The 135,008-nt window shown below is 53.7% G+C and overlaps 11 protein-coding genes across 32 annotated transcripts in view; 3 read left to right on the top strand and 8 right to left on the bottom strand.

Annotated features, from left to right (window-relative positions):
• Positions 1 to 35,187, bottom strand: part of GNG7 (G protein subunit gamma 7) — a 65,315-nt gene extending 30,128 nt beyond the window's left edge. The window contains exons 1-3 of one of the 3 annotated variants that reach the window (XM_057432805.1): positions 35,110 to 35,187; positions 20,329 to 20,392; positions 13,119 to 13,197 (exon numbers count right to left, since the gene is read on the bottom strand). The gene's annotated coding sequence lies outside the window, so the exon portion shown is untranslated. Of the gene's footprint in view, positions 1 to 13,118; positions 13,198 to 20,328; positions 20,393 to 33,566; positions 33,689 to 35,109 lie in introns of those variants that run through there. The other 2 variants (XM_057432797.1, XM_057432831.1) reach the window with 2 other exon arrangements.
• Positions 35,188 to 39,564: 4,377 nt separating this feature from the next.
• LOC130611709 (GTP-binding protein Di-Ras1) lies at positions 39,565 to 49,959 on the bottom strand. 6 transcript variants are annotated; one of them, XM_057432748.1, is made up of 3 exons: positions 49,657 to 49,914; positions 47,758 to 48,107; positions 39,565 to 40,231 (listed from the first exon to the last, which is right to left on the bottom strand). In XM_057432748.1, exons 2-3 carry the CDS (start codon positions 47,962 to 47,964, stop codon positions 39,605 to 39,607), a joined length of 834 nt encoding a protein of 277 aa, XP_057288731.1. In that variant the 5' UTR covers positions 47,965 to 48,107; positions 49,657 to 49,914; the 3' UTR covers positions 39,565 to 39,604. The 6 variants fall into 6 exon arrangements, with proteins under 6 accessions (XP_057288731.1, XP_057288748.1, XP_057288738.1 ...); XM_057432739.1 differs by lacking the exon at positions 39,565 to 40,231 and adding an exon at positions 45,697 to 47,265 and having other exon boundaries at positions 49,657 to 49,959; XM_057432765.1 differs by lacking the exons at positions 47,758 to 48,107; positions 49,657 to 49,914 and adding an exon at positions 42,231 to 42,356 and having other exon boundaries at positions 39,565 to 40,234.
• A 583-nt stretch (positions 49,960 to 50,542) lies between these two features.
• On the bottom strand, positions 50,543 to 60,122 carry SGTA (small glutamine rich tetratricopeptide repeat co-chaperone alpha). 4 transcript variants are annotated; one of them, XM_057432708.1, is made up of 12 exons: positions 60,068 to 60,119; positions 58,767 to 58,894; positions 57,552 to 57,655; positions 57,257 to 57,341; positions 56,595 to 56,694; positions 55,464 to 55,568; positions 55,139 to 55,277; positions 54,353 to 54,415; positions 53,912 to 53,949; positions 53,019 to 53,108; positions 52,274 to 52,397; positions 50,543 to 52,153 (listed from the first exon to the last, which is right to left on the bottom strand). In XM_057432708.1, the coding sequence occupies exons 2-11, from the start codon at positions 58,864 to 58,866 to the stop codon at positions 52,283 to 52,285; spliced, it is 939 nt and encodes a 312-aa protein (XP_057288691.1). In that variant the 5' UTR covers positions 58,867 to 58,894; positions 60,068 to 60,119; the 3' UTR covers positions 50,543 to 52,153; positions 52,274 to 52,282. The 4 variants fall into 4 exon arrangements, with proteins under 4 accessions (XP_057288691.1, XP_057288700.1, XP_057288680.1 ...); XM_057432717.1 differs by having other exon boundaries at positions 50,543 to 51,788; XM_057432697.1 differs by having other exon boundaries at positions 50,543 to 51,952; positions 60,068 to 60,118.
• Positions 60,123 to 60,458: 336 nt separating this feature from the next.
• THOP1 (thimet oligopeptidase 1) lies at positions 60,459 to 68,262 on the top strand. The gene is given in 14 exon segments (XM_057432685.1): positions 60,459 to 60,481; positions 60,483 to 60,541; positions 61,021 to 61,224; positions 62,385 to 62,533; positions 62,989 to 63,096; positions 63,778 to 63,880; positions 64,035 to 64,195; positions 64,317 to 64,452; positions 64,554 to 64,920; positions 65,162 to 65,363; positions 65,471 to 65,657; positions 65,984 to 66,112; positions 66,409 to 66,545; positions 66,643 to 68,262. Coding segments are annotated over 14 exon segments (2,124 nt in total). The 3' UTR covers positions 66,802 to 68,262.
• A 732-nt stretch (positions 68,263 to 68,994) lies between these two features.
• LOC130611603 (inactive serine/threonine-protein kinase PLK5-like) lies at positions 68,995 to 70,253 on the bottom strand. Its single transcript, XM_057432481.1, has 6 exons — positions 70,123 to 70,253; positions 69,907 to 70,036; positions 69,745 to 69,832; positions 69,571 to 69,666; positions 69,301 to 69,499; positions 68,995 to 69,231 (listed from the first exon to the last, which is right to left on the bottom strand). Exons 1-6 carry the CDS (start codon positions 70,243 to 70,245, stop codon positions 68,995 to 68,997), a joined length of 873 nt encoding a protein of 290 aa, XP_057288464.1. The 5' UTR covers positions 70,246 to 70,253.
• A 1,199-nt stretch (positions 70,254 to 71,452) lies between these two features.
• Positions 71,453 to 76,016, top strand: ADAMTSL5 (ADAMTS like 5). The gene is made up of 12 exons (XM_057432539.1): positions 71,453 to 71,588; positions 72,264 to 72,315; positions 72,395 to 72,555; positions 72,931 to 72,991; positions 73,072 to 73,180; positions 73,277 to 73,404; positions 73,484 to 73,607; positions 74,237 to 74,320; positions 74,815 to 74,978; positions 75,062 to 75,293; positions 75,528 to 75,599; positions 75,697 to 76,016. The coding sequence occupies exons 1-12, from the start codon at positions 71,473 to 71,475 to the stop codon at positions 76,008 to 76,010; spliced, it is 1,617 nt and encodes a 538-aa protein (XP_057288522.1). The 5' UTR covers positions 71,453 to 71,472; the 3' UTR covers positions 76,011 to 76,016.
• Positions 76,017 to 77,687: 1,671 nt separating this feature from the next.
• PCSK4 (proprotein convertase subtilisin/kexin type 4) lies at positions 77,688 to 83,699 on the bottom strand. Of its 3 annotated transcripts, XM_057432509.1 has the most exons (15): positions 83,535 to 83,699; positions 83,007 to 83,111; positions 82,827 to 82,922; positions 82,546 to 82,674; positions 81,896 to 81,972; positions 81,693 to 81,781; positions 80,758 to 80,930; positions 80,467 to 80,679; positions 80,152 to 80,252; positions 79,684 to 79,787; positions 79,391 to 79,508; positions 78,998 to 79,174; positions 78,587 to 78,711; positions 78,153 to 78,272; positions 77,688 to 78,089 (listed from the first exon to the last, which is right to left on the bottom strand). In XM_057432509.1, the coding sequence occupies exons 1-15, from the start codon at positions 83,697 to 83,699 to the stop codon at positions 77,713 to 77,715; spliced, it is 2,169 nt and encodes a 722-aa protein (XP_057288492.1). In that variant the 3' UTR covers positions 77,688 to 77,712. The 3 variants fall into 3 exon arrangements, with proteins under 3 accessions (XP_057288492.1, XP_057288501.1, XP_057288508.1); XM_057432525.1 differs by lacking the exons at positions 77,688 to 78,089; positions 78,153 to 78,272 and adding an exon at positions 78,329 to 78,449 and having other exon boundaries at positions 83,535 to 83,662; XM_057432518.1 differs by lacking the exons at positions 82,546 to 82,674; positions 82,827 to 82,922 and having other exon boundaries at positions 83,535 to 83,662.
• Positions 83,700 to 83,812: 113 nt separating this feature from the next.
• On the top strand, positions 83,813 to 88,610 carry REEP6 (receptor accessory protein 6). 3 transcript variants are annotated; one of them, XM_057432652.1, is made up of 6 exons: positions 83,813 to 83,943; positions 85,950 to 86,043; positions 86,290 to 86,428; positions 86,745 to 86,913; positions 87,143 to 87,210; positions 87,378 to 87,401. In XM_057432652.1, the coding sequence occupies exons 1-6, from the start codon at positions 83,829 to 83,831 to the stop codon at positions 87,384 to 87,386; spliced, it is 594 nt and encodes a 197-aa protein (XP_057288635.1). In that variant the 5' UTR covers positions 83,813 to 83,828; the 3' UTR covers positions 87,387 to 87,401. The 3 variants fall into 3 exon arrangements, with proteins under 3 accessions (XP_057288635.1, XP_057288655.1, XP_057288646.1); XM_057432672.1 differs by lacking the exons at positions 87,143 to 87,210; positions 87,378 to 87,401 and adding an exon at positions 88,448 to 88,610; XM_057432663.1 differs by lacking the exons at positions 87,143 to 87,210; positions 87,378 to 87,401 and adding an exon at positions 87,607 to 87,698.
• A 2,626-nt stretch (positions 88,611 to 91,236) lies between these two features.
• On the bottom strand, positions 91,237 to 105,587 carry APC2 (APC regulator of WNT signaling pathway 2). 2 transcript variants are annotated; one of them, XM_057432637.1, is made up of 15 exons: positions 105,537 to 105,587; positions 102,449 to 102,607; positions 102,242 to 102,332; positions 102,000 to 102,168; positions 101,808 to 101,916; positions 101,608 to 101,721; positions 101,231 to 101,308; positions 99,406 to 99,486; positions 98,935 to 99,319; positions 98,700 to 98,795; positions 98,463 to 98,602; positions 98,302 to 98,379; positions 97,468 to 97,584; positions 97,174 to 97,388; positions 91,237 to 97,095 (listed from the first exon to the last, which is right to left on the bottom strand). In XM_057432637.1, the coding sequence occupies exons 2-15, from the start codon at positions 102,587 to 102,589 to the stop codon at positions 91,653 to 91,655; spliced, it is 7,257 nt and encodes a 2,418-aa protein (XP_057288620.1). In that variant the 5' UTR covers positions 102,590 to 102,607; positions 105,537 to 105,587; the 3' UTR covers positions 91,237 to 91,652. The 2 variants fall into 2 exon arrangements, with proteins under 2 accessions (XP_057288620.1, XP_057288624.1); XM_057432641.1 differs by lacking the exon at positions 99,406 to 99,486.
• Positions 105,588 to 107,965: 2,378 nt separating this feature from the next.
• RPS15 (ribosomal protein S15) lies at positions 107,966 to 109,333 on the bottom strand. Its single transcript, XM_057432496.1, has 4 exons — positions 109,288 to 109,333; positions 108,959 to 109,044; positions 108,613 to 108,847; positions 107,966 to 108,127 (listed from the first exon to the last, which is right to left on the bottom strand). Exons 1-4 carry the CDS (start codon positions 109,288 to 109,290, stop codon positions 108,014 to 108,016), a joined length of 438 nt encoding a protein of 145 aa, XP_057288479.1. The 5' UTR covers positions 109,291 to 109,333; the 3' UTR covers positions 107,966 to 108,013.
• A 1,238-nt stretch (positions 109,334 to 110,571) lies between these two features.
• Positions 110,572 to 130,880, bottom strand: DAZAP1 (DAZ associated protein 1). Of its 7 annotated transcripts, XM_057432587.1 has the most exons (12): positions 130,728 to 130,880; positions 130,129 to 130,295; positions 129,767 to 129,832; positions 129,032 to 129,142; positions 127,126 to 127,174; positions 122,494 to 122,576; positions 118,984 to 119,137; positions 117,459 to 117,488; positions 116,892 to 117,032; positions 115,856 to 116,038; positions 113,843 to 113,931; positions 111,488 to 111,624 (listed from the first exon to the last, which is right to left on the bottom strand). In XM_057432587.1, exons 1-11 carry the CDS (start codon positions 130,804 to 130,806, stop codon positions 113,852 to 113,854), a joined length of 1,143 nt encoding a protein of 380 aa, XP_057288570.1. In that variant the 5' UTR covers positions 130,807 to 130,880; the 3' UTR covers positions 111,488 to 111,624; positions 113,843 to 113,851. The 7 variants fall into 7 exon arrangements, with proteins under 7 accessions (XP_057288551.1, XP_057288561.1, XP_057288581.1 ...); XM_057432568.1 differs by lacking the exon at positions 113,843 to 113,931 and having other exon boundaries at positions 110,572 to 111,624; positions 130,728 to 130,879; XM_057432578.1 differs by lacking the exon at positions 113,843 to 113,931 and having other exon boundaries at positions 110,572 to 111,624; positions 129,032 to 129,139; positions 130,728 to 130,879.
• Positions 130,881 to 135,008: the final 4,128 nt, after the last annotated feature.

The following is a 135,008-nucleotide window of genomic DNA, read 5'->3' as shown; positions in this document are numbered from 1 at the left end:
GGAGAGGGGCTTGGGACAAGGGATGTAGGGCCAGGCCAAGGGGAATGGCTTGAACCTGCCAGAGGGGAGACCGAGATGAGCTTTGGCTCATTGTATTGCCAAGAGAAGCGTGGCTTGCTGTTTCCCCTGCGCACAGCCTGACTGAACAGCTCCTGCGTGACAAATGACCCTGTGGTCACCCAGACAAACAACAGAAGCTCCTGTGGCCGTCAGCGTGACTGCTGTCGCTGTCAGAGCACCGGGCTAGGGTTCTGTGGCTTTTATCTGGGGAAAAACAGGGCTATCTGGGAATGGGCATCAGATTCACAAGCAGCAGGCACAGCAAATAACATGTTACTCAAAACAAAGGTTAATGCATTGCAGGTCTGCACCCAGAGCTTGTTTGTCACCTCTCTAGGTCTATTACCGGCCTCCTAAGGTGAGATAAGCTAAGCAGGTCCATCAGCTTGAGCAGAATAAACTCATCATCAGCACAGCCATGTGGTTAGTCTTCACTGTACTGTAACTTTGTCTCGTAGGGACAAAATACAATCTGCTGGACTTGCCTTGTGCATGAAGGATAGCTTCTATCTACCCTCCAGCTATTTTCACCCCTTGATGAATGCAAACCACTTAATTAAAAGCACTGGAGTTAACTCTTCACATTTTAAAGAAAACAAAAGCAGGAATGTAGCCCGCTTGAGTCACACAGCAGGCTGTACAGCATCGCTCCATCAAACGTAACCCCACAGTTCTCCTCATTTTCCTTTCCACATAATATTGATCATAAATGAATCAGCTGCTTTTGGTTTGTTTGGCAGCTGAACACTTGGTTAGAGATTAGGTCACAGAATCACAGAATGGTTGGGTTGGAAAGGACCTTAAGATCATCCAGTTCCAACCATCCTGCCATGGGCAGGGATGCCTCACACTAGACCATGCCCCCACAAGGCTCTGTCCAACCTGGCCTTGAACACTGCTGGGGATGGAGCATTCACAACTTCTCTGGGCACCCTGTGCCAGCGCCTCAGCACTCTCAGAGTAAAGAACTTCTTCCTTATCTCCAACCTGAGCGCAGGATAAAACACGTGGAAGCCTTTCAGTTACCCTCCTCCACTTCAAGCTCGGTGGTACTTCTGTGTGTGGTTGTATCAGACACCTTTTCTTGCACAACAGCCTCAGGTCTGGAGGCTTGCCAACAGATCCCACCCCCCCGTTGTCACCTCTTTCAGAACCTTCAAGCAAGTTAAAGAAGTCTTCAAATCAGCCACTTGGGAAAGCATGCTAAGAGCTAAGAGCCTACAAACATGTTAGAGGCAGGCTCTTAATGGCAAACTAATTATGAACTTATCTCAATAGCACATTAAACCAAACCACCTCTTTTGCAAAGATGAAGGGCCCCACGCCTGCTGCCCTTACACAAATACTTCGGTATATTCTGGCAACAAAATAAGCCTCTTTAAAATATCAGATACTTCTGGACAACAGAGCTCCCCATCTAATTTATGGCCTTGCTACCAACGTGGGAAACTCATGATGAGAAACAAGTGAGGTGCTGCTTGCCACCTCCTCCCTATCCCAACAAACCCTCTTAAGCTACTTCCCAACTGCTTCCCTCCTGGTTCCCACAGTGTCACACTGTGTCTCGTGTCAGCCAACCATAAAGCGTGAACAGGACAGAGGGCAAAGCCTGCAAACCCAAAATGTAAGTTGCAGATGGAGCAGCTTGTAGACCAAACAGCACAGAGCTGTTTGCAAGGGCTCTTTAAATCATTATATCCCTGTTTCTTGTGAAATGACCTGCAGACACTGTGACAATTTGAAGAGCACATAAGCTGAACCATACGGTTTCTGCCAAGCTGCTCTGAATTCTTCATACACCGGGACGTATTTATCAGCTCCAGAAGAGGAGAAGGCTGCCTGAAATGCAACCAACTCACAAGCTTTCCACCTGAAATTATCCACGTAAACAGCCCGAATATGAAACCCATGGAAGGCAAAACACAAGTATGAATCTGCCGAATGAAGCTGCTCACTCACATTCCCCTTCAGAGAGCATGAGCAGGATTTGAGCACTCAGCCTGTGCTGCATGCCTTTTCAGACCCAAGACCCAGATACCACGAGCTTAGGGCTCCACGTCAGGGCAGCAAGAGCAATACACAACCACAGTAAAAAAGGTATTTCTCAGGCCCTTCCTGGAACTCCCTCAAACTGAACTGCCTGTTGATTTAGGCAGGCACCAATCCAGGCAGTGCTGGCGCTGAACCAAGCTTCAGCAGCAGTTGCAGTTCTGAATACTGTTTTTCCTCTCTCTCTCTGCTTGGAACCACGTAAATAGCATTTCTGTTTGCCATTAATCTGTCCACGCTTGCAATTCCCAGAGTTACCACTGCTGGGAACAGACTTGGGTGTCTTCAGATGCCCAGGGCTTCCCTGCCACATGGACCCGCAAACAGCCCTCCAGTGCAGAGAACAGCAGTGGTGGGACTGGCAGGACAACCAGCAAGGCAGAGGCATGGTGGTTATGGTTATACATGCCGCTATGGTGGGGAACACAGAGGAAGCTGCAAGAGAAATCAGGAGCAAGATGCCACTGGCTGGATGTGGATAAACCTTCCACAAACCCAACTCTGTGACACAGGTTTGTAAGCTAATGACTGTGAAGAAACTCCACAGGCTTTTCTGGGAAGCCTCTGCAAACCAGAGATGCTTAGTGATAGGAACTTCACATGGGATTTCAGCCAGAGCACCAAAGGAATCTATTTACCGCTCATATTCTGTAGTGGGTACAGAAGTCACTGAAAGCATTAAGAAATATTGTTCTAACTCACACTTATGCTTTACTGACCACTTTCATTGCCAGGTGAAGTATTAAGGCGAAGCACACTCAGAACAATGGCATCTATACCTCTATTAATTTCAGTGTAATATTAAGAAGGAGCAATGGTATGAAGGAGCCAAATTACTGTTCTCTGAACATCTGAGACTGGAGAAAGCCCTGACAGCAACAGAAAAGAAAGGGGTGAGGGCTGATGGAAACCATTAGCTGCACATCACCTACAACCCACATTGATCCTGCTGTTTGTTCGAGGGAGGGAAAAATAAAGCAGTTGGATATTACAGGAGAGAAATCAAAGTGCAGAAATGCAGCTGTTGAAGTGCAAGTTTCAAACCTATGAAAAGGATGCGGGAACAGCCTCCAGGCAAAAGCTGTTGAAAGAAACAGGGTGTTTAGACTAAGGTGCAGGGCCACTGTGTACCGGGAAGGAAACCCACGACTACCACCAGGCTCCATCACAACCAAGCAGGTTAAATTCAGCTTCGATTAAGCAAAACTGACAGCCGAGGAACTGCATTCTGGGACAGTTTCATACAGACTGTTACAGCATATTCCCAGGCATCCTAAAGACAAGCAGGATTTGGCCTTTGAAGCAGAGGCTCCAGAGGTGGGATGGTTGCCACCACGGACCAGCCAGGCACTGCCCACAAGCAGGTTTCTGGGTGCTCCGGCCACACGGGCTAGTGACACATGAGAAGCATTAGTAAGACAACTGAGTACTGCTTGAGTCACCCAAGCACAGGAAACTCACCGGAGATCACATCTTCTCCCCCACCCATCGTGGGAAGGGAAAGGGAGATGTCAAAGAGGGCCAAGGCAGACAGACGACCTCCCAGGCTGGGTAACTGTGCAAGATGATTCACACAGCCCCAGCCGTGTGAACGGCCTGGGAGCACATCACTGCTCTTCCCCATCCTATAGTAAATACTGGCCCAAAGCCATCTTATTTCTCTCAGGGAGACTCCCAGCGTTGTTTTGGCACAAAGACAACAGAGCAGCAGTTCCCATTCTCCAACCCGACTCGAGCTCTGAGCTCACCTCCCCTCCTGATGCCTTGCAGGGTCCTTAAGGGACCACGACTCCCCTTTTTGCCCAAGCTTTCCAAAACCAACTGCACTTAAACTGAACTTGTTGGGCCTGTGAACCCTATTTCCAGCCATTCTTTCCCAGTAATGCATTTCCCAGGTGTGCTGCTCAAATGGCAACCAGCAAGAAACATGCTCTTGCTGTGAAATCCAGCACATGACTGTGGGAAAGGAGAGGTTATTTCCCCAAAGCTACTGAAAACAAGAGGCGTTAACTCATTTGAAGGACATCCGTACCAAGACAGACAGACCAAAGGAAGCATCAGATCTAAGAGCAATGGGAAGGCAAGAGATACCACCAGCAAAAATAAATACACTTTGTGTATCCCCACGTGATGCATGCAGCTACTCCTCCACTACCTCAAGTATTTCACATCCCTTCAAGCTATAATGCAGATTTTGGGTGTTAACTGCACTCTCACACCCTTATGCTTATTCAAGCTAACCGTGGGAGATGAGGCTAAATAGCCCTTATTGTTGTCTTGGACATACCTCTGAACCTGAACCCCTGCCTAAGTTCTCCCTTCTCCTTTTCCACTATTCAGCAGCTTTTCTCAAAGCTGGGAAAAGCGGGTGCAATTAACAGCAGTAATGGACTGGGTGCTCCCAGGGTGCACCCTCTTCATCCTTCTGGCCTCCCACAGGTCTGGGACCATCCCCATTGAAAGGCCGTAAACATCACTTCAGGGTAGCCAAAAACTCATGGCCCTTTACAAAGGCCCCCACCTCCCAAGGCATGAACTACCTGTGTAAGTGAGGGACTACAGCACATCAAGGTGAGCCTGAGCAGCAAAGCAGACAGGTACACAAACAGGCTGCTCTCAGTGAAGCCATGCAGCGTGACATGGCTGGAGGGCAGCCAGGAGCAGAGAAGCCAGGAATGTATTTGGAGACCTACACTGCTGATAAGTTTGCTGCAAAGAATGTTTTAGGGGCAAGTCGTGATTGTGACAGAGATACCAAAGGGCTCTTTGGTACTGGTCTATAAAGCAAATCTGTTCTGCTGAACCTAGGCATCTAGATAAGCTCTGAGTTTTTGAGGCAAAGATGTTTCATGTGAAGTCTCTTCTAGTCCCTCCTCTGTATAGAGAGTTCATGGAAAGCTGACAAAGGATGCGCTCAGATTGCCAGATTTTAGCATGATACAAATTTAACACCGAAGGCGTTGAGAGGTACAAGGAAAGGGAAAAAACCTGATGAAAAACACTAAACCAGGTTACAAACAATCCCACAACATCTCAACACCAATCACAACATCTTTAGTCTCTTAGGAAACCTGAACAAGAGAGAGAACCCCAACATTGCTCAGATCTTTTTCTGACATATTAAACTGGGATTATTTTGGTGATACTAAAATATATTTTATGTTCTAATACAAATATTATATTGCCGCAATCTCAAATTCTCCCTTGCCCATCTGCACACTGCTGATTGTGTCCAATTAAACCCACAGGGGAGTTCTGCACATGCTGCAGAAGTCCTAAGTCCTATCCTGTTTCAAATGCAATTTGACTTTGAGCAGTTGCTGTTGCATTTAAAGTGTTTCCTTAACACATGAGCACTAGAGAAGGAGTACAGATTCCCTTGTCAGCTTGACTCGTGACAGCAGCAACCCCAAGAAGGAAGCAGAGCAGACTGGGTTTGTCCAGCTGCCCTCCAAGATTCCAGAGTTCCCAGCACACTTGCTGAGCACAGGGTGCCCCGGGGAACAGTCACATCTAGCTCTGCAGCAGCACATGCTATGGTTAGGAAGGGGGTCCTCTAAGCCACTCTCACCCTCTGTTTCAGAGCTACACGGTGTGCAGCGAGAGCCTTGAAACCAAACCAGTCCTGCAGACTAGCCCAGGTTCCTACATCAGCTCTGCCACAGCCTGGCCTTGGGAAAACAACTGATCTGTTCCCTGCAAGGCCACCGTAAATCTTCACAGAGCCCTTAAGACAGACAGAAAACAGCATTTGTCACACAGGAGATGCTGGTAAAGGTGTGAATGTGCTTGCACAACAACCAGCAGCTAACCAAAAGAAACCCTTTGCACAATGCAGAAGTTAACTATTAGTCCTCTATGGATCACCTGGTGCAAAAAGTACTGAGATCATTTCAAACCATTAAAACCCCCACCAAATATTCTGTAAGATGCATCTATTGGTAGTAGGGAGCTAACAAAAACCCTGAAGGTTTGAATTATAGCTTATCTCCAAAGTTCACAACAAAGTGTTTGTGGACTGAGAAACCCTTTTTTGCTGAACACAAGGGTTTACTACAAAAGATGAACAGCTTGCACCCTACTCTGACATGCAGCCATGCTATAGAAGCCCCAGGTCCAGCATCAGAGTCCTCTCCCCCTCCAAACAAGAATAGGGGCAGCTCCTTCAGCTGCAGACAAATCAAACCCTGGAAGCTCCAAAGCCAAAGTTCTGCCTTCTGAGCTAATCTGCTCTGCTTTCAAAAGGAATCAGGCCTCTTAGGGACAGCCCCAAAATACTTCCTATTATTCCTTGTGTCAAAGCATGACAAGTTTTGGTGATCCCTTATAGAACGGAGCTTCCCACAGCATGCGTCACCAAAGCTAACCCTACCATCATCAAGAGTAGGTCAGGATGAAGGTGCTCATCCTAGCAAATATTTTGTGCCAGTTAGCCCACTGAAATCAATGACAAGTGGCACCAAGTGCTGTTCAACACACTAAGGAATCACTTCCTTTGCTTCAGGAGCTGGCTGCACGAAGATTAAAATTAGCAGGAAGTGCCTTTCCCAACTGTTCTGCAGAGCTACCCCTCTCCTCATCTCCGGTTCCAAAGTCAGGCACAAGAATCCATCTATTGTGGATCTTCAGCCACCTCCATGCTCTGCATCGATCACAGTGCACTGGGTGTGACTCTGGCAGAAGCAGAGTCTTCACTGCAACAAGGAAAGGAAAAGGAGAGAAATGGACCACTCCTGTTGGCAGAGCTTTGCAGCTGTAGCAATACTTTATAAGGAAATCTCTTGGACAAAACTGCCTGTCCTCATGGTACCGAGGCTTTCTTGTGTTCTCTTGCAGATGCTTTACAAGTCCTTCATAGCAGGTATCTTGTAGAGAACCAAAACTGTCCCCAAACTGGGGACTATCCATAGAAACACCAAAACAGATTTGAGATCTGCTGTGGAAATAAAGCATCCCTTTGGTTTAGAGCTACTAAAGCCCAGACCAAAAGATGCAAAGATGAGTCCCAGGAGATTCAGGCTTAAGAAGCTTGGAGTACAGATGATATAATACAGTTTAATCAGCCTTTGTCCAGCCTTTGGCTACGAACAGTCAGAGACCTGCTAGTTGGCTTCCAAATGCTGAGAATCAATTACATATAATCAGACTATGGCAATATTCAAATGGGAGGCTTCCGAGGAAAGTTGTTCTTCATTTGTTTGTACTGTTTCTTCCAGAGCAATGATTTACTGTAACTGTTGCTGGCACAGTGGCCTTGTCCTCATGGTTACACAGAAAGTCTATTACTTAGGTCTAGACTTCAAAAAGATGAAGAATTCCAACACCACTGTCTTAGCTCAACTCCAGCTCAGGCTAGAGGCACTGAGGTCAGAATTACATCAAAGCCATGGAGGCATAGGATGCATTGTGTATGTTTTGGGGCTGGTTTGGATTTTTTCTCCCCAGACAAAGATACAGCTGCCAGCAACAAATCAAGCTGAGGAAAGCAATAGGTAAGAAGCAGCGATGCTGTTCGGAACCTGAAGCATAGCACCCAAACTAATTGTTGACTCATTTGGCTCTTCCTAGACACTTTTGCACACACATTTTCCCCTGTGGCACTGGACGGTGGGGAGCAAATGACAATAAAACTGAGTCACCCTAGGCTGAGTTCTAAGGAAGGAACAGCTCATGCATGAGCTCCTATGTACACAGAGCAGAGGAGAAACCCAAAGCAGAGATTTCTCCAGTCCAAGCTGCCACCAAAACTTAAACACCAAAAAGGCAGCTTTCCTCTCAGATTTTTAACTGAAATAGCTCAGTGTCTATTAAGCAAACTGCAACTGCCTTTAACAAATGGCATTTGGGGATTCCAGATTAATTCCAGTGAACGACAGCAACAAGCGACTGAAATTTGCCAAATACCCATTTTATTTTAGTAAGTATGAACAAGATATTAAAATGCCAGAGGGTGGGGGCTGTATGCACAGCTATTAAAGGTGTCTGGCAGCTTAAGTGATCTGGAGACAGTTCTAGGAGTCAAAACTGAAACAAGCACTAAGCAAATGAGCTGGTGCAGAGGAGCAGAGGAATGCTGGCCTCAGGGCTGAGGAATGCAAGCCTGTCCAGACAGCGAGAGCAGCTGTACGTGCACCCTGCACTAGGATGGGAAACTGGCTGGAAGGAGGTAAAAAGTTAGTGCTGTTTAGTCACTTTTATATAAGTCTATACTTAGAAAAACCAGCTAAACACGTAACCTGTTTAATGACAATATACCTGTGCAGCTCTGTTCTGCAATCGGAAGGCATAAATTCAATGAGATTCACAGAATAGGTTAAGGGCTTTCACACTAGAAAGTCAGAAATCAATTCTAGAAACAACTGGCAGTTGGATTATTCACTTAAATACCCTGCACCTTCTCAGCCTAATTTCCCAGTCGGGCAGATCCTTTCCCCATGTTGACAGAGGAGGACCTGTGCTTCCAGTTAAGCCCACAACCAGAGCTTCCCATCTCACCAGGAAAGGTTTCGTTTAAAACCCACAGCAAGCATCATTGCACACCAACAGAAAAGTGCTTAGGCAGCTCTAACCTTCAAAAGGATCACAAGCCAGACAAACCCTGCTGACCTGCACCATACCATCTCCTTTAACAGTGATGGGTAATGCCTTGCACGTCTGTCAGCATCTCACACACCAAAACAAGAGTCAGGTTTGCTCGGTCCTTTGTGACTAACTCTGTCAGCTCCCCGGCCAGCAGACAACAGCATCAAGCACCTCTAGGTTGTACACAACACTGTCAAACAATGAAACCTCAGCTCTGCAGCTGGAAGCAACATAGAATGGTTGGGGTTGGAAAGAACCTTAAGATCACCCAGTTCCAAACCCCTGCCATGAGCAGGGACACCTTCCACTGGAGCAGCTTGCTCCAAGCCCCTGTGTCCAACCTGGCCTTGAACACTGCCAGGGATGGAGCATTCACCACTTCTCTGGGCACCCTGTGCCAGCACCTCAGCCCCCTCACAGTAAAGAACTAACTGTATCTAACCTGAACTTCCCCTGTTTCAGTTTACACCCATCACCCCTTGTCCTATCACTACAGTCCCAGATGAAGAGTCCCTCTCCAGCATCCTCGTAGGCCCCCTTCATATACTGGAAGGCTGCTATGAGGTCACCACACAGCCAACTTCTCCAAGCTGACCCCTAAGAATACATGCCCCTTTACTTCGAGTTTCAGTGTTTCAAAGGCTGATTTTGTTATCCTGGCTGTTTGCCCTGGCAAAGGCAGGACAGAGCAGCGGCTTGCCCGAACTTCAGGGCAAGCTTCCTCCCCAGATCTCCAATGCTCCTCAGCCAGGGCTCTTCCAAAAAGCCTCGACTGCTATCTCAGGCCAAGGAACAGGGGAATAGGAAACCAGGCTCTGCTTACTGCTACGTGTTGTGAGGAAAGCCCATGGGGGCTGTCGCTGCTGAAGGTTAACTCCATGCCCAGGTGGAGCATGTGGGAGGGCAGGAAGGACAAAAAGCAGAGCCAGTAAGAACTGACTCAGCAATGCTCACCCCCTCTCATTATCTCACAGCTTAAAGCAGAAATGTTAAAACACACTTTCAAAATGAGATGGTTTATATAATGCTGCTGGAAGCAGACAGACATTTTAACTCATGCAAGTAACCAAGAGCACAGATGCACTGGGAAGCTGCAGATGATCGGATCATGAGTCAGTAATTGCAGGCTGCAATTACTTAACATGCAGGGCACATTTCAGGGCTTAATGCAGGAGGAGGCTGAAGGACAGCCAGCCTTTCCATGCAGGAAGGGATGGGATTACAGCCCACACGAGAGGAAGAGAGAGTCCCACCCAGCACTGCAAAGGGCAAAGTCTTACTCCTGGCTGTCAACATGAGCCCGAGCATCCAAACACCACTGTTTTGCAGACACCACAGGGCAGAGTGTGTTATTTCCCCTGAAAATAGCTAAAAAAATAAACCCTCTAACCCTTCTATTCCCAGGGATGCACACTTACAGCACTCAGACACCAAAAAATGCCTGTTGAAGCTACGTTTTATGTAGTAACACCCATGGAGATGCTTGTATGAATAGTGCTGCAGTGACAGGAGCAAGCCACTGGCCGTTGAGTTTTTCCTGTGAAAAACATTAGTTCTTTATGCAGCCTGCCTCCTGCCACGGTTCCACATCTGGACAGAGGGCAAAAAAACACTCAGTGTGCACCCATTAGCCATCTCCAGGGGAAAAATGCATCACGCAGAGAGGGCTGAAAGCTGCCCAAAAGCCTGGCCACAAGTTTTTGTATGAAACAGCACCTTATTTAGACAATTTGAAGTATGTTACAGAGGGACACTATGGCTGGGAATTTGCATAATGGGCGTCTACATCTTGCTTACCTAACAGGAGAAGAATCCTGTCTGTCAGTAAGTCTAGACTGTGGTGGTGAATCCAGGGGACCAAGGAATCTCCAGGCCAGAAATAACACCCAGTACAGGGCAAGGTGCTGCCATCTGCCGACACCCCGGGCATTCTGTAGGCACCTCCGGGTTGGGACTGCCCTGCAGTGCTCAGAGCAGCAGGAAAAATCATCTTCCTCCTTGCAAAGGCTAAGCTGCCTCTTGCAAGCGCTCCAGTGCCTCGCTCCACTGTGCTGGCTGGACTGCACTGTTAGCTGGAGCTGCGATTAAAGCGATGGTTGCATGACAGTCTCCTTTATTCAAATGTACAGACGTTATTTAATATTAAAGGCCACAGCATAACAAAGAGAGTTTTCCAGTTTAAAATACTCCACCGGCTTAAGCGGCTTAAGAGAGACCTCTGCAGTTCAGAGCAGCTCAATGCAGGCAGTTAATCCAGGTAAGGTTTTCCCCACTCAAAGGAACTGTGGTTTAGACGATTTCATACCCAAAAGGCATATTTAGCCACCAAAAGCCTCCCTGTGACACACAGAACCCACTGGCTTTGGACTCACACAGATCTTAACTCTCTGGAGTTGCTGCAGCAACTTCTGCTGCAGAACAGCAACCGTTTGTCTTCCTGCCCCAAAGCAGCATCAGCCTGACCCAGATCAGATCTTCCCTTCAGATGCCCAGTGTGGATATCAAACACTTCCTGAAAATGGGGAGGACTGAAACATGCACTCAGCCTCCTGCCCCATCAGTTCCAATGGGTACACTAATAGAAGCAAGCAACACTGCTTCTCCTCTTTGAAATACAGCACCCTTGATCTAAAGATAATCCATCCCTAGGACGACAGAACTACAGGAGCAAGTTACTCTATTCTCAGCTATGGGCTTGTCATAAGTTCCTTTACCTTGCTGGTGTTTCACACATGGGACAGGAAATACAGGATTTCACAAAAGGACTACTGCTGCACAAAGGCACTTCTGAAGCTCCATGGAAAGCACTCATGGCAAGTATTACACTATGAAGATGGAGGCAACCAGAGGAAGGGGACACCAGTATTCACATACCACAGTCCATCTTTTACTGCGAAATCCTCAGCTATTGATTGTTCCAAGCAGCAACAATTCCTTTAAGGACTACTAAAACAACTTCTGAGTATTTTATAGAAGCAGCTGCACTTAAAAAGCCAGCATCTGGTGACCAGCAGGACAATGATGGACAAATGGGATGTGGTTAGACCCAACCGCATCGCATCACGTGTGGTGCCACAGAACACCATCTGCATGGCAACATGAGATTCAAGCCCCCTGAAGGAAAACCATATGTGAAGACAAGGTTGGGAGTAAAACTGCAAAGTTTGGAAAAGGGAGCAGTGGAAACATGCTGGTGAAATGGTGAAAGGGAAGGAACATGGTGCAGATCAAATGCCACGCTTAACCTCACTGTCATTTCCCTTCAAGAACACCAAAGCCTACCCATTCCCTGTGGCCCATCTCCTTACACAGTGAGGTCAATGAAGCTTACTAGGAGGTGAACTCCACCTCCAGCCATCATTGCAGTTTAAATCAAACTGCAATATTGTGTTTGGGGGCACGCAGGGAAAATATCAACAAAATGGAAAAAATAAGTTTAAAACTTTCAGAAAGGTGCTACTGATTTTGCCTGCACTCAGAGATCATACAAAGCTCATGGACAATTTAAACCAGCACAACTAATGCTTAACTTATTTCTTCTATAGAAAAGTCATGAGGCTTTAATCACCACGCTGCTTCATTAACTGGAGATTACTAATGACAGGCTTTGTTAGTCAGCACTACCAGACAATGCTTTAGTGTTGATTGTTTGTATGGGGAACATTGGAACAAATCATTTCATTTTCATGGAATACAAGGTTATTTGCAAGAGCTGTCCTCAGCAGAATGGACAAAAATCATTATGGGTGTTCAGAAAAGCAACAGCTTCAGTGGGATGTATGTGAAGGCAAAGACAAGAGGTCACAAAGCACAGGACAAGTGAGGCACACACCTTGAATCATGTGTTGCATCTCTTGCCTCTACCCTTGACCATTGTGCTTAGAGGGCAGGGAGAAGACAAGTCATTTGGAGCAGTTAATATTCCAGCACAGAGCAAAACCACTGCTATATGGAATGAAGAAGCCATCATTTGTAGCATCTTCTGTTCGTGTGCTACAGGTAAGTGCTTACCAGCAAAGGCTAGGTGAAAAAGGAACCCGAACTTCATCATCCAGCTACAGCAGTTGAAGCCCACAGCTTCCCTTGTCTCCCAGCAAGAACAAAGGCTCCCACGAACACCTCATGCCTTCTGACTCAGAGGGACATGTAGTCTTTGGAATCTATACATCTTCTTCCCTAATTAACGAGGTGGATTACTGTTACATGACGCTGCTCCATATGGGTAGTGAGGAATCACCACCCTTTGTCTCAGACCAGCAGGAGCATGAAGAGTCAAATCAGAAGAGCACCTCCAAATCACAACCACCACAGTGGTACCATTTGCTGTACCATCTTCCACTGTAGCAGGTAAAACTTCATCATCAGAGGAAGGCAAATGAATAATGAAATGATACCACAGGTTGCAAAAGGTTAATGCTCTTGCTCACCTCCTTACTGCAGTGAAGCAGTTCCAGCTACTGCCTCGCAGGGCGTGCTTGCTGCTGGGGATCCCAGTTATAATTCCTCCTGGCAAGAAAAAAGAGAATTCAGGAGATCCACCACTGATACACCAAACAGACAGTTCATTATTAATGAAGTTATAATTTGGAATAACATCTCTCAGCCTGTCCCCAGAGCAGAGCTGCTCCAGCCCTCAGAGCATCTTTGTGGCCTCTTCTGGATCCACTCCAACAGGTCCACATCCTTCTTATGTGTGGGACCCGAGATGTTGAGCTTCAGTCCCCCATGGGTGAGAGGGGGAGTTGTTTGCACATTTTGGGGCAGGGGAATGCTGTAGAGCAGTGGTTTAGCAAAGAAAGAAGTAGCGTCCTCTGGCTAAACACAAACCAGCAAGTTTTGGCTTTGAGAAACACCACAAGATACACGAGTAAGCTGGCCTTAGGAAAGCATTAAAAACAGCCTGAGAGAAACCAGCTCGTGTTGGCTTTCCCCCATGTCGAGATGCTGCTCTGCTACACCACGTTACCCAGCTCCGTGGGACATCCTCCTTCCTGCTTACCAGTAAGCCGTTGCTCAACCCTCCTCTGGTCAGCCCAATTTACCACACTGAAGTCAAAGCTGTTGTAAGCAAGTGCTAGGGTTTAATTCCAAGAATCCATGTGAGCTGAAATCTAAGCCTGCTTGTGTTCTGCCCTCACTGCCTGGACACAAACAATCTGGTTGGGTTTTTTTTTCCAAGGAGCAAAACCCACGTCATTTACTCTCCACTGGGGTTGAGGCCGTGGCTGCCCCTGCCCCTTTCACCTCCATCCCCTGCAGATTTCAGTAAATCAAAGGGTGAGGAACAGCCAAAACCAAGAATTTGAAAATATTCCTTTTTCTTTTTTTTAAATATCAATTCCCACAAACACAACATTCCAAACGAGAGTGTCAAATGCCGGCTATCCGCATAAACATGAAGGCCAGAGCAAGAGAATCACAGAAAGGACCTTAAGATCATTTAGTTCCAACAACTTTAAGGATGAACACAATCCCATCTTTGGCTTTCAGCAGAAACAAGCCTTTTGTTTATAGGCTTGCAGAATCTGACCCCAGGGGCTGGTCTGTTCTTGCTCAAAGAGGGAAAACAAGCTTGACCTCAGCGTGCTGGAATAAACTCTGCCCCCTCTTTCCTTCTACGTTTCTCCCAGCACAAAGGTAAAGAACATGATATTCAGCAGTGTGACCGAGCAGAGCGTGACTGCACAGCCTCCAGTTTACTGACATCAAAACCAAGCCCGTTAGAGCCAAGGAGGTAACCTGACTGGACACACTCCTGCTGCCATTCATCAGGCACTTCCCAGCTGGCAAAAGGTCCTCAGTAAGTCAACTTGCTCCCCTGTATGGTAGAATCATAGAATAGTTAGGGTAGGAAAGGACCTTAAGATCATCCAGTTCCAACCCCCTGCCATGGGCAGGGACACCTCACACTAAGCCAGGGCACCCAAGGCTCTGTCCAACCTGGCCTTGAACACTGCCAGGGATGGAGCATTCACAACCTCCCTGGGCAACCCATTCCAGTGCCTCACCACCCTGACAGCGAAGAACTTCCTCCTCATATCCAATCTAAACTTCCCCTGTTTAAGTTTGAACCTATCACCCCTTGTCCTATCACTACAGTCCCTAATGAAGGGTCCCTCCTCAGCATCCCTACAGCCCCCCTTCAGATACTGGAAGGCTGCTATGAGGTCTATAAGGTCTATGTTAAGTACAGCATTCACTTACCTAGCACAAACCTCTCCCTGCATGGACAGCCATGCTCACAGCAGACACCCCCCTATCTCCCATTTGAACCATTTCCTACACAGTTGAGAAGCAGGCTGCAGTTCCTCCAGGAGGATACTGCACACCAGCACTTGCTGGCAACAGAGAACCTGAGTCATCATTCAAGACGTGGCTTGAATGGAGTGGCATGAATGGAGTGGCTCTACCATTCTCATTAGAAACACGGAAATAGTCATGGAAATCTGTCACAACAACAGGTTTTGGGGGAAAAAGCAACCCAACTTCATCACAGTTGGACATGCATGACCTGTGCCCTACTGACAGTGTGGGCCAGAACCCCCTTCTCAAGCCTGCTCTGCCAACATGCAGGCGGCTGGCAACGCAAGTACCAGCATTTTAAGAGATACCTTGAAGAGGGAGTGGGCAGCGAGGGGAATTCCTTTCCAAACTAACTGGAAGCAGCAACAGTTGGTTATGCAAAGCATCTCCCAGGGCCGGAGCCTGCAGCTGCCAACATTCCCTCAAAGTCAGGGCAAGGCTCGAAGGAAACCAGATCACCCATTCCAGCCCACCAGAAAAACTGCAGTGCCAGGAACAGTATGGGAAGCAGTGTCTATGGAATTCTTTCCAGCAGGATCTTCCAGCTCACCAGCAGGAAAAACTTGCTATACTTCCCTTGGACAGTCCAAGATCTGGCAGATCATGGAGCAGGCAGCAACCAGCGCTATCAACTATTCCAACTGTGATTAATGAAAAGGTTAGAGAGAGCTTAGAAAGACAAGATTCAACGACTCATCCTCCTGCAGCGAATGACGGATGATCCCTAGCAGTGTTGAAGCTAGGCTGGACAGGGCTTGGAGCAAGCTGCTCTAGTGGAAGGTGTCCCTGCCCATGGCAGGGGGTTGGATCTGGATGAGCTTTAAGGTCCCTTCCAACCCAAACCATTGTATGATCCTATTGTGCTACTAGTCTTTATGATTTTTAATGAATGCTTCAATATGTGAAAAAGTGTGAAAGTCAGAGGTGCTGCATTCATACAGTGAACAAGCCACCGACCCTACTACCTTTGCAAAGGAAGGCTGACACGCAATGCTCCTGACAAACTCACTTGGGGTTTCAAAAACACAGCCTGTCAGCATGCTATTTGTGCAGAAGAGCCTCGAGATTCCCATTCCAGATGAGAGTTCTGCTCTGCTAAGAGCCTGCTGCAGGAAACTCAGCAGTGGGGCTGATACAGAACTCTAGCCACTCTAACCCAGGGGATGCTGTGAACTCATTCAGCACCATTAGGGAATGCAGAACAGCTCATGGAAACAATCTGTAAGCCAGCAAAAGACTCCTTTTAAGATGCCTAATGGACCCCTAATCTGTTCCATGTCGTACCACAGGCCTGAATGAAAGCATTACTGCCTGACAGATAACAAACTACCACTGAGATGCATCAGCACGAGACTGTGATTCAGAGCAGTGCTGCAATGCTGAGATAATGACCTGCTGGACAGCATGGCACATCTCACTGCAGGCAAGTAGGTGCAGGTCCGCACCAGGAGTTCAGGTTCCCCAGTGCTGTCATGTAGTGAAGTTAAAGGGAGAGAAAGGCATTACTAAAGGTGAAGTTGCTCAGATCTTACTCAGAATGAAGTTACCTTAATGGGATAACCAACTCCACTGCTTATTTTAACTCTGCTGCTTAGTACTCCAGTAATAGGCAAAAGATCTTGGCCCAGAAGTAGACTTTGTCATGTCTCTAAAAATACGTACCTATAAATAGTAAATCAATGTCAAACAATTGTATCTGGACAACCAATGCAAAATATTCCTGGTAAAGGGAGAGCTTGTGAAGTTTAACTTTCTGTCATTATTCCCTCCAAGGGATGAGCAGGTTCTTCTTTCCTTGCCCACAGAGCTCCTGCTGTTTTCCAGCACACAGCTCAGAGAGTTTTTGCTAAGGAACAGCTACCACAGCCAGCGCACATTTGCTTTTAGAGGCAAATCACTAGTTGTGAAGTTGCTAGGAAGTTCTGGCACCTTGCTCTGGAATACTTTTTAAGTCCTAAAAAGGGAAGAGTTGGAGGAGAGGCAAGCAGGAACAGCCTTCCCCACGTCCTGCAGTGCTTCACACCTCAAGGGATCTCTGCTTCAAGCTCAAAAGCCGCAGAAGCGATTTGACAGGACCCATGAGACTACACTTGTCACTTTAAAGTCCCTCCAAAGGCAAAGCCTGACCAGCAGCTGCTCCTGTGAAGCTCAGCTCCTTTGGGGTCTCAGAGCAGAGCAATGGGAAGCATTGCTAGGATGCCTGCAAGCATCCCAAGCAGCTCAGCACCCCACACAGCTTCATGCACAGGCATCTGTGCACGAGTGGGCTCCCACGTGGGAAGGTGCAACTCAAGACCACACAGCCCCGTACAAACAAGTAATTCATAACTGAAATGACTCTGAAAATGCCTTAAATGCTCACTGATCTAAGGAAAAGGAGCACAGAGCAGCTCAGCGTGGTGCTCGAGCACCGGATTTACCTACCCTGCCACTCTGCAGCGAGATGGGGTATTGAGAAGGGCAGTTACTACAGTCTTGCATTCCTACTCAGGCTTTGGTTTTCCCCTGAGGAAACAGTTGAAAATAAACCTTGCAGACAGGAGCATTCCATTTGCAAGAGTTCATTCTTTAAAGAACCAGGACAAACTCAATTCCTCAGTAAATAGCTGGGGTTATGACTCTGCTTTGCACTATATCGCTAAACACTTCCAAGGTTTCAGAGCAATATACTCAGGACAGCAGTCCATGGAAATAACTGACTTATTTCAGCAGTAACTGGGCTATATTTAAAAACTTTACTTATGGGATGCCAGTTTCCTGAAGCTGTTTGGAAAATTCAATTTTCAAATGTACAAACAGTAATGGAACAAGAATGTGCTGTAGCAACAGCCTTCTTTTGCTAGGACATCCATTAGATAGGTTTCTGGACTTTGCAACTTGGTTTCATCCCCAAAAGATCACCTTTTCCTCCTTTTAGAGGACAGTTTAAGAATAGTAACAAAAAAATTCTGCATGTCTGCAGAAAAAAAAAAAACACATGTTTATAGGGAAAGTTTCTTTCTGTAAAAAAAGAAATCTTCCAGTTTTAGCAAATGCCTCCAGCTCTTCTAACCAGATCAAATCAGTGACAATACACCTCTTTCCTCTAGGGATGCTTAGATTTACCATGAGTAGATTAGCTCAATGCCTCTGCCAGGCAAAAAAAGCAGTAAGAGTTCTTTTCTGTCACTGACAACCTCCTAAAAATTGGAGGCATTTTAAAATGTACACCAACTGAACAACTGCTTGAAACAGGAAGAGGAGGTGAAAGCGTATCCAGCTGAAGCAGCAAGGGAGAATTCATTACCCTGTAAATACCAAAGCGAAACACAGATGGGATGCTGTGGGTTATCATTCTTCGAGTGCCATTATAAAAGTGCACAGGCATTTGCTTTTAAATATTGTGACAAGCAGCCGAATGGCACAAACTATAGCTGTGTTCATTGACAATTCAGGAACTGTGCCAGTAAAACAAATACTAAACATCTACAGGCTGCTAACTTCAAATCCAGGCTAGCAATACAGCACCCCCCCAGAGAGGGAATCCTACCCCTTTCCTACCAGATGGGCAAATTTCACCTCATTCTGCCATTACAGAAAGTGAGAAGAAGAAAAAACTGTGTCAAGGAAGGATTTAGAAGCAAGGTTAATAATTTTCCATGTGGTTGCTCCTCCTGGGATACCTTTTTCTCTCAAAGCAACTTTTGAGGTTATTTCAATGTGCTTTCCTGTTATACAAAGCACCCTGTCTTCCAAGGACTATCAAGCAACTTTGTACTGTCAATTAGTCAGAAAAATGAACTCCTTAATAAACTCTGGGAAATGGGATGTTCTTGATGTGTCACTGATTACTAGGCCAGGGCAGCATCGTTTCTGCAAGATATAAGTCAGCAATAAAGGTGCCTTCCCCTAACTTTGTGAACTGGGCAACAATTGCCAGCATTAAAAACCGCTTCCTAACTAAGAGATAGGTGCTGTGAGAGTCCTGACCAGCAGCAGAGAACTGAGTTATTCACCACGCAGAGCTGAATGAAATGAAAGGGTTCACCAATGGGTCCTGAAAACAGAAGGCAAACAGCAGTGACAACTCATTCACAGGCCCTGCTGCAGGAACAGCTTAGACAGGAAAAAGAACCCACTGGGCTGGGGAGAGATGCATGCTTCCATACTTCAATAAATATCTGCCTCTTTAGTGAGCAAAGATTTGCTTTGGAGATGGAGACTGGCATAAGCATTTCCTGTTTGATGCCCTGAGGCAAAATCTTAGCATGTAACAACCTCTGTTGGTTTTCCTTTTGTTGCTGGTTTTTTTCTCCCCTATTCCTTATGTTTTAAATTATGCCTTCAGTTGACTGTGACTCACAGCAAAGCTCTGCGCTGATCCCACGAACATCCTTCCCCCTCTTGGAGGAGACACCAAGTGCAAAAAGTAGAGCAGAATGACGCAACTGGGACAGACAGGGGACACTTCTGTTCAGAAAGTGAGGCAAGAGGAAGCACTGCCGTATCCCTGCCACAGCTCTAGGGAAAGGGCCAACAGTCACATGATGATGTACAGCCCCTAATGCATTTGCTGACAAGTCTGCCAGTCAATTACTCATTTCATACGGTTTTAAGGACTTGTGTTCTCTCAGCATTCTTGAGACTCAGGCTGTTGCTCAGATGACAGCGGAAGCAGCACATGCCTGGCAGCTGATGCTGTGGGGTCCAGCTCCAAGGACACACTGCCCCCTCTTGGCGACGCCAAAGCCAACCCCATAGAAGGGCACTGAAGATCAACATGCTCCTGGCATCTCTAAAACACCTTTCTGCCCAAGAGGCAAGTCAGACGCAACAAGCAACTCTGGTAACGCTCCCCTGCCTGATACAGCGCTTTGAGGAAGGACGTGTAAATGCCTTTTGGAAGAGCTGCTCTTAAGGTAGGTCAGTTTTGACTAATAACCTTGTAGGTACCTTTATATCATCCTATCAAAACTTTAGTCTTTTCACCTGGAACTGTATAGCAGATAATGCATGGCACAACTGTGTGTAGCCTGGAGACTACTGTAACATCTGAAGAGCAGTAAAAATGTGATATGGTAACACAACATAATTCAGGAAAACCATTTCAGCTCGTAGGCAACAGCTACACGTTAGCTTTCTGTGTGACCCTGGGGCAATTTTAGACATTTTACACCCTATCTTGGTCAAACTGTCTCTAAGTGGACTCTGAGCATGCTGCTACCACATCCACACGGCTCACCTCATAAGATATCCCTGGTTTGGGAAGTCAAGGATACAATGATAGGGACAATTAACTGTGAGAGAGGAGCAATGATTTGGATGCCTTTATGGAGTACTGCTGCATAAACATACCTGGTCAGAGAGTGTTCACACCACCTTCTTCAGCACAAAGGCAGATGAAAAGAGGACAGCTCTCCTAAAAAAGGAAATGGAGAGTTTTCAGCAATTAAAACATTCCTGCAGGGAATGCCCACTACTCTGAACTTCACACCTTTTAGGGTTTATGAAGGCAGACACCATAGCCATATGGCTACAGAGACCCTTTTTACCCTGACAGACACTGGTGTTATTTTTGCCCTGATGAAACCAGGCTGGATTTGGCTGTTACAGAACTATTTCAAGTCACCAAGTACGAGGGACATGTCCCATGGATTCAGTGATCAGCAGCTGATGGCTGGCCAAGCTTTAAGGCTGACTCTGGCCACAGAGGCAGAGCACCTATGTGCACTCTGTGCAATTTCAGATCCGAGTCTGAAGATGGCTCCATCAGCACAAGAGATGCCATCCACTTATGCCTCCCTATAACCAGAGAAAAGTATCATTAGGCACACAAAGAATGAAGAAATAATCAGAATGCTTAGTCAGCCATCAATCACATGGTATTTGTCATAGGCTGACAACAATGCTGCTGAGAAGGCATGGAAGCAGTCACATATGTGCATTATATATTTCTAAAGATGTAAGACTGCGATATAGAACCTACAACAAAAGAAACCAGAGAAAAATAGCCTGAGCAACTCATGGGAGTCAAAGAGAAAAAGAATGACAAAGATTTAACTAAAGCAAGGGAAGAGGAAGGCAGATCTGCAGCATTTCATTTTTTTGTTCCTCCTCACAATGATCAAATTAAAAAGCCCACACACCTGAAGTAAGGAAAGTTACAGGGGAGATAGAAATACAGTCATTCAGAACCACTGTTTAGCTTCAGAAAACTGCTGCATTATCTTCCTTTGTCAAGCGACAGATAATGAAATCAGCAAAAGAAAATGAAGACTTCGGACCCATCATGCAAAAACCAGAAGGAAACCAAGGATTTCTTAGGTATGGCTTTACCAATCTGGACCTAAGGAGCTCTGGCCCTGCAAATACCACCCAGCAAGGCATAAGTGATGATGAAAGGACACACAAGTGACTGTGCCAAGATCCCAGTGCTTTCTCCCATGTCCTCATTGCAGCTACAGCCATAATGCTACCCTCACACACTCAGCCCAACAAGTATAAGACATCAACATAAGACAACATAAAAACCAGAACTTGGCATAGGCATGTGCCCAGCACCCAGTTACAGAGCTGTGATTTACTAATAAACCTTTCTTCAGGAACCTTCCTCATGTTTCATTTATACCTCTGAAAACACCTCAGATAAAACCCTGGCTCCACCAACACCAGGCAAGATTTGTCATTGACTTAAGGATAAATATCCCAGTTGCATTTCTGTTTCCACTGCATGATGTCTGAAGCTCCAAACATGACTTTAGCATTTAATTCATGGTGACAGGCAGTCAACCTCAGCATTGCCAACACCCAGCCAACAGAGAGCTACAGAAATCCCTCTAAGACTCGACCCTCTCTAGCTATTAGAAGAGAAACACCCATTAAATGCGCTGGTGTGAATTAGAAGAAAGCACACAGGGAGTAGAGAATATGGACATTATTATTTTAGGTAAAGCTTGGGTTTCCTTAAAGTTATGATAAAAACAATCAGGTAACTACAGCTGGTGCTGCGAGGGCCACAGGGCAGTAAAAGGGCTGCTGCTGGTGCCCAGCCTGTTTTCATAGCAACAGCACCAAAACAGATGCTGCGAGCTCTGCGAGGACAAGTAGCTGCATAGTTTGTTCCTAGAGGGAACTGTTTAATGTCTAATCATTAACAGTAAAAACCACCCTAGATAAAAGTCAGCTAGCGACAGACTAACGCAATGATGCATTTCATGTCAGCAGAGTCATTACAGTCACCAGGAAGCACAGGATGTCTGCTTGTTCCTGTTATGGCTCTACTGCGTTTCCCTGCAGAAGGGACAGCTTTGCAGGAAACAACAGAAATTAGAATTAGAAGTAATAATCTATTTGTTCTTTAAACCTCTCTCAGCCAAACAGCGAGAGCATCTGCTGCAGTGTGCTGAAGGCAGATCAGACATGCTCGTATGCATCAGGGCACTTTGAGCTGCTGCTGCCATTAAAGATGAGAAGCAGCAGCAGCAGTGCTGGGAGGTTGCTTGCCAGAAATACTGCAGAGTTACGTGGTCTGAAAAGTGCAAACCTCAAATGTGTCAAGCCCATTACTTGCCTGGTAAGGCTGTGAGGGCAAACCAAGCCCAACTTGCACCTGTAGGACCCTATTCTATGATAAAGCAGCAGGTGTGGGAGTCCTCTAAGAGCCTGAGCTGGAAACAGAGGTGCATTAACCATCAACTGCCTGTGCAGCACATTGACCCCATGGAAGAGAAGCTACATGTCCCATGTTACACACCAGGATGGGAATGGGCAGGCACTAAGCACAGTGACAGCAAGTGCAGCAGCACCTATCTCCTACCTGCAGCCTGAGAGCATCGTCAGCTGTGATAGCTCTGACGTGGGTGTCACACAAACACCGGCACTGCTATCAGGTTGGATGTAAGGGAGAGGTTCTTTACTGTGAGGGTGCTGAGGCAATGGCACAGGGTGCCCAGGGAAGTTGTGAATGCTCCATCCCTGGCAGTGTTCAAGGCCAGGCTGGACAGAGCCTTGGGAGACATGGTTTAATGTGAGGTGTCCCTGCCCATGGCAGGGGGTTGGAACTGGATGATCTTCAGGTCCTTTCCAACCCAAACCATTCTGTGATTTTATCAGACAGCACGGACAACATCAAGTCCTGTCACCCTTCCATGAAATTTGCTGGATCAAGACACCTGCTCAGACTCACTCCAGCCCAGCCCATGAGGCATCAGTACCTACCACATAGAGGAACCCAGAGGCATTTATTCTCTTCTGAATCAACCCCATTCCCTTGACTAAATCCCAGAGATGACTGCTGAGAGCAAAACCCCTCAGGGGCCCTCCCTCCACACACCTCTGCCCAGGAGGGATGTCCACCTAAGCCCCATCCCCACAAAACCTCCGAAGCTGTGGCTGCAAGCAAGCACAGGGGAAGTTGCTGCAGCTGGAGCCTGGTAACAGCACAAGGGAAAGAGAACTAAGCCAGACCCTTTGAAGTCGATATAAATTGTTTTTTCTTCACTACCAGAGGTATGTAAGACTCCATGGATGAGCACGGAGAAAGCCTGCATCAGAAGTGCTATCTGCAGCATCCTCACTAAACCCTTCCTATTGAGTACCTTTATCACTCAAAAGAACACTGAACCCAAAACCTGTTCAAATAGGGCTGATGTTCAAAGATGGGTTCTAAACAAGTGTAAAAAAAGAGCCCAAAACGCTATGAAAAAGGCAGCAGCACATCAGCAAATCTGTCTTCACTTCCCGAAGACAAAACCTTGCTCTGCCCATCCCACAATAACCCCAGGCCCTGGGGTGCTCTGTGCCAGAAGATGCCTCCAGCAGGAACATCCTCCATCTCCTGCTGGCCACGCAGGGCTCGCTGTCGTTCCATGAACACAAGGACAAAGCCCACGTGGCACAGCACAGCACAACCCCTGCCCAGCTGAGCGAAGCAGAGAACAACAAACCCCAACGCTTTCAACATGCAGCTGCACACTCTGAAGTACTGAATTACTTAGGGTTACCAGACAGCAGCACCAACCCAAATGTACATTCACTGGGTTCTAACAGAGCCTGTCACCGTTTGTTCTTCATCACTGACCCCTGTATTTATGTATAAACTATTCACATAACATAAGGCAGAGCTGTGCTTGAAAGCATCACAGAAATAGGCCTTTTTTCAAACAATGTATTTAAATAGGGGTACCCAAATCACATTTCTTCAGTATCTTTTATCAAAAGCTCTCAAAAGCTTCTTAAGCAACTACAGTTTGCTTCCCTGCTAATGTGGTGTTGAAAAGAAAAAGCTCAACTGCTTCATTATAATCATGTTGATGGTCCTATAAATCTGCAATCAGAGACCTGGGAAGCTCTCAAAGCCTGTTGTCCCCGAGACAGAGCATCACTACTGCTCTTCCTCTGCACCCACGAGGAACATCACCCCCTTCACCAACAGTCACAATGCAAAGCCAAAACCATACAGATCTATAGCGTCCCTATGAGCCTGCTGAGTGTGTCACAAAGCAAATGGTTGCCCAGCCACTGGGATAAATGAAAATCATCTGATGAACCTGCATCCCCCACAATGGACCAAAACTGAAGCTCCTTCCACCGCCAAAACATCGAGTGTGGCTCATGTCATACTGAAGATGACAGCAGGAATCCACAGCATCCCAAGAGCCAGGCTGACTTGGGGCAACGCCATTTCGACCCTCCTCTTAGCATCGATGTGAAGTAGCACAGTTGTCCTCACTCAGACCAGCTAATGAAGTCTGAACTGCATGAACAAATAGTTCATGCATGAATAGGAAGGTCCTTTCCAACCCTAACTATTCTATGATTCTATGAACAAACCTCATAAGGTCTGAACAGCAACCACAACTGGGAGAAAACTGAGGCAGCCTTCAAATGCTGGAGAAAGCCCACCCCAATGAGATCTGGTTCAGTGTCACATCAGCCAGGAAAGCAAACTAATAATATTTATAGAAATGGAGTTAAATCTTATAGAAATGTGGTCATGCAAGCAAATTCACGGAGAGGCACCTGCCAGCTCTGGGTGCAAGGGTGGAAGAGGTCACAGATTGATGAGCTCTCACTTACAAATCTGTCCTTTTCCAGCACATTTATACAGCTTGCAAAACCTTGTAAAGAGCACTTGGCAACAAGCCTGCCAGCAAACTCTGTTAGACTGTAGGAAATGAGCAGGAACGCATGCAGGCATGAGGGACAAGTATTAGATCATGCAATAGGCTCACCCGCTCCTTAACCTTCTACTCCAACAACTACTTCCACAACAACCTTTTAAATTGGAATTAATGACAACATTCTCCTGGAAGGAAGGTACAAGAAGCAAGAGCACTGTCAACTTGCACCATCTTTTAGTTTTCTTAGACAAAATTAAACACTGATAGTGAAAATGGCCTTTTACTTCAATAATTTCACTCAAATTTCATCTAAAGGCCCCAAGATAAAGCGTTTACTGTGTGAAATTAAAGAGTTTTCAGAATTCTACAATTTATTAATGCCCAGTGCTTCCAGCACCTGCAAGAGGAGCTACTCCAGGTCAGCTGCAGCCTGCTAGCAAGCTGAAGAACATTAAGCAAAGAAATACAGAAGCTGTGGACAAAAGCCTCTCAAATACTCTTACAAGATTAAGTGAAAAGAGTCCAAGACCGCTCCTCTTCCCACTCAGCCATTACATTTCATTTTTAATCAGCATAAAAGCTACAGGTTAAGCCAGCAGGTCCCTCATTGAGATTGAAGGAATGGGAATTTACAAGCCAACAAGAGAAAGGTGGAGAGAAACCCAGAGCCAACATAGAGCCCCTTTTGCAGTAATTAAAAAATCCTGCATTTGATTAAGTTTTACCTTGTATGCATGAAAAATTCAAACAGCATTTGGACAACTGCTTAAAAGAAGCCAGCCACGTAACTCTTGACGGTCCAAACCCGATCCAGAGGCACTAGCACTTGGGTTAGCTGGATACAATCAGTCCCTGCAGGAATTTGAACCTGTAATTACAGCATAGCACAGCAGTGTGCACGTGGGGATATAAAGGAGAAAGGCTTTATTTATGCAAGGGACAAGAGTTTCAGGGATTACATGATTAAATCAAGGAGCAATGGTTCAATGCAGAAAGCCAGCAGATTCAGGAAGCTCTTAAAACAGCTGCAGCAGAGACTCCGGCTTCTCAAACTACAGGAAAAATGAGGGAGCAGCACACTTTTTAAGCAGGGTGGTTTGCCTGCAGACAGATTGTATTTCCCTTACAACATACCAGCGTGCACAGTTACTAGCCAAACAACCTCTCCCAGCTGTTATTTACTGAAGAGAGTAGGAAGTGGTTACTCTCTCGAGCTACAGCTAAACCACAGCAACTCTTTAATTCTCCTCGTCTTCATGCAGTACAAAGGGAGCGCAGTAACAGTGCACCAAAGAGATGCACACAATACATCTCCTCTGGTAGTTGACAACCCTCTTCTATTTTGGGGATGCTCATCTGCAGGTGGAATGGGATTTATGTTCCCACGACTGACAACACAACTCACTCGACTCCGCTCCATCCTGGCTTATGGCAGCTGCTGCTATTTTGAGCACTATGCCTCTCCAGTGCTGCTGAACAAGATTATTCCAAAGGTGAGAACTATTTCCAGATAACACAAGAACAGTATTTTCCACACTTTAAAAGTATTAAAATAAAATAATCATGGCTGTTTAAGAAGCTTTGCAAGAGATTGAAGAACCTTCTCCAGTAAAGACAGGGTCTACCTGCATTAATAGGCTTTCTTATACATAACCTATGCAGCTGCTGAGACTATTAAAGTCACTGCCCTGCTGGACTGGGTAAAATAAGTCTTACCTGGGCTATCACAAAGATATTATTCACTAGCAAGTAGGAAAGCATCTGTTCCCTCTACCCTGACAAGACCCTTGCCTTCTGACAAACAGATTGACAATACAGTCCTCCAGAAGTCACAGCTACAGGCACTCTGTGCTGGAATTGCCCCTAGAAATACCCATAAACCAAAAGAAACAGGAAAATGAGATGCAACATTGAGTCAATATCATACGTACTCCTAACAGAAATGTTAGATCTAGAGCATATAGATTTGGTTTTCACACACACGCACCACAAACACTTTTCACGAGCACACACCAAAAGAGCAGGCTCTTCTTAAAGTACTTCAGGAATTTAAGAGTTAACTGCACTCTAGAAACTGTCAGCCTAAATCCCCGGAAAGAAGAGCTGAGGGTGGGATAATAAGGCAAAGAATGTTACCCATCTAATTAGCAATCAGAGGAGACGAATTCTGTGATCAGTCAGAAGCACTGACTTCTTTAAGCTTAATATTGACCCACGAGAGCACTGCAGTTCAGCTAGAGAGGTTTGTGGTCGCTCACCCCAAGGTCCCTGACACAGAGAGCCTCTAATTGCTACAAGAGCTCTGCAAGATGAAGGGCTAAGCTGGACAGTCTACCAGAAGGCCTGAAATGAGAGCAGCTCAGCTTCTTCCCTGCCCAAGTTGAAAGGCTGCCCACTGCAGCTCTGGTGATCCAGCTTCCACTGCAATTAGCCACAAAAGATGGATCAGTCCAGCAATTGTTTCAGCCTTCAGAAGCTTGTGTCTTCCACGATGCCTGTAATGAACAATGCCTGGACAAATTAAATTCCAGTCAAGTCGTCACCAGCTGCTGTTCATACGCACACAGTTTTTTAAGTAACATCCTGGAGCAAGCCCTTCCTTGTCCTCCATAAGCTCAATTGCTTGTGCCCCACAGGGCTGCTGGAAAATAATTACTCCTCTCTAAACCCACAGGCTACTCTTCCAAAGTAGGTGTGCCCCATGACTAATACCTGGCAAGGAACCAGTTCCATCTGCATTGGTATGCTGGGAGCACAGAGCTACTGCTGTCACTTGCAACAGCTCCTCTTATATCTATACTAACAAAAGTGAAGCCCTTTCTTTCACCCCAGTGCTAAAAAGGCTGCATATATTTCTGATGGTATCTTTACCAAGTGTATCTGCTGCGTCTCACAGGCACTAATATATCAGCCTTTAAAACAATTGCTCTAAACTTGATGGTTTTCTACCAGGGACCATAGTGCCATATACTTGAGCAACTGACAAACGAATTTGGCATTGCACCTCTGCAGTGGAAGTCAGCAGAAAACATGGGATTTTTGTTACCTTTCCCAGGGAGATATTTACTGCAAGCCCCTTCAGAGCACAAAGTGGGATTTATGCTTTGTCTAGTCTGCGGACTCACCGAAGTGGAATTGAGAGGAACACACCCGTTGTTCTCACATCTCTTCCTGGGGATACACTTTCTATAGCCTGGTTCCCAACACAACCAGCACCACAGCACCAGGAAACAAGAATTCATTCAAATGAGCAGGAAACCTACAGCACAGCCTGAAGCAGCTCTTTCAGAGGGATGCTGGAGTGCTAGGAGCCAAACTCAACTCAGTAAGGCTGCAAGGAGAAACCTGAGAAAGAGAGAGCCATGTGTATTCACACTGCTGACTGACTGGGCTTGCTGCACAGTCCCACCTCAAATAAAACAAACCTGACCCAAACTGACAGCACTTACAGGTCCCATGCTCTGGAAACCACCTGTAGGCAAAGCAGCACGGGGTCTTCCATTGAAAGACATGATGAGAGGTTAGTTTTGCATTCCTCTTTGAGAGCTTTTCTTACACATTCACCTGAAAACAATCTCCAGGTCCTGTTTGTGAGGGGGGAAAAAAAGCAAACCACAAACCAACCAACCACAATACTAAATCACTGTACTAACCAGCATCTAATCCCATCGTACCTGCAGTTGTCTTCACCTGACTGAAGCACAAGGTGAATGGTCCTCATCCTTTATAGACTTCCTGTGAGCCTTCTTTACCAGCAAATACTCAAGAAACCAACAAGCCAAACCAAAGAAATCAAACTTAGTGATTCCCTGACCATGTGAAAGAAAATACAGTTTGAAGATCATCAACACCTGAATTTCTATTCTTGCAGACTTTTGTCTCCGAACTTCATTTCATTCCATGTCTTACAGGACACCAACCCATTCGCAACTGCTAGATAATATTTCTTATTTTAGTACATTCATCTCAACCTTCCCTGCTTTTCAAAGCTGATACCTTCAAAAACCTCACAGAAAGCATATGATTTATGAGTATTTATTTCCCCTTCTCAAAGTGACAGTGCCAGTACTTAAGCAGAAAACATGCTGGTACCAGGAGGCATGTTCCACTTGCTAACTTTAACACATTCTTTGCAAAAAACTCACTTTATATCCTTCCAGATGATCAGCACCACTTTTGCTTCAAGCTTTACCAGGAAGGATCTTACAAGGATGGAAGCCAATGGGTCAAGATCAACAGCATAACTCCATATGCAGCTCACAGTATGAGTGACAGCAACACTTAATGGGGATTAGCTGCAACGAAACCTGCCTGACAGGAGCCTAACACAAGCTTTCCATCGGATGCTACTGCAGGCGCTAGCTCTACTTGTGGTTTCCCAGCACTCTGCCCAAGACACAACGTGTAATGCTCACCAGATCCTTTGGGTCATTGGAAACGCATTAACTGGAGCCATCCACTCGGATTCTCAGCACCTCTACATGCACAGGCTTCATTCCCACAGTGGCCAGAAGCGCATCCACATCTAAGCTTATGCTTATGGACACCATTCCAAAGTTACAAGCAGAAAGGTCATATTTTTTGACCTTAACTAAAGATCTTTCTTTTAAGAAGTTAAAGAGCATCTCAGGCCTTTTTATTACCCCCAATAGAAAAGTTGCACAGTAACATTACGTTCACATTTGTGTTAGGGAATCACACCATAATCCCTAGCAAGGAACTGGAAAGGGCAGGCATGATAAATCATGATTTATTGAGCATAAACACAGATTCTTTACCAGAAAGAAAGAAGTTACCCTTCGATTGGAAGACTACAGCAGGAATCCCTCCTTAAAGCAGTTTCTGCAGTAAGCCTACAGAGAAATGCTTCTATAGTTTCAGAACTGAAGCAGAAAAATCAGAGGACAAGCTGCAAAGGTTTAAAACACACGAGAAACATTCAGACCTTGTGCATTTTTCTAACAACAGATGAGGCAGAAATGGACAAAAAGCCTTCAGGGCTCAAAAAAGCCCCAAACTATAGAATTAAAAATAGGTTTGTTTTTCTCTGAAAGCGATAAGTTGATAAAATAAAAAAATAAAGCTTTTGGAGAGCATTAGAGACTCTTACGCAGTTCATTTTGCAGCCTTTTCCCTTCCCTCTTTCTGTAGACTTAAGATAAATCAAAGCAGAAGTTACTGGAGTTTCTCAGCTTTGACAGTTTCTTAAAAGTCCATTAAATAAATATATATAGCTTTAACTGTACATTTGGAAGCATTTTCAGTTGTAAGAACCAACATAGGCTTTTTCTTGTCTGTTAGAAGGGGGAAAACCACACAAATTATGGAAAAGCGTAATCCTTAACTAAATTTCCTGTTTTCTGTCGCAGCATTAACAGTGTGCCTGAATTTCCTCCCTTTTATTTTTCCCCTCCCTCTTTTTAACATCACAGTCAATTCCTCCCCACCCATTGAACACAACCCAAAGGCTATGGGAAGTTTCAAGCATGTTCAAGTTTGAAACATCAGCTGAATTCGCAATTCACTCTCAAGGAAAAAAATCCATCTCCTAAAACAAAGATTAAGCCTACTTAAGCTGAAGAACTGCTCCTCTCACACACCAGCTAAACACCACCAGCATTAAGAATTAACTGTGCATCGCTCTACTCAGCCTTTACAAACAGCTTTGTTATCTCAACCACTTTCAGTTGGGGGTTTTTTAAGTTAGTTTGTGGCTTTTCAGGTATTTTGGAGGAGCAGAAGGAAGGACGAAAGCAGTAAAACTGTGCAATACAAGGAACATTTTTATCCAATTGATGGGTTCGCTGGAGAGAAAATTTACATCCAAGAAACTCGCGACTGTTGGGAGCAACTTTCAGAAGCAGCATTTAACATAAAAACGTGGTTGTACTGCACAATGGCCCATTTGTTCTGGCATTTTAATAAAGGGCCTTTTAGCAGAACAAAGCTGAAGCAGCTGATAACAGGGGACTCTTATACGTGACAGCAGTAAAATCTGTATGGCTGGAACTAGTGCCAGGGGATGGAGCAGAGTGAGCTGAAGCAAAGTGCCCATGTACATGGCCATCAGAACCAGGTGCTTCCAGCCGGTACCCACAAGCAAGGTCCAACTCTTCCAGCTCTCCTAATCTTAAATTCCAGCAGTTTATTTTTAAATGCAAAGTAAGTGAATAAATAGAGGACAAATGAATTGAAAAAAACCCACAGAACCCAAACCAAACCAATCCAGTTTTGCTGGTTTGTCCTTACTGCGATGACAGTCAGACCACACAGCACGAGGGAACTGGATTTACGTTTTCTTTTAGTTTTGGTCCCTTCCCCGTTTCATTTCTTCTGCCATTCTGCACATCAAGCTAGAAAACCCAGAAGAGAGAAAGAAAATCTATCCCTTTATCTGGCAACAGGTGAGAAGAAGAGACACACACTGTCCAAAGAAGTCAGAGATGCTGAACTGGGCAATTCTGAAATTCACTGTATACACAGGATCCCACTGCAAGGTTGCTGGTCTGGGGCTAAACCCATGAAATAAGTGATATTTGAGCAATTAGAGAGAGCTTTCAACTATTGGACCTCTGCATCCCAATTCCTTTGACTTCTTATGCTTAAGGGGAAACCAGTACTGGGTCTATCAGAAACACGAGCAAGCCAGGACCGCAGCCACAGCAGGTACCTTACCTCAGGCCGTACCCACTATTACACTGGTAGAGACATGGTATTTTATAAACCCCTTTTTCCTCTTGCTCTACCTTCCCCAAACAATTACAGACTTTTACCCTGCTTTTTATGCAGCCATCATTTTTGGGTCATCCACCCACAGCCTTTCTACAGCACAGCAGCACTGACATCCCTCTCACTGGCTCTGCTGCTACCCACAGCATTCGGAACTCTCATGAATTCAGAGCTGTGCTGGGGTCTGTAAACCCAAGACAACTGAACTAGATGATCTGTCCCACCTGAGCTAATCTTCACAGCAGAAAAGGCAAGAAGGCAGTGGGGTTTTTAAGCGCGTTCTGCCATTCACCTCCTAAAGACGTCAAAGAAAACGCTCCCGCTACCACTGGCAAGTGCACAAGCAGCTACTTCAAGCCCTATGGAAAACAGACCTAAGGGCAATTAGGTAGGTGCTGGTGCTCAGCCAGCCCCATGAGTCCACAGACTCACCTCTGCACTAACAGGACAGTTTCTGGCAGGGAGAACCATGATTCCCTGCCACTGACGGTGACAACTTCCACGCCAGGAAGTGAACAGCGGTTACCAGCAATCAGTCAGGGGTTTCTGAAGGGCAGTGTCCAGTTCCCCTGGAGCCAAGTTCAGGGACAAGGAGCCAGGCACTCATCTTGTTCCATTAACGAACTTCAGAGCATGACAACCTCCCAGCGCACGAGGCAGGGCAGATCAGTTATCTCTGGTTTGCAGATAAGGTAATAAGGCAGGAAGGCAGAAGTTGGGCCGGCCACAGGGGAAGCGTGATGAGCAGAGGACAAATCTACATCTCCCGAGCCACACGCTCCTCTCCCGGCCACTGAGCTATCATCCTTGCCTGTTTGAACCAAGAGAAGGCACTCTGCTGGTAGGCTGCCATTCCCCTGCCTTCAAAGGGGGATATTCCCTTCCTAAGGTAACTCATGATGTCAAAAAGCACAAATTATCTTAAGTAATACCAGGTATACACCATACCCAGCGATAAGATGGATGCAGAAATAAAAATGGTAGGTACATGGAAATGTACCTCCTGTGATAAAATCCACAACAACACGTGAGAGCCATTTCCATTTGTTTCACAGCTACGGATGGCAGAAGAAAACCTCTCAAACAATAAGCTCTATTTAAACATATGGATCCAGGTTTTTCGGTGCATCCTCCTCCATGCTGGCTACAACCAGAGTATGATAAATGGTGCTACATTGCCACGGAGCTCCTGCACATTTGGTTTACAATCACCCTTCGACCCCAAACCAGCAGTGAGCATCTACCTGCACACACGAGATGTCCCACAGAGCAGAAAGGCACAAAGCCACCAAAGGATGAAGGTCTGACTTCAGCAACACATGCCTGAGAAGCAAGAAGTGTCTGAAAAACGGTATGTGGAGGAAACCAAGCAACTACCTCGAAAGCTTCAAGTTCACTTACTCAGACTAAACAGCACGCTAACCATTTCTGTGGTCTGCCACAAGCCAGCGTTTCTCCTGGTAGTAATCACCATGGCTGTACTTGCCCAGGTCAGTCTTACAAGAAGCCCCCAGCTATAAACAAAGCTGAAGGCTGCCAGCTCCCTGCCTCAAACAAAACCCACCCCACACATTAAACATAGCTCAGCACCCTAAAAGCCACAATAACCTCGTGTCTCATTTACAAGCGCAGTACTAGAGATCATGCCTTAGAGCAGGGTGCAGCTCTATCACAGTCCATTTGGCTTTCATTTAAGGCCACAGCTGATGGCAATGGCTCAGTACAGAGGTAAATCCCATTTACCTGCTCCAGCACTGTTGAAGACAATGAGCTGCTGAGGTCAGGCACACAGCTCCTGAACCACACACAGTGGTCCCAGTCCCTGCTCATCTACACAGCACACGCTTCACCTCCTAAAGGGCACCGCCAGCATCTGCCCTTTCATTCCACACCTCTGTTTGGAAATGAGAAGGGAATAGGTTTTCCCTTTGTCTGTGGCACCCACTTACCTCCTCTGTTCTGCTCTACCTCCGTAACACAGAAAATCCAGATCCTGCAGCTACCCCTCCTTTATATAACCCATGCACTACAATTCACTAATGCCTCCAAAGTACTGCCCAGAACAGGAAGCCTACCAGTACTACCCTTAACCAGCCATCAACTCCTCCAGCTATTTCCCCCTTCTCTCCATAACTTCTCGACACCAAGCCGCCGTTAACTCACACGAAAAACCCCTAGAGTGGATTACATGGTATTAGACCTTCTGACAGCATTCCCAACCTCCCTTCATACCCTGAAAGATGGTCTAGACCCACTCCCCATTAAGTCACCCAACTTCCAAAGAGAGCTGGTGCTGAACTGTGTCTCTCACCAGCTCCAGCTGCCCCCTCACTGCCTCAGCCACCCAAAAGCAGGGGATGCTCCTCGCCATTCCAGCTCCAGTCACGCACCCTGCGCCCGCCACCTCCATCACGAAAGCCCCTGTCCCCCAACAGCCTCCCGCTGCAGCTCACCCAAGGAGCTCGGGGGCCCTCACCGCAACACAGCACAGCCCCTCTCTACATGCACCCCCAAACACAGCCCCATAGGGTCTCCTAGCACTGATCCTCATGCAGAAATTACACCCTCCCAGTTCACCAGCACCCCGAGATCCCCATCAGACACCCTCTCAGCTGCTCATCCCTACCCTTCACCCCAATATCCCAAGCTCCAGCATCCCCAGGGCCCCTTAACCCCACCCCACTGTCCCCCACCTCCGACCTGCCCAGGGAGCCCCCTCCACCCAGCCCTGCACCCCAGGACCCCAGCACCCTCCTATCCCCATTCCCCCAGCCCAGGGGACAACCAACACCCCAGGGTCCCTCCACCTCGGGGGCCAGCAGCCCCCTCCATCCGCCCTGGCACCCCTCACAGACATCCCAAAGCCCTCAAGACCCCAGCACCCCCTCCCCAGACCTCAGCCCCTCCAACACCAGCCCCGCTTTAGGCCCCGGGCACTCTCAGCCTCCACCCCGTTCACTTGGAGCCCCAGAGCAACCCCGGGCCCTCCGCTCCCTCACCCCCCCCCCCGGTCCCTCCCTCCATCCCTCTCGCTCTGCCCAGCGTCCCCTCAGGACCCCGCACGATCTCCCCCCGCCCAGCCCCACCAACCCGCTCCATGTCCCGCCGCCCGGGCCGCAGCGGGCCGCGAGGGGCCGCGGGCAGAGCAGGGCAGGGCAGGGCCGAGCCGGGTCGGACCAGGCCGGGCCGGAACCACCGCCAGGCCTTGGCCTGTGCCAGCCGCCCCCTCCCCGCTCGCCAGACGCCGACCCCGTCCCCGGTCCCCGCGGCGCGGGCGGCTCCTCACCGGCTTCGGCGGGGCCGGGGCGCGGAGGGGCGGAAGAGCGGAGCCACCGCCTCAGACAGCGCCAGCGCCGCCGCCGCGCAACGCAGCCTGCTGCCCAGCCCCGGCCGGGCGCGGGCACGGCTAGCCCCGCCCCGCAGCCTGACTGGCGGCTCGGCCAACCAATAGGAGCTCGCGTCGCGGGGAGAACCAATCGCAGCCCGGCGAGGAGGCGGGAGCGGGCGAGTCCGCCAGGTTCGGTTGCGGCGGCGGCGCGGAGGGAGGGCGGTGAAGGGGCGGGGCCGGCTGCGGAGCGGCGGGTTGAACAGCCAATCAGCGGCGGGGGCGGGGCGGCCGTAGGTAAATATCTCATTAATATTAATAAGAGGCGCGGAGGGGCGGAGCGCCGCGAGGCAGCACGTGGTGCTCGGGGTGCGAGGCACCGGGACCCCTCGGGGGGCAGGGGTCTCACACGGGACCCAGCGCACCCCGAACCACCCCAGTGCCCAGGGCAGAGCCTTTCCTGGGTGCCTGGCACCCATGGGGTGCAGTGAGAGCACGGCCCCGTGCCCCTGAGCAGAGCCCCCCACCCCACTGTGCCCCATTCCGGGTCCCCCAATGCTCTGGCCCCATCCACGCGGCTGGCTGGCAGCGGTCCTTGCGTGCCAGGGGGCCGTGGCCTCAGTCTCCCGCTGCCGGGATGCTGGCGGAGCCGCTCTCCCTGTGCAGAGAGGGGAAAATCCATGGGGATGAATCAGCACCGGGAGAGCAGGAAATCACACTCGCCGTGAATCAAGGCTTTGATTCCCCCAGCTGCCACTGGCACAGGGTGAGGGAGCGCAGCCGGCCGGGTCCCACTGGTGCCTGGCTCCTGGCTGCGGTGCCAGCGGGGAGACAGAGCCACGAGCCCGGAGCAGGAGGCACTGCAAGCGTCGCTCCTGCGGCCAGGCCACACCACGATGTACCAGCTGCAGCTCCAACCTCAGCTTGAGCTCACATGGAGAAACGCTGCGTCTGGGCTGCCCCCACTTGTTCCCCCTGGCCCCGCTGTCGGGCACATGCCAGCGCTGGCCGAGATTGGGCTGAAACCCCAATAATCCTGTTAGTGGGGAGAAGGCTGATTTTTACCCTTAATCCAGTTTCCTCCCATATGTCCTCACCCGCGGTGTTTTAAGCTGCTTTGCAGCAGATGGGGCCGCACCAGGCATAGACCGGGGCACAGGGGGAACTCCTCGGCTTCAGGCCAGCGCCGCAAGGACCACGAGCACTTCCAGGAGCCTTCCCTGCCACCCCTCCCTTTGGGGGACACGAGGGACTATGTCCTGTGCAGCCACCAGGGCCTGGCGTGATGCACGGTGCCAGGAGCTCATTTGGGTCCTGGCTGCTGGATTTGTGCATTTTACAGCTGCAGGCTGCAGCAACAGCTCCTCATCATCGGGGAGAGCAATGGGAAAGGGCTGGAGCATGGCTCATCCCACTAATTCATGCTCAGGAGCATCTAGTTTAAACCCTGGACCAGGGAAGGCACTGGGTGCCCTGCGAGGATCGCCCATCTCAATCTTGTGCTGCTGCCCAGCCACGCTCCTGGGTGCAGGTTCTGGGGGCTCAAGGTGCCCCTGGCCTGGGTGGTTTGATGGGTGCTGAGTGCCAGGCTTGGGCATGGGGGGGTTTGCAGTGGCCAGAGCTTCCCAGACCCTCCCTGGGGAGTGATAACATCCTGAGGGACATCCATTGGAGCATCGCAAGAGGCAGCAGGACCGAGCTCGTGCTCCGTGGTGACTCGACTGACACAGGTCCCCATCTGCACCAGCCGGGGTGGGGGGGACAGTGGGAGACAGGAGGAGGGGAGCAAAGATGTGGGATGAAATACCGGGGAACGGGGAGGCAGAGATGTTCTGTTCGCCACCTGAAGGCGCTGCAGAGCCGCTGTGGGCACTGGGGGCTCTGAGCACAGGAGTCCCCACACGGGTTTCTTTTGCCCCCCCCCTTTGCCCCCAGAAGAAGCCTGTGAGCCCCTCAGCCTTGCCTGGGGGTCCTGGGGGTCCAAGCAGGTGGGGCCCAGCACCGAATGTCCCCAGCACCTGTCTGTCCCCATCCTGTCCTCCTGCCTGAAGGTCCTGGCCCCTTGCATCCCTCAGGAAGGAGGGACGTACAGACAGGAGGGACAGGAGTGATTCCCATGGCCAGCAGCAGGAAGCCATCACATCCTTGTGGAGCTGTGGCTGTCCCCATAGAGCTCTGAGCATCCCCGTGGAGCAATGAAGATCCCCATGGAGCCGTGACCATGCCCACGGAGCCGTGACCATGCCCACAGAGCCATGACCATGCCCACAGAGCCGTGCCTGTCCCTGTGGAGCTCTGAGCATCCCCGTGGAGCCGTGCCCATGCCCACAGAGCCATGCCTGCCCCCATGGAGCTGTGAGCATCCCCGTGGAGCTCTGAACATCCCCATGGAGCCGTGACCATGCCCACAGAGCTGTGCCTGTCCCCATGGATCTCTGAGCATCCCCGTGGAGCTCTGAGCATCCCCATGGAGCTCTGAGCATCCCCGTGGAGCTGTGCCCATCCCCGTGGAGCCGTGCCCGTGCCCACAGAGCCATGACCATGCCCACAGAGCGGTGCCCATGCCCACAGAGCCATGCCTGTCCCCGTGGAGCTCTGAGCATCCCCGTGGAGCTGTGCCCATCCCCGTGGAGCCGTGCCCATGCCCACAGAGCCGTGCCCGTGCCCATGGAGCTCTGAGCATCCCCATGGAGCTCTGAGCATCCCCGTGCAGCCGTGCCCGTGCCCATGGAGCCGCGATCACCGCGGTGGGGCCATGCCCATGCCCATGCCCATGCCCATACCCGGGCCCCGCAGCCCGCGGCAGCCCCGCTCCCCCGCCGCCCCCCGCCCGCGCACCCGTGCCCACACGGCTCCCGTGCCCGGGGAGCAGATGGTTTCCAAGGCAACAGGCATGATGACGCACGCACCCAGCTCCCACCCCCTCCCCACGGGGACATCAGCCCGCATCAGGAAGCGAGGAGCGGGGTTGGGGGGGGCACGGACCCCTTTGTGTGTGGGGGGGGTCACAGACACGTGTGCGCACGCTATGGCCACATGCACCAGCGCGGATGCTTCTCCATGCATGTGTGTGCACGCACACGCCTGCAGCATGCATGGGCAAGCATGCAGAGGGATGCGCACGCATGCACCCCTATCCCTCGTCGCACCCGCTTGGTGCCAAGCCGTGGCCCCCCCAAACCCCAGCGTGGTCCTGGCCGGGTGCTGCTCTGCGGTGACGCAGGAGCATTTCTCATCTCTTTATTGAAGGAAGACTATTTCTAGAATAAAGGCTACATCATCACGTCACCTCGTCCCCTGGGTGCTCGGGTCCTGCTGTAAAAAGCCGAGGGTGCGGAGAGCTGGGCACAGCGGCGAGGGGTTGGGGTTGGGGGGGCCCCAGCCTGTCCAGGGACACCCCCTTGGGACAGCCCCAGGGGCCTTGGTGCAGGGTGAGCAGGGCCGGAGCAAGGGGACGAACCTCGCTGGGATGAGGGGCTGGTGACAGCGCGGGGACCCCACTCCGGCCGCGGGGGAACAAGCAGGGCTGCACCAGAGCGGGGGGGGGGGGGGGGGGGGTTGTTGGGGGTCCCCGGGGTGTGGGGCCAGAGGCCAGCCTGCAGCAGGGACTGCAGGGAGGGGGGGACACGCTGCTCACCGCAGGGCACTGCGCAGGGGAGCGGCAGCGCCCATCACCGCGGCATCGCGGCCCCGCCAGGCTGTGGGGCTCACAGGGCAGCGGCGCGATGGAGGGGGGGGGGGGGGGGGGGGTGCGGGGGTCTCCCACCGGAGCTCACCAGGATTGTGCTGGGTCAGGACCATCCCTCGGACCCGATGCTTTGTGCTTGGACTGGTGGCTCCCGGCTGCGGCACCAGAACTGGGCAGGGGGCAAGGGGCTGCGGGGGGGGGGGCAGGAGGGGCCACGGTGCCGGGACAGGGCTGGGGGCAAGGGGTGAGCGGGCACCGAGCGAGGGGCTGCTCCTACCCCAAGTCTCTGCCTGCGTGAGGACAGGGGGGGCTCGGAGCAACCGGGACGTGAGCGACTGTCCCCAGGGGGGACACCGACCCCCTCATCCTGCACCATCCTTCCCACCAATGTGGGGACTCCCACCGGGGAGGGGACAGGAACGGGACCAGCCGGTGCTGCAGAGAACGGGCCGGGGGGGGGGGGGTGTGTGTGTTCTGTGTGTGTGTGCATCCATGTGCTCCCCAGTGGTGCCTGGCTGCGTGTCCCTGGTCCCGTTGTGCCGAGCGTGGGGCGGTCGAGCATCCCTCAGCTCGTTGGGATGCCCCATCTTCACCCCAAGACCTGAGGCGAGCGCAGCCCACGCTGCCAGCGTCCCGACACAGTCACAGTGATGGCACAGAGGACGAGGGGACGGCCCCGCTGCGATGCCACGTCCAGCCATGGGGGAGAGGGAGGTGAACTTGAAGGGGGGGGGGGGGGGGGGGGGGGGTGCGGGCCAGGCTAGGGCTCTACATGATGCTGCACTTCCCCTTGATTTTGTCTGTCCTCTTCTGCTTGCTGGAGCGCTTCCCGTCGATGGTGAGGCTCACGTTCCTCCTCTTCTCCAGGTTCAGCAGCTCTTGGAAGAGCTCCTTGACGTTGTAGTTCATCTTGGCCGAGGTCTCCATGAAGGCGCATTTCCACTCCTTGGCCATGGCCTCCCCCTCCCTGCTTTCCACCTCCCGCTGGGTCTCGTCGCACTTGTTGCCCACCAGCATGATGGGGATGCTCTCCACGCTGCCCTTGATCTGCACGATCTGCTGGTAGATGGGCTTCAGCTCCTCCAGGGACTGCTTGCTGGTGACAGAGAAGACCAGGATGAAGGCATGGCCCTTGGAGATGGAGAGGCGCTGCATGGCTGGGAACTGGTGGCTGCCTGTGGTGTCGGTGATCTGCAGCGTGCAGACGCTCTTGTCGCAGCTGATGACCTGGCGGTAGGTGTCCTCGATGGTGGGGATGTACGTGTCCCGGAAGGTCCCCTTCACGAACCGCAGCACCAGCGAGCTCTTGCCCACGCCGCCGGCGCCGAACACCACCACCCGGTAATCGTTGCTCTGCTCCGGCATCTTGCCCTGCGGATGCTGCTGCTGCTGCTGCTGCTGCTGCTGCGAGGGAGAGGGCACAGGGAGGTGTCACAGCAGCAGCGGGGGCTTCGGGATGGACCCCCCCCAGCACCAGTTTCGGGGGGGGGGAGAATGGGGCAGCCTCCCCCCCCTTCCCGACCCCAGTGGAAGCCCCCTTAGAGATGCAGCCCCCCTACTCCAACCAGGCCAATGCACTGGGGGGTCCCGGCTCCCCCCCATGCCCTTGAGGTGCCCTTGCAGGGTGCTCCCGGCCCGCCTGGGGTGCAGCAGCTTTGGTTATTTTTACCAGCCGCCCGCTGCAGCCATATGGCAGAGCCGCGGCCACGGTGCTGCGGGGGGGGGCACACACAAACACTGAGAGCCCCGGCACCCCCAGAGCCCCCCCCTCCCGGCAGCAGGAACAGCCCCAGGGGGCAGCTGCCGGTCCAGGGAGGACTCAGTGGCCCCCAGAGCCCCTCCAAGCTCTGCCTCGCACGGCTGCTGTGGGTGCCGAGTGCGGAGGTGCCATTGCACCCAGCGGCACCGCGCGCTGTGCCCCGTGCCGTGTCCTGTGCTCTGCCATCCCTCGGCTCCACTCACACCCTGGTGATGCAGCAGGGGCAGAGAGACACGGGCACGGCCGTGGGCTTGTGGCCTGCAGGCTCTGAGACTGCTGTGGCTGCCAAACCCCTCCCGTGGGGCTGAAGGGGTCCCCACTTGTACCCGCCCCCCCCTCAAGTGATGCAGCTGCAGGATGTGGACCAAGGAGGCACAACGAGGCGCTGATGCCAAGCCCCAGGCTGAGCACTGCCTCAATCAGACCCTGCCTCAGTTTCCCTGCTGCAGCACGGGAAGGGCAGCATCAGCTCTGCCCCGTGAGGTGTCCCCAGCACACACAAGGCACCACAGAGGGACAGGGGCCATGGGTCAGGGGGTCTGGAGGTGCCCCACCAACAGCAACAAGCGGGGTGGGAGGGCAGTGACACCGCTTCGGGCAGATGCTGGAGGGAGTCAATTCTGTCCCAGGCCAGCACCGCTCCCACCACCTCCACCTCAATCCGGGGACCAATAAGTCTGGAAGAGGGGCACAGCAAAGCCCCTCGGGCAGCCCTACGCTGGGCACCACGGCTCCTCCATCCCCAGGCATCTCCTTGGGAACCGGCTCCTTCCCATGGCCGTGGCATCCCCACCCTACGGCACCAGCTCCCACAAGCAGCTCCAGCTTGTTCCCAAACACTCAGGTAGGGGCTGGTGCCTGGAAAACCAGGGGAGCGAGCAGCTGGGGTATAGAGAGGGAGCCCATCACTGTGGCCTTGGGCACCCAAGAAGCTTGCCCCATCGAGGGCTCCCTGCACACGGGGCAGAAAAACACCCCTTGGATTCGACCATGTCACAAACATCACTGGCTCATGGGGCCAGGGCTGGAGCAGGGGAACATCGGGTCCTGGCTGGGGCTGGTGAGGGTCCTGCAGACCAAAGAGCCCCCGGCCTTGGGGCCACAGCATGGGGCACTGGGACCAGGGGGCTGGGTTGGAGGGGCCTTCACGGGCACTGCCGCAACCCCACAGTGCCCTCAGCATCTGCCCACCCAGGCCACGGCCTCCCCATGGCTCCCAGGGATGGGGTCAGCAGCGAGCCCCGGGTGCAGCCCAGGCATGGTCCTGCCGTGGGGCTCCTCACCCCACCAGCACCCCTCAGCATCCTCCCACTTGGACACCAGCGCTGGAGGAGACAAACAGCTTGGGGGGGGGGGGGGTGTCTGGTGATCATGATGGAGCGCAGAGGCAGGATGGATGGATGGAGGGATGGAGGGCAGAGGCAGGAGGGAGGGAGGGCAGGATGGAGATGGCGGGCAGGAGAAGGGGCAGGATGCAGACGGCAGGGGCAGGATGAGGGGCAAGGACCAGGGTCCCGCCGCACCGGGCCGGGGTCCCGGCTCCGCTCCCCCTCGGTGCCATCGCCCAGGGCACCCCCCGCGTCCCTCCCCTGCCTCCCCCGCCGCGCCGGTCGCATTGCGGTGCCCGCGCCTCACCGTGTCCTGCCCAGGATCCGCCCTTGGCTGCGGGCTGCGAGGCGGCCTCAGCGCATGGCCCGGCCCGGGGCGGCCCCGGAGCGGTGGCTCCGGTCCGCCCGGCGCGGCGGGGCTCGGCTCGGTGCGGCGGGGCTCGGCCCGGCGGGGGCTCGGCGCGGTGCGGAGCGGAGCGGAGCGGTTCGGTGCGGTGCGGCCGCCGCAGAGCCGATCCCGCCCCGCCGCCGGCCCCGCCCGCCGCGCCCGCCCCGCCCGGGGCCGCCGGACCCCCGGGCCCAGCCCCGAGCGGCTCCGGGGAGAGGACAAACGGGCAGGGACGGGGCCACACGTGGATGGGGCCAGGCACGGGCACGCGGACACGGACACACAGGAGGAGGAACAGGGGTGCACGGACAGGGGTGCACGGACAGGGATGCACAGACAGGGGTCAGGGGTGCACGGACAGGGGTGCACGGACAGGGGTCAGGGGTGCACAGAGGGGTGCACAGATAGGGATGCATGGACAGGGATGCACGGACAGGGGTGCACAGACAGGGGTGCAGACAGGGGTGCAGACAGGGGTCAGGGGTGCACAAACAGGGGTGCACGGACAGGGATGCACCGACAGGGATGCACAGACAGGGGTGCAGACAGGGGTCAGGGGTGCACGGACAGGGGTGCACGGACAGGGATGCAGAAGGGTCAGGGGTGCACAGACAGGGGTGCACAGACAGGGGTGTACGGACAGGGGTGCACAGACAGGGATGCAGACAGGGGTCAGGGGTGCACAGACAGGGGTGCACAGACAGGGATGCACAGACAGGGGTGCAGACAGGGGTGCACAGACAGGGATGCAGACAGGGGTCAGGGGTGCATGGACAGGGATGCACGGACAGGGGTGCAGACAGGGGTGCACAGACAGGGATGCACGGACAGGGGTGCACGGACAGGGGTGCACAGATGGGTGCACGGACAGGGGTGCACATACGGGGTGCACAGACAGGGGTGCACAGCCCAGCATGGGGATGGGGCCCCACAGGTGGAAGCAGGGGATACAGGGCCACAGAGCAGGATGGAGAGGTGCTGACACCCGGCAGCAGCAGGGTGCTGTGAGCCCCCGTGGCCGTTGTGGGTGGCTTAGGCAGCAACACTGGGCTGTAAGGACCGAGCACAGGGGCTCTGTCACCACTGGCCGTGTCCCCTCTGCAGGTGCCATGGCAGAGCAGGATCAGCAGCCCCAAAACCCTGGAGAGGCCCCAGGCAGGGGCAAAGCTGCTCCCTGGCCACAGCCCCCTATCAAGTGACACATTGGGGTCCTTGGGTGGCATCTGCTGGGGCTGTGGGACCCCCACCACCACCTCCCCAGTGCAGCCGAGCAGGACTGGGGCCTGAGCTGCTTGGAGCACAGGCTCAAGGGCAAGGTCCTCAGCCAGGGTTAGGGTTAGGAGCTGCGGGGTGCTCTGCCCCACCACGGGGACAGTGGGGCTGGAGCCTGAGGTGAGCACAGGCCCCAAGGGTTGGGAGGTCACTGCCGAGGTGGGCAGTTACCAGAGCCGGAGTCCCCTCACTGGTGCTCGCTCCCGCACGGCAGCAATTAAAATCCGCAGCTCCTATTAATAGCAGCCACCAGCACGTGTCCCTTGAGGAGCACTGCTGGGCCCAGCAGGAAGCAAGGGGCGGAGGGACACACACACACACACACCCCCACCAGCCTTCCCTCTTGGGAATGGGGACAGGGCCCTGACTGGCCCCCCCTGCAATGAAAAGGAACCCCACCGTGCCCCCCCTGCCCGCAGTGCCCCACAGCGTTACGAGCCGGACGGGTACTACTCGGTAGAGGCAATGAATGAGTTTCCTTGATGGTTTTAGCTCTGGCTCCTCCTCTGCTTCATTCAGTCCCCAGCTCCCCGCCAAGCCTTACGCAATGGGGCCGCTGCCGGCTGCACACGCAGGGCTGAATCACTGCGATGCAGAGTGGGAGGGGAGAAGAGGGGGGAACGGGAGCGTTCTACCCCTGCACTCGCCCTCTGAGCTGGGGCTGGGGTCTGCCTGCCCCTGTTGCATGAGCAGGGGATGCAGTGAAACGACGGTGACTTCAAATGAACAAGGGATGCGAAGGGATGGAGGCCAGAGGCTTTATTGGGAGCAGCAGATAGGGCTCGTCCTCCTCTGCCCCTAAACCAACCCAGGAACATGGGACTCTGCTACTCACAGGTGAATAAACCCCTCTGGGGTAGCAGGAACAGGGGGGACAGCTCAGCCCCCTTGCCAGCTCCACCTGAAGAAGGGTGTTAACCTGAGGCTCCAGCCTGGCCCCTCACTGTCACACTGACCCCAGACCCAGAGAGGGCTGGGGGGATCCATGATCCCAGCCCCCAGTAGTGGATCCCTACTGATCTCTTGGGCACAGGTTAAGAAATCTCACATCAACAGCTTGGCTTGGCTTTAGTACCTCAGCCCTTGAACGCAGACGGGGCCAGGCCCAAGGAAGGATGAGGAAGATGAAGAGGGGAAATGGGGTGCTGGGCCTTCATCCATTTACTCAGTATAGGAAAAAGCACCTACAAGCGACTAAGAGCCACAGTGGCTGTGCCCAAGGAGGGACAGTCAGCGCTGTGCTCCCACAGCAAGCGTCCCAGGACAGCCACCAGCACTGAGACCCCCGAGAGGAGCCACGCTGCCCACGTGAGCTGGCTGCAGAAGTGAAGTAACACAGAGCTTTATCACATCCAGGCCTATTATGTTCTCCTCAGGCCCTGCTCACTTATGCCATCTGAGGCCTAAAATAACTCTCCCTTCCCCTTGGCACTCCAGGTTTTTCAAAGCAAGATTAATTGACTTTGGTATGTTGTAGCAATTAAAATAGCTAGCACCAGGAAGTGCTCAGATGAGTCTCATCAGCCTCCATATGCTGCAGCTGTGCCAACCACTGCCTCCAAGATGCTGTTTCACAGTCTCACCCATCCTTCTTCCCACTTTGGATCACACTAACAGGGACTGCACCACAGCTAAGCCCGTTATAATCCCATCAGCACTTCCAACGAGCTCTGCTCTGCCTGTGGAAGCTGCTGCAGAAGGAAAGGCTCACTCCTGTCACAGCAGCAGGAGGCAGCGGGGAGGCCAAGTTCCCAGCTCCAGGCTCTGATCTGAGCTCTTCAGCCAGGAGGGTAAATCCAGTGATCACAACAGGATGCACAGCGTGCTGAGCCTCCCTGGAGCCGTGCTCTGGAGCCAGGGGAGAGCTGCTCCTGCGCACTGCCTCCCATCAGCCCTTCCACAACCTCCTAAAGCCCAAGGGAAGAGATTGCTTTGGAAGACTCCAACGAGCTGGCCTTGCAAAGCCTCTGTAATGCAGCGCAGGCACGTGAGCCTGCCAGCCACGAGGGCAGGGAGCACAAACCCACGTCTGAGGGCAGCTGCTAAACCCATTCCACCACAAGCATTTGCCCTTAAAATATCAGTGCTGGAAATTGCTGCTGCTCGTTCCTCACACACGAGTGGATCCCAGGCTGCAGGAATGCTGTAGAAAGGCCTTTGGACAGGGACAGGAAGATTTCCAAATGGTACATTAGCACTCTGCTGGAGGTTTTCCTTGTGGAATGCTCATCATATGGGTGAGATGTGGAGAATGAAACACAGGACAGGGACCTGGCCTCATTTTGTCCATTAATGAGTCCAAAACAAAAGCTCCTGAGTCACCATGGATTAGGATGGAAGCTCTGTTGGGGGGAGCTGTGGCACCAGGCACACCACGGGCCCAGAAGGGATGATTTTTGGCAGCTCTCACAACCAGGCATTGCTCAAAACTAAGCTAGCAAAAGCAGCTTAGTGCAGCTGTGCAATCCATGACCACACTTGCTTTTGACTGTATCGCTGTTACTGTTTCTCACCTTCTCAGAGCCAAAGAGTGAAGGGAGCAGAGTCTCAGCCCCAGATTGTGTAACGAGTGTGAGGGGAAGGAGGGAGGGGGCTGGCTGTGCAGATTAACAGGAAACCACATGCTTGATGAGCTCCTTGAAGGCAGCCTTAGAATCCGATTCTTAATGTTTGTCTCAACTAATCTCTTCACAAGCTGCTGTGCCTGCAGATCCGGGGAGGAGGGACAATACCTGTGGCACCTACACTGGGACACTCCTCATCCTTATCTCCCTCTGAGCACACAGGAAGAAATTCTCCTTCTTTAGGTCAATATGGAAATACCACCTGGACTGTGATGTTTCACTGAGCCATTGAGCTTCAGCATCCCCCTTGGCTGAAGAGAAGCTCATCTCTGGTGCTCTTTGCAAGGGAAGGAGGTGAGGTTTGTTTCCCATTGCTTCTGTGTTCACCACTTGAAGAAGACCAGCCCAGCCAGAGCCGCATAGCCCAGCACCAGGAACAGAACCTTCAAGAGACGGTTGTTCTTCTCTTCCAATTCCTTTGCAAGGATCTCAAAGAAGGTGATGAACAAGAAAGTGCCCCCTGCGATGCCTTGCAGCAGCAGGGAAGTAATGTTGCTGGCTGCGTTTTGGGTGCTCTCAATCCCCATCCCAATGCTAATGCCCAGAGGAATCATCAGACTCACTGTCACAGCCATCTTCACAGCATCCTTCAGTGGCAAGGAGGACTTAGCCATGCTGATGCCCAATGCCACTGCCACCAGCGTCTCGTGAATGGCAACTCCTAGGAACAAGCTCATGAGTTTGCCACCTTCCTCCTGCAAGCCCAGGGCCAGTCCCTCGAAGATGGAGTGTGTACACAAAGCAAACCCCAGGCCAATGAGCCGTATGGGGCTGGAGCTGGAAAGCTCCCGGATGTTCAGGCCATGCGAGTGGTGACTGTGCTCACTGTACAACGGGCGCCCACGGGATGAGGCGATGAAAGGACTCTCGTATTCAGAGTCACTCCCGACATCCGAGCCAGCATTGAAGGTCTCCAAGTCAATGAAGGAAGGTTTTTCCTTCTGGAAAGTCAAGATGAGCTGCTCCACAAAGACCGTCACAAAGAAGCCAACCATCATGATGGTCTCAGCCGCCGGGTAGTCCGTGGTCACGTTCCCCTGCCTAAGAACTTCACTGAGCTGGAAGGAAGCAAACAATGCACAGTGAATCAATCACCTTCGTCCTTCAAAAAGTGAAACATTCCTGGTGTGCTCCCCCAACTCTAAATGGAGACAAAATTAATCCATGATGTTTCCTGTGCCTTCCAGGGCAAGGTTTGCAGCTGTCGATGCTTTCAGCACATGCTAAACAGGAGGAGTTCTGAGCCTCACATCCAGGTGATGCTCAGCCTCCTTCTGCATTAAAAACTAAACAGATCCCCATCTGCACAGGAGCAGAAGCTGAATGGGAGATGGGCACAGCTCTTGGGCCCCAGGCACAGCCATCTCTGAGGAGGCTTCACGAGCCACTCTGGCTGGACAGAGACCCTTCATCCCTATTCCCACCAGCTCAGAGGCCTGGGGGCCTGCAGGGCAGGAGCAGGGAGGCTGCTTCCCCTGCACAGGGGTCCTGAACACAGTGGCACCACTTGACTAAAAGTGCTCATAGGAGAGAGGCTCAGAAGCAGTTACCTTTTCTCTCACAGCAGGCAGCAAAGCATTGAAGCACGTGGCCAGGAAGACTCCTCCTCCAAAAGAATTGCAGAGGGCAAGAACCTTCTTGGAGCGATGAGCTTTCTCGTAATCAGCCTCGATTATCTTGACAGGAAGGAGGGACCCCACCAGCATGAGGACGCAGATGCCCAGGAGACACAGCACTTTGGCCACCACAATCTTCATTGTGCTTCCTGGGGAACACTCCTCAGTCAGTGGCCCTGGGGACAGCAGTTAGTGGGGGTCCCTCCAGCTGCCCTTAGAACAGGCACATCAGCAGGCAATGGCACAGACAGACCTCAAGGGGAAAGTGCTCCTGGACTCAGTCCCTGTGGACAGGAGCAAAACAAGAGAGATTTTCCTATGGAAGCATCCCAAAACACAGCCAGCCTCTGCATAGCAACCCCTGTAACTCCCCAGAGGCGGCGGGAGGAGTTGCCAGCAGCAGAACCCTGCACACAGCAAGTAGAGAAACCAGCAGAGAAAAACGTAAGTGCAGCAAACAGTAACTTAACAACCCTGTGAGAACTGCACCAGCCACAGCAACCTGGCACAGCCTCAGGTTGTCGAGGTTTCACTTCAAACCCCTGCACCAGGACAGACACAAACCACCTGATCCTGCAGTAGAGTCCAACCAAAGGATCAAGTCTTTGGGTTTTAACAATGAGAAAAGAACAGGGACTTGGGGTGGTGGGATCTGTCACACAGAAATGAACCTGAAGATCTTCCTTCCACATTCATACAGGGGATTTTGGGGTACTAATATCCTTGAAACTACACTATTGGATTAATTCCTGCTCAGTTTCCTGAGCCACCATCACCATCTCACTGGAGTGGGTCAGAGCCTCTACCATTGGCTGTTGGTGCTGTACCAGGAGGCAGTGAGAGTGTCGATAGCTGTCTCTAAAGGGAAACCCTACAGAGAAATTACCTGCAAGGCTCTCTATTGTCTATAGGGTGTGACAAAAGAAGAGGCAGAGGTTGTTTCATGCAAGAGAAAGAAGATTTGAGTTGACTAGGTCACAAAAACTGACGATCTGAAATATTAAAGCATTTCCCTCCAGGTTCCATGCAGTGAAACCTGTTTTCCTAAAAATCATTTCACAAAATAACATTGTTAAATCTATTTTTTTTAAATACACAGACGTAAACAGGTCCCTCCACTGCTGCTCTCACCACTTACGCAGAATTGCCTTGTAAAGTCAAAGCAATGGCACCTTGAGAAGGTTCTCTTGCAGGTCACCAGGTAAAGGCTGCCAGCCAGAGTGCACTGGGGTAACAAAATAACACTGAACACTCCCAGCCATGTTAACACCCACACCTGTGATGAACAGGGCAGAAATGATGGCTTTTATTAAAAGGAAAGTGGGAGCCTGAATGATTCTGTACTTGGGGGGGGGTGTTAAAGCTTTTTTCTATCTTCTCCAAGTTTGCAGCTCAAGCAGAAGCAAACAGAAGGAGGTTATGGTGGTCAGGCCATGGGTTCTCAGCACCCATGGGAAGTGATGCTCATGCCAAGAAGCCCCTGCTCAGATGCCACTGATTGACTTGCTCTGGGGAGAACCCAGCAGCCAAGCCAGGTCTGAACAAGTCACTCCAGAGCTCGATGTGCACGGACAGGGCTCTGGCAGCAGGCAGCCCATTGATGCAGCTGAGAGCAGGTTCCCTTCTCCAGGTTGACTCCAGGACTGCCAATGCTCCTCAGTGCTGTGCTGACACAGCTCACAAGGCTTTCATCTTCCTTTTCCTAACCCAGCAACAGTTCCCAGCAGAGCATAAAGCCTCCAGGTCCCCGCAGCAGCTGAGAGCAGCCATTCACCCCCTGACCTAGGACCAAAGCAGCTTAGTGAAGAAGGAAGCAGTAAGTACAAGAAATACCTTGTGTTTCTCCTTGCCTGCTCTTGCCAACAGCCCAGTGTTCAGGACTCAGCACTGCCAACGTCTGGACTGCTTCACCAGCCTGAAAGCCTTCTGTAATAAAGAATTGACTTAGGACAGGTACTGCTTGGCTTAGCAGGCTGTAATGAACCATGCCAGCAAGAAGAGATATGATATAAAGCAGAGGGCCCTATATAGAGGAAAATATATATTATATATTATATATATATATTCATAGAATCAACCAGGTTGGAAAAGCCCTTTAAGCTCATCCAGCCCAACCCTTATCCCAGCACTGCCGAGGCCACTCCTAACCCATGGCACTGAGGCCTCGTCTCCACGCTGTGTGAACACCTGCAGGGATGGTGCCTGCAGCCCTGCCCTGGGCAGCCTGTTCCAATGCCCGAGCACCCTCTGGGGCAGGAATTGTTCCTCAGCTCCATCTAAACCTGCCCTGGGGCAGCTTGTAGGGAGTGAGCAGGTCCCCCTGAGCCTTCTCTTCTCCATTGGAACCCCCCCCGGTCCCTCAGCCGTTCCCCATCACACTTGTGCTCCAGGCCCTCCGTACGACCCTTTACATCCCGCTTTCCCCGTCAAAAAGCACTGCGGGAAGCTGAAACCAGGCGGGGTTCTCCCGGAGCCGCTCCTGTCCCAGCGCCTTCAAACCGCTGAACCAACGAAGAGCATCGCATCTCCACCAAAAACCAGCTGGAGAGAACTTAAAAGACCGTATGGGAAGCAGAAATGGGCAGGAGCAGCATGCCAGCAGGGAATAATGAAAAATGGGGAAAGGCAGATAAACCCCATGTGTAGGTTTGGCCTGAGAGGAGCAGAGCCCTGGACCCCACAGCACCGCATCCTGCTTCAGTCACCTGGGCAAGAGGGATAACAAAGAAAGTGTCCAAATAGTTTATTTTTCACAAGTTACATTGACCACATATTACTTTATGGAGCATTTACAGGTCAGTTTTTGTTTTGGTTTTTTCCCTTGATATTAATCTGCAAATATACCTGCTCACTCACAGCACCAGGCCTCCTGAAAGGGTGTTTTCCATCTCACACCTACCCACCTTCAGAGGGGGTGCCTTTTGCCCAGCAGTTAGGCTGTGAACACACCTACCCCACCACAGGTAAATAACTACTTTAAAACCCATTCTGTGGTCGATGTAAGTCTCTGACCTCAACTGGTGATTCTAGGGGATGGGGCCAGAGCCTTCCATCAGCCCAAGGAGTGATACAGGTAACTAGAGGGGTGGAAGGCTGCAGGGGGTGGCTTGAGGTGGCTACAAGAGCTTTTCCCTTTTCTCACACACCACACACTTGAGGTGTGACTGCCAATCCCCAACACCAAACCTGCAGCCACTTCATCACCTAGAATCCAAGCAGCATTGTTACTGCATCTGCTCTCTACTCGGTCACCCGCTACTCCTACCATTAGCACGGTCAAACAGGTTGATTACTTACATGCATATAAGATAAAAAAAAAAGCAGGAAAAAAAAACCCTTTAAACACCAAAAACATCCTTACTGTCCACCTGACTAGTTCACAGATTGGATCATTCCAACAACAGAGCCATAATTACTAAACACTAGACAAATTTTGTCAGGACTGGGGAAGAACCCCAGGCAGTGCACCAGGAAACGCTGTTGCATGTAGGCAGGTTCTTCCTGGCCAGTCACAAATCCCCCACATTTACACCATCCTTTGAGAGGTGAGCACCAGACTCCCATGCATTAACACCATGGCCATGTTGCTACAGACCTGAATGAGAAATGCAGTCAATCTAATCAACAGAAACCCTGTGGATCCTGCAATCTCCAGTGTTCAAACACCACCATCTCATAACTGGCAGGAGGATTAAAGTGGGCTTAGGTAGGACTTGAACACTTCTTTGAAGTGGCACATGGGCAGGAAAGTGAAGATGTCCTGTAGCGAAGAGTGCATCCATCTTCAAAAATGGGTTAAAAAAATCCCATGTAGCAAATAACAGAAATGCAACAGTGTAGTTAATTGTTCTGAGTGTCTTTAGAAAGACTGCTGCTGCTGCTGGTTTGTGGTCAGCTTGCTGGATCTTCCAGAAGAAAACAAAGAGACTAATGGAAAGGCTGAGGGAGAGGAGCAGGGATGAAGACTAGGGAAAGAAAGCATGAATCTGTCTTTAACATGCAGGTCATAGAAAGTATTTTGGTTTTCCATTATTTTTTTCCCCCTCTTGGACACTTCCAACTCAAGAAATGGCAACACACACATGGCTTCCAGTTTTTAAAGCAAAGAACATAGTTCCCACGGACTGCGCTGCAGAGACAGGAAGACAAGACATTGGCAAATTCAATCTTTGAGCAAATAAAGTGTCCCTTTAACCACTGTGAACACTATATAATGAAACTCTCTTTGTCAGCCACATAATGTGTGAGGGAAGTTCTTATTCACTGCTCCTCTGGGCTGAGCCTTGCATGAGACACACTACTAGCAGTACTGATGCAGATAACCCAGTCTCTGTGGAGGGGAGACACACCAAATTGCTAAATTAAGGCACAAGACTGATATTGCAGCCAAATACATAAAAATCCCATTCAGCTGGTCACAGTCCAGCAGCACTCCTGGCTACAGCCTCACCTGGAGGGCTCATTCCTGCTGATCTTCGTTACTGGCACTTGGAGTTCGACTCCTGATCTGGCTTCGTAGCTGCTCTATTAGTTCAGGATTCTGCTGCTGCATCTGCTGAGCAAACTGCTGTCCCCTGAAGGAGAAAAAGCAAGAGTCCTCTTTATGTTCTCACACACTCTATTATAGTGCTTGTTCAGCCTGGAGATGAGAAGGCTCCAGGGAAACCTTAGAGCAGCTCCCAGTGCCTAAAAGGGCTACAAGAAACTTGGAGAAGGGCTTTGGACAAGGGCCTGTAGGGACAGGACAAGGCAGAATGGCTTTAACCTGCCAGAGGGGAGACTGAGATGAGCACTGAGGCAGAAGTTCTTCCTTGTGAGATTTCTGAGGCACTGGCACAGGGTGCCCAGAGAAGCTGTGGCTTAATGAAAACGTTAGAGAGTGTTTAGAAATACAAGACTCAAAGACTCATCCTTCTGCAGAGAAGGACTGATGATCCCTGGCAGTGTTCAAGGCCAGGCTGGATGGGGCTTGGAGCAAGCTGCTCTAGTGGAAGGTGTCCTTGCCAGCTCCAGGGGCTTGGAAGTGGATGAGCTTTAAGGTCCCTTCCAACCCAAAACATCCCATGATGTTTCACCCAGTATTTAAGCCTTTCTCAACTGTTAAAGGAAGGTTCTGCTTCTGGTCAAAAAAAAAAACCAAAATCCCAAACCAATCTATTGACCAAGGCAATGGAAACTCCCAGCTCTCTACTCACGCTTGTATGAGGCTGGCAAGATCATTTGTGGATGGGCTGGTACCTGCTGCTCCCATGGGATTGTGGCCACCAGAAATCATCCCGGACATGCTGAGGAAGTAAGAGTCATTGCTCAGAGCAGGAAAAAAAAAACCACAGAAATGGTTTAGCTTACAGTGGAAGGGGAGTGTCGGCATAATGGGAGCACCTTCGCACACAGAGTATGAAGTTATCTGCAAGGGAATCTTCTGCAACAACTTTTCTTTCTTTAACTGCAGAAGAGGAACTGTAGCATTAAACTGCACAATACTTATAAGAGTGTCAGTTTCTGTGTTCCCAGAGATACCCCTTTTGTGTGCAAGCCATGTGTTTGGTTTATTTAAAACACTACCCTTCCTCACACAAGCTGTTTGCTTGCTCTGCACCAAAAGAGACCTCGTGACAGGTCTGCCTAAATATATTCACTAGTGGCATGCATGCCTTATTATTTTGGTGACTTTGTATTATCTAAGCATCTCACAAACATTTTAAGTTGATCCTCATAATCCTGTAGCACAAAGAATGGAAATATTCTCACTCTAACCGAGATGCAGCTGTGAAATCCTGTCTCCAGGTCACATAAACACTATGCAGCAGAGCCAGTCCAAGCCCAAGCTTCCCCAACCCAGTTCCAGTGCCATGATCTACCCTGCTTGCCTTCTGCAAATGTTTATACCGAGATACCTCTTCAGCACAGTCTGGAGTACTCAAAATACACTAGCCAAGGCAGCTGGATGGGTTTAAAGCTGCCCTTCATAGTTTTGGTCCAAGCACCCTCCTGCTCCCACCAGTTCAGACCTACTGCAAATGCCAAACACATACACAGCCTCAAATGAACGATTCAAAAAGGAAATACAAGATGGGATCAAACTTACAGCTGTTGTACTTGTGGATTGTTCATTAGGTTAGATGCCTATTTAAAGAGGGGAGAAAAAATGACACCCTATTTAGTCAGAAATTAAGGGGTGGATATGCAGACGTTGTGCCATTCAGCTACGAAGGAAAAGCAGAAATACTTTGAAACAGATCAGTAGGACAAAAATAGATAAGAGGAGCCACAGTACAACACACAAGACAAGGCTGGTAATGCAAAACAGGCACCCTTCCTACAGCCAGCATGTTGCAAGGAGAAGCTGGTGAATGAGGTCAGATGAAGAGCAGTGACTTCACGAAATACAAGCCCAGTTTCCACACTGGATGAAATGAAAACAGATCTGCTAAAGAGATCCAGGAGCTTCCCAGGCCACATACTGCTACATTTCATCCTGAACAGACCAACATCCAGACCATACAGCCTGATCTGTGTCCACATTTACCATACTCATGAAGCCCGGGTTGTTCAGCAAGCCAGCTAAATCGAATCCTCCTGGACCTCCGGTCTGTAAGCATAAAGAAACCACATGCAGATGATGACATCTTCTCACTTCCTGACAATGGACATTCATGCTTTACTCCCAGTGTAACAAAACAAAGAGGCTCTGTCAATACCCTTGCTGTAAAGCTCCAGGTCACAGTCAGCCTTGGGGATTAGGCTCACTAAAGGAGTCAAAGGGCAGCTGCAACCCCCTCACAGCCACATTACAATGTACAGCTAGAAACCATTACAACTGCCAAATGAAACGCATCCACTTGGCCACCTCTGCACTGGAGAAGTCTTTAGAAAACTAGAAACCCTTCACAATTATGAACATCTTCCCGCATGGAACAGGGCTGCAGTGCAGCTTTCTGGCTAGGAAACATCTAGGTTTCTTTTCTTAAGAAAAGATTCTTTGTAAGGAAAAAAAAGCCACCAAAAAAATGCCCTTTTTGTACTGCCAACAGGTCACTAGGGGAAAAAAGCTGGATTTTGAGCAGTGACTTGTCTGTTTCAAAACACTCCTTTCTAAATAGTCTCATCTTCCAGCTCTTTCAAATAAGCCTGAGGTGACTGTGCTCAAGAATGGTCACAAGAAGATGTGTCTCCCCTCTCTGTCTGCACACAAGAATTGTTTTCTAAACACAATCAAGGCCATCAAGGCTCAGCAGAAAGCAGCTTCATGTACAATGAGGCAGCCTCCTTTTAATCTTATCCACCGATAACAAACATTAGTTTCAGAACTTACTGGACTTGGAGTCTCCTTCATTTTCTGTTCAGCTATTTTAAGGTTGGATTTGTACGTGTCATTGTCTGGATCCAGCTCCAGGGCTTTTTTGTAGTAAACTACAGCTTCTGTGTGTTTGTTTAAGCTGGAGAGGGCCAAGCTATGAAAGCAGAAATAAAAGAAAAGGTCACAGTTAGATATGCACTTGCAATCTTCCTCCAGCCCCAGCAAAGGAGAAACACCAGGTATTTTTTCATGGCATTCTATGGCAGAACACCTCTAACAGTATCACTGCCACAAGGCATTGAGCTTAAAATTCTGGTACAAAACACCATAATGCTCTTACCCCATTCTGCCATAAGCTTTGCTGTAGTTTGGATCAATGCCTATAGCTCTTTCGCAGTCTCTCACTGCTCCAGCATAGTTTCCTAGTTTACTGTATGCAGCAGCTCTGGAGGGAACAGGAAAAGATGTACAGGAAACACTTAACAGCTTCAATATGCTGATCAAGGTCACCCCTGTTTAATCTCTGTAGTCTCCTACAGTACAAGGCAAAGTCAAGTGTGAACTTGACATAAATCCAGGTCATATCTAAGCAAGCAGGCTGCTATCCAAACACCCAGCGCCACATTCTACTCCTACTGCAAATAAACCTAGGCTTACTTCTTATGGACTTTCCAAGAGGAGCCTGGCCTTCAGAGAGGCATGTATTATCACACTTGCAAGCTCAGATCATCTCTCCCAGCTTCTCTTATGCCTCGATTTCTTAGTCATAACAACTGTTTTACCCATTTCCCCCCACACACTCCACATAAGAGGGGAAAACTCTTTTTGAAGCCATAATGTGCTCATTCAGTCCTCAATCTCACAACTCTCACCGAGGGGCATTTACCCAAAACCTCATGGGACTGACCCACACACAGCTAAAGGCACCAGGTGCACTCCTTGCTCCAAGAAGCACCTCACCACATCATCAACGTATGTGCAGACACATTCTTCACTGTAACCAGCTGTGGAAATGTACTCACAAGAAGCAGGCAGCTAAACCAAATCCTGATTCAAAGCCTGCTTTATTCACCAGCTGCCTTCCCACCAACTTCCAAAACACTTTTGCTTAGAACAGTGCAGGGAATTTGCTTGCATACCCCATTTTACACACACATCAACTTATTCTCAGTAACAAGCCTTCAGCTTGTCTCATTTCACTGCTTTGCGTTTATTATCAACACAGCCTCTGAAACCTGGGCCCTCCATCCCACTTAAGAGTTAACTGCATGAAAGCAGACAGTATTTCTTAGCATCCTTATGTCTCCTCAAATGCCTAACAGTTTGTTTCCAAACTACACAAAGAGCAAGGAAAAGAACAAGCAGTCTACAGAATCATAAAATACACTAAAAAAAAATGGAATTTTAACCATTCAAGACTTAAGTCTACTTAAACCACAGGTTTACAAGGATAGAGAAAGATAATCAGTACCTGTTGCAGAAATACACAGCATTGGATGGATTTAATTCAATTGCTTTTCCATAGAAAGACACTGCAGCTTCGAAGTTTTCTGCTTTCATTTGTTCATTTCCTAAAAAGATAGTGGAAAGGCTCATTAACAAAGGGGGGGGGGAATAGGGTCAAACTGAAGCAACAGGCCTGGATCTATGTTCTACTTAAGAAAATAGGACAAGAGAAAAACAAACCACTTGCAAATGCTACTGGTCAAACTGCTTTGGCAGCACAGGGCACATTCAGCAATGAGCTGGGGAGCTGTGTCTTGGCAATTCCAGGTTGCCTGATCCTGCAAGCCCCCCTTACCACATTCAGCTGTTCTCCCCCTACTTCAGGCCCACCTGAGGCCCCCCCCAGAGCAGCACCACATCCTGAAGAGCACTGCAGTGCGTTACCTCAGAGGACCATCTCCATCAAATTGCAGAACTAACTGTGCTCTCTTGCACAGCAGCAAAAAGGCAACACACACAAGAGAGCTCAACAGGAAAGATGCCTGTCCCACACAGCCAAATCAGAGAGACAAGAAATAGAAGGGTTGATTCCATTTGTCTTCCCCCCACCACCACCTTTTCCAAGCATTCCCCAGGTGCCTCAATACCATCTAAACCTCATTATACACCAGCTCCAGAGGAGATTACCTTCAGTCTTGAGTCTTTCAGCCTCAGCTATGTCATCTTCAGAGGGGGTGATGGGCTCCGAGTTTGTTCTGATGTGTTCAGGCTCCTTACAAGCAGAGGGAGAAGGCTTTGCTAGACTCCCACTGAGAAGAACTTACACCTCCCCCTTCCCAAGCACTGGTTCATCAAGCCCAAAACATTTCCCTCCCACACACCTCTGAGGGGGCAGCATTTCTCCTTGGAGGAATCAAGCAGAACTCATTGCTTTGGCTGCTTAAATGGAAAACTCAGCACATATTTTAGGGCACTTGCTAACCTTTCCTGCAGCAGCTTCGAATATTTCAGGAAGAGTCTGAGACACAGCTAGGCCTTGGTCTTCCATTGAGACCCCAAATGCTGTCTCCAGGCACTGGATGGCAACTAGACAAGAAGAGTCATGCAATTAGCTTTCCCCACTCCATCTAAATCTTTAACCCTCTCCCACAACAGCTGAATTTCTTACTGTAGAACATACCAGAACCAAGAGAACAAACCACACACCAGGATATCTGGGGCATAGCCTCCAATTTTACCACATCCTTAGAGCTGGGCAAACTGGGCTCTGGAGCTCAAGCTCCTGAATGGAGTCATTCAACTCCTATTCCCCTCAGGTGATTGCAGAGCAGGTGCTGGGGGTACAAGTTAACCAAGCTGGGGTTTTACTGCCATTCCCATGGCTGTGGGTAGCAAAAAGCAAGGAGAGAGTTGTACGTTTCACTTGCTAGAAGGTGGCTGTCACTGTGGCCATGCAAAAGACACTGAACCACCACCTCCTCCATCAGCTGGAGCCTGGTGGGGAAGCTGTTTCCAGTACGGAGGGGAACTCCAGTGACACAACAGAGCTCTCATGCCATGTTTTATAGTCCAAAAGCACCAGGAACAAAACCTTCTTTCCAGCCAACACCCTCCTTTGTTCCTGCCTCACCCAGGAATGCACCCACCACTCTGCAGACATGCCTGTGCTCTCCTTTAGTGGGACAAATGTACAAAGCCAAAGACCAAAGCATAAGCTCCTTAAGCAGCTCTTTTAAGATCAGTGCACTCTTGTTACCAGTAAAGCCCTCTGTAAAAAAAAAACCTGTGTAAGTACTCCAGGGTGTGCTGTGGGAAAGCATTGTGACAGCAAAGTGGAAAAGCCCTCTGCAAGCATGAAACACCTGTGAACAACAGCGTTGTGATTTTACACTTCACTACAACCCTCCTGACTCTACCTCATTTAAGGTAAAACTTGTAAGTCCCAAAGCCAGGGTCAGAGAGGTTTTTAATCTCAGGTATATCCTTTCCTCCAACTAATCTGATTTTGAAAGAGATGAGGAAATCAGATGAGCAATCAGCATTCCTCATACTTCCACAAGAAGACAAATTCAGTTCCAATCTTGATCAAGGTTTGATGCTAGGCACAACAAGGAAGGGGCAGAAGAGAGTAACAGTGTCTAAGCGTTGGGCTGACAGACCTGGATGCATGAACAGGGAAGCACATAAAGCCACCTACCTTCCAAACTCTCCTGAGCATCTGGAGACAGCCCCCCATTCTGTAGTTGGTCATGTAGGAACTGGATGATGGAGTAGGCAAGGCGCTTCTGGTCTGCCATTCCTGCAGCTCGCTCCAACTTCTTGGAACTTTAACGAAAACAGCCACAGAGAGAAAACTTATAGGGCTTGATGGACGAGAAAGCAAAGAACTTTACTGCTGTTCTCTCCCAGTATGAATGTAAGGATAAAGGAGTTGTTCAGGACCGGCCGAGGCTTCCAGGACCTTCGCTGAACTCAGTGCTGTAAAAACAACCCCATTTCCATGAATTCTCCAGGCCTCAAACCACCCTCTTCAGCTCAAGCAGCACAGCACAATATGCCATGCAAGGCTCCTGCCAAGAAGAATACACCAAAGGTGTTGCAGGCATTCAGGCCACCAAAACAGCTCTGACTGACTAGGACCAGACAAACGGGGCACTGAGGCACTCACACCTAAGAAACCAGAGTCTTCTGCTTCCAGAACATGACCTGGTTCTGAAACCAAACCAAAGGCTGAAGCTGTCTGCCACTGTTAGCAGAGCTGGGACTCAGGGTGCCAATCCTCTGCACTGCTCCCCAGCCTGCCCTACCAGCACATGGATAGTAGAGGAGCTAAAGCAAAACAATCCCCATAAGCAGACCCAGAGATCCCAAGGCAGGTCCTGTAAGTGCACCAGCCCCAGCTCCTTGAACAGCACTGCTGCTGAGCTGAAGCACTCCACCCCTCCAGAACGCTCCACTGCGTTTAGAGACCCCAAACCCCTTCAAGGGGATTTGTTATGGAAATTACGTTGTTTAAATGCAAACTCTGTGCAAGAGACACCAGCAGAGCTCAGCCGGCCCCAGCCCACCGACACACACCAGCCATACACCCAGTCACAGCCACAGGTACCGCTGCCTGTGCTGGGCCCATGGCCCCAGCGACAAGCGAGGCCAGAGCCTCACAGCCCCTCCCGGACTTCAGAGCGGGGACGAGGGAGATCCTTCCCCTGCCCCGTACCCCGAGGCCCTGCCCGCAGCACCCACCGCCGCCCCGGGCCGGCCTGAGGGGCGCGGCAGACCCGAGGGGAGGAGACGTGAGGGCAGCGCTGCTCACGGCTCCCATAACGGAACGGAACGCACCCGCACCGCGGGGGGACACCGCGCCACAGCCCCGGGCCCCACCGCAAACCGGATCCCGGTTCGGTCACTGCCCCAGGGGGGCCGGGATCCCAGCGGCGCCTCAGCGGGAAGCGCGGCCCGGCCCCCCCCGCCCCGCTCACCCAACGCCCCAACACTCGCCTCGGCCGGGGCGGGCTCAGCACTGCGCATGCGCTGCTCCCCGCCCTCCGCGCCTGCGCAGTGCTCCAGCCTGCCCCCCCCGGCTCTGCTCCTGCAGGAGGCCACAGCGCATGCGCGGGGGCGGAGGTTTCTGGTCGCTCCTCGTGGGTTTGAACCACCGAGAGGAGCCGTTGCTATGGCAACGGGCGGGCGGGAGCACCGGGTCGCGGTGCTGCTCCCGGGCCCGTGGCTCTGCCCCGCAGCCGCCGAGGGTGAGGGTAGGGGTCGGAACGGGGCTCTACGTCCGCGGGACGTCTAAGGGCCCGGATACGGTGAGGGGAAGGGGAGATCGGGGCTGAGTCCTCCACGCTCCCAGAATCCCTCTGCGCGGCCGCTCTCTCTGCCCGCCTCTATGGTTGGGGCACATGCTCCGTGCACGGTTCTCTCCCGGCCTCGTCCGCAGCGCGGCGCCTCCCGGCATGGCGCCCCCCGCAGGTACCGGCGGCGGGACGGGGCTCCGGGCCACCGGGGGCAGGAGGTGAAGGAGTGGGGCGGAGGAAAGCGGGATGGGGCAGGAGGAAGGAGCCGGGGCTGTGTGTGTGTCCCCGTCCCCCCCCCCAAGGGTTGCCGTAGGGAGCCCCTGGTCTTCTTGCCCCCCCCCCCCCGCTATCACCTCTTTGCCCTACAGCTCCGGTCCCGGGCAGAGGCGCCTGCCATGGGCACGGCGGGGAATCGGGTTTCTGTGGAGGGCTGGTGGTGCCTGAGGGGGTAAACAGCGCCCGGAGCGTAACCCGGCCGCCGCTTGCCGCTAGCGCCCGCGTTCCTTCGCAGCCTGGCTGTCCATCGGCGTGGTTTGTTTGCTGGGCCTCTCCTTTAAGTGCTTTTATGGATCCTTCGCTCTGCAGCTGCGTTTGTCCTTCCAGCCTGCGTAAAGGCTGCGGCTCGCAGAGCGTTTTCTCCCCTCCTGTCTCCAGGTAACGTTGTGGATAGCCAGTCCCCCAGGCTGCTGGCAAACCAGCTAAGATGGGACCTGACGGCTGAACAGATCGAAACCATGGCTGCAGATCTGACAGAGAGGACCAAGGTTGTGTACGACCGGGTGGGCTCCCAGGAGCAGGGTGAGGTGTCCTATGAAAACACCCTCAAGGCCCTGGCAGATGTGGAAGTTGAATATACAGGTATGTACATGGAGAAGGAGGCCTGGGGATGTGGAAATCCACATCTCACGAAGGCTTTTTGTTTTTTTGTTTTTTCCCTCTGGACTTTTACCTCCTTTTTCCTTCCCTTGGCTCCCTCAGCAGTCTGTTGTTTTTTTTTTTCCAGTTAGTTTACACAGCTTAGATATGAGTACAAAGAATAGAGATTTGGCATAGGAGCAGGTCTGAAATGAGGACAGTGCTTTGGCAGCAGCCTGGTCTGTGGCGGGAGTAGCCAGGTTGTCTCCTGCTTTTAAGGTGCATTAGTGGGAACAAATCGTGTGTTGGCAGAAATGGTTCAGATGATCTAAGAAATCTTCAGCTCTTTGCTAACATTTTCTTTAAGGCAGCAGATAAATATCTCTCTGTGTGCCTTGTTCAAACACTGCCATCATTTTAGGGCTTCTGTGTGGAGCAGAAGCCAGCTTGCAGGCCTTTTCTTTCTTCCCTCTGACTTCTTCCTAAAAGAAAAGGAAAAGCCCTTACTAAGGAGGGGTAATGTGAACTTCAGCAGAACCATCAGCACTTTAACTGGGCAGCAGAGAGTAGCTGCCTGCTCCCTTTCTGCTGGGTGGAGAGTCCTCATGCCTGGGGGGCAGCACCTTCCCACTGCAGTTGTGTTAGTTCAGAGATGGTGGCAGCTTGTTTTCACTTCTAAACTGGAAACACTTGAGGCCAGAACACACCTGGGGTGTGGTGGCTTTTGAGGAGTGTCTGCAATAAAGGTGTGCCACTTTTAGCCTGGTCTTATAAGGAGAGGAGTCACACAATGATGCTGCCCCGTGTCTGCCAGCATAGAAATCCTGTGGTTCTTTTTGATACCAGCTGTAAAAGAGGAAAAGAGGTTGGGAACTCACAGGCATGAAATCCGTGAGGGGTCTGTGAGAAAGAGGGATTGTGGAGGGAAATCAGTGGATGGCAGTGGGGAAGGGTGACAGTGTGCTGCTTGCAGAGGACAGCGCTGGGTTTGTCTGATGGCAGCCGCTTGCCTCACTCTTCCCTTGTGTGGGCAGGCAGGTCAGGTTCCGGGGCTGTCAAACTGGCTCCCAGTTAACACAGGCTCTCTGTGTACACTCCCACTCACGAGCAGCTGTGGGACGTGAAGCTGTTGCCTTTAGCACAGTCCCTCTTCTCTCGTGCAGTCCGTCGGAACATGCTGGACTTCCCCCAGCACGTCTCTCCTTGCAAAGACATCCGTGCAGCGAGCACCGAGGCTGACAAGAAGCTCTCAGAGTTCGACGTGGAGATGAGCATGAGGCAGGACGTGTACCAGAGGATTGTTTGGCTCCAGGTCAGTGATGTGCACTGAATGCTCCTGGAATTACAACAACCCCTTTTTCCTCATCCCAGAACTTACAAGTGAATGATGGTGAGTCAGGTCTGGAACTGAATCGCTGTGTGATCACGGCAGAATGGTCCAGCTGGTTTTGGGAACTGGAAACCTGGGCTTTGAGGGCTCTTCCTTCCCTCAGAGCCTCAGTTACCCCTTTGATAAGGTGGTGGTAGTAAACCCAGCCTGCCTTCTATGGTGACAGGGCAGGGTAATGCCCTGGAATGTGCTGTACTATGGCATAAAGGTGATGTGCTTAAAGCAGTCTGGTAGTAGCTAACGCACCAAACCAAAGCCCTCTTGTGGGGTGTTTCCATCTGCTTCTGGGTCACTGGTGTTACAATAACCCCCAACTCCGACCAGGAACTGGCTTTATGCAACACCTGATCCCTGTGCCTCTGGATTTTGTTTTACAGGAGAAAGCAGAGAGTGCTTCACTGAAGCCTGAAGCAAAGAGATATCTCGAGAGGTTGATCAAACTGGGTAAAAGAAACGGTCTCCATCTCCCTGAGGAAACGCAGGAGGTGAGATCACAGAGCTTAAAGTAAGCATGGGAGCCTTGCAGGGCTAAGAGGACACTGTAGTGCTAGAGTAGAGGACTGAGGCTTAGACTCAAGTTTTGCCCCCAATTCCCATGACTTTGGGCACACTGGTGATGCTTCTGTGCCTCTCTTTTTCCTTTCCTCTAAAGGGGATGACATTTACAAAGTGGGGTCAACACTGGAAGTTGAGGGGCTCCTGAGAAGCTGAAATTGCAGATGGTGCTGTGCAGGTCAAATGGAAGCAGCACCTGCATGCAAAGGGGGGATCAGGCGTGGGGGACTGAGCTGCTCGGCATCTCCCTCTTTTACCATGCACTGGTGGCTCAGTGAAAGAGCTTGAAGCTGGATTCAAAATAGAAGGTGAAGTGAAATGAAGGTAGAGGAGGTTGTTGCTTAAACACCTGCACCTCCTGAACTGGCAGGAGACTGTCAGGACCTTGCTGAGGTGGCTGCTTTCCTACCAGGTGTGATCCAAGGGAGCCTGTACTAAGCTGAGAGCTCAGCACCTTCATGCAGTTAATTCTGCTGCGTTGTCTTTGAGTTCAAGCCAAGTACAGACTCACTGCTGGGCAGCTCAGCAGGCTGCTGCCTGCAGACAGTGGATGGTGCTGTTTGACTTCTCCCTTTGGACTAAACTTTTCTCTGTTCATCTGTATTTTAAAGAAAATCAAAGCTATTAAGAAAAAGCTGAGCGTCCTTTGCATAGACTTCAACAAGAACCTCAATGAAGACACCACCTACTTACCCTTCTCAAAGGAAGAACTAGGTATGGAGCACTCAGGCTTATTTCTCTACTACTGTGGCCTTGAGTGCCTGGATTCCTCTGGCTAAGGAGCAAGAGCCTGTTCCTGTCCCCAGTCCCAGAGCTGGTATTTCTGGAGAGGCCTGGGCTCTCCATCAGTCTTGTCTGCTCTTCTCAGGAGGCCTCCCTGAGGACTTCCTGAACTCCCTGGAGAAAACAGAGGATGGCAAGCTGAAAGTCACCTTGAAATACCCACACTATTTCCCTCTCCTGAAGAAGTGCTACGTGCCCGAGACAAGGAGGAAGGTGGAGGAAATGTTCAACTCCAGGTGCAAGGAGGTAGGCAGGCCTTGCTGCTTGCCAGCAGGGCCAGACACTAAAGGGGTCTTGTCTGACATTTGTGCTTCTTTCAACGCTGGGACTCGTGCTTCACTTTACCCTCTCTGACTCTACCCTGCAGGAGAATTGCTTGATCCTCAAGGAGCTGGTGGATTTGCGGGCTCAGAAAGCCAGTCTGCTGGGCTTCAACACGCACGCAGACTTTGTGCTGGAGATGAACATGGCTAAAAGCAGCAAGATAGTGGCTTCGTTCCTGGGTACGGCACTGGGCTGTGGAGCCAAGAGCTGGGCCGTGTGTTGAGCCAGCTCTGCTGCTCTCAGCCCTGGGCACTAACCCTGCCTGCCTTGGTTTTCCTAGATGAGCTGGCTCAGAAGCTGAAACCCCTTGGGGAGAAGGAGCGGGCTGTGATCCTGGACCTGAAAAAGAAGGAGTGTGAGAAGCGTGGCCTGGAGTTTGACAACCGCATCAATGCCTGGGACATGCGCTATTACATGAACCAGGTGGAGGAGACCAAGTACAGTGTGGACCAGAATCTGCTGAAGGAGTACTTCCCCATGCAGGTGGTCACCACAGGCCTGCTGGCCATTTACCAGGAGCTGCTGGGCCTCACCTTCCATCTGGAAGAGAAAGCTCAGGTCTGGCATGAAGACGTCCAGCTCTACACGGTGAAAGACGCCTCCTCTGGGGAGATCATTGGCAAATTCTACCTGGACCTGTACCCAAGGTGAGGCCTTGGGCAAGGTGAGGCAAGAGAGGAGGGATAGGGCATGGGGAAGAGGGCCTGCCATGCACCTGGGGAAGAGGCTGACCCACTGCCAGACGTGGGGCCGTGCGGTGGGAGTGGAGTCTGCTCAGGCAGGGCAGAGCAGGGGGTCACCAGGGAGCTTTTGCTCTGAGCAGGATGGTGGTGGTTCATGGATGGCCTTGGGGGTGATCTGTATAACAGTCTCCTCTTCCTGCCCTAGGGAAGGCAAATACGGGCACGCAGCCTGCTTCGGCCTGCAGCCAGGCTGCCTCCTGCCAGACTCCAGCCGGCAGATCTCAGTGGCTGCCATGGTGGCTAATTTCACCAAGCCCACACCGGATGCACCTTCCCTGCTGCAGCACGATGAAGTGGAGACATATTTCCATGAGTTCGGGCATGTCATGCACCAGCTGTGCTCTCAGGTGAGGCCTGGCTGGGCTGGCAGAGGGGCTGGTTTGTTGCCTTTCCCCCTGTCATGCTCTCTGGAGGGGGTTAAATGACATCCCGCTCAGCTTGCTGCGTCTCCTAGGCGGAGTTTGCCATGTTCAGTGGGACACATGTGGAGCGGGACTTTGTTGAGGCACCATCACAGATGCTGGAGAACTGGGTGTGGGAGAAGGAGCCACTGCTGCGCATGTCCAGGCACTACAAAACTGGAAGCCCAATCCCTGACGAGCTGCTGGAGAAGCTCATTAAATCCCGGCAGGCAAACACAGGTTGGTCCCTGCAGAGGGGCTGGAGGGAACAAGGGCCTTGTGCTGTCCCCAGCAAGGGCAGAGCCTTGCTGTGGTGTTCCCTTGAGTGTGGGGTGGAGGAGACTCTTAGTGAGCTGGCCAAGTAGAGGAAAGGCTTTGATTTGCTCACCATGATGCCCTGGGGACCTAAGGGATGGGTGCTGCTGAACCAGGATGGGGGAGAGGGGTCAGAAGTTGGGTGTGAGCAGAACTATGGGAGGCCCCCAGCCTGCACTGCTGAGACCCAGCCTTGGAGATGCTCCTGCCTGCAGGAAGCAGCTCATTTTGCCTCCTCCTTCTGGAAACAGGGCTCTTCAACTTGCGTCAGATCGTGCTGGCCAAGGTGGACCAGGCACTGCACACCCAGACGAAGGCTGACCCGGTGGAGGTGTTTGCTGGTCTATGTGAAGAGGTGCTGGGCGTCCCTGCTACCCCAGGTACACAAGGGCTTGGGGTTCTGTAATCCATGCCCACCTGCAAGCTTGGCTCATCAGGTTTTCAAGGCTTGGGCTTCAGGCTGGCTCAGTAGAGGCAGCTTCTGCTGGCTCCAGGAAAAGCAGGGCTGAAACGATACAAAAATAGCTGGAGAGTGCTTCCCTGTTTCCTCTGGGATTGTCAGCAAGCTGACCCAGTGTCTGCTCTGACATATTTACGCTATGGATGGGGTTTTCCATGCTGTGAGCAGCTCCAGGAGCCTTTCCTGTTAACTCCCCTTCCCATCCTTTGCACAAAGGTACAAACATGCCTGCTACGTTTGGCCACCTGGCCGGAGGCTACGACGCCCAGTACTACGGCTACCTCTGGAGTGAAGTGTACTCCATGGATATGTTCCACACACGCTTCAAGCAGGAGGGGATCATGAACTGTAAGGTAGGAGGATGTCCCACACAGGCAACCAGTGTGGTCGAGGGAGGTGGCAGCATCAGTGGGTGTCTTAACACGTCCCCCTGTCTCTCTCTGCTTGCAGGTGGGTATGGATTACAGGAATTGCATCCTGCATCCTGGCGGTTCCCTGGATGCTTCTGACATGTTGAAGAAGTTCCTGGGCCGTGAGCCTAAGCAGGATGCCTTCCTGGCCAGCAAAGGACTGAAGGTAGAGAGCAACTCGCTGCCTTCGGCCTGCTGAGAAGCTGCTCCAGCCTGTTTTGAGTCAAGCCAGCTCCTTTTGTCTACACTCCAGTCCTCTCAGGCCAAGCAATACCCCCTACTTCTGTCACCAAATGCATCCTGGGGCAGCCCCTACCTGGAGCTGTTCCTCCAGGATCCTGCTCCAAGCTCACCCTGGCCTTCAGGAGCCAGGTTCAGCCCCGCAGAGCTGTCACAGGGCTCTGCAGTGACAGCTCTGCCAAGGGAGCTGAGCTGCCTTTGTCACACACACCTCTGCACAAAGGGGTTGGGGCTGGCATTAGCCACACGAATTGGCTGAACTTCAAACCTGATTTCTGCACCAGGGTGAGTTTTGGCCTCGTTTGTAGCCAGGGAGGAGGGCGAGAGCAGTTACCAAGCTTGAGTCATTGTTCTAATCCCTTCTTTTTAAGGAATGAGACTTCCCACCAGGCTTGGCTTGTTTTGTGCCGTGGGGCAGACTTAACTGTTCCGAGCACCAAACAAGTGGTCTGAGGAGCTGGTTGGGAGCCATGTTCTCCCTGTCTTAGGGCAGCTGTGGAATAAAGATGGGCAGATCCCAGATCCCATTGCAATTACTGGAATGTCCAGCCCTGAATCCCTCAGGCACCCCTGTCTGGGCAGCAGGCCTGGGAGGGGGGCAGAGGTGGCCAGTGCAGCTATTCCCAGAGCAATAGTGGATCTGGGGAGCATGGCCTGGGCCTCACACGCTGCCAGGCTTCCCCTGGGCTATACTGGAGGTGCTGGGACTCTGTGCCAGGGGCCAGCTTCAGGGTGTGTTGGTGTCCTATGAGCCAGGGTGGGACAGGGCAGGGCTGTGTTTAAAGCAAGAGGAGCTGACAGCTTCAACCAACACAGATGCCAGGATAAAAATACCCTGTGGCTTTGTGCCAGGCGCCGAGCTGGGGGCCAGCAGCAGCCCTTTGCCCAGCCTTGGGAGCAGCCACGCTCTGCTTCCCCCAGCTCTTCCCCTGTCCCCAGGAACCCTGAACCCGGTGCCCATGCGGTGTGGGGATGCACAGCATCGTGTGCCCCCCTCTGCCATGCTGTACTCCTAGCCCAAGCAGGCAGGAGGGCAGCTCAGCTCTGACTCTGGGAGGGGGGAGCACTGCCCCCAAGGTCAAAACCTGATTTCTGGGTTTGCTCCTATAGGAATCACGCATGGGCTGGGGAAGGTTTTTAGCAGTGAGTGTGCAGGGTAGGTGGAAGGTAGTGGGGGGGAGCTGTGAGCTCCTACTGGCCTGAGGGATGTGTGCTGATGGTCCTGGAGAGCAGATCTCAGTCTCTGGTGTCCTACCCCACCTCCAGCCTTGGGTGATGCCGTATGAGGGCTGCAGGATTGGTCCGGCACAGGGAGGGTGCTGAGTGCTGCGCTTGCACCCACCATCCCAGCCAGGGCTGTGCATGGGTCCCCCCCACCCGGGGTCTTGTGCTGCATCTCCCCCCCCAACCAGGCTGTTCTTCTCCTCTTGTCTGGACTGTCACTGAGCAGCTCCTGTTCGTTCCCCGCAGTGACTGACAGCGTAGGAAGAAACTCACCCCAAGTGCAGACAAAGTTGTTGCTGTCACCTCCCCTCCCTGCCCCACACCCCCTGGTGACACCCTCCCTCACCAGTCCCCTCTTGCGCTGATGTGGACAGGTCTGGAAGCAGCAAACCGGCTCCTTGGTGCTTGCTGGCGCCACGCTGAGCATCTTGTCTTTGTCCCCACCCTCTGTTTTAGGCATAGGCGAGCGTCTGTGACGGGGGCCACTCGAGTTAATGCTGTGGGTGTTTCGGTGTCACGTTTTCCCAAGCTTTCAGTGTTTTCTTTCAGACCTCTTGAGGGAGAGAGCTGAAGCTGGGCAGGGAAGCCACACACTTTCCTCCCTCCTTCCTGGGCCGCAAACAACTCAGTTCCTCCTTCCAGTAAGCCTTGCTGTTGGTGCAGTTAGAGGTGTTGCAGGAGCCCGCAGCCAGGCAGAGCAAGGGGATGTGATGCTGCTCCTAGCATTCCCTCTGCATGGGTGATCCCCAGGCACCAGGAGCTGCTCCTTCTCCCTCCCCAGCTCTTTGTCCCTATCCCATTGCAGGGAAGAGAGGTCTCGTTCAGGTTTGGTTCTTTCATTTCTTTTTGTTAACCTGTTCTAAGGGCAGACTGGGGGGGGTGTGTGTGTGTGCGCCGTCCATAATGGTCACATCCCACGCTGCTTGTGTCAATGACTGGATTTTAGACAGTTCCTAACACTAATAAAAGTTTTCCTAAGCGGGTGTTTGCATGGCTCAGGTCCTGCTCCTTCGTGGTGGCGAGGCAGCGGTGTTCCAGGGTGGCAGCGCCGTGCTCCCTGGTGCTCCTGGCACAGCCGCCGCCGCAGCCTGCACGGCAGGGCCTGTGCCAGGAAGATGGGCACCGAGTGGCAGGCGCGGGCTGGCAGCCTCTGGGGTGTGAAGCCCTGGGGAGCGAGAGGCAGTGAACCCCTGGCCCATCCCCACCGTGGCCATGCCCTGCACCGGCCCCACACCTGGGTGAAGAAGCCGTGGTCCAGCACATCCTGCAGGCTGGGCCGTGCTGCGGGCTCGGGGGCCAGCAGGAGGGCGATGAGAGCCTGGGCATGGGCTGAGAGCCGGCTCGGCTGCGGGTACCGGGCAGCCCGGATGTGGCAGAAGAGCTCCTGCCGCTGAGCCGCCTCAAATGGGGGGCTCCCTGTCAGCGCCATGTACCTGGGGGGGGGGTCAGGGTGCTCAGTGCAGCCGGGAGCACCCATCACCCCGCCCTCCAGGTCCCTGCTTACATGGCACAGCCCAGGGCCCACACATCCGAGGGCACCCCGTGTCCCTTGCGGTCCAACACCTCCGGGGCCAGGAAGCTGGGTGTCCCACAGAGCGCCCTGGGGAGCAAGCAAGGTAAACCCCAGCCTGGCAGTGACCCCCCCTACCTGCCCCAGCAGCACCATGGCCCCGCTCACCCCCAGCGTTGACCAGCCGGAGCCTTCAGCCGCGCCAGCCCCAGGTCCCCGATCTTCACCTGCATCTTCTTGGTCACCAAGAAGTTGCCTGCAGAGGGAGGTGAGCCTGGGTAAGCGCAGGTGTGGGTCTCCCTCCTGCCCCCCCAGCGCTGCCCCACATACTCAGCTTGAGGTCCCGGTGGACGATGCCCTCTCCGTGGAGGTAGCGCAGCCCTGAGATGACCTGCAGCAGGTAGTATCTCACCTCCGGCTCCGTCAGCCTCCCCCGGGCCCACAGGATGTCAGCGAGGGACTGGGGACAGACCAAGGTGCCAGTGTGGGGCCTGGTAAAGCCCTGGCATGGGGATGCTCTGTTTTGGGGTGCTGGTGCTTGCTCACCCTCCGGCTGCAGTACTCCAGCAGCAGGTAGACGTGGCGCTGGTCAGCGAAGTGCCCATGGAGGCAGGCAATGTGCCGGTGGTGCAGGCGGCCGTGCAGCTCCTGCTCCCGCTCCACCTGCATTGGCAGGAGCCCAGCAGCCCCCCCGGGAGCGTCTGGATCCGGGATGGATCCCCCACACGCATCCTTGGGAAATGGGGATGGGGACCCACCCAGCAACAGGGACCAAGGGAGAAGGGGCAAGGGCAGGGCTGTGGGGCTCTGCAGGACATTCTGTCCCCCCTCCTTGGACTCACCCTCTCTCTGACGCCCACTGCAGCGAGATGGGCTCGCGGGATGACCTTAGCTGCATACACCCTGCCGCTGGCCACCTCCGTCAGCTGGTAGCAGCACCCAAAGGCGCCCTGCAAGGACAGGAGTGAGCAGCTCAGCACTCCGGGGCAAGCCAAGGCAGAAGCAATGCAGACCCCAGGCAATGGCTTAATCACAGCATCTCCACGCTGCCTCAGTTCCCCCTTCCCCAGAGGGGAAGTGATGGGTCCCCCTCGGAGCAGGACATCCTGGGGATGACCCTGACCACAAGATGTAGGGGGTCTGGCCAGGGTAAGGGGCTGTCTCGGGGTGCAGGGGCAGGGCTGGAGCAGGGCTGATAAGGGATTTACCTCTCCCAGGAGCCGTCCCCGCTTGTAGAGCATCCCGCTGCCGGCATCCTCAATGCACCATCCAGGGAGCTCATTCCCTGCGCACCCCGAAGCCATCATCCAGCTCACTTTGCTCTGCCTTGCAGTGGGGAAACCCCAAGGGACTTCCGCACCCCAGCACTGTAACCCCTTCGGCTCTGGGCTGCGGGTGCCTGGGGCTGCCCTTGCTGCCCAAAGGGTGCTGGGGGGGGACGATGACACCCAGCACCCCGAGCTCTGCCAGCCCCCCCCGCACAGCCCAGCAGATCCTGCTGCATCTACGGAGCGCTAAGCAGGGACCCCCGGTGGGTTCCAAACCCCTCCCGGGGATGCTCAGAATCAGGGGGTATTCGGAGGGTCCCCGATCAGGATGAGGCCGGGGGAAAGCTCCCATCTGCCCCTTCCCCTCTGCAGCTGAGGGTGGTGACATCCCTTGGGGGAGCAGAGGGTACAGAGGAGCATCCGCACCCCCCGAGACCCCACCAGCCCCCCTCGACCGCCGCAGCTCCGGGCCTCGAAGGGTTAACGGGCGGCTGGGGAGGGCTCGGCGCACCTTTTGGGGCTGGATATTAATAACGCAGCAGGGAGGGACGGGAGGAGAACGGGGCGGGGGGGGAAGCCTCGCCCGCCACCCCCCCACACCGCCCCGTTCCCCGGAGCTGCGCAGGCGATGCCCGATCGTCCCGGGTCCCCCCTCCCTGCCTCCGGAACGGGACCGAGCGCCGGGACGCCCCGGACGAGGGGCGGCATGGCCGGGCGGGGCTGTCGGGGACGCCGCGGTGCCGGGTAAGGTCCCGATTCCCGCTTCACCCCTCGTGGACCCCCAAGGGAACCCCCACACTTCCCTCCCCGCCCAGCCCCGGGTCAGCTCCGCTCCGGTGGGGAAACTGAGGCACTCGGAGCCTCCCGGCCACTGCCGGGGGCTGGACATCACCCGGACATCGCCTCGGGGCGGCGGCACCGTGAACCCCCGATCCCTGCCCTGCCGGGGGGGGGAGGACCCAGAGAGCGGGATTCCCGGGGGAGGGAGGAAACGGGCGCAGCCGGCACCCCCCGCACCCCTGCGCTGGGCGGGTTGGGGGTGCTCCAGGGCAAGGCGCTTTGGGGCGCGGGGGGGGTGTGGGGGGGGGCAGCGCTGCCCTCCCCCGGTGCTCTCCCCACGGCGGGGCCGGATCCGGATCAGGGAGCGCGGAGCCCCGGCCCCGCCGCGCAGGTCTGGTCCTGTCCCGGCTCCGCCGTTCCCGTCGTCACGCGGGGCACGTGTGCGGGACGCGGCGCTGCTCCCCCGCTCCCGCATGGGCCCTCCCGCTGGGTCTGCTCCGCTCTTGCCGCATCCTTTCCCCTCGCTGGGGTCCCCCTTGGTGAGGGGGGGGGGGGACGGGACACGCATGGGGGTCCCCCCTCTCCGCTGCGCTGGTCCCGGGGCGCGGTGGGCTCAGGCTCTCCCTGACGCTCCCGCAGATGCTGGTGGCTGCTGCTCCTGGCCTGGCTCAGCGGCCTCGGCACCGCGCAGGTGAGGGGCGAGGGGTGCTCGGCAGCAGCCCCCAGGCCGCTCGATCCCGGCCCCGGCGCTGATTCCTTCCTCCGCGCAGAGCCCAGCCCTGGGGATGCCGGCGCAGGTCTTCAAGCCCCCAGCCCCTGCTTGGTCCCGCTGGCAGCTGGACCCCGGTGCCTGGGGGCCCTGGGGACCCTGGAGCTCCTGCTCCAGCTCCTGCGGGGACGGAGTCGCCCTCCGTACTCGGAGGTGCCTGCGGTGAGTGCGGGACGGGGCAGCGCGGTCCCTCCGGGGCATCCCTCGCAGCAGCCAACCCCGCAGGGCGCCCAAACCCCGCGGCATGGCTCCGCCACTGCCCCGCACACGTCCTGGCCAAATCCGAGCCTGATTCTGGAGGGGGCGGGCGGAGCCGGACCCCGGTGCCTCCTTCCTGGTGCCGCTCCGGGAGGATGCGGCTCCATGCGGGATGTCGTGGTCCCTGCTCCTGCTCCCCCATGGGGACGCGTCCCTCCCGGTCCCGCTGTGGCTCAGCGGCATCCTGGCTCCCGGAGGAAGGGAGGGGGGCCCGGGGTGCAGCGAGGCTGCTCGGGGAGCCCGGGCCCGGGCCCTGCCTTGCTGATGCTGTGGCCGCAGATCCAGCGAGGAGGAGCCGTGCACGGGCGACCCGCGGCAGTACCGGCTCTGCCAGCTCCAGGTGAGCGTTGTGAGGGCTGCGCACCGGCATGGCCAGCCCCAGTCCTGGTCCGGTGGGGCTCCATCCTGCCGCTCCCATAGGGCTGCCCCAGCGGCTCGGTGCCCTTCCGCGCCATGCAGTGCTCTCTCTACGACAACAAGCCCATCCTGGGCACATCAGCCCGGTACCAGTGGGTGCCCTTCCATGGAGGTGAGTCCCGGGGCCGGGCGGCAGTATCACCAGGTTGACAAGGGGCCACGGCTGCCATCAGCATCACCCTCTCCTCTTCCCACCCTCCTCCATCAGCCCCCAACGTCTGTGACCTGAACTGCTTGGCTGTGGGGCACAACTTCTACTACACCTTCGGCCGGGTGCTGGATGGCACCCGCTGCGGCCCCGGCTCTCCGGACCTCTGCGTCAGCGGGCGCTGCCTGGTGGGTTCATGGGGCCAGGACCCCTGGGGACCCCCAGCCCTGAGCCCCCTCCTTGAGGCTGTGTCTCGGCTGCTTGCAGAGTGTGGGCTGCGATGGGATCCTGGGCTCGGGCGTGCGGCCGGATACCTGCGGGCCGTGCAGCAGTGGCCGTGACGCGTGTCTCTTCGTGCACCGGCTCTTCCAGGGCGAGGACACCTCCTCCGGTGAATGAACCATTGCCCCGGCCCCCTCCATGGGTGAATGCTTTGGTTCTTGGCTCCCCTGTCCTCCTGTCCCCTGCCTGTGTCCCCAGGGCATTGCCTGGGTCCCGTCACCCCCATCTCCTCTCCATCTCCCCAGTCACCATGGGTGTGTTGTTCCCAATCCCTTCCTGTCCCTGACATGTGGGCACAGGGCAGTTGGCTCCAAGGAGACCCCTTACTGGGGTGATTTTGCCTCATTGCAGGGGGTATCGCTCCTCTGGGAGCAGATCTTTGGGGCACCTCTGCGGTCCATGGGGTCCCCAGGGATGTTCAGGGGTCCCAGGCAGCACCCAGGATCCATGTGTCCATCTCCAGGGTTCATGGGGTGCCTGGCCAGGCCGTGGGGATGATGATGCCCATGAGGGCAGACAGCCCCATGTGGCACCTTGGCTCCTCCAGGGCCATTGCTGGGTGCCCCAGATGTCCCAGCATGTGAGGCCCAACTGGGTTGACGCTGCTGGTGCCTGGGACAGGGTTGGGGCTGCCCAAGTCCCAGAGCTGCTCTGTGCCCAGTCCCCTCCTGCCCCATCCCTGGGCTGTCCCCTCAGGCCATGCCCCAGCTCTGCCCTGACTCTGCCCCATCTGCCCAGGTTATTTTGGGTACATGAATGTGACCAGGATCCCAGCTGGGGCCAGCCACATCAAGGTGACGGACAAGAGCCGCAACTACCTCGGTAGGACGCATCCTGTCTTTGTCCCAGTCCGTCCCAGTCAGCCCTGGTTGGTGCTGCCCATGGGTGCAGTGAAGGCAGGGCAGGGGGTGGCCGCTCTGTGCCGTTCCCTGCGGTTCCCCCACTCAGATGCAGGTTCAATGGACATTCCAATGAACACTTGGGGCAGTCTTCCAGAGGCTGAGCTGGAGCAGGGCCAGGACTGGGATCCCCAGACCCCCTGGTCCCCCCCTCTCAGTGCAGTTGGGTCCCTGTCCCCCCCCCCCGGGACCAGGCCCCGGGGCTCAGGGGCAGTTTGCACACCAGGGTTTGGCTCGGGATGAAAGCCAAGATCTCACAAGAAAGCAGACTTCTCGTAAGCCCCGACCGTAGCTCTCCCAGCCCACGCTGCCCTCCCTGCTCGGGGAGAGGCCTTCGTTGGGGACCCAGCCATTGCCCAGTGCAGGGGTCCCAGGGCCCATGCGGTGCTTGGGACTCGGACACGCTCCCTCCCGCAGCCCTGATGACGAGCGATGGGCGCTATGTGCTCAATGGGGACTGGTCCATCGCCTGGCCGGGGCAGTACGAAGCAGCCGGCACCCGGGTACGCTACACCCGGACCCCCGATGGCACCGAAAGCCTGGAGGCCCCTGGCCCCACCGATGAGGATCTGCAAGTGATGGTGAGGGCAGGGCTGGTGCAGGGACAGGGGCAGCCGTTCCCCGTCCCCCATCACTCCCCTTAGCTCTGCCCCTGCCTGTGCAGGTCCTACTGCAGGAGCCCAACCCTGGCATCGAGTACGAGTTCTGGCTTCCCCGTGGGCACCCGCATCCTGGCCATGGCAACTCCAGCCCCCTGCGGCAGCCCCAGCCCCGAGGGGCTGGCACCCCCCCACCCCAGGACCCCCCGGGACCCCCAGCTCTGCCGCCCCAGCCCCGGAGCTCTGCCACGGAGCCACCACCGAGGAGCCCCCCTGGCTGGGCCGGGCTCCCCGCAGGTGCCTGCAGCCCCCCAAGCTCCGGGTCTCTCTGCTGTGCAGAGCATCCTGGAGAGCCCCAAGGGTAGAAATGAGATGAGGGCCCCCGGCTTAACTCTCCCCCCTCTCAGGGGCCCCGTGAGCCCCCTCTTGCCTTATGGGGCCTTCAGTGCTCCCTCCCAGCACCGCAGGAGGGGGTTTTGTGGCCTCTGCGTCCCTTTTCCCCTCTAAACCGCTGCAGCTTTGCCCCTGCAGGGCGATGCGGGAGGTGCCGAACCCCCAAGGGCCGCTCCCAGCGCATCCGCCACTTCTGCCAGAGCGACTTCGGTGAGCGCCAGGGATGGGGAGGGAGGCTCTGAGGGGCAGGACATCGGTGGGGCGGGGGCCGTGCCCGGCTCAGGGTGCCCCGCACCTCGCCCCGCAGCGTTCCGGGGCCGGATCCTGGCTCGGCGCTTGGTGGGGCAGGAAACGCGCTACGAGGTGGAGGTGACGGCTCCGTACCGGCAGCGTTCCCCGCTGCTGCGCCGGGAGTACCTGTGGGTACCCAACGCCTGCGCCTGCCCCCCGCTGCGGGAGGGGGCCGAGTACGTGCTGATGGCGAGGCGGCACGTCAACTACGAGCGCACCCTCAACCGCATCCTGCTGCAGGACGACGGCTACGCCCGGCCATGGACACCCCGTGAGGACCGCCTGGTGCGGGAGGCGGCCCGGCACTGCCCCGAGCCCCGGCCGCCCTGAGCATCCCCCCCCCGTGGCCTTGGGGAGGGAGCAGCCGGGAGGACCCCGGGGGCTGGGGATGCTCTTGTCGCGCATCAAACCCTTCCCATGGCTGCGGAGGGGGCTGCAGGGACACCCCCCACCCCACCCCGGCTCCTGCTCGCTGTCCTTGGGGTGGATTTGGCTGGGGGGGGGGGGGATGGAGGAGGGTGGTAATTTATTTTATATGCAGAAAATAAAGGTCTGTGTCCCCTCGTGTGCTGCGTGCCCCTTCCTGGAAGCTGGCCCAGGGTGTCCCACACCACCCCCGAGCCGTGCCCCCACGCACCCGCTCAGCACCATGTCCCTGGTGCCGCGATGGACACCAGCCAGGCTCTGCCTCCCTGAGGTCGGGCCCTGCTGCTTTATCTCTCTTCCGGAGGAGGCGAGCGGGTCCCTCCCTGTGCCAGAGCCCCCTCGCTCGTAACCCAACCCACAGCCTGGCGGGTGCTCCCATGGGGCCCACGCAGGGATGGGAAGTGCTGGGGATGCTGTGGGAATGGTTGTGCTGGGCATGGGCCTGGGGGGTATCCCAGGGTGGGTGCCCTAAAGTGGCAGCTGCCAGGCCAGGAGGGTGCTTAGCACATCGGGTAATTCACCATCTGGCCCTGTGGTCAGCCAAGGCTCTGTACTGGGCTCCCCAGCTGGTCCCAGTAAAGCCTGAGTGATGTAGGTGTTCTGGAATGCAGGTGGAAGCACCTTGGGGTGATTAGGGCCCCAGAAAGGTGCCTCCACCCTATAAAAGCCCTCCTCCATGCTCTGGGGCTGGTTTGAGTTCTCTGGTTGCTCCAGCCATGGTGGGCTTGGGGACAGTTGCTCTGTGTGCAGAGAATCTGCAGGGAGAACAGCAGGGATCTGGGGTCTTGGCTCCTGTTGGGCCAAAGTGAGGCAGAGAGAAGAGGACTGGGAGTGTCTCACGTGCCCCCTTGGTGCCTGTGACCCCTGGGAAGCTGTATCTTGAAGGGGGACATTGTGGGGCTGGTGTCTGCTCCCCCCCGTCCTGGGGAAAGGGGTGAGTGTGTGCCCCCATATAGGGAAGGGGGCCTGCCCTGGGTTGTGCTGACAGAGCCCCTGTGTCCCACAGAGCCTGCAAGCCCCCTCTTGCAGCCGGGCTGTAAGGGTACCTGTTTCTCAGCTCCCTGTAGATGAGCCCCAGGCTCCTGAGACCCTGTTTAAGTACTAGAGGCTGTTGGTAACCAAGAACCAGGGTGCACCGTGCTCTGCGTTGTAGGTCCGGGCTGTCCTCCCCAAGCGAGGGTTGGGGCTCTGGCTGCCTCCACTCTGACAGAAGCTGCATGGGCTCAGGGCTGGCCTGGTGCTGGAGGAGCTGGCTGCAGTCACTGGGGTGCAGCTGCTTGGACAGAAGTCACATCTCCTCCTCCCCATGGCCCCCTGTCCCTGGGAAAGGGCAGGGCTCCCAGCCTCGCTGGAAATAGCTCCCTCGCAGCAGCGAGCCAGGTCCGGCCCCTCCGGATGGATCTGGTCCCTGGGGGGGATGAGCCAGGTAGGGAGGGACCCCACCACCTCTGCGTCTGCCAGCGGATGGAGCTGGACACGGGGTGGGATCAGCCCAAGCACAGGAAGGTCGCTGTTGGGACAGAAAGGCAACAATCAGTTTATTTCAGAAGCCAGGCGAGGGCAGCTCTGTCCCAGGCTGTTTGTGTCCGTGCAGCCCAGGCTGGTCTCACGCTGTCCTTCCAAGCCAGGGACGGCAGGAGGTACCTTTCACAACGCGAAAGGCCACACGGTACGTGCCATAGAGGATGGCTGAGAGGAGCAGGCTGCTGCAGATGAGGACAGGGAGCAGGTCGCTCTGCAGCCCCTGCTCGGAGGGGAGGCCTGGAGAGGAGGAGCAGGAGCGTGCGAGCTCATCGAAGGTGCCGGCAGAGGGACAGGCCGTGCAGTTGTTGGCAGATGGCCCCTGGCACGTGTAGCACGAGGGGTGGCAGCTGGCACACGCACGGGCTGGGGCTGGGGCTGTGCCTGCGTTCTGGCTGTAGTAGCGTGGGGGACAGTAGGGCAGGCAGGAGCGCTGGTGGGCGAACAAGGAGCTGCCACACTCTGTGGAGGGAAGGTGGGTGAACCGGGCTGGGGGGGCAAGAGCCCCGTCCCCTCCATGCTCACCTTTGCATGCTCCCTGTGCATCCCGCCTGATGCACTTGTCCGTGGTAGAGGCTGCAAAGCGCCGGGCTGACATGTCCTCAGCTGTGCCATAGAGGTGCAGGATGAAGCTGGTCAGCAAACCTGCGGGCAGGAGGGACAGGACTCTGTGCTGATGGTGGCTTGTCCCCACCCTCTAGCCTTTGGGATGTGCAAGCTGGTGGATGTGGGGCTGGAAGCTTTGGAGCTATGTGGGGGAGAGCAAGCTATGCTCCCTTCCTGGCTCTGTGGTGGCCAGAGGCTCCCGAAACAAACATGGTCCTGCAGAAAAAGAAGGCTCAGGTGCTCAGGAGGAGCAGGAAGAAGATGTCAACAAGTTGCTAAAGTGGAAGAAGGAAGGAGAAACAATGACCAAGCAGGACCCTGGAAAGCAGGGTTCACTCTCGCTGGGCACCCACCTGTGTTATAGGCATCGCCCTTGTTCTCGAGCTGAAGTGTCCAGGTCCCATTTGGGTTCTCGTCCCAGAAGTGCGTGGACATGAAGGTCCAGTCCTTGTAGCCCTGCTGGCTGGTGTCGTACGGGCTGGAGGAGAGGAGACCCGAGAGTGACAGCCCAGAAGCTGCAGGGAAGGAATGCAGCCCAAGGGGAGCCTGCAGTCACCCTCTTCTTGGTATAAAGGGCATTGCCAAGACTTCACGGGGACCACAGAAGGGTTTTGAGCATGGAGGCCTGCTCCCTATGTGGGCCAGGAGTGGCCACTTGTGTAGGGGAATCTCCTGGCCCCAGGAGAGGCTGTGGGAGGAAGAGTCCCCTGTTAGTGTTAGTGTTAGTGCAGCGTGCTCCCTGTGAGCTTGCAGAGTGCTCTTACCGCACGGTCACCAGTGTGGACGTGGTCCCCATCGGGCTGGTCAGGGTGATCTCCAGGTCGCCCCTGCGGCTGTAGCTCAGAGAGAGCTGGACCTGGACGTGCTCCAGGGAGCGGATGCACTTGGTTCTCCCAGAGCAGAAAACATCTGTAGGGACGGTGAGCTTGGAGCCAATGTTCCTATCAAGTACAAGGTGGAGGTGAGGGCATCTCTTCTGCCTTCATGGGCCTCCTGCCCTCTATGCACAGCCCTGTGGTTACAGCAGAAGCTGTGCTGTAGCTACTGCTTTCTGGGAAGCAATGCCTGTTACTGCAACGGGCATGGCACAACTTTGCTATGAGAATGTCCCTGTATGTGTTTGTATGAGGCTGGACCCGGGGAATACCATCCCTTACCAGGGTCCGTGAAGAGCCTTGACTGAGCACCTCCGCTGAGGCTGAGTTCCTGTCCATGCCTTGGCCATCTCCACCAGCAGCCCAGCATCCAGGAGCCCGTAGCCGTAGTGGTGGCTCACTGAAGAGCAGATACCACCCAAGAGAGGATGTACGAGCCCCTCTGCACTGAGAGAGCGCTGGGGGCTCTTGGCCCAGGCCCGCTGGTGGGGGTTTGAGGGGCAGGGTGTCTGCCCACAGCCAGGCAAAGGAAGCAGGAGCAGGTAGGGCAGGCAGCAGCTGAGCCCTCAACTCACCCTTGCGTCCGGCCCCATTCGTAGCCCAGTCTTCTGCCTGCAGGTGAGCAGGATTGGAGGTCCTGATGACAAGATGCTGCAGGTCACGCCAGGTCAGTGCTGGGCTGGAAGCAAGGAAGACTTGGGAACCAAAGGCTCTGCTTTGGGTTAGCTTTCAAGGGTGGGATTTGGCTCTTCAGACATGGATAAGTTAGCTGTCTGGGTCCAAGCTGGTCCCCCCTGCACAAAAATCCTTCACTGCCAAAACGGGAGCAAGAGAGACCTCCAGAGGACACCTCTCCTCCTGCCTCTCCCTGCTCTCCAGCAGTGTCCCACCACGGGAAGATGTCCCCTCAGAGCCAGGGGACACCTCAGCTCTGCACCCCCAAACCTCCCCGCTAGTGAAGTCCCCCTCCCTCGTCCCTGAAGGGTCCTATTGAGGCACCAGGCCCTCCCTGGGAACCCTCCCACTGCCACGACCTCACCTACTTGGCCTGCAGCGCGAGGGCAACGATTCCTGCAGCCAGTGGGGCTGAGGCAGAGGTGCCCGTGTGCTTGTCCGTGCAGCGGTGGTGCAGGTCCGTGGTCACCTGAGGGGAGAGAGGGGTCCCAGCACTGCTGCTGGAGCAGAGCACAGGACTGGATGGAGTTAACTTCAGTAAATGCTCCCTCTGGGTCCCTACGTGGGTTTGGGGTCTAATGCAGACATCCTAATAAAGCCCCCGTCCTCCCTAGAGGGCTCAGATGAGCCCTCTCTGTGCTGGGAACTGGTGTCTGGCCAAGTGTCCCTGCTCTGGCACTCACAATCTGCACCTTGCTCGTGGTCCTGCTGCTGTAGGTGGTGGTGAGGATGGCAGAGCAACCCTCGCTGTACCAGGGCCTCTGGCCGCCAGCCAGAACGCTGCCCACTGACAGGGTGTAGATGCTGTTGGCGTACCCATCGCAGTTGCAGTTGTCATAGTTGATCCCACCGTTGCCAGAGGCCCAAATGAAGATGGAGCCGAGACCACCCCGTCCCTGGCAGGGGGGAGATAGAGGGGGATCAGCAGGGAGCCCTCACCCCAGGGAGGTTCCCAAGGCCAGCACCAGGCTTACTTTGCTGGCCCCTCTGTGGAAGGCTGCTGCAGCCAGCACGCCTGGCCCGTCCACGGTCTTCCCGTCATCCTTGGGGCCCCAGCTGGCACTGTAGATGTGGATGTGCTGGAAATGCAGGCTGAGGGACTGAGCCTCCACCATGTCTGTGATGGGGCCATCCAGCATCCGCACGCCTGCAGGGCCAGGGTGAGGAGCAGCAGTGTCAAAGAGGCAGCAGTGCTTGGGAGGCGGGGTGGGCAGAAGGCTCGTGCATGCCACAGCAATGTAAGGGTTGAGAGACATCTCGTCAACCCCACTTCATTCCCCCACCTCCCTGTTGCCTTGAACACCTTTATTGTGACGCTGCCCTAAGGAGATCAGGTTCCTGCAGGCTGGAAGCTGTTTCCCAGAGCTCCTTGTTAAGCCCTTTTCAATTAAGCTCTGTGAGTTCTCCCAGCTTATAACCCCATTTGCCCTACTTGCTTCCACGGGGGAGCTTGTGGTGGGTGTTAAACCCCCTGGGAGTTGAGCCCCGTGACTGGGTGTGCAGTAACACCAGAGAACCACAGAATGGTTTGGGTTCGAAAGGACCTTAGGATCATCCAGTTCCAGCCCCTCTGCCATGGGCAGGGACATCTCAGCCTACACCGTGTTGCCTAAGATTCTGTCTAACCTGGCCTTGAGCACTGCCAGGGATGGAGCATTTAACCCCTTCTCTGGGCACCCTGTGCCAGCACCTCAGCACCCTCCCAGGGAAGAGCCTTAGATCTGATCTGAACTTCCCCTGTTTCAGTCTGAACCCATCACCCCTTGTCCTACCGCTACAGTCCCTGACGAAGAGACCACAGCACCCTCTGCTTCTCAGCGAGAGCCTGGCTCCCCCCAGAGCAGCTCTGCCCGGGGCCATGCGTCCCTTCCCCGAGTGCCACAGCAACCTTTGTGCATTCATGGCTCACCTCCAACGCTGGCCTTGTACGCAACGCCTGCTCCACAGAGCTGGTTGTTGGCTGCAGCTGCCACTTCTCCTGCACAGCGCGTTCCATGCCTGAGGGGCAGAGCTAGCCTCTGAGCCCTCCTCGGTGAGGGGCAAAGGGGGCCTGGGGCAGCCCTGGCCATGGAGAGATAAAGCACCCAGCACAGGGTGCTGGGCAGAACTCACCAGTTCTCTTCCGCGGTGCTGTACCTGGGCTGGGGATCAGGGTCATTGCTGTTGAAGTCATAACTTGCCAGAGGGTCCTGTTGCAGAAAGAGGGACGGGCATGAGCAAACTGCCTCTCTGTATGGGCTGTGACAGCCTGACACAGCTGCCTGGTGCTGTGCCCAGTGCCTGGCAGCGTGGATCACCCTGGGCCCTTCTCACCCAGCAACTGCACTGGGTTAACCCGGAGATGTTGGCAATGGGGCTCTGTTAAAGACACATAACTTTGTGCATTGCTCTACTGCTTCACCATGTCCAAGCTCACGTTTGGTGAGGAAGCCTGGCATGGCCACTCACCCGAGGGCAAGCCTTACTGCCCGTGCCGTTAGGAGAGGAACTACAGGGCACTGAAATGGTGGTGTTATAAATGACAGGTGAGATTTACCCGTCCTCCCTTGGAGCACGTGAAGGTTTACCAGCTTTACTGCCTTTGCACTGGGGACAATGGGTCCAAGTTCTACCTATGTGCAAAGTCACTGCAGGAGATGCCAAACCTTTTGATCCAGCCATGGAGAGGCTGAGTTCCCACTGCAGAGTCCCATGGGGGGGATGAAGGCACCCACCCACGCATGCCCCCAAGGAGCCTGCGCTGCTCAGCCCCACGTAGTTACATAGTTGGCAGACAGGTCTGGATGATCCTTCTCGATGCCATCGTCCAGGATGGTCAGCACGACCCCCAGCCCCGTGTACCCTTTGCTCCAAGCAGTGAGGATGTTCAGGTCGGGATTAACGTCATTATTCTGGAAAACGGATTAAATCTGATCAGCCCCTGGGCTGTGGGTGACCTTCAAGGACAATTCTGCTGCTTCATCACTGCCAGCATCAGTCCTGTTTGTGCCGGGCTCTGTGTGTGTGTGATTTGCTTGAGGATTAGAAAGCAGCAAAATCTCACCATGTACCACTGCTTGTGGAACCAGGGATCTGTTGGCACCACACTGATGCTTCTCTTTGCGCGCCTCTTTACGCTTTGCTGCTCAAACCAGAGGACCTGGGCAGGAAGCAGCATTGGTGGTGTCAGGCAGAGCCTGCCCAGCACCAGAGCCTGGGCTCCTGCCGCTGCCTCCTCCCCTACCTTTGGCTCTTTTGCCAGGCGCATATTCCAGCCCCAGTGCCTGCTTAAGGCTTTCTGCCTCGTGCCTCGGTGTTTGAAATGGTAATAAGGCTCTCCCTCCATCACCTGCAGGCAAAAAGAGCTGTGGTAAGAGATCATGGCATCGCCTGGACCCGTGTGCTTGCTCTATATGGGCGGCAGGGACCGTAAAGAGACGTTTGATGAGTTGTATGTGGCAGGACCAGCGGAGAGCATCACTGGGAACCAGGGCAGGTTTGCGGGGTGCCCTTTGGGTCTCCCCTCTCAGCGATGCACGCACGGAGGCCATCGGCAATGCTCACCCCTACTGCACTCATCCTTTAATCTGCGTCCGGGGGCCTAAAACCACCCGAGGGAGTAATCAGAAGCCCCGTTCTAACACTAAACCAGCGCCCGCTGCGGGCACACGGCGGGGATGAGCCGAGGGGACCAGCAGAAGAGGACGAGCGCAGTGGGGCACGGTGGATAGGGGCACCCCGGCCCCCGCCTGCCCCATGGCTGCCGCCGCACCTGGCCCAGGCAGAGCAGCCCGTGCCGCCGGGCCAGGCCCTGGGCCCCCCTCGGCCCCGCTGCCACCCTCACGGCCCAGCTGCTCAGGTAGACGTGGGGCTCGGCGGAGCCCATCACCGCGGCCACCACCGCGGCCTCCAGCAGCAGCCTCGGCCCCGCCGCCATGGCGGCCGCAGGGGTTGTCATGGCGACAGCGCCGCCCCGCCCCGTCTGCCGCCGTCGCCGCGGCCTCGGGCCAGCCCCGGCGGGGGGGGACGGGACGGGACGGTCGAGACCGGAGCCGCCGCAGCCGCCATGGGCACGGTGCCGCAGCGCCTGCAGCGCTTCCTCGATGGGCCCGGGCCGCTCGGTGACCTCCTGGGCCGCCTGGAGGCCCGCACCGGCGTCCGGCGGCTCTACCTGGCTACAGGTGCGACCGCGATCCCCGTCCCGTCCCGTCCCGTCCCGTCCCCGCTCCCCCCGGCTCCGCTCCGGCGCTGCCCGCTCTGTTCCTGCCGGGTCTCCGAGGGTCCCTCCTCCTTCCTGGCGCGCCCCTCACCGCGCCTCTGGACTCCGGGGTGGGGGGGGACGGGGGGCAAAGGACAGGGGCTGGGAGGGGGCCGGGGGTGCCCGTGTCCGTCTTTGCCTTCGGAACCCCCTGTGCCCTTCTGCCTCCTGGTGCGGTTCCCCGGCCCTTTACCTGCTCGTGTTCCTGCGCCGAGGGGGAAAGGGGTCCATGGACCGCGTGCTGCCGTGGGCAGGTTGTGTCTGGGTGCAATGCGGGGCGGACCCGCATCTTCTGAGCCCAGCAGTGCCTTTGGTTGCGCTTGGATGCGATGGGCTTCTAGGGGTAGGGGAAGAGCAGAGGCACCGCTTCCCCCAGAGTGATGGTCCCTTGTTCTCGGTCCCTGTCCTGGAAAGGAGAAGCTGCTGCTAAACTCAGAATACTGGATTTCTCCTTCCCCCCCGTAGCGATTCCTAATTTGTGTTTGAACCCATTTGGAACCCAGTAGCGCCCATGGGCTGCAGTCTGGAGCCCATCTCGCCTGACATCTGAGCAGCACAGCCAGGTCAGCCCTGCAGTGGCTTTGGCTGGGTGAAAATGATCCCGGAGGAGGAGGATAGTGTTCCCTTCCCTCACCCTCCTTGCTGCGGCAGGAACCATGGGACAAATCCAGCTGCCCCACTCAGCAGCTCTTCTTTGTAAGCAAAGCCTTTCACTTGGTTTTTTGCTTTCATATAAACGTATGTGGGGGCTAATTTAGCCCGTGAAACCCCTTCTAAGGCTCCTGGGGGGATTGAAACCCAGCGCTGCCCGAACCTTCCTGTTGGTTTTCCTTGAAGGGAGGTTTGTGAGTGCTTCCAAAAGCCACATACATTGCTCCTACCTGTCTCCTGGGGAAGACCCAAAGCACCATTCATGCCCAGAGCCGCAGCCACTCCACAGCAGGGGCCAGAGCAAGGCACAGAAATGCTGCGGTGAGCAGAGCGAGGATAACCCATCCTGCAAGCCCGAGCAAGGGCTTTCCTCTAAGTCACAGCACAGAGAGGTTAAGTCCAGGCTTTCCTGCCTGCTTTGGGGCAAGGTGCTTACTTTGGCAGAGGAATTTGTACATAGGGTAGGGGAGACACTGCTGGGCTGTGACAGTGCCTTCGACTCAGGCTGCTTTAGTGCTCTCTGACCATTCAGGGTCTCAGTGAACAGGAGCTCTTCACAGCACCATGATTTCGGGCTTCTTGCCCCAGCTCCCCCCATCCACCGGCTGCCTTCGGCAAGGGTCTGGGTGCTGGGCAGGCTCCAAATGACCCAAGCCTTGGCTTACATTTAACTTTGATAATTGAATTTAATCACAGGGAAGTGGGATTCGGTTGCTGCTCCTCAGGGACTGAATCCTCAACGAACAGTGGCTGCTCAGCACAAACACGTGCAGGAGATGCGTACAGGGAGCAGGAGACGCAGGCTCTGGCAGCAAGGCTGCTCCTGGGCACTTGGCTCCCATCATCAAGGCTTGTCCCTGACCAGTTGAACAGCTCCTACAAAATGCCAAGTGGTTTGAGCCCTGGCACGTGGTGGGGCAGCTCTGTGCTTTGACTTTGGACTGTAGTTGTGTGTTAAAGTCTCTGCTCCTGATGGCTCCGCGGCCTTGGCTCGGGTCCACGCTGGTGATGGGTTGAAGGTGCTGCGAGTTTGTTGTGGTAAAGTCCCTTCCAGGCCAGGGAGGGGACAGGCAGTGACAGGTTCCGGGTTGTGGCTCCCTTGAGGGAGAGGGTGATACTGGAATTAACTGGGAGTGATTGTTATTCCCAACAGGAGGGTCCCGCATTCACCTCTTCTCACTCCTGGGATGAGAAACCTGCTCTGCAGACAGAGCTGGGGTCTCCTCTCGCCATCCTGGCACTGCCAGTTACATGACCACCCTCTCTGTGCCCTGGCAGGCTCTGCGGCGTTCCTGGGGCTGTACCTCGTGTTTGGCTACGGCGCTTCACTGCTCTGCAACCTCATTGGCTTCGCCTACCCTGCATACGTCTCGTAAGTCCCAGGGTCTGGAGAGCTTCCCCTGCCCTTAGCTGAGGGTCTCCCTGATAAATGAACAGGCGTTTACAGCTGGGAAGCTCTTGAGACCTTCCTGAACATGCTGGGAACTGGCACGAGCCCAGCTTGGGGCAGCAGCATCCAATAGGCAGGTCTGCTCCAGGGTTCAGAGGATTTGGGAAGGAAGTGCCCACCCCGGCAGCAGGACTGCAGCAGCAATGCCCTTCCCATCTCCTGTCACAGCATCAAAGCCATCGAGAGCTCCAGCAAGGAGGATGACACCACGTGGCTGACGTACTGGGTGGTGTATGGCGTCTTCAGTGTAGCTGAGTTCTTCTCTGACATCTTCCTCTACTGGTTCCCCTTCTACTATGCTGGGAAGGTACCGGGGGCTGCTGGGGCCAGAGTCCTCTCACCCAAGGGCTAAACTTGGAGGAACCAAGCGTGGTGGGCTCTGTCCTGTTGGCAGGACAGTGGTGGAGGCTGTGGTGGGGCCACAGTGGGGCTGCAGTCCAGCACAGAGCTCTCTGCAGCCAGCTGAGGTCCTGGCACCTCCATTGAGCAACTGCCTTTGGGCTGCCTGGGGGGAACTGGAGCAGCTCAGCTGCTGGCCTGCCACTGCTGCCATCCTTGGGGGCTGCCTTGCTCAGCCCTTGCCCTGCCATCATCCAGCTCTAGAGCATCTCTCCTCCCCGCAGTGCCTGTTCTTGCTGTGGTGCATGGCCCCCGTGCCCTGGAACGGGTCGCAGGTGCTCTACCAGAACATCATCCGGCCCTGGTTCCTCAGGCATCACCGCACCGTGGACAGTGTGCTGGGCAACCTCAGCACCAAAGCCCTGGACGCAGCCTCCAGTGTCACCAGAGAAGGTAACAGGGGTTGGTCACCCTGCTCCGTGTCTGGGGCAGGCGATTCCCCCCCAGAGCACGGCCCAGCTCCTCTGGGATGGTAGCAGCTCTTGTCTGCATGGCTGGCAAGCAGCCCTCTCTATGATGCTGGGCTCGCAGCCCTGTCCTCCCGTGGCGGCAGGAGCCGAGCAGGGGTTGAGCTCTCCCCTCGCTGTAATTCTCTCTCTTCTCTCCGTGCCTCATGGTCCAGTCCTGCAGACTCTGATCAGCAGCAGAGCCCGGCTGACGGCCGAGGTGGCTCCACAGCTCACTTTGTCTGTATGTAAAGAGCCGCAGGTCCCGCTGCCGCTGCAGGGAGTAGGGGCCGCTCTGTGCCAGCCCTCCCAGCCCCTTGGCGGAACGGCTGCAGCCACGGTGGTGTTGGCGAGAGCTCCAGCGCTGCCAGGCTGTGGTGTGGCTGACACAGCCGTCCCCTTCTCCCTCAGCTCGTGTAGAGCAGGCGCTTTCCCTCCTGCTTCTCCGTAGCCAGCGCCCCCAAACCGCGTGTACCTTGCTTGGCCCCACCGTGCTGGTGACAACCTGGGGCTCCCATTCAACCCCCCAACCCCGGCGAGGGCAGGAGCGGGAGGGAATGGGGTGGCACCGCGTGTCCGGGGTGGGCTCGTCCCGGGGCACCGGTTGGTGGCCCTGACACCGTGCCTGTGTCCCCGGCAGCCTCCGGAGCAGCCCTGACCCTGGCAGCGGAGAAGAGGCAATGAGAGGCACCACGACCCCGACCGAGCCCCGAGCCCCACGGCTGTTGCCCCCCACCTCAATAAACCGCCGGGGGTCCCCGGGGCCCCCGAGCCGCCTCTACCCTGTGCTCCCTGCGGGCGGTGCCGCGGCCCCTTTAAGAGCCAAGGCGGGGACTGCGCGGGAGTGTGACGTCACTCAGGGGGCGTGGTGGGATGAGGGCGCGGGCGGTGGCGCTACGGTGGCCGGGAGGAGGGTGAGGGGGCCGGCCGCGGCGGGGAGCGAGCGGCGGAGGGGTCCGTGTCCGTGTCCGTGTCCGTGTCCGTGTCCGTGTCCGTGTCCGTGTCCGTGTCCGTGTCCGTGTCCGTGTCCGTGTGTCCGTGTCCGTGTCCGTGTGTCCGTGTCCGTGTCCCCGTCCGTCCGTGTCCCCGTGTCCGTGTCCCTGTGTCCGTGTCCGTGTGTCCGTGTCCCCGTGTCCCCGTGTCCGTGTGTGTCCGTGTGTCCGTGTCCGTGTGTCCGTGTGTCCGTGTCCGTGTTCGTGTCCGTGTCCCTCCGTTCTGGGGGCAAGGCGGTGTCTGCCCGTCCCGGGGCAGGGGGGGGGGAGGCCGGTCTGTCTGTCCGTCTGTCCAACGACGAGGCACCGAGGGGGTCTGTGTGCCTTGGGGAGGGGAGGAAGTCGATCTGTCCGGAGGGGTCTGTGTGTCTGTGCGGGGGCTCTGCCGGTCGAGGGGGGCAGTCTGTGTGTCCGTCCCCAGCGCACCACGGGGGGGGGGGGGGTGTGTCTGTCTGTCTGTCCGCTCATCCCGCCCCCCCCCGACACCAGCCCCCGCGCATGAAGCGGCCTCGGGATGAGCGCTAAGGCCAAGCGGGTGCTGCCCACCCGGCCTGAGCCCCCCACGGTGGAGCAGATCCTGGCCGACGTGCGGGGCACCCACCCGGCAGACCCCGTCTTCCTGCTCCCCGCGGAGCCTCAGCGAGAGCACGGCCTGTGCCCAGGTGAGCCCGGGGGCGAGACAGCGACGGGACGGGACCGGGACCGGGACGGGACTCGCGGACCGCTGCTGAGCATCCCCGCTCTGCCCCCATCAGGCCCCGCTGCGGAGGAGAGGGAGCGGCTGTACCGGCAGAGCCGCTCCTACGTGGAGATGCACCAGTGGCTGGAGGAGTCCCGGGAGCGGCTGCGGGAGCAGCGCCAGGAGCTGCAGCGGGCGGGCGCGGCGCTGGAGCGCGGCATTGCCGACATGAGGCAGAAAGCGCTCTGAGGAGCTGCTGCTCCCGCTGCTGCAGCATCGCCCTAGGCCTCGGCACGTCGCATCCTCGCAGTTGCTGTCTACCTAATAGGGGAGAAGGGAATTTAGTTTACGGGAGGATCTGGCCTCGCTGTGCACAAAGGGCCGGAGCTTTGCCCCCCTTTGCCCCGCTACTGCCCCTGCCGGTTCCTGGTGCAGGAGGAAAGGCTCGGACCTTGCGTTGTCCCTGCTGCCCATGAGCTCGATGCCCTCGTCCCCAGAGGGTGGCACGTCCTCTGCGCCCTTGTGCTGTGGCTTCACCTATGACTTTTCCCTCTGGTACTGCCCTGAAGATGACCACATCGCCTCCCGCATCTCGGAGTGCTTGAAGAAAGAAGGTTTTCGGGGCTATGCAGAGCACCAGGACCACGTGGCTGGGAAGCCTGTCATCCTGACTGCCACGAAGGTCATCGAGGCCAGCCGGGTGGCCATCCTCCTCCTGTCTGCCAAGTCCCTGGGGGACCCGTGGTGCCAGCGGGTTTCCCAGTGGAACCTGTGTCACATCATTCAGTGCCACGGGACCAAAGTGATCCCCGTGTGTGTGGGTGTGAAGAAAGCCGAGGTGCCCCCCTTCCTGCAGCACCTCACTGAGCTCGAGTACCAGAACGAGTTCTTCTTTGACAGGCTTGTGAACAGCCTGAGAACATCCTGCTTGGCAGCACAAAGAGCCCGGCGAGCCCTGTCCTCCAAAGAGAAGAGGTGAAGGACCACGGGTGACTGAGGGCTGTTTTGCAGCCTGTTTGGGAGCTGATGGCCCTGCAGCGGTGGTGGTAGAAGCAGGGTTGTCCTGTACTGATAGTAAAGGTGGTGGGAACAGGGATTGTCATAAATCTCATTAAAAACCCTTCTCCAAGGACTGAAGATGTGACTTCCTGCCTGCCCTGTTTCACTTGGTGGCTGGGGGGTAAAGTCACCATAACACCCCACAGGGTGGCTGTCTGCCTTAGCAGGAGTCTGTGTCCCGTTACCACCCTGCACAAGAAATGGATCCAGAAAACGCTGGGGGGAGGCTGCGCTTCTCCCCAGCCCAAGTGTGTGGGACAGACAGACCAGCCCTTCCTATTTACACAGGTTGGCTTTTAATTGTTAATACTGTCCAGAGTCCCAGTAAGATAACATCCTTAGTACATACATACAGCGAAGGAGGGAGCAGGCTGCCGCAGAACCTGGTGGGATTGTCCGCAGAGGGCTGAAGTCAACACGCACGTGTGGAGCAGAGGTGGGCAAGAGTGGGGCTGGGTGGTGGGGCTTGAACTTGGGGCTGCTGCCGAGTACATGGGGCGATGCTGGTCCTCCCAGCACATCCGATGCTCGGTTATGGCACTCAGGAGTGCCCCAGGGGACTTTGTCTCCTTTCCTTCAGTGCCAGCCCTGGGTCCCACTGGCTGCAGCCTCCCAGCCACTGCTGGAACAGAGGTCTCCAGCCAGCACTGGGGTCTGCACATCCCCAGGGAGCCCATGGGTGTCCCCACAGCCCTGGTGTCTCCCTGGGCTCAGTGCATATCCCTGTGGCCCCACTGCGTGTCCCCGCAACCCCTGCGCAAGTCCCAAGAGCCCCTCACTACGTCCCCCATGGCTCTTGGGTGATCCCCATGTCCTCCGCACATGTCCCCATAGTCCTGTGTCTGCCCCCCATGGCACTGCTATGTGGGGATGCCATAGGTCATCCACAGCAGGCAACAAGCTATAGAGAGCACCCAGGGTGGGTGGTGTGCTCACCAGCAGCTCAGCCCCATCCCATCCACTCCCTGGGGTCAAGGTGCTTCCTGCATCTCCCAGTCTCAGCACATGAGGCTGACAGCAGGAGCGAGGGGTCCCTGATGCTTTGGGGCTGGGAGCTCCCATGCTCATGGGCATGATCCACTCCCGGATGGACTCGTGTCCACGTGCATGGGGACACTCTGGCTGCAGGCTGGGATGGGACTGGGGGGGGCTGCAGATGGGGGTGAGGGGCCCTGGACCCTTCCCTAGGGGTTGGGCACCCTGGCACCAGTTCAGCACCGCTTCCCCTTCCAGGGCAGCTCCCAGCCTGCAAGAAACCCTGCAAGCAGCCTCCAGGGACGAGCCCATCAAGACCCCATTATCCACCAGCAAGCCCCTTCCTGGCTCCTCCTGTGCCTCTTCCATCCAACACTGCTGTGAACAAGTGCAAGCACTATGGCTGCAAGTTACCCATTAGCAATCAGCCACGGCCCTTATTTAGGACCCTCCAGCAGCACCAACAGGGGGGCTCTGGCCCCCATCTCCCCACAGCCATGAGCTCTTCCCCCGTGAAGCCTCTCCAGCCACGTGTTCCCTCCCCACCGGGTAATAAATGAGCTGATTGCTGGCAGAGCAGGGTATTGGTGGCGATACAAGCAGAAGCACGGTGTGCCACCCTCCTGGTGTGCCGGCTCAGGTCCTGGTTCAGCCTCTGCCCAAGGCAGGTGAGCAGGATGAGGGCATGGCTTCTCCCTCAGCTTGTCCCAGGGTGTCCAACAGTGGGAGGAGGTGGCCACTGAGGCTCACCCTGGGTTGAGCATCAGCCCCATCCCAGCACCCAGCAGGTCCCCCTGGCTCTGCTTGGTCCTCAGCACCGAGAACTGCAATGCTCTGGTACAGCAAGACCCCAGACAGGGCAGGCAGCGGATTGGGGTGGCTTCTGGTTCCCAAGCATCCCATGCTGCTGTGTCCCCACCCCAGCACAGTTCTGGCCGGCTCCCATGGGACAGGGTGTCATGGGACCCATGCTGGAGCTGCTCAAGCTTGGATTTTCTCCACCCCCTTGTCAGCCACCGCTGTCACCGCCATGGGGCTGGGGACGTAGTTGAAGGGGGTAACGCGGGCAGCTTTGCTTGGGGAGCCATGTCGGCTGGTGGGGAAGGTACCGGCGGGTGCCTCATGGCTGAAGGAGATGGGCAGCGTGGCCTTGGGTGGGACCAGAGCTTCGCCATCGCAGGTGGCACGGGTGCGCGGGGGGCCCTCACGGGTCTCCAGGGTGGGAGAGGTGCTGGAGTTGGTCTTGGTGGTGGAGAAGTCCTCAGTCTGCACCACGGCATCACTGGTCTTCCTGGGGCTGGGGCTGCTGGGGCGCTCCTCCTCGCCAGCCCCCGCCAGCGGCAGGGCCGAGGAGGGCAGCGTGCTCTTGAGGATGTGCGGGATGTCCTCGTCCCGAATCCTCCGCCACGTGCCCTTCATCACCACCACCGGCGGCTTCGCTGGCTGCTCACCGGGTGCTGCCTCAGGCTGCCGCCGCTGCCGCGCTGAAGCCTCGGAACGGGCCGAGAGGACGGAGGAAGGGCTGCCCGTCCTCCGCGCCACGCTGATGTTGGGCGAGGACGAGTACCTCTTGAAGGGCTCGGGCGCAGGGATGCTGGTCTTCACCGGCAGGCGGGACGGGCTCTCGGAGCTGGTCCTCCGCGGTGGCTTTACCCCGGTGGGGACTTTGCTGCCGAGCTGGGCTCTGGGCACGAGGGGCCGTGGGCTGGAGGCCGCCGGCTTGGCTGCCTTGAGCTCGTCACAGCGGGAGGAGCAGAGGAAGACGGCCGGGAGCGTGTCCCGGCTGCGCTGCGGGGAGGCAGCGCGGGGCTGCGCTGGGGAGAGCTCGGCGCGGTGCCGCAGCAGCAGGCTGGAGGACTCCTTGATGAAGGTGAGCTGGCGCAGGAAGCCGGAGCGGTCCGAGTCGCTGCCGCTGGAACGGGTGGACGACATCCGCACCAGGTTGAGCCGGCCCCCCGCCGGCCCCGCCGCTCTGCTGCCCCGCGCCTTTCCACCGTCAACCTGCTCCTCCAGCACCGGCATCGCCCCCCGGCCCGGCAGCGCCTTCCTGCTGGGCTTCTGCATGAAGGGGATGCGGACGGGTGACTTCTGCGTCTTGGACGGCTTGGGAGCCGAGGGCTTGGGAGCCGGGGCTTTAGCCGGGGGGCCGGGTGGGGAGGAGGAGCTGCCCGCCTTGCCCGTGGCTGCAGGACCCTGCTTGGTGTGCTGGGAGGGCGACGGCAGCTTCTTGGGGGCATGTTGGGACGGGGTGGAGGTGCGAGAGGAGCCCGAGGAAGGGGGGCCCTTGCCAATGCGGGCGGGCGGCGTTGTGCTCCTCTTGGGCAGCGCCAGGTCCCCGGTTTCGGGGGGCTTGCCCAGGCGGTGCAGGCTCCGAGAGCGCTGCTGGCTCAGGGAGAGGTTCTTCGCTGGCGGCGCCTCGGGCTTCGCTGCAGGGCTTTTCTTAGGGGTGGCCCTCGGGCTGGGGGTGTCCTTGGCCAGGCTGGGCATGTAGATGACGGTCCTGCCGCGGAAGACCACGGGCAGGTTCGGTACCGGCTTGGTGGGAGCTGGGCTCCGCTCTGCCCTGGCACTTCCACGTCCGGCAGAACGGGCACCGGGCACATCCTTTCTCTCTGGGCGGCTCTTGCTGTGCTCCCTCCTCGCTGCATCCCGGCTGGCCACGCTGCCAGCGCGCTTCTTCTCCTGCCTGCCCAAGGAGAGCTGCAGGGTGGACCCAACCGAGAGCCCCGACATAAAGGAGAGGATGGAGTCAGACTCGGAGGAAGGCTCCCGCGACAGGGAGGCAGCAGCCTGGTGCAGCCAGGTGACTATGGAGTTGGCACCCTCCTGGATGGCTTGCCACTCCACACTGTCCAGGTCTGAGCCCCGGTCGGAGCCGACATCCTCGGTGGGGCAATGCCTCCCCTCTGCTTTCCGCTCCCTCCCACTGGCACCCGCTGGCTTCTGCTTGCGCTCTGCCATCCTCCGGCGAGCTGAGGGCCGCCGGTGCTTGGGCATGGCTGAGCCGATGCACTTCTGCAGCAAATCATCCTCTGAGTTGAGGCTGGGGGAGCTGGGGGAGCCCCCCTGAGCCTGCCCTGCTGCTGCAGCTGACCGCAACCAAGCGGCTTTGCCACAGGGCTGGCCCCGCTCCTCGCTGTCGGAGAGGTTGGCATCGCTCAGTGAGCTCATGGAGGAGCTGAGGGAATAGCACGGCGGTGTCTCATCAGCAATGAGGTTGTTCTGTGGCTTCATCTTCACTGGCCGCGGGCTGGGACGGGGCTCAGGCTCCCTCCGGGGGCCAGAGCTGCCCCAGTTCTCCTTCCTGGGCACTTGGCCGGGCTGGGCTCTGCTGCTGGACACCCCCTTGCCTGCCTCGGGCGGCTCGTCCGAGTCCTGCTCATAGAAGCAGTAGACAGCTTCCTCGGTCGGTGTGGTGTGGCACAGCGACTGGAAGGCCACCCCGTCCTCCTGGGGAGCATCCTTCCTCCCAGGGGGACCACTGGTCCTCCCCACCTCCAGCTCCAGGTTGGGTCCACCCTTCGCAGGGGGCTGGCCCTTCTTCCCATCCCCACCTTGGCCGCAGCTCGATCCTGCTTTCCCCTTGCGGGCTGAGCTCAGCCGGGCGGGCGCTGAGCTGCCGGAGGCGGCTCTCCTGGCCGGGATGGTGCCAGCCTCGCGGTGCCCATCGGGCAGAACCGGGTTCCCTGTGCCTGGGCCGCGGCGGGGCTCGGCCTCCTCGGCGGCCGGGTAGCGCAGGGTCTCATCGCTCAGCGAGGCAGCGCTGGAGAAGTTGACGGGGGTCCCATCAGCAGAGTCAGTGAAGGAGTCATCGTCCTTGAAGAGGTCGCGGGCAGTGGCACGCAGGTGCTTGGGGATGCCGGGGTGCGTGTGGGCCGGCACCAGCATGTAGACAGGGACGTGCACCGGCTTCTTTGTCTGGGGGTGCAGGACCTGGCCGGACAGCAGGGAGGTCTTCACTTTGCGGAAGCGGGAGGGCATGGCGGAGCTGATGCACTCCTTCAGGATCTCGATGTCGTCGTCGTCGGGGGGCTCAGCACGGTCAGCTCGCCGCCGGCCCTCCAGGTACCGCTCCTCCCGGCGCTCCTCCCTCTTCTCATGAGCCACAAAATTCAGGCTGTTCTTCTCCGGGAAGGTGGGCATCAGCTTGAGCTCCACATCCTTCTGCACGTAGTGCTCGTGCAGGGGCAGCGCGCTCAGGCTGGACGCGCAGGAGAAGTTCTCGTTGGGTTTCTCCACTGTGAAGTAGACCATGGAGTCCAGGTCCTGGGGCAGCTGGAAGCGTTCCTTGAAATCCGTGATCTCCATGAACTTCTTGACGTTGTTCTCCCACTGGATGTTGAACTGACTGGTCTCCTTCTCCGGCTGGCAGCCCAGCTCGAAGAGGGGCGTCTTGCTGCGGCTGGGTGGCATGGTCTGCCCGGGGCTGTCGGGCAGCTCGCTGGGGCTGATGGTGCCACTGATCATCTCACTGCAAGGGTCGCTCTGGATGGAGCTGGCGATGGAGGGGCTCTCGAAGCTGCCCAGGGAGCTGACGGAGCTGCAGCGGCTCATCACCAGTGGGGTCTCCTGGATGTAGTTCTCTGAGGAGCTCGAGGGCGTGAGGTCCTCCTGGTGCGACGGGGATGACTCCCGCAGGAAGACCTTGTCACGCTTTGGGAAGGGGATGCTGATGGGCTGGGACATCCCCACCGGCATGGCTAGACCCGTATCTACTGCCTTCTCCTTCTCCTGCCTCCCATCCTCTCCTTCTGCATCCTCTTCCTCCATCTCCAGGATCTCCAGGGAGGAGTCACTGTCCAATTCATTCTCACTGTGGCTCTGCCCATCGAGCACATTATCTGCTGAGGAGAGGGAGGAGAGGGAGCTGCACCTTGAGAAGCAGATTGGGGTGTCCTCCACTGAGTACTTCTGCACTGACTCCTGCTCCGCTGTGGCCGGTGGGTGGGCAGGCAGCTTCTCCGGGATCTTGCTCAAGGTCTCTGCTGTCTGCAGCAGCGTGGGGGGAAGCCAGGCTTGCTTTCTGCCCAGGAGGGAGGAGTGGTGGCTGGTGCCGGTGGCCATGCCAGTCTTCGCCAGGCTCTCAAGCAGGGGGATGTGCTGGTAGGATGGGGAGAGTTTGATGGTGCGGACCTGGGAGTCCGGGGATAGCTTGCTGCCCGCCTCCTTCTTCCACTCAGCCTCTTTCTCCAGTGCCTTTGGGCTGGGGAAGGTCACCGTCTTCTTGGCCCGTTCAGGAAGGTCTCGCTGCTCTGGCTTGTCTGGCTCGGCCGGGTCTCTGCCCTTGAGCGTGGGGGGTTCAGCCCGCTCCGGCTTGCTGCTCAGGATGCTCTTGAGGTCAAGCCGGCTTGGCCGCTTCTGGTACCGCTGCAGCTCCTCCCGGTAGTCGAGGAAGGAGGCCCTGGTGCAGGGCTTCATGTGCTCCTTGGTGCAGTAGCCATCGCTGGTGCTGCCGCTGTTGAGGCTGTCGTTGGACAGGCTGGTGTAGGCGGTCTTCAGCCGCAGCAGCGTGTGTGCCCGGCTCAGACCCTCCCGCTTGGTGAAGCCGCCGGCATCCGAGAGGCGGCAGGGCGAGCAGGACTGGGCACGCGCCTCGTGCACCTCCTCGGGGCCATACTGCCACTCCAGGCAGTGGTCCTCCGAGCTGAGGCTGAAGCTGTCGTCTGAGGACGTGTGCATGGTGGAGATGTCCTCCACCAGCTTGTCGATCTTGGCCACCGTGCTGGAGATCTTGTTGGCCAGCTTCTCGGCAGCCAGTGAGACGTCATCCTCCGGCAGCGGCAGCTTCTTGGGCTCGGCTGGTTTGCTGCTGCCGTCCTTCTCCGGCTCCGGGCATCGCCTCTGTGCCAGCACCCGGGGCAGCGCCTGCCCCTGCAGGAAGGAGGAGTTGAGGAACATGGAGAGCACGGAAGCGCTGGCGGTCTCCACGCCGGTGGAGATGTTGGGCACCTCGTCATCGTCGAAGCAGCCGGAGTCGGAGGCGTAGTCCTTCACCAAGCTCTCCACGTGCCGCGTCGGCTTCTTCACGCTCTGGCTTTTCAGGCTCTGCTTCTCCATGGTGTCAAAGGTCTCAGCCAAGTGTTTGGCATCCAGCTCAGCCTCCAGCGCCTTCTGCTTGCGCATGTAGAGCGAGGGCATGCAGGAGCCCGGCGACACCACAGCCGTGTCCTTGTATTTGGGGGGCCGGTTGGTGAGGAGGTTGCGCAGAGCGGCTGCGCTGCCCATGGCGATCATCTTGTGCTTGGAGTGGATGAGGTTGCGCAGCATGCTGACTGCTCCCAGGTCCCACAGCAGCTCCTGGTCGCGGGGGCTGCGGGCAGACAGGTTCCAGAGCGTGCCGCAAGCGTTGCTGACGATGGTGAGGCTGTGCGAGCGCAGGTGCTGCAGCAGCGTCTGCAGGCAGTTGTGGTCCCGGAGCACCTGCCTGCGAGACAGGGGGACCCCCGGCCATCAGGACATCGGGTCCCCCATGCTCCACCCCATGCCACCACCCCAGCCTCACCTGTAGTCCTCCCGCGTGGCGATGAGGCTGGAGACGTTCCTGAGGATGCCGCCACCGCTCTCGATGATGGCCAGCGAATTGCTCTGGCACTTGTACGTGAGGGTGCTCACCAGGAAGCCCAGGGCCCCGTCCACCCCGCAGATGGCAGCTTTGTTCTCCGTGCTGTGCGCCGACAGGTTCCACAGCGCGCTCAGGACGCTCTTCAGAGTAGATTCCTGACGCAGGATGGGACACGGCTCCATCAGCCCCGGTCCAGCCACCCCGGTGCCCGCCCCTGCCCGCTCCGGTGCTCACCTTGCCCGCATGCAGCGCGCACCGCATCAGCCCGGTCACGCTGCCCACCTCCCGCAGCACCTTCTTGCTGTTGATGTCAGCCCGCCACGAGAGGTTCCTCAGGATGCTGGAGACCACCTGGGAAGGCAAAGTGAGGGAGGTGGGCAAAGGGACTGTCCCCTGCCTGTCCCCCCCACCCAGGGGAGCCCAAACACCGCCATAGTCATAGAATGGTTTGGGTTGGAAAGGACCTCAAGATCATCCAGCTCCAACCCCCTGCCATGGGCAGGGACACCTCACACTAAACCATGGCACCCAAAGCTCTGTCCAACCTGGCCCTGAGCACTGCCAGGGATGGAGCATTCACCACTTCTCTGGGCACCCTGTGCCAGCGCCTCAGCACCCTCACAGGGAAGAGCTTCTGCCTAAGACCTAACCTGAGCTTCCCCTGTTCCAGTCTGAACCCATCACCCCTTGTCCTGTCACTGCAGTCCCTGATGCAGAGCCCCTCTCCAGCATCCTTGTAGCCCCCTTCAGACACTGGAAGCTGCCCTGAGGTCTCCACGCAGCTTCTCTTCTCCAGCCTGAACAGCCCCAATGTTCTCAGCCTGGCTCCATACAGGAGCTGCTCCAACCCCTAAGCATCCTCATGGCCTCCTCTGGACTCGCTCCACCAGTTCCGTGTCCTTATGCTGAGGACACCAGCACCGCACACAGTGCTGCAAGTGGGGGTCTCATGAGAGCAGAGCAGAGGGACAGGATCCCCTCCTTTACCCTGCTGCTCACGCTCCCTTTGATGCAGCCCTGGATTTGGTTCATTTCTGGGCTGTGAGCGCCCAGGAACCCAGCACCCACCTGATGCAGCTCCTCGCTATCAGAGCCCAGCTGAGCCACGATGGCTTCCATGCAGCCCCGGCGGGAGCACAGCGTTGCCTGCAGGGGGGATGAGGTTGTTGATGTGATGCTGTGCCCACCCCAGCCCTGCAAACCCCCACTCTCCCAGACCCCCCCCCAACCTTGTTGACCACGTCGCCAAAGGTGAGGTTGGTGAGGGCCATCCCCGCGTAGCGCCGCAGCGCCAGGTTGAGAGGGTCGTTTGTCATCTTGTGCATCTCGTAGTCCACTTGCAGCAGCTCAGCCACCGCCTGCAGCCCTCCTGCAGGACAGGATGGGGGGGGGGGGGTGTTACTCAAGCACCAGGGAGGAGGGTACAGAAGGGATGGAGCCCTCTCCTGGCACCCACCCCATCTCACCCAGCTCATTCATGGCCCGCCGGTACTCCTCGTCGAAGGAGAGCTTCATGATGGCGCAGGTGGCCTGGCAGATCTGGGGCTCGATGGGCACTGGTGCTGCAGGGAGAAAGAGAAGGTGCAGCCTTGGGGGTCTCCTCCATCACCGCCGCCTCCGGCACGCTCGGATGCTCGCAGCCACATGCGCCACCATGCGCGTGTGTCCGTGAGCATATTGGCATCCCTCCTCGCCCCATACCTGTGCCATTCTCAAGGCCTCTGCCCCCATCCCTGCTCTGCATCTGCAGCCAGTCCCAGCAGGTCTCCGAGTAGGAGCGGATCTGCTCCAGCACGTGCAGCACTCGCATCTCCTTCTTGGCCTGGCCCTCGTCAGGCTGGGAGAAGACGATGTTGTGGAGGGCCGCATTGGCACGCATGCGGGCATCCTTGGTGCCGGGGGGGCTCTCGGGGGGGCCCGGCTCGCCGTCCGAGTCGTGCAGGATCTGGATGAGCAGGGGCAGGCAGCCCGACTTGCGCATGGCCAGGCAGCTCTCCTGCGAGCTGGACATGGCCAGCAGCGTGCGGGACATGTCGTCCTTGTCCCGCGTGGCCAGCATGGACAGGAGCCAGAACACCACCTCCACCTGCGGGGGGGGTCAGGGTTACACACGGCTGCCTCCCCCCCAGCCCCAGCCCACCCCAGCCAGGCTCTGGTGCGGGTGCCCCTCACCTTGCTGCTGCCCCCCTCCTCGGGGTGGGTCGGGGGGTCCAGGCTGCCATCACCCTCCGTGCCCGGCACCTTCCCACAGAGCTGCAGAGAAGGGGGCAGATGGGGGTGGGTTGCAACGCGCTGCCCTTGCCCCCCGTGCCCAGTCCCTCCCTGCTTTTCAGCAACCCACGGGTGCCATTAAATAGCAGCGTTTCCCAGTTGCTTTCATCAGTGCCAAGGCTGTATTTTAAGCTGGAATCAGGGCTGATTGGGAGGGGGCTGCCAGAGCAGCAGGCTCACTAAAGGAAAAGCGTGGGTGAAGCGATGCGGGGGGACAGTGAGGACTGCTGGGGCAAGCCCACAGAGCTTGCATGGGAATGGAGGGGCTGCAAGGGAAGTGGGACTAGCTGGGGTGTGCAGGGCTGTGGGTGATGAAGGGGCCATGGGTGATGGAGGGACCATGGGTGATGGAGGGGCCATGGGGTGATGGAAGGGCCATGGGTGATGGAGGGGCCATGGGTGATGGAGGGGCCATGGGGTGATGGAAGGGCCATGGGTGATGGAGGGGCCATGGGTGATGGAGGGGCCATAGGGTGATGGAGGGGCCATGGGTGATGGAGGGGCTGGGGGTGATGGAGGGTCATGGGTGATGGAGGGACCACGGGTGATGGAGGGGCTGGGGGTGATGGAGGGGCTGGAGGTGATGGAGGGGCCATGGGTGATGGAGGGACCACGGGTGATGGAGGGGCTGGGGGTGATGGAGGGTCATGGGTGATGGAGGGACCACGGGTGATGGAGGGGCTGGGGGTGATGGAGGGTCATGGGTGATGGAGGGGCTGGGGGTGATGGAGGGGCCATGGGTGATGGAGGGGCTGGGGGTGATGGAGGGGCTGGGGGTGATGGAAGGGCCATGGGTGATGGAGGGGCTGGGGGTGATGGAGGGGCTGGGGGTGATGGAGGGGCTGGGGGGTGATGGAGGGTCATGGGTGATGGAGGGCCTGGGGGTGACAGAGGGTCCATGGGGTGATGGAGGGGCTGGAGGTGATGGAAGGGCCAGGGGTGATGGAGGGGCTGGGGGTGATGGAGGGGCCATGGGTGATGGAGGGGCTGGGGGTGATGGAGGGGCTGGGGGTGATGGAGGGTCATGGGTGATGGAGGGACCACGGGTGATGGAGGGGCTGGGGGTGATGAAAGGGCCATGGGTGATGGAGGGGCTGGGGGTGATGGAGGGGCCATGGTGATGGAGGGGCTGGGGGTGATGGAGGGTCATGGGTGATGGAGGGCCTGGGGGTGACAGAGGGTCCATGGGGTGATGGAGGGGCTGGAGGTGATGGAAGGGCCATGGGTGATGGAGGGGCTGGGGGTGATGGAGGGGCCATGGGTGATGGAGGGGCTGGGGGTGATGGAGGGGCTGGGGGGTGATGGAGGGTCATGGGTGATGGAGGGCCTGGGGGTGACAGAGGGTCCATGGGGTGATGGAGGGGCTGGGGGTGATGGAGGGGCCATGGTGATGGAGGGGCTGGGGGTGATGGAAGGGCCATGGGTGATGGAGGGGCTGGGGGTGACAGAGCGGCTGTGGGATCACGGAGGAGCAAGTGACGGTGGCTGCGGCGGTGGTGGGCACCATCCGGCAGATGCTGCGGGAGCCTCCGCACCGCCCGCTGCGCCATGGCCTACTTCTGGTCTCCATGGCAACTGCCCGTTCCTCGGTGCCGGCAGCCACACAAAGCCCTGGCGCCGGCGGGGACGGTTGGGATAATGGGGTTGGAAGCGGAGCCCGGCCCCGGCTCCAGCATCCCATGGGCACCGGGACAGGCCCCGGCCGGGCTCAGCCCCGTCCCATTACCTGCGGCTCCGGCTGCTGCACCTTGTCCTGTGCCTCCATGAGCTCTTTGTCGATCTGTTCCAGCCGGGATGCCCGGATCTGGGGGAAGAGAGGGGGTCAGTGAGGGCTGGGACCCCCCCAGCCAGGGATGAGGGTGTAATGGGTGCACAAGGGTGGGTGTTGGGGTGCACAGAGCTTGTGTCAGTGTGCATGGAGCTGGTGCAAGGCTGCAAGGAGCTGCGTGTGGATGCAAAGAGCTGGGTGCGAGGGTGCACAGACTTTGGTGCTGAGCGTGAGGGTGCCCAGGGCTGAGGCTGTTGGGATGGGGCAGCTGGAGCACCCCGGGCACAGCACAGGAGGTGTGAGGAGGAGAAGGGACAGATCCTGCCCGCCCTGACCTGTGCCCGCTGCACCATCTCGTCCGCCGTCCCGAAGCGCTCCTCCATCAGCGAGCGGATGTGCTGAGCCTCGAACTCCAGCTGCTGCCGGATGAGATCCATCTGCATGGAGAACTGGGGAGGGGCAAAGATAGGGGGTGGCGTGAGGGGGACGCAGGGTCCTGCCTGTGCCCCCGGGGGTGTCGGGACCCCCTGCTCACCGTCTCCACGTGGGGCAGCTCCTCCAGGCGCGTGGCCAGGCTCTGCAGCTGGGTGTAGTACCAGACCTTCTCCTTCTCCTCCTTCTCAATCTCACCCAGCAGGAAGCACCTGGGGAAGGGGGGGGCAGCCCTGTCAGTGCAGCCCTCAGCCCCATCCCGGCCCCCTGCATCTCCCCCCATCCCGGCCCTCACCTCTCCCGGTCGAGCTCCTCCAGCATCCGGAAGGTGGCTCTGCCCAGGTCCCCGCTGCTCTCCCGCTGCGGTGCGGCTGGCAATGGGTTGTCCTCGACGCTGCGCCCGCTTCCAGGCACCTCCGGAGGGAACTTGAGGTTGTAGAGGCTGGTGATGTCCATCTGCAGGGCTGGGGACAGGGGCAGCAGCGTAAAGGGGGGGGGGCCTGGCTGAGACACCCCCACCCCAGCCTGGGCACGCACCTTTCAGCTGGTCCAGGACCTCCGTTTGTCCCGAGGACACCATGACCCGCGCCTCCTGCTCCAGCTTGCCCTGGAGGTGCTTCAGGACCTCCTACACCAGGGACAGAGCCATTGGGGCGGTGGGCACCGTGGAGGGAGCATCCCTCCCGTCCCGTGTGCCCTTCCCTGCAAGGGGTCCGTGTCCGCCCTCCCGGGGCTTGTCCTCACCTTCATGTCCGAGGTCTCATTCTCCAGCTTGGAGAGGTGGTTGGAGTTGTCCTCCAGCTCCCGCCGGAGGTGGCTGTTCTCCTTCTTCAGCGCCTCCACTTGCCGCACCAATTGATCGTACGAGGCGATGGAGCCGGACATCTTCAGCGCCTCCAGCTCCTGCGGGGGAAGGAGCAACGTTGGCAGCACCCCCCCGGCACCTCACAGAGCCCGAGGGGGGGGGGGAGCCCTCCCGCCCGCACAACGCTGCCCTGGCAAGAGCCGGTGCGGGCTCCCCTGGCTCGGAGCCTCCCAAAGGGACAGCCCCAGCACGGGGGCGGGGGGGGGGAGCGGGGGTGCCCGGCCCCTCACTCCGCCCGCAGGCAGCCCCCTGCCAGTCCCTGCCCGATTTCCAGCTCCGCAGCTCCCCGCTCCCGTCCCCCTTTGTCTCCCTTTTGTCTTCCCTGAACCATCTCCCGCTCCGCGCCCTCCCGCAGCGGAACCAGTCCGGGCCCCCCCCCCCCCCGCAGCACCCCCAGCCCTCTCTGCCCCCTCCATGCCTGCCCCCCCCCCACCTTGTCCCACTGCAGCCAACCCGGGCTCCCCCCCAAACCTCCTCCTTGCGCAGTGCCCACGGCTGCCCCCCCGCACCGGACTGGAGGGGGGGGCACACAAGGGCCATGGGGGGTGCGGGGATGGGGACCGTTCGTCACCACCCCAGCGGGTCCGGCTCGACAGCCCCGAGATGCCTTCGTCCGTGGGGGGTGTGTGTGTGTGTGTGTGTGCAAGCGGGGGGGTAGGTGGGGGGGTGCACAGCGGGTCCCCCATTGCACGCCCAGCTCATCCCTCCCCGTGACCCCCAGCGCTGGGGCAGGATCGGGCCCGTGCCCCCGTCCACCCCCCCGCAGCTGCCTGGGGCAGCGGCACAGATCGATCCCTGGGACCGCCAATGTCTGCCGCGAACGCCCTGGGATCCCTTTGGGGGGGCTCCAGCACCAGGCAGGGATGGGATCAGCACCATCCCAAACTCCCACCCGTGTCCTTCCCACCCCAGGAACCATCCCGGCCCCCGCTCCACATTGCTCCCCATCCCTTCACCCCACAACACATGGGGGGCCCCCATCCTGCTCCAGCTTGGGTGTACCCCCCCCTCCCCGCTGCCTGGCTCTGACCACGCTGCGCCAGGGCCAGCCACGCTTCCAGAGGGAGACAAAGACCCCACAGTGCAAATTCCCCTCCCCAAATAGCTGCCCCCCCCCCCCCCCCCCCCGAAATGAAATAACCCCCGGGGGGGTTGGGTGCAGACGGGGGGGTTGGGGGAACAAGGCTGTGGGAGGTGGCAGAAGGACAGGGGGCTATGGGATGAGGGATGTGGGATCAAAACAATCAAGACACAGGCTGCAGGATGAACAATGAGGGATGCAGGAAGGAGGATACCGGCTGCGGGAGGATGGGTGAGGGATGCAGGATGATGCAGGGATGCAGGATTAGGGATGCGGGATGCAGGCTGAGCAGAGCCTCCCATTGCTATGGCGACAGCGATGGGGCAGAGAAGGAGGGTCCATGGCCCTTCCAGAGCACCCACCAGATACGGGGCCGGGAGGGGGGGGTCAGCACTGAGGGCACAGCATTGGGAGGATGCAGGGGAACAGCTCCCCCCTTTCCTCCCCCCCAGCACCACAAACCTCTCAGCTCTGTTTGCAGGGGGTGAGATGCTGCTGGAGGAGCCTGGGGGCCACCGCAGACCCTCCGTGGGGCGGTGGCCGGCCTGTGAGGTCCTCCCAGCTCCGGGGGGTGCTGCTGCAGGGATGGGGCACCCCCCACCAGCGGCCTTGCCCCAGCTCCTGCCCCTGCCGGGGGTCTGGGGGGGAGATGAGCGGTGCCTGAGCCCTGGGCCCGGATCCGCCACAGCCGCAGCCACGCCGGGATCTGCAGCCTGCGGGGAGGGGCCGGCGCGGCACCGGCGTTCGCGAAGCGCCTCAGACACAGCGGGGAGGGCAGGGGCCGGGGCTGCCGCGCTGCTCCCGGAGCTCAGCCTCCGGCACCGTGACCGTCCCTGCCCCATAGGACCCAGAGCGGCCCCACAGGCTCCCGGGGGCTCGGGTGGTGCGGGCCCATGGGCACACCCCGTGTGAGTGACTGCACTGGGACCCTGCTCCTCCAACACCCAGCAGTGCCCCTCTCCGCTCAGGGCACCCCTGGACCGGCCAAGGCCACCAGCAGGGCCGGGATTCATCCGGCAAGGTCCCCGCAGGGCGGATGCTGCAGCAGATCAGTGAGTGCAAAGCAGCATCTGCGGTACCCAGCACAATGCGCTGCCCACGGCTCCCACCACCCCCTGTGCTGCCCTGGCCCCCTCCTCTGCGCTGTCCAACCCACTGCCGCAGCCTCCTGCAGCACACTGCCCCAGGGCAGGGCCGGGGGTGCCCCCCACCCCCTGTACCCCGTGCTCTCCGCACCAGCCCCGCAGCAGGACTGGGGATGGGGACGGGGACCACGGTCGAGCCCCAGCAGCGCAGCACCAGCTGAGCGCAGCCACCTCTGACAGAAGCCACATCTGAGCCCCCATCCGGCTGCGGCTCCCGGAGCCCCCCCCAGGGACGTTAAACAAACACTTGTGTTGTCACCAGCTCCCGCTGATCGACCCGGCCCCGGGGACCCCCGACCACAGCAAACTGCCCCCAGGGAGCGCCAGGCCAGCCCCGCACACACAGCCCCATGGCACGGCTCCCGGGCAGCACATGCACATAGTGGGGCACACGCAGGGATGCTGGCACATGGGACCTGCTCCCTCCCCACATGCAGCATCCGACCCCCTGCAGCACCCACACCCGCACACAGCGGCTGTTCCCACACACATGCGCACACACACACGTCTGCTACATGCACATGCATGCAGAGGCATGCACAAGCACATCACAGCCTTTGGGCAAATGTGGAGCCCTGGCAGGGTCCCGGTGGGGCGAGTGCTGGGGTCCCTGCACCCCCAAAGCAGAGACACCCCCATGCAGGGCCAGCCCCACAGCCCAGCCCATGGCACTGGTGCGGGAACGGGCACGGGAGCCGGAGGGCAGGGACGTTGCCAGCCCGTGCCCAGGGCAGCACCTACCTCACAGCGGCATCCAGGGGGGACTGGGGACACCTCCTTCCCCGGGGGCACGGCACTGGGACCCGCGGGATCCCCCTGCCCTGGGTGGGATTCAGAGACCGGGATCTCTGAGGGGCAGGTTTGGGGCTTCAGGTCCGGGGCTCAGCCCCGAGCTCCCGGCCCGGCCCCGCTATGGGGGGAGCGAGGAGCATGGCGGGGGTGGGGGGGGGCTCCGCGGGGATCCGAGCCCGCATCGGGCCGGGGGGGAGAAGCGGGCACCCCCCAGCCGCGGGCCCTGCTGCCCTCCTCGCCCTGCCCGCGGGGTGGGGATGGGGATGGGGATGAAGATGGGGATGGGGACGGTCTCTGCTGCCCCCCGCACCCGGGGGCTCCGGGCGGGGCCCCGGCATTGCCCAGCCTTTGTCCCCGCAGCCGGGGATGCGGGACGCGGGGGCTAAACCTGCCGACAGCCCCCCCCCCACCTCCCCGATGTGCCCGGGATGGAGCCGCGCCCGCCGCAACGGGAGATCGGCGCAGCCAGGGCCGGGGGCACCCTGCACATCGGGGGGGGGGGTGATGCAGATCAGACCCCCCCCCCGGCCTCATCCAGCCCCTCCGACCCCCCCCCAACCAGGGGTCCCCCCGCGCAGCGCTCCCCCATCCCCGCCTCGCCGGGGGCTGCAGCGGCCGGAGCCGCCGGGACCCCCGGAGGGTGCGGGAGGTGCGGGGCAGGTGCTGCCGTTACCTCATCCCCGGCGGCGGCGGCGGCGATGCGGAGCTGGGCGAGGCCGCATCCGAGCAGCCGCATCCCGCCCCCGCCCCCCCCCCCCAACCCCCCCCGTCGCTCCCGGTCGGGATTTTCCGCCGTTAGAGGGCGGCAGCCGGAGCCCCTCCCCCCCCCCCCCCCCCCCCCCGGTTGGGACCGTGCGGGGGGAACCGGGACCGTGCGGGGCTCCAGCCCCCCCCAACCGCCGGGGTTTGCCCCCCCCAGCGCTGTCCCCGCAGCCATCAGCCCCCCTCGGGCAGGGCCCGGCTGGACCCAACCGGGGCCGTTCTCCCCCCCCACGGCCTGATCCTGCCCCCCCTGCCTGCGGCCGTGACCTGCGCCACACACCAGGGCCCCCCCCATGGATGCTCCGCTCACGCCGAGGACACCGTCACCCACCTCCAGGCCAGCGCGGCCCGGGCTGGGGCTGCCTGCGGGCAGGGGAGCTGGGCTGAGGGGCCAAACACGGCCTTGTCCCCGTCCCCCCCCATCAGCAGGAGCTGGACGAGGACCATCAAGGTCACAGCACCTGAACAAAAGGGACCTGGAGCCTGGTGACAGATCTTGCCTGAAGGACAAACGGCCTCAGCATCCCCAGGCAGGAGGAAAGGTCTGGAGGGTGTTTCAAAGACCCAAAGGGTCCCAAGAGACCCCTCAGTGTCCACAGCAGGGACCACCCCAAAGTCCCCAGTATCACCCCGCCCGTAGCAGCCTGGGCAGATGGGATCACACCCCAGACCAGCACCGAGCCCCTGTGGGGCAAAGACCTGGCCCTCAGGTGCTGGTAACACTGGATGAGGCCATCAGTGTGTTTGTGACTATCTCTGGCCACGGTCACCTGCAGCATCGTGAGGTTTTCCCAGCCCAGCTTTCTCCCAACACAACAACCACCACCACAACACCAGAGATGTGCCAGGGCAGGGCCATGGTGGCAAACTGCAGGACTAGCGTGCTGGGAGCAGTGGGGCAGTGACAAAAAGGATCCTCCACACCAGTGGCTCCTGCAGAGAACCCCTTGGAATGGCTCCTCGGAGCTGGGGCCATTGCCACACCCCTGGCAGCCGCCATAGCTACCCTGCACCTTGGGGTGGCTCCAGAGCCAGCCGGGGCCATCCACATCGTCCTGAAGAGCAGCTTCTCCTTGGGGCCATAAAGGAAAACCTATCCACCCCCCTCAGCCTGAGCGAGGAACCAGCAGTTCACCCACCTGCTCCGAGCAGACACCAAAACCCTCTGGAATCCCACATCTAAGATGAGAAAATAGTAGTTCAGGATCTCAGTGCCCCACGAGGTGTCCTTGGCACCTTCCATGCAGGAGATGGGCTGGTTCCAAGGCCACAGGCAGCCACCCACCCCTCAATCTGCTTTACTTCCATGGTCAAGCTCACGCTTCAGGCACGGAGCAGACGCTTCCCAGCATTCCCAGTGTGACGGGAGCAACACCTGGAACGCCCCAAGTAACGTCACATAGATGGAAATGCCTCAAAGCAGACAGAAGTGGCATCCATCATGAAGAACAAGGCAAAGAACAAGGAATTTAACTCATCTACTAAACCCACTTGTGTGTGCTGCATGTGCTGACCAAAAGAACAGGTGAATTTTGGGGAGAACATCAAACCATGGCTGCGATGAGGGAGTTTTGCTCGCCCACAGCCCCAGGAACGCTGAGTCCAGGAGAGAAATCCTTGTGAGAAACACCTTTTATTTACACATGGAAAAGGCTCCCGCTTCGTTACTTCAGAGGAATGAACCTGGAGGAATGGGTGGCTCCGATGCCCGGGCGCCCGTGCTTCACCGGCTTGTACGTGATGGAGAACTCCCCCAGGTAGTGACCGATCATTTCAGGCTGCGAGAGAACAGAAACTGGTGTTGGCAGCGACCTGGGCTGGGGCACACACCACAACCCCCCCTGTACCCCCCTGCAGCAGCCAGGGCATCGGCCACTGGCGGCCTGATGTGGTTCAGCGGGACGAGGGAGTCCCTCTGTCCCCCCAAGAGGGGAGCACACAACATCCAGGGCCTTTCTGTGCTCTCAGGCTGGATTTCACGTCCCTTAATGCTGCTGGCCGGGTGAGCTCACATTCCACTCCCAGGAAACCTCTGGGACGGGATCTGTTTCACCCAGTGCCGACGGGAAAGGAGGGAGCAGGCAGCGCACGGCCTCACCCCCTTACTCCAAAGCTGCCCTCCTGTGAGCAGCCCGCACACAGGGCAGACACTTCTCAGACCCCTTCCATGCCGGTTTTGCTCCACGCAGGAGCCCCCACGCTGAAAACCTTAACACGGGGAATGCCGAGCTCGGACCGCGACCCAGCTGCGGCACCCCCTCACCTTGATCTCCACCTGGTTGAAGGTCTTGCCGTTGTACACGCCGACCATGCTGCCCACCATCTCGGGGAGGATGATCATGTCCCGCAAGTGGGTCTTCACCACCTCCGGCTTCTCCATGGGGGGCGCCTCCTTCTTGGCCTTCCGCAGGCGCTTCAGCAGGGAATGCTGCTTGCGGCGCAGCCCCCGGTTGAGGCGCCGGCGCTGCCGGGCGCTGTACAACTGCATCAGCTGCTCGCTGCAAGGCACGGGCGCGCTGAGCCCGGGAGCCCCCGACAAACCCGCACCAACCCCGCAGCCCCAGCACGGGGCTCGGCTCCGCGCCAGCCCCGGCTCCCGCAGCGCTTACTAGGACATGTCGAGGAGCTGGTCCAGGTCCACCCCTCTGTAGGTGAACTTACGGAACGTTCGCTTCTTCTTCTGCTCCACCTCCGCCTGCAGCCGCCAGGGAGGGAGCGGGCGTCAGGGCCCTGCTCACCGCACCCCTCCCCGCCGCCAGCCCCGGCCCTGCGGACCCCGCCGAGGCCTAGCCCCGCACGGCCCCCAGGAGAAACCAATCCCCGCCCCACAGCAAAGAGCCCGGGCCGCCCGCGGCAGCAGCGCCGGTGCCGGGCCCGAGGAGGCGGCGGCCGCGGCGGATGGAGCCGGATGGCGGCCGCCGGTACCCCCCGCGCTCACCATCTTGGCCGGGTGTCCTCGGAAAGGCCGCGCTGCGGCAGCTCTCGCGAGAGCAGCGACGGGACGGAAGGGGGCGAGAAGCTCCGCCCCCAGCAAGGCTCCCGCCCTCATTGTCCTTAAAGGGGCCGCAGCCCGCAGCGCCCCGCAGCATCCCCGCACCAGGCTGGCGCCGAGCACCCCTCTCCTCCCAGCCCTGCTCAGACAACACCCGCCGAGCAGCAGCCTTCATCGATGCTGCCTTCCTGCAGAGCCGGGTAGCGTTTCCAGCTCCAGTCGGTTGTGTTTGCCCCTAGGCAGGGATGAGCCCCGGTGGAGGTAACGGTAACCACCAGGAGCTGGTTCTGTGCAGAAGGGATCAACCTCCAAAACCTCTTATCCAAGATGAGGTTGAATAGCAGCAAGGACTTGAGGTCTCCTTCCATTCTGCATGTCCGAAGTACACGGTGCCATCTTCCATGGTGCATTTCGGAGAGCAATAAATTACAAACCAAACCTCAATGAGGAAGTGAAAGTGGTTACAGCACATGGAAGTTACAGAGAGTATGTATGACAGGAGCAGCCCCTGTTCCAGCACCCTGCTCTTTGTGCTCATGGCAGTGAGCAAGCAAGGAGCAGAGCCAAGAGGACTTGGAACAAGTGCAGCTGGCACGATCCAGACAAACAAGCGAAAAAAAAGCCCAAACAGAACCCCCCTTTGGACTGATCAAAGTCCTGTGATTGACTTCCAGTGCCATGGGTATGTCCCAACACATCCTTGCAGCTACAGGACAGACAACCTGCAACACAGCGCTGCTGTTGAGTCAGCAGCTCCTTTATCACACTGGGACAGTTTGTGTCCCCTGGGCTTGACCCTGCGTTTACACAAGCCAAGCACTGGAGCAGTATTCTAGAAGACAGAAAACACAAACCCACGTTTTACCCACAGTGCATTGAAGAGTCAAGGTCAGAGGAAGAGCAGCACACAGCGGGGACAAGCACGGTGACTGGCTGAGATGCAGTGTAGGAGCCCTTCAGCACCTCAGGTCCACTCCAGGTCAGAGCCAGCAGCAGCTTCAGCCTCTAGAAGCAAATCCAGTGGGGGCTTTCTTGACAAGGGCAGGAGGAGAACTGCTGAGCTCCACCGCCAGCAGTTGAGAGTCCACTGAGACACAGCTTAAGCATTCGTGCTGCTGTTAAAGACATGATTTTTCAAGGCTGCCAATTGATTTCCTCACGAAAACACAAAATTCACATGCAACTTTGTTGTCAAAAGAGGAGGAAAAAAAAAATAAAATGGAGACAGGCTTGTGTTTCTAATCCAAATGTACTTCTCTTTATTCAAACCAGGGGTAATCACTGGTTAGTGCAAAATGCACCTAAACCTTTTGCCTGAGGGAAATCTACATCTTAACAAGGCCTCCGTTAACCCCTAATGAAATCCACAGAGGACTGGAAAGCGTGTGAAGCACAGCTCTAACACTGCGCTTCCTAAGTGACTCTGTGCGTCAAGCAAGTCTGCACCTGCCTTGTTACCAGCCCTATACCATCAGGTAACAACAGCAAAATACACTCAGTAGATTTCGTTTAACTCCCAGAGTTTCGGAACCATCCGCCCCACTGCTCATGTTAGGAGTAAGGGGGTTGCAGCTTTTACCCTCACTTCCAACAGTGCTAACGGAAACCCTGTTTTAAATTAAAAAATAAGCCAGCATACATAGTAGAAAATTTCTCTTAAAAATTTCACAATCTGTAAATGCATATATTTTTTTTTCTCTTAAACATAAAAGTTTACAATATACGGTAAAACAAAGGCTCAGGAAAAATAATTTCAAAAAAAAAAAAGAAAAAAGAAATAAAAAAGAAAAAAAAAAGAAACAAAAAGAAACCTGAAGTTTTGAATTAAAGCTGAAGACATTTTTAAAACCCTGTAGTTTGAACCAGTGACGTTTTCTTTATTTGTGCTGATGGGTTAGAGAAAGGAAAATGTTTAAAAACTGCAGTCCAAACACCCACAGCTCTGCCTTCAGAAGCCACCTTCCCCCACCCCCCCCCCCCCCAAAAAATGTTGTTAGGTTTTTCTTCCATCAAGTATGTGATTGTCACAAGTTCATAAGCCTGGGATTCCCGGGTTCAGCTGGTACCAGGCATCCCAGTGCGGACAGAATTCCCTGATTGCCAGCCCACGCTAGCGCCTGTAGGGGTGAAATCCTTGCACGTTATGGTTCTGTCCTCGTCCAAATCCACTTCCTCCTGCAGGTGGGCCACTTGATGGTTGAACTGAGGGGGCTCCATAGGGAGGCGGCTGCTGGCTGGGATCAGAGAAGCCTTGTCCAAAACCACTCAAGTCTTGTCCATACCCTGGGGAGAAGGGAAAGAGGCAGCAGAGTCAGCTTCCAGCCTCATCCATCCATCCATCCACACACACACACACACACACACACACAGCAGAGGCGCAAATCCAGGACCTGATCCCACCCGATCCCCACGCACGGCCTCACACGCCTCTAACATTACAGTAAGCAGCTGCTTTCAGTTCTTGCAATCATTTATCTTCTGTATAGAAGAAACAGGCAAAAAAGCAGAACTGAACAGGTATGCAGAAATGGTCGTTTTCACTTCTGAGGTAATCCTGCCCAGGCTGGCAGCTCAAGGATCGTGTTTTGGCTGTTCAAAAGCTTGAAGCGGCTTGCAAGTTTGCTGTCAGCTCATTCTCAATACTTGTATTTTGTTTTGGGTTGGGTTTTTAATTGCCTAAAAACTAGTACTGTCAGGTTCAGCACAGATGAAGGTATAGCAAGGAAGTTCTTCCTGAAACCTCTTGTACCTGCAGCACCTCACTTAGATTCTGGCTTTGTACACTCAGCTTCACCACCTTTCCTGGACAGGCAATAAGCTTTATAGCTGAAGAGACACATTGAAGACAATCTTAAAGTCCCTTTCAAAAACAGAGTCCTGCTGCATGAGTATTTATTTTCATTAACTAGCCACTAACCACCCTCTCATTCAAGAAATACTAAATTCAAAAAATGTAAATTGAAATGTGAGGTATCAGGGTTGGAAAAGTGGAATCCAGAAGTTGTGACTACTGCCCCCATTATACACTTTATAAGGGAGCCTTTGGTCAAAAGCTGCCTGCAGGAATAACTAAGATCCTTCCCTCAAAACCCAGTGTACGGCTGGGCTGGAGGGTGTGTGTTGTACATTCAAAAAACAAAGCTCCATTTCAAAACCTGACACCTTACGGCTACTGCAGAGGGTGGCAAACACTCCCAACCCAGCTAAGAGAAGCAGCAGTCACTAACCCGCTACACAGCCCTTCTCCCACATCCCCCACACCACCAACTGCATCCGAGTTCAGTCAGTTTTAAGCCTGAACAGGTACTGCATCTCAACTAAAGTTTAGGTTAATGTATGCCACAAGTTAACATTTATCTTGTTCTTCCTCAGTCTGAGGAACTAAACACTTCTCAGGCCACACTGTCCTTCTGCCACTGAGTGAGGCTGCAACCACTGCTCTGCAACATAATCCATGCAAAGACCTGATTCCAACCACGCTTAGAGTAAGCAGAATATGGGGACAGAGAGAACGGGTGAAGACAAAAGACTTGCTGCAATTCTTGCTGCCAACAAGAAAGACAACTTGATGTAAATTAAGAACACTGAGAAATTTAATAGGTGTTCCCATAATTAAATATGACTCTTAATCATAACAGCGGCATCAGTGCAAGCCTCTGCTACGGAAGATGACATTAAGAATCCTAATCACTAAGTACATTTCTGCAGTTCTGTTTCTCTCTATGCAGGCTTAAAAGCAGGTTTAACTCTCTTAATCCAAATCAAATCTCTTCGCATGTCTTCACTGTTTCAATTTCAAGCTCTGCTTGTCTCTCAGGACTTATTGCTACTAATGAGCATTAAAAGCACATCTATCACAAGCCCCTATTAGCTCAAAATGCTAATCCAGTCATTTTTTTTCAGACAGAGATAAGCAGGCAACCAAAAATACAGTTTAATTGTTTGCCAAAGGGTGAGGCTCAGGGTAGGAAGAGGAAAAAAAAAGAAATCAAGTTGTTCTCACTGTACGCTGCAGTGTTACAGCATTAAGTGTTGGAAACCTCAGTTCTCAATTTGTTTATCACAAAGAAAACCTCCAGCGTAAACCTGAACAGCCAGACATTTCAGTACATCTCATCTTCCCCCTACTTTCTTCATTCCTGCTGCACCAGGAATCTCAGCTTGCAGCAGCACCTCCGCTCTTCAAGTAAGCTGTGCTCACCAGTATGGTTTTGCTCAAGAACCCAAGCTCAGTTCCATTACACAGCATAAAGCTTCTCCAATGCAGCAGCCTGGGGAGCCAACAGCAGCCTCAGTCATGCTTCAGTCAGGAGCTTTCACTTCAGCCAGCTCATGAACAGCAAGGACTGTATTGCCCTTACTCCCAAGATTAAACATTTGAGCCACTTTGTTCCACCCCACCCCACCCCACCCCCCTTAAAAGAGACCCTGTAAGAAACACAAGTTAATTTCCCAAAGGCAGATATATCAAGAGCATTGGTTGTAAATAGGCACCACCTACCTATGCTCCTCACTGCTCAGCCTGACCATAAGAGTGTAAACAAAGTATTGGCCCGTAGCCTGAAGGGTCTTGAGAATAGGTACCCAGCCCTAGTAAGAAATGAGGAGACCAGGGTGACGAACCCCAAGAGAGCCCTGTACAGAGATAATTGTTCAGGGTGAGGGAGACACCCCCATGTTAGTGTTTCATGTACTAGTGCTTACATTCATCCTAGCTGTAAACATAGCAGCATTTAAGATGCTGTCAAGCCAGGACAAAACTTAAAATGCCATAATGATTAGATAGCTCAGTGCCCCTTTAAAGCCTGTAAGCTCTATGCATTTATGTACATACATGCAGATCAACTACCCTGCCAACGCTGCTAACAAATCTGCAATCACAGGAAGTGCTGAAGCTCTTTAAAAAGTTCAACAGGTTTTATACATAGCTTTATGAACAGGTGGATGACTCTGTGGGTACTGCAGCACATTAAATACATCTATCCCTTGTACTCAGAACAGGTTTCAGCCTAGAAAAGCACTCGAGGTAAAAAGACTCAACTGCAGTTGTGGTTTAAGCGACTAACATTCTCAGCCCTCCTCCTCAGAATGCTGTACTACACACCTCTTCCTCCCTCCTCCCTCCATATCCAGCCCTCTTAGGAGGCTAAAGAACACCTGAAGTATTTTCCTGGCAAACAGGCTTTCTAAAACACACAAGAGGCATATCGTACCATATACACCAAATACCAGAATCCCCCCTCCCAGTTTTTCACAAGGTTGTAAACCAGATTCTTCCTAAACTCCTAATACATCACAAATATTGGCTCCCCACTCCCAATTCCGTGCATGGATTTACATTTTATTTAGGAGGGCCCACCCCCCTTCAAAAAAGAGTCTGCAAAGAGACAAGTTCTGGCAAGAGAAGAAAAACTTCCTCTTGAGTCACAAGGGCAAAGCTATCTATGAAAGCAACCATGTGTGTAACAAACAAATTGAAAACCATTTCAAGTTCATGGACAGGAGCATATTGCTTGCTTTACAAACACATGAGAGGCTCATCTTCCTTCAGTCTGTTTCACATTTTTGGAACTTTGAATAGCATACTTTTAAATAACTCTCTGAAGTGTTCATTTCCTAACAGTTTCTGCAGGCACTTCAAAGGAAGCAGGCAAACTAACACCCATGGAGAACTTGTTCAAGTAGAGAACAGTCTTAATGCACGGCCTATTGCATGCAAAAAGTTCACCTGAAGTAAAAAATGACCAATTGCAACCCCTTCAAAAAATAGTATTAAAAAGCAGTATGGCACAAAGAGCTCTTTGGAGAGCACTCCTCAAAACCAGGACTGAAGGAAGAGCAAGAACTCCTTCTCAGCATCCACGGGGAGGAGCAGATATTGTACTCAGGAGCACAAGTATTTGTCTAGCAATTTTAGTTTGGTTTTGGTAGTACCACTGTTACACCAATGCCTTCCAGTGGCTCTCTGAAACAGTTCTCCACGTAGACAGTGAAGCTTTACACACTTCTGACGGAACTATAACTTGAGCTGGACAGGAAAGGAATGGGGGAAGGAATAAAAAGGCCTGCAGCTTGGCTTCTGATGCCCTGCACTGTCTGCCTCTTGCTGCTGTTCTTACTCTTGAAGACTATTCTCCAATCTGATCAAAGTCAGTTACACAGAAAACACTGACTGCAAGCTCTGGGATGCTTTTGGAGACAAAAAGTTTTAACTACAGATTCAGGGAGAGTGCAAATCAGTAACTTAGCCTAGCAGTGCACAAGTCTCTGAAGACTATTTCACAGCACACAAGCAATGTTTCAGAGTGGATTAAGAAAATACCCTCTGGCTAGAATACTGCATGATTTAAGGATCTCTTGAGAGCTGGTGGCTGGCATTCATGTCCTGAAGTGCCTGGTAGCAAACTGTTTCTGAACACTGGTTTTCTGCACAAGTGGTAAAAAAAAAAACAAAACCAAAAAGCAGGAAGGGGAGGAAGATGAAGGTGAGTTTATTTTACATGCAGTTACTTACCAAACTGACTATAAGGGAATTCTGGTGGAGCAGTTGGGGGTTTGCTCATGTCCTGAGTTGCCTGAGATGGTGGTGGTGGTGGTGGAAAAGCTAGTGGTGCTGCTCCTGGAGTGGCAGGTGGAGGGGGTACTCCAGGTGGGGCAAACTGGTCAGGTGGAGGAGGTGGAGCACCATAACCAAAACCTGAAAGGCAAGGAAAGCACGATGCACGTGAAAAGACAGAGGTGAACAGCACCCCAGCTTCTTGGCTGCCTTTAGAGTATGGCAACATTCCTTTTGAAAAACACAAGCCTTAAAACCAACGTGTCTTTACCTACTGTGGGCCATGCAGCAATTCACTCCTACACTGTGGCAAACACTGTGGCTAGAAGACCCAACGATACACCTTCTGACAGGAAAAACCTCACCCCAAAGGAAGACTGTGGCCTCAACAGCAATCAGCAAGAGCAAGTGACCAAGGAGAACAAGGGCCCAAAGTCTGCACACTCACACACACCCGTAAGAAACATGAGGAGGAAAGCATGTTACTCCAGATCACAGGAGGAAAACCAAGCTATCCCAAGCAAATGGTTTGTAGCAGAACAAGTAACTCTGGGTAACTGGGTGCTATTTTCCACCACCTTATTTTAAGCCAGGCTTGTGAATACACTTTTCAAGAGGTGGCCTGAGGGGTAGGTGCAAAAATCCTATTTGTATTTCCAATGCCACTTGTGACCTTAATTCCCTAAGCTCCTCCAAAACATCCAGCCTGTGTCTATCCCAGGTCACCATGCAGTAATGCCTGACTTCTCTCTTGGATGTTGTAATAGGAGGACAGAATCAATCTAAATTCATTTAGCAACACAGTTTTAAGCTTGAGAACATAGGTGATCACTGCATCCACGTAAAAAAGTAACCCAACTCACTGACAAGAATATTCAGTATTTAATTATAGCTCAGAAACACACAATATAGGCAAAATATGTGAGGAATAATAAAATGTAGGGTGAAAAATCTAAGTCCAGAGAAAGATGAGCAACTCCTGTAGGTTACTTACTAAATGGTGGAGGGGTGCCATAGCCCTGTGGAAATCCTTGTGGAGGTGGAAATCCTCCAGGAGGTGTAGAGACTATGTATGAGGTAAATGGTGGTGGTGGTGGAGGAGCTCCTCTTCCTGGAGGAGGTGGTCCATATCCACCTAGAAAATTAAGAGAAACCGAGAACTAAAGCAGCTTAATAATGCAGAGCTGCTGCTCAAGTCAGCATTCTCTAGATGGGGTAAAGCTGTGTGACAGATTTCAGACATGGTCTCAGCCCTTCTATGAATTCTTATTTTGGGAAATATTTGTCCTCCAAGCACCCCTACTGTAAATATTTGCCATTCAGAATGTAATTCCTTTATAACAAATTAGTGTGGCTGGCAAGAGCAGGATGTATGTCAGCTCCCATTACTCATTTTTTAAGAACACATTATCTTCTTCGCTCTTTCAGGACAAATTCAATCAAGCTTCTAAATGTAGGTTAAATACTACAGAAATCCACAAATCACTGTGAATTCTTAAAGAAACTGCACCCTCACTCAGTAGAATCTCTTTTTTACAGCGGTCCCATGTAATGTACTTACCAATTGCCTGTCCAGCTGGCACCCACATCCCTAAAACAGAACAAAAACAGTGTGCACTGAAGCTGTGTACTATGAAAGAGGAATGAATGATTTAAAAGAAGGCTGATCTTGCTCAAGGCCCTGGAATAGACTGGGGGGGATCCTTGAGAGTCCCTTACAGTTCTATTTTTATGGTCCGAGAAATAGTCCAGGACTATTTCTGCATATGCAATTCTGAAGACTGTGAATCATTCAGCAGATAACGCACAGAGGAGACAGGAATCCCCAAACTCCAATCAGATGAAGCATTCAAGAGCTGCAAGCACACCAAATGCAGGTAACTGTACTAGTATAAAGAACAATACCACTGAGGATCACAGCAGACTACGCATCCGAGTGGTTTTAGTACACTCCCAGGTTTATTCTAATTATTTCTGAAGGTTTTAAACCATAAAAACATCACCTTCTGCATTTGTCCCCGCACTAAGACTGAAAGATAAAGCATTTGTTTCACAGTAATCTTTCCAGTAGATCAGGTATCATCTTCTCTACAATAACTGCATTGAAAATAATGTAGTTTCTCAATTTGCACAGTTGCAGATTAGCACATCTATGTGAATGTCAAAGCCTCAGCTGCAGCTTTCAAGTTAATAAGCACCATGGGGAAACAAGCAATCCCTCCACTGAGGTACCCTCTATTCTAGCAATAGATGAAGCAGTGACACTCCCTTTAGCCCCCCAGGTGCTCATATATCAGAGCAAGCAAATTCTGTTCTGTCAAATGCAACTCAATTATACCACTGGAATTCTCTGCAAGTTATCAAAACTGTCTTTGCATGAACTCAGCATATTTATCCTGTCTTCAAAATCTTGGGGGGGTTAAAGCCATCAAGCCCAAACCACATGGCTGCTCCTTTTAGCCCCGAAGGGTTCAAGCTAAATCACGAAGATTCTAGGCAGTAAGTGCTCCCCTGCACCACTGCCAGCCCCATGGCTGCTTGTTATTGTTCCAAGATACATTAAGCAGTAAAATCCAGAAGACAAGACCATCTGTTTTTCCTCTTTTCCCTTTCAAATTTTACTTATCACTTCCTTTGAAACTGCCTCAACCTTGAAAACCTGGATTTTCAACAGGATTTTCTGCAGGGGTCTGAGGCAGGCCCCGAGCTGGAGTCACAAGGTGAGCTGCTGAGCTTTCTCAATACCTTCTCTCCACATTACCCAAAGCCGTGCCCATTCCACCTGGGGAGAAGCAGAACCAAACAGCAGAGGTGAAGCACTGCCTAAGACACATGCCAGGCATGGCACTACCCACTGGCTTCTGCCCTACAAAACCAAGGGTTTTGGGGAAAAGGAGCGAAGGAACAATCTCAGCAGACTTGGGAAAAGACTGACGTGTGGAATTTTAGTTGTGCTGACAGGAACCCAGCAGAGCCATCGCATTGATAAGCCTGGGAACACCATCAACTGCCAGAAACCCAAACTGTCAGTAAGCTGTAAAGGAAAGCCTCTTGCAACAGTGATGCCGAGATGAGTAAAGCAGTACCTTGAGGGCCATAACCCTGTTGCCAGGTTGGAGGAGGCTGCCCTGCCCAGCCATTGGCAGCACTTGGCATGATCCTGCTTCCCCACTGACTGGTGCCGGGGGGACCTGGAGTTTGGCTTTTGCTATCACGAGGTTCTGCACGTTTCACCTCCACCTAAACAAACAGAGTCACCACTTAGGAGAGATGGCACAGGTTAACGTATACCCCCCTTCCCTTCACACACACCCTTAGTTACACTTAAGACTACACTTAGCATCTTATGACTTATGTCTAAATACTTAATTATTAAACTTAAGGCCAGTAATTTAAAATGTTTCTCAGGTACAATATATATGATGGTAAGACATTACAAGTTCTACTACTGAGGTCTTGAGAAAAACACATCCTACAAATCACTTCTGTTTCATCATAGTACAGTATTCATTTGCTTTACTCTTAAAACAGCAGTACCCTCTTACAACGGCTCTTCACTTAAAAAAAGCATGATCTTTTTACATTATTTATGGACTAATTTAGCACTTGAGGCAGGAGTTACAAAGGTGACATTTTCAGCCAAAAAAAAAACAAACCAACTTTCGAGTAAAGAGGACGCTCTGAAAAAGGGTACTAATGCTTTAACCATTCCAACATGTTTGGGGTTCATTTGGAAGTTACAGTTTAAACCCACCCCACCTAACTACAATTTCAGCTCTGCTCATACCTGAGAAACACACATTTGATTGGTTGGTTTGGGTTCGGTTTTGTTGTTTTGTGGTGGTTTTCTCTTTTTTTTTTCTTTTTTTTTTCCTTTTTTTTTTTGTTGTGGTTGTGTTTTAAAAACTTAAAAGATTTTATTTAAATGTCTAATGGAAGATAAAGACTTACCTTCCCCAGGCTAACGCTTAAAGAATCTCAATTAACTCAAACAATGTCAGAGGGAATGGATGTGATAAGAGAATCTTACATTACATCTAACAAAAAAGTAAACAAACATGCAAGTAATAAAAATGGACAGTTGAGTCAATAAGAAGCAAATCTTCATACTGTGTTAAGTCAGTGACAAAAGCCCTCCTGTTTTTCAAATGAGTAAGCCACAATGCTCAACTTATTTTAGTCAAAGATAAAACGTCCTAGTGTTCCAAGCCATGGAATAAGTGCATTTGACCTACTTAAAATAAGCTGCATACTCAATATAAACCTCTCTCTCTCTCTCTCAAAAAATCCCAGTTTCTGATTTAATGAAACACTCTCAGCATTCCTGCATGCTGAATTCAAGGCTTTATTTTATGATTAATTTTAATGGGTGCCAGAGTACAAAGAAAATAAATCTCAATCATCAATGGGCCTGAGTCGTATGGAAAAGAAAAGTATTCAGAATTCTTCCTGCCATGTCTTAAACCCCATTCATGTCAGAGAACAAACAGGAAACAGGCACAAGGCAAGGACAAAGCCCCCCCTGCCCCCACCCCACTGCAGATGCCCCAAGGACATCAGACATGACATTAACCAAATCTCAGTCAGCTGAAGGCCCTTCCAGAGAGGATCCAAGGGAATTTTTCAAAGGACTCAAATTAATGAGTCTTAACACATTTGCCTCCAGGGAGTTCAGTTATTGCTTACAAAAGCAAGTTCTTCTTGCAATTTTAATTTCTTTTTTTTTTTCCTTTCAACAACATATGGATTCATTTCAACAATACCTTCGTAATTACCAGAAAGATACCATTTTTAAAGCAGGCATTATTCACCAGCGAAAGAGAGAGGAATATCTGGAGTTCATTAATCTATGTAGGAGTAGCCCATTCATTTTTCAGTGCACATTTGGAAGTGGTGAACTGCCAAACTGAGGACTGAAAAAATCCCTGCGCAATATTCTTCAAAGTGAGGTTAAAATTCTACCTAAAGTCCAGTTTGCACCCACAAAGGAGGCATCTCCATTGCTCCTGGCTGAGAAACCACTGTGTAACATGGCAGGGTTCTGCTCTTTATGTCATTGAAAGGAAAAAAAAAAGAGGACAGGAAAGAGATCCTTTCCTTTTGGTTCTGAGACTGTTTGGGAAACAATGGGGAACTCTGAATTAGCACTGACAGATGCTGAAAGCCACAGTGTAAAAGGTGACACTCTGAAGGCTCACACAGGGTTCTCCATGCATTCCCAGAACCATTCCAGCAGAGGTACTCTCCTTTCTTCCTCTCTACATCATACAGGTTTGTGATAGGACCTCTCATTTAGGTGGTTTGTGTAAATTTAAGGCAATTCCAAGGGAAGATCTCAATGTGCAAGTCAGGGTACAGGTAATTCTTACTCTAGTGCTGTCAGTGCATCTGCTCACAAATGGGAGTGCTCAACAAGAGGAAAACACCAGTAATTACACAAGCATATTTTTTCCACTTCCATTACTAGGAAATCAGCCCACCCCTTAACCCCCAAACAAGTTCATAGGAATAAAAAGCATTATACACTGCATAATTTAACTACTGATGAACCATGATTTCACTGATGGGCAAGAATATACCCCTTGCTGGCTACATAAATACTTATGGGCTATCAGCACACAGAGAGACTTTAAAAGACAGCGCAAAATTACACAGTGCAATAATTTAAGGAAAGCAACAGTGTTCATGTGTCTCCTTGAAATCTATTCACTCTTGCAGGCAGCAGTTTTAACACTGGCTTTAAAAACTGTGGATATGCTGGAAAGGACTTTTAAGTTCACCAGAATTTCCTGTGGTTACTTTTAGGTTAAGAAGTTATTTTTTTTCTCTAGAAAACCTGGGTGTCCTGCACCAATTTACTCTGCTTTTCCTTTTTTTTTTTCCACAGGTCCAAGCATGTTCCTTGTTGAGTAACATCAAAGCAAGCCTAAAAAATTCCTCTCTAGCCAACATCCTGACAACACAGTATGAAGATGAAACAACCAGAGGTCACTTAACTGCATTGTGGTTAAATACTACATAGAGTACGTGGGTTTGTATCAAAGTTTCACAGTAAGTGACCCATTTTTTTTTTATAAAAAACCAATCCTTCATGATGTTTTTCTTCCTCTTTTAAGTTTAAGATTGTATAAAGTACATTGTCTCACACCACCTCAAAATTTGAGCATCAAATACACATCTGAAGGAGTGGTATCTTAAACCAAGCCTTGAACAACTCAGATTTCATTGGGATTCTGATTTTCAAGCAGGTGGAAACAACTAACTTCCCTCCTTGCATCTAAGCAGTGCTCAAACCAGAGGTAGTCACCATCAACTCATTCCAATGTGAGCTATGCTCCGCCAAAGCAACCCCCCAGGTCTGTAAGCACAAGGCCTTACCCCAGCCACAACAACCCACAACCTAAGTTCTTTGGCTCTCAACATCTGTCTCTTCTAGGGGATGAACTTCCCCCACCTCTGTGGGCAAAGCCTCAAATTTGGACTTAGGTGCTCTCCCTTCCAACTGAATCAGTGACTAGGTTTTATTCACCAGTGAAATTGCTAGTTGCCCAAGACTTGGTTCTTTCTTAAGGTAAAATAAAACTACAACTACACACTTTTTTGCCCATGATGTCGTGAAAATGCATGTTGACAGCCTGGTCCACTGATTGTTCGTCCTCGAAAGTAATAAATCCAAAACCTAGCCAACGACGAAGAGTGAATCAAGGTAGCAGGGTGTTGTGACACAAAACAGGATGATGAACAGTATTAGGGGCGGACCAAGGGTTCAAGCAGGGGTTTCAGATAACAGACTGGTGTTAAATTGTCAAAAATGTCAATCTGAGAAAATTGCAATGGATACTTCCTGTAATCAGGCAAATTTTAATGCCTCAGCCTGGTTTCACACATGCAACTTAAACTGAGCTTGGTCACTATCTTTGAGTTTGATTTTACTCCTAAGCCCGCCTACCAGGAGGGGAAAAAAGTGTGAATATAGCCACAAATATAACTGTGCCACATGATTAAAAACAAACTTGTGTGACAGCAGATTCAAGTCAAGCAACTTCGCTGCTCCTATCTTTGATTCAGGCTAGGTTCCCAAGGAAAACCTATTCTGTCCCTGTTCTCCAAAGCTGCAAAGCAACTTCCTCCCATCCCTTATCCCATCTTCTGGTTAGGGAATAGTTTCTGTTAAAAATAATAAAGTTGTTTTTGAAATGTAGCTGTTAAAGCATGAAAAATTTTACCACTCCATGGATGAATGAGAAGCTTCAGAAACTAACAACCTAGAGCAGAGGTTCTCAAGTTTTCCACACCTTAGAAAAAGCATGTAATAGACATCACACCTTCCAAACACACCCCCCTGCTGACTGAAGAAGTGCTGCTTATAAAGAACGTAGTACTTGCCATCACATCCTTCAATCTATTTCATTTCTTCTATTTCCTGCTGCTTTTCTCTTGGAAAAATAAATAAATAATAAAAAAAGGCAACCCTTTTCAGTCCCTCTTTTTGCCCAAAGCATTGCTACCAACTGCTCCAGATCCCCAAGGGGGGCTCATATCCTTTCATCTGACCATAGCCCCTGATGGTGGCAGCTCAGCCAAATCCAGCAGCTTTTTAAAAGGGCCCAGGGGAATGTCTGATGCCTGCAGAAGATGCTGGGAAAGAGGCAAAGCCCCAGGACTAAATCTCTTTTTGAAGGCCCACTTTGAGAACCACTGCACTTAGGTTGTAGCTGCTGATACTGCCGAGAGAGTGGCAAAATAGTGGTTAATTTCACAGAACACAAGAGGCTGGTTCATGCCATCAACCACTTGCTGCTGGTGTAACAACCAACCCCAGGAAAGGGAAGAAACATGCAGTACATAAATTGTGCCAGTCTTCAGATTAGCTAAGAGTAGAGCAATAAAAATTAGAAAGAAAAAACGAGGTGCAGCATCAAAAGCATATGGAACATGGATGCATTTCTGCTTTTCTGAAACCCAAGATTTCCCCCTTGGTTTGCATTTTGCTTTGCAGCTAGTGCTGACAGCAGCCATATATTGCTCTAAAGCGTTAAACAGAAATACAGTATCTATAACAGTTAGTGTCTCTCTGAGCTTATCCAACTGGGTTGGGTAAGCCCAAAGAGGCCTATTGTAAGAAAGTTTATATATATATATATATATAAAAAAATACACAAAGATACAGGCCAAAATAGATTCCAGCAGGTCAAATTCTGCTGTCAGCAACAAGAGCAAAAGACATCACTAAAATAAAATAAAAAGGAAAAAACTTAGCATTTCCCACACACAAGAGACTGGCAGTATAAACGAAGTTTTGTTGACCTGTGATGAAAGCAGCCTCAAAATTGAGAGCAGCATTTCATCACAATATATTTGTCTGAGGTTAACTAGAAATCTAAAGTTTTAGAGCCAAAAGAAAAGTGTCTGTATTCAAATCATATGTTTAATATTACAGCCTTTATCTCAAAAAGACATGGAAAGGAAAATGATGGATAGCATCTACTTAGGAAGTTTGCTCATTGAACTTGATTCCAATAAGACTGAAGGAGGGGAATCGATTGTGGGATGGAGACAGGGCATGAAGGGGGAGAAGGAAGGGAAAAAGAATAAAAGAGAATAAGGGGTCATTGAGGAAGTCAGTAAAGAAAAACAAAAGATTTAAAAGGGTCAAACCCCTCAAGATAAGGAACAGTGAAGAAATCAGTACAATACACAGCAAAATTCCAATAATGCAATTTTAAATACTACCAAAGTGAGGAAGTCTAACATCCAGTAGCTTTATTTTTGGAAGGACAGGACTTGACTGAAGACTAGAGAAACTAATAGCAGGAATCTGAGTTGACTATAGACAGAGCAACGCCACTGGTTTGCAGCCAAGGGGAAGAAGAGAACAAACACAGCAAGAACCTGTAACTTACTTCACAGCTGCTGGTTTAGCCAAGAATCGAAAGCTTGAGGAGTAGAGACTGCAACAAAGCCACAGTTTCTTTTAAGACGCAATGAGGCTGCTTGTGCTTCTACTTGGGACTGAGAGTTCTCATGAAAGCACTGCTTGCAGGAGAGCTAACGGAAGTAGTGAGTAAGCAGACTTGAGACAAACCTGGCTCCTCAAGGGCAAAGCCACAGCTCTGACACTAATCAAGAATCTGGTTCCCAGTGCTCTTGTGAGAAGCTGAAGGTAGATGAATGCTACAGGGATTAGTAACACGGATGATTTTCCCCTCTTCCTACCACCAAAAGCAGTTCAAAGTGCAAGGACAGGTAATGGAAGAAGGCAAAGTGCAGAGTGGTGCAAGTACAAGATGGCAGTGAATCAGCCTTTTACATTTTATAAATATATACTTACTCAGGTATCATGTTAAAAGGAAAAGTGTATAGACTGAGCAGCACTTCCTGCAGCAGAACACAGATCAGAAAGAGCAGGCAAGAGAAAATGTGTTCTGGGATGCATGACCAGGAGTACCAAATACAAACAACGAGTTGTTCCCAGCACACCCCCAGGGACTAACAAGGCCATTTGTGGAGATGACAGTTAGTTGCCACACTACATAAAAGAATGTAAAAGCAGAAAAATGAAAGCCAGAGCAACAGGATTCAAGAACAGTGTTTCAGAAATCAGCTGAATTAAGGAAGAATGTACCCGGCAGTATGGCTGCACCCAGGATGGAGACAGGCTTCCAAACCTGTACTCATCTGTCACTTCTGCTTTAAGCTACCACCTACTAACTGGACCCAAAACCACCTTTTGGTTTGTTTAATATAGCTTTAAGCAGAAAAGCCACTCAGATGAGGATTAATCCAGATGAGGTGTGATGTTTTAGTACCTTTTGCACAGAGGCTGCAAAACTGGGATTAAATATGACAAAGATTGAGATGATACAATAGTTACTTAAATATTGCAGAACTGCAGCCACAACTTATATTCAGATGCCTGCATCTTTGTCTCCACTGCCTCCTCTAAAACCAGATGTTCTAGAGCACTTGAATAGATGAATGTATGTTCTGTGTAAATGAAAGGTATCTGTTCAAAGAAGATTAAAATAGCTAAAGCAAGAAAACAAAAAAACAAATATATTGAAACTTCGTTTACACTCCAATAAAAGACAAAGCCCGTCCCTCCTCTGACTGTGGAACTGGCCTGTACCTCTGTGATAAATTATCACCTAGAGAGAAGAAATCTAAAGAGATATCGTTAATCACAGTCAAACAATTCACAGAGAGAAAAGAAAACAAAATAACTTACTTAACATTACCATACTTTACTATGAAACACTTAAATATGTCACTAAGGATGTCTAAATTAAAAATAAAACTAAGACTTAACAGCTTAATAAATATGAAGTGAAGAATATATTTCTTAATAATGAGTCAGAAGAGAAATGCAAGTTCAGATGGCAAACTATTCTCTAGCATGTAGAACATGCTACAAGGTGGTCAGTGCAACTAAGCTTCACAGATTTAAAATATTGCCTCTTGTCCAACTGATGACAGATGCAATGGAAGGTGAATGATATGAATCTTGCTTCATATTTTGACCAAAGGTTACCAAGTTGATTAAATTCTCAGGTTTTCTTGGGGTTTTTGGGGGGTTTGATTTTTTTTTGGTTGGTTTTGTTAGGTTTGGGTTATTTTTGGTTGTGGTGTTGGTTTTGTCTCTTCCCCCCCCCCTTTAAAAAAAGCAGTCTAGAATACAGGGATTATACACTCCAATCAAAATATTGACACAGATTTCAGAATTATTTGGTGTAGTTTAGGGAGTGGTTTTCTTTAGTTTGAAGTGAAGCCATTTAACCAAAACAAAAAGCATATAATGGATGCATTCTGTTCTAATCTGGTGTTCAGAAATACTCTGAACTGGAGTATCCCCCCCATGCAATTACAGACATCAACATACCTTTCATGTGGAAAAGGAGGAAAACCTGCACTTCCCCTCATCCCACCCCCCATAGTACCTTAAGCCACAGGAGAGGCTCAAGAAACCAAATTTCATTCAATTATAAAGAACTACCCCAAACCTCAGAAATGAACATGAAACATCTGACTTCAAATGCACAGATACCAACTAAGCTGTAGATGAAGAGTTTAGACTTGAAGTGATATTTGCCCAGTGAATTATTCTTTTTCCTGAGGCAACATAGGAAAAAAAAAAAAAAGGCTACCTTTTCTGATGGTGTGAAATAGTTTGCCATCTGACTATAGGAGAGCATGAAGAAATTTCAAGGACAAACTAGATCAGCCTTTACCTCGGGGCCTCTGTTTCTCTGCGTCATAGATCATTACAACTTCAGTGACCTGGAAGAGAGAAGGGAAATTCTACTAACTGTGCTACCAGGGGAGTGTTATAAACAGTTACCACAGGCTTCTTTCCCACCCTCTACCCACAAAGCACAATTAAATGCTCAATGTAGCCATCCATACCAGGCTGTCCCAGCACAGTGCAGACAAACGGGGAATGCTGCTCTTGATGGGATTTTAAGGAAAGCATGAGTTCATCTATTCCAGAAAGCTGCTGGTACACTGTGGCTTTTTATGGTCTCATCACACTTAAGATTTTAATCTGGCATTAAGGTCTTCACACTGTCTAGAGCCACACTACAGCCTATAACCCACCCCCCTCCCCAGGTTTCTGGTTTTATTCATCAGTGTAGCTTTTTAAAAGGTTACTTTGTCCATTTTTAAACATTTTCGCTCTCACCATGAAAAGCAGCTTTAACTCCAGATCCATTTAAGAATCTGCACGGCTTCTCTGATTTACTTACTTGAACATCAATGTGGCACAGAGTAACAGCATAAACTGATGCTTTAAACAGCATTACACACACCCCTCCCCAAATTACAGACGATCAGTATCAGTGTGATTTTAACTTAGGAAAAAAGCCCAAACAACTCTGTGGCCATAAAACATGTATGAGCCTCTAAGTCTCCAAAGATAACTCTTAAGAACACTACACAGACTCTCAAGTTTCTACACTACTGTTAAAAGTTCTACTACTTACTTTCAAAGGCACTTACACTTAATGGCTGTTGCCTTCTACATTTGGTGGAACATAACCCTGTATCTCCCAAGCCATCCAGAGGTCAGAACTGGAAAGCCAAAAGTCTGTGAGGAAGAGCCTTTAGAAACTACGCTCCACAGCTGTGGAGCATGCTCCCCCATTCTGAATTACTGAGTTTACTGCAGCCTTTCAAACTAAAGAAACAGTTGTTAGCCATTGCCCTGGGTTTTTCTTTTTCAAATGATCTTAAATCAAATTTTCAATACAGTACTGTTGATAAACTGAGCCACTTGAGAAAGAACCAATAAATCCTTTGCTGCCACTAAGAAGAGATCTTGGAGAAAGGTGATTAAAAAGAAGTATCAAGAGAACACATTAAATGCCACTGGAAAATGGCAAGTTCACGTTCACCAGCAGAGTCTTGAATTTAACACAGGCAATCTTTATGTTTCTAAAGCTTATTTACAGCAGAACTTAGTAATTTAGTTCAACAATTTACCATCTTAAAGGGGCAGTGAGAGTTGGGATACATGTGAATTAAAGAGGAAAAAAAAGATCAGAATATAAGTCATTTCAATCTGAGGTTAGCAACTGAATTAAAACCAAGTGCATAACATGAGCAGTAGTTTGTCTCTAGAATGGAGGTTCTGGACAACAGAACTCAGGCGTTTCCAGATGATGATTTAAAAGCAACTGCTGTTATGAAAACACTGGCAGGAGGCTGCAAACCTACCCGTACACGTAGTCAAAGAGAAGGATCTTAGACAAACTCATTGAAGTACTTGCTGTGCCCCTTCCCTCCCTCCCCAACCCCAGTTTAATCATCAGGCCTCAAGTTATCAATTGAAAAGAGAAAAAAAAAACTTCAACCAACTCAACTCAGTTTTTGCAAGGGAATGAAATAAAGCATCAGGTAGGCTTAAACAAGAGGAGACAGAAGCAGCAGAGGAAGTACACGTCAGAGCAATAGATTCTGGCAAACAGCAAGATGCATTTCAAGATGATGAACACTACGAATGGTTCAGTATGTCCCTACAGCAGTTTGTCTAAATTAACCCAAAATTCGACAGCTTGATGAAAACTGAGAAAAAGCAGTGGGGAGGGAAAGGATCTTGCGACCGACTGCAAACCACCATCATGCTGAATGACTCACCACTCCGAATTTCTTGAAGTATTCCCTGAGCTCTGTCTCGCCACAGTTATGAGGAATCCCACCAACAAAAATTTTATTTGATTTATTGTTATCGCTCCTGGATCCTTTCTGCTAAATCAAGGAGGAAAAGAAATCAGTCAGAAGGACAATAAAGTTGGCTGCTTCTAGCATTTTATACTGAAACATGAACTTGCAGGTTGACGGGAAGCCATCTCCAGGCTTGAAGTCTCCCAGTCACTAAAGTGAAGCAACTGCATGTTCAGAGCTCAAGCCGTTTAGCGTTTGCAGCTATAACCCAGTCTCTGCTCTTCAGAAGATCAGAAAACCAGGGACTGTGTTCTGAGGCCATTCACTCATTTTCTAATGAATCATATAAACCTGCAGGGTGTGAAGTAGGCTGGAAAAAGAGCATCAGTCCTGCGACTGCACTTCCAGACACTTGTCTCAAGATCTGAAGAACTCATCTAAAAACACTGCTAAGAGCTTAAGAAAATACCACACCCAAACGGAGTCTGACGCAAACACACGATGGTCATTAACACTTTGCTGTACTTGGAGCCCTACCAAGGAAACCTAAGTAAGAGACATTTTTCAGCAATCAAATTTATACTCGAGGCCTGCATACTGACTCCTGATTTTAAAACATGGATGTAATCCAAGTGAACTCAATTTAACTGCTAGAAGGTAAGCCAAAGCTTGGAAAAGAGGCAGGATACACCAAGTATCTTTTCTTACCCATCCTTCCTTCGGTCGTGTCCTTTCTGGTTGCATCCCCCTAGGTGTACATGGCTTTGGATCAATCTGGAAGAAGTTCCAGTTTGGTCAGATCTCAGCGTGCAGAATACTGTTCTAAAAGTTACATTTAGGGCAGCTGAACACAGCACTGCTGAAATCCAGCTCCTCAGATCACAGCTCTCATCAATACATCGCTTCTACAATGTGACACAAATCATCGGGTTAAAGCTGTCTTACAATAAATAATTAAACCCAGCAATCAGGTAACTTTTACACTATCTGCAAACAAGCCACCAGAACTTAAACCAGATCTTTGAAGCAGTGTGGAGCAGAAACAAACCCAGAACACAGAAGCAACTTACATTTCGGCCATCTAACGTGTGAGGTCTACTGGCCAGTACTGTTCCCACACAGTTGGGATCTTTGAATTTGACAAATCCAAATCCTCTAGACTGGTTTGTTGTTTTGTCTTTCATTATGACACAGTCTACAACTTCTCCATACTGGGAGAAGTAGCTACGAAGGGTTTCTGTTAAAACAAAAGCACATATTAAACAGAACCAGAGATTAACTTTAACCAGGCTGTGTTTGCAGTTATGAGACGAGAGATAAACAAATGTCTAAACAAATTCAAACTTGTCTTCTGAGAAGGATTAGATTTTACTTCCTCTAAGCAAATGGTACGTAATGATTTCCACTTATATGAAAGGAGTGTCGTTGTAAAGCAACGATAAAAAACTGTCATCATCTGAGCTAACAAAAACGTCAGTTCCAAACACTGACAGAAAACAGAAACTCCAAAGTGACTAACACCCATCTGAACTCTCTTTAGAAAACTGTATTAACAGAAGAGAGTGGTAGAATCTCATCAAAATCTTCCTACCACAGTCATGTCTTTAAAAAGCTACATCTCTGTACATTGTTTTCCTTGCTCAACCAGTGTAGAATATCCATCACTTACCTTGTGTTGTACTCCAGTCCAAGCCACCCACAAACAGTTTTCTGCAAATGAAGCACAGAGCAGTTTTAGGGTGCAACATGACAAATGCTTCACATTATTCAATGCAGAAGTCAGCTATTCTGATGAGGTCTGGTGGTACCGAGGCCTCCAAAACACACTACAAATCTTGTTCCTTCACTAAAATTCACTGTTCTTTGGGACAACTACCTTGTGTTTCATGAAGACCCACATAAAATCAAAGCACCTGGTTTGTGTGCCACAAACATGAACAGAGATTGTAAGCTTATTACAGGAATATATTTTATTCTTTTACACAAAGAGAATACAACACGTATCAGTTCCTCCAAACTTCTTATTTGCAGGTGCTGGAGAAGGCAGTGGTACTTTGAGAAATCATTACCCAGAAGGAAAACACACATACAACATCACACAAAGTACATTTACCTGCTCTTTTAGGGCAGAAACGAGTTCCAGCATGGAACACTTCATATAAAGCTTCACTGAAACTTGGGAAGTGGTCCAAGAACAGTTATAAAACCTGGTTAACCCTCACCCCCTAATTCAAATGGGATGTTTGGATTCCTAGATCATAGCCTCTGAGCTACTTACAGAACTTCTCTTAGCACAGCTAAGGGTCCATGCAGTTCAAATTTAAGGATGAAAACAAAATCCAGAACTTCTGAGCTAAAGCAAACTGACCAAAACCCAGGCATCCTACTTTAAATACCCAAGTCCATTCCATTCACAGCTTTAGTCCCAGTTTGAGGATCAAGAGGTGTGTGAAGTCTTACATTAGGCCTCCAACTGTGTGAAGAATGGGCTCTCCACATCCATTTGCTGCCTGACACAGAATATTACCAGAAAGATAAATGACAACCAGAATAGGGTAAACCAAAAAGATTCTACAAAAACTCACTAGTAATGAGGACTGTAGCAAAAATAACATCAGACTCTGAAGTTTACACACTTCATGTTATCCTCTCCTAAACTTCTTCTCTGGCTGTGTAATTGGGTAAACCAGAAAGCATATGAGTGTTTTTCACCACTGGATCAGAAAAAGCTTAAGTCAGCCCCGAGGGTTCCTGCCCCTGTGTTCTCCAGGTACTACTGTCTTGGCAGAGAAAAGTCCTGAAACTGCCTATTAAAACAAACAAAAGGCTTTCATCCCTCCCTTTTATGTCCTCCTCCCTGCTCACCCTGAAAGACCAGTCAAAATCACTTTTGTCTACCATTATCTTCCTGTTAAATGAAAGCAAAAGTAGAACTACCAAGTTCAAGTCTAAGACAGAGGGCAAACTTGTGAGGCAAGTACTAAACAGAGTAACACTAATTCAGCAATTAGTTGTGAAACCATTTTACAATCCAATTCAGAGATTATCACCAAATAGATGAGAAAGTCATGGCCAACACCCAAAATAAGCTCCATGCTGAAAATTTAAGGCCAATCCAAATCTACTCATCTTCTGAAAAGAGCATCCAAATCTGGGCAATTTCATGTCAGAGCACGCCAAAGTACTTGGGTGAATGCACAAGCAGAACAGCAAGAAGCCAGACTGCCTGCTTTGCAACTCTTTATCAACTGTAGGGTGTGACAGAACTTCCATGCAAAGTAATTTACTCCATAATTAAAGGTTAGTTCAAAGGCACCTCGCAACTCAGTAAGAAGGCCCTTTTTAGTAAGAGGCACCAACTCAGAACCTCTCCTGTTAATAGTTTTATGGGTCTGCACAGACAAGTGCTGGGATAGTTTGGGTTTGGGAATTGTTTTTTTTTCAAAGGATGCCCTCTATTTCTCTTATGAGTCCTCAAAAAGAGGAACCATATTCGGCTTTATCTGCTACTCACCCTCAGATACATCCAAGTCCAGCTGTATCTGTGTCGAGGCGGGGAACAAGAGCACCTTCACTTACACGGGGAAAGCTGAACTTCTCCTAACAAACGTTAAACTTCCCCTCACCTGCTTTCTTCAGGAGCAACCAACTGCAGTAAGAAAAGATTCACCCCCAAGTCAGATCTAGAAGGTCCTGTGTAGCAGGGTGGCTTGCAGACCAAACAGCAGTCCCTTTTTGCTTTGATTCATTTCTCTGTGATACGGCATCAATTTGTGACCCCTATGCAACAGCCAACAGTGACTAAACCAATGCCTCAAGAGTGCATGTGAAACCAAGGGGGGTGACTGCATTCAGAGTTACACAGTACCTACAAGTCGTGAGAGGTGATGGGAGTCTTGTCCTTCAAAAAATGCCTGCTAGGCACAGATCAAAGCGTCTTCTTAAGCAGGCCAGAAAATAACTGAACAGCTACTAGGCAAAGAAAGCAGAGTCTTCACAGTGTTGCCAAAGACAGATTATAATGCACCTGATAACGGCACAAGAAGGACATTTCACCCATTACCCTCCCTGAAAGCTGCCTGGCTCCTACTTGCATGTTTTAGGATACCGAAGTTTTCCTCCAGGATGGAAAGCTCCCACCACCTCCCTCCGCTGGCAGCATGCTCCCTCCTGGCACCAGTTCAAAGAGCTTGCCCCACCCCAGCTGAACTTCACCCACCAGCGGTCACCACGCTCAGACCTCCCGGTACCTTCCACAACTGCCTCTTGACTGCATTTCCTCTCCACGTCCCAGACACAAACATGTACCTCTGGGCTCTTTTCTGTGTCATTTTCAGGAAGAGTAAGCTCTATAAGGAAATAACTTTACTTCCTAATAGCAACAAAAAGAATAACTGTTACAATGCTATATCCTACACCAGAGTAAAGTTTTGATGTAGCCCATGACTATGTGACATTTTCTCAACCAACCACATTTTGGGATTGGTTGTTGGTTTGGGGTTTGTTTTTTAGGCTTTGCGGTGTCCCCCTCCCCCTTATTTTAACTAAATTTGATAGTTTGGTATGTAAGATCAATCTATGGAAAATCAATTGAAAAATACCAGGTGCATTCTGACAGAGCATCAAGCTGTCTTCAGGGACAGAGGACTCCCTGCAGTTAACAGTCACTGAAACCTTCCAACTCCATTATGAATTATTTGTAGTCACCCTACATACATTTAAACAACCAAAACAAGCTGGGTTGCCTAAGGTCAAAGACAGCAGCTGTATGTAAATACAGGGCTTCTATTTATACGCACCCCATAGAATGCCAAAAGCCAGGACTACCCACTCTTCAGCTCCTCAGTGGATTGCTTTGAATATGATGAGAGAATGCAAGAGTTAACTAATCCCTGCCTAACACAAACATCTAGACCTGGTATCATATAGGACAGTTGTGTGAAGTAACATCAGGTTCCCCAAGCTCAGCCTGCTCCTAAGGTCTTAGATACAGGCCTCCTACAAGACTTCTTGTTCAAACAGTCTCTGGACTAGTAATTATTAGGATTATGTTATTAGGATTATGTTATCAGTTCGAGGCTGCTGACATGGCTGTCTTCATACCTACTTACATCACCTTCAAATACAGACTGTAGTGCCAGAAGGATGCTATAGGGGATTCCCAATGGGATGGAAAGCAGCACCAGCCTGATGAGGACAAACCAAGACGCTCTCTGCTTCTCGGAGCAGGTTTGTCTCTCCACTGTGAACGTACAACAGTGTGCACCGTGCACCAGCAGGACACCAACAGACTCAGCATGCTTGAAGCAGCAGCATCCTGCACAGGGCTCAGTTTGGAAACTCTTCAGAAGTTACAGAACATACAAGAAGTTTTAACCCAGTTTCACGTGTTCTGCTTCAATTATTTCCAGACTGATTTTTACTTGCTAATTTATTCTTTTCTGTCACTGAAGCAGACAATCCCAGAATTAGTAAGAAAGCATGCAAAGCATGCATTGCAAAAGTGCCTAAAACTCAACAAAAGCACAAACTCTTTGCCTACGTAAAACAACCCTGCAGTTCAGTTCACATCTATCACAGCTACATCCTGGAGCAGAAGAATCTCAAGATCAGTGCCTTCTTTCATCCAAAACAGCTCCAAGTACTAAACACAAAAACCTACTCACATCCACACAAGGCCTACAGCCTCGCTAAGTATTTTTTCTTAAAATCTCCATCTAGAAAAGCAGGTAAATCCATAACTTCCTAATAAAAGTTGCATCTCACAACAGCTTTTTCGAAATGCAACTTCCTCCCCACAGCTGCAGGCAGCTGACTACAACTGCAGTTTGTTCTATGGTTTCACCTTTGTATTTGAGCATTGTTGGGGCGGGGGGAACAAAAAAAAAACCAAACAACCAAAATTATCCTTTCTGATTAAAATCCAATCCTTTCCAATCTCATTACAACT

Source organism: Pezoporus wallicus, unplaced genomic scaffold, assembly GCF_028554395.1.
Source record: "Pezoporus wallicus isolate ANWC-B61680 ecotype Strahan unplaced genomic scaffold, APGP_CSIRO_Pwel_v1 contig_10287, whole genome shotgun sequence".
Classification (NCBI taxonomy): Eukaryota; Metazoa; Chordata; class Aves; order Psittaciformes; family Psittacidae; genus Pezoporus; species Pezoporus wallicus.
The sequence above is the reverse complement of the archived record's forward strand: the minus strand, read 5'-3'. Positions and strand labels throughout refer to the sequence as shown.

Bases quoted from the DNA above. Each gene is read 5' to 3' on its own strand.
- LOC130611709 (XM_057432739.1), bottom strand. From the start codon at position 47,964: ATGAAGATTGTGGTGGCCAAAGTGCTGTGTCTCCTGGGCATCTGCGTC. The intron at 47,266-47,757 runs GTAACTGCTTCT...GCTTCCTTCCAG, and splicing joins TGCCTGCTGTGAGAGAAAAG to CTCAGTGAAGTTCTTAGGCA.
- SGTA (XM_057432708.1), bottom strand. From the start codon at position 58,866: ATGGCAGACCAGAAGCGCCTTGCCTACTCCATCATCCAGTTCCTACAT. The intron at 55,569-56,594 runs GTACTGATTATC...TGTTCCCTCCAG, and splicing joins GCTGTGTATTTCTGCAACAG to AGCTGCTGCATACAGTAAAC. The intron at 53,950-54,352 runs GTAAATGTGGAC...CTCTTTAAATAG, and splicing joins ACCCGGGCTTCATGAGTATG to GCATCTAACCTAATGAACAA.
- LOC130611603 (XM_057432481.1), bottom strand. From the start codon at position 70,245: ATGCAGGTGGAGCGGGAGCAGGAGCTGCACGGCCGCCTGCACCACCGG. The intron at 69,833-69,906 runs GTATGTGGGGCA...CTCCCTCTGCAG, and splicing joins CCACCGGGACCTCAAGCTGA to GCAACTTCTTGGTGACCAAG. The intron at 69,232-69,300 runs GTGTGGGGCCGG...CTCGCTCCCCAG, and splicing joins ACCACGGCTTCTTCACCCAG to GGCTTCACACCCCAGAGGCT.
- ADAMTSL5 (XM_057432539.1), top strand. From the start codon at position 71,473: ATGCCCGATCGTCCCGGGTCCCCCCTCCCTGCCTCCGGAACGGGACCG. The intron at 73,181-73,276 runs GTGAGTCCCGGG...CTCCTCCATCAG, and splicing joins GTGGGTGCCCTTCCATGGAG to CCCCCAACGTCTGTGACCTG. The intron at 74,321-74,814 runs GTAGGACGCATC...TCCCTCCCGCAG, and splicing joins CAAGAGCCGCAACTACCTCG to CCCTGATGACGAGCGATGGG.
- PCSK4 (XM_057432509.1), bottom strand. From the start codon at position 83,699: ATGGCGGCGGGGCCGAGGCTGCTGCTGGAGGCCGCGGTGGTGGCCGCG. The intron at 82,675-82,826 runs GTGAGATTTTGC...TCCGTTTTCCAG, and splicing joins TCCACAAGCAGTGGTACATG to AATAATGACGTTAATCCCGA. The intron at 79,788-80,151 runs GTAGGTGAGGTC...CCTTGCTTCCAG, and splicing joins GCCCTCGCGCTGCAGGCCAA to CCCAGCACTGACCTGGCGTG.
- REEP6 (XM_057432652.1), top strand. From the start codon at position 83,829: ATGGGCACGGTGCCGCAGCGCCTGCAGCGCTTCCTCGATGGGCCCGGG. The intron at 86,429-86,744 runs GTACCGGGGGCT...TCCTCCCCGCAG, and splicing joins CCTTCTACTATGCTGGGAAG to TGCCTGTTCTTGCTGTGGTG. The intron at 86,914-87,142 runs GTAACAGGGGTT...CTCATGGTCCAG, and splicing joins CTCCAGTGTCACCAGAGAAG to TCCTGCAGACTCTGATCAGC.
- APC2 (XM_057432637.1), bottom strand. From the start codon at position 102,589: ATGTCCGGCTCCATCGCCTCGTACGATCAATTGGTGCGGCAAGTGGAG. The intron at 101,917-101,999 runs GTGAGGGCCGGG...CCCCTTCCCCAG, and splicing joins GAGGAGCTCGACCGGGAGAG to GTGCTTCCTGCTGGGTGAGA. The intron at 98,380-98,462 runs GTTGGGGGGGGG...TCCCCCCTGCAG, and splicing joins TTGGCGACGTGGTCAACAAG to GCAACGCTGTGCTCCCGCCG.
- RPS15 (XM_057432496.1), bottom strand. The intron at 108,848-108,958 runs GTAAGCGCTGCG...CGTGCCTTGCAG, and splicing joins CAGCTCCTCGACATGTCCTA to CGAGCAGCTGATGCAGTTGT. The intron at 108,128-108,612 runs GTGAGGGGGTGC...GTTCTCTCGCAG, and splicing joins TCAACCAGGTGGAGATCAAG to CCTGAAATGATCGGTCACTA.
- DAZAP1 (XM_057432568.1), bottom strand. From the start codon at position 130,806: ATGTTGCACCCTAAAACTGCTCTGTGCTTCATTTGCAGAAAACTGTTT. The intron at 117,033-117,458 runs GTAAGTACATTA...TTAATTTTCTAG, and splicing joins GCCAGCTGGACAGGCAATTG to GTGGATATGGACCACCTCCT. The intron at 111,625-115,855 runs GTAAGTAACTGC...CCTTCTCCCCAG, and splicing joins ATTCCCTTATAGTCAGTTTG to GGTATGGACAAGACTTGAGT.